The sequence below is a fragment of the Crocodylus siamensis genome, chromosome 5 (genome assembly GCF_052110815.1).
Source record: "Crocodylus siamensis isolate JL-2025a chromosome 5, ASM5211081v1, whole genome shotgun sequence".
Taxonomy (NCBI): Eukaryota; Metazoa; Chordata; order Crocodylia; family Crocodylidae; genus Crocodylus; species Crocodylus siamensis.
Genome location: NC_143399.1, coordinates 18,452,012 through 18,596,190, shown reverse-complemented (window position 1 = coordinate 18,596,190; position 144,179 = coordinate 18,452,012). Strand labels below are relative to the sequence as shown.

Sequence of the window (144,179 nt, the reverse complement as noted above, 5' to 3'; positions counted from 1 at the left end):
TGAGAGGAGGAAAAGATTCAAAAGATCTGTGTGAACCATTTATTCTGCAGTCTCACAGTGCAGGGCTGCTCCCCATAATGTACGCCTACATGCTTTGTTCAATTCAGTTTTAATTATCATGAGCAATAGAGCCTTGCACCACTTACCTGGGAGACCATGCCAGTCTGATGCAGTTTCTTGGAATTTATATCTGAAAAGCTAACTTTGCTGACAGCTTATGACCCCAATTAATCTTTGTGGGCTAACCTCCACTCTGCCTCTAGGAGACCCATCCATCTGTTCAGGGCACGGATGCACAACATACGGTCTGTGGGCAGCCTGAAGCCCACAAAGGCAATCCCAATGGCCTGCCATAATTCTTTATTAAGCTACTTTATTAAACAAAACAGAATTTGAAAAACAAGTGTTGTGTCCTCTCTGAAAAACAATATGAACAAGCCAGTTTCCCACTTGCAAGACTGCTGAAGGCTTTCAGCCAATGAGAACAAATCCCATGAGTGGCAGCCCTCCACTGGAAAGTCACCTTACAAGTGGCCCTCAATCAAGTTTGAGATGTCCGTCTCTGGTGCAGAGACTCTGCTACTGCAAGGAATCTCTTTTTTGGCCCAGATTCACCATTTTATTTCAATCTTCAGCTTTCTGTGCCTCACTGTCATCAACCCACCTCTCAGTTCTCTTCATCGTCTCCCACTGAATTCAGTTTAACCAATAATCTAATATTAGAAAAGCCGTCGTCTGTCTGCCCGTAACCCTTTATTCACACTCGGATTGGTTGCCTCAGCAGGCAATGAGAATGCCCTGGACAGACAGACACATGGTGGAGTGCTGCCATGACAGCAGGGACTGAGGAGCTGGAGCAGGGTGGGGCGAAGCTCCACTGGCCTCCCCTCCTTCCCCCCTCACCCGGCTCCTTGGAGCCACGCAACAACAGCCGGCAGGGAGGGAGAGGTGGCAGGAAAGAGGGGAGGACGGGAGGGAGGGAGGGGAGCAGGAAGGGGAGGGGAGTGACCAGCGGCTGCACCCTGCCATGACCTCCAGTGCAGCCATGACCACTGCTGCAACTGCTGCGACCACCACCACTGTGGTTGTGGGCCCTGGCCACAAGTGAAGGGGGGGAGTAGCCCCAGCCCTGACCCAAAATGGGGGGGGGGGACAGGGGGGAAACGGCCCTTGCCCAAAATGGTGGGGGGGAGTGGCCCCAGACTCAGCCCAAAGTGGCGGGGGGGAATGGCCCTGGCCCGTAGCGTCGGAGGGAGGCAGGGAGCAGCTGCAGCTCTGGCCCTGGCCTGATTGGAAAACATCAATATTTTCCATCCTATTGTTTGGAAAACATACTTTTGTTATGTTCTGTTTGGTTATTTTGTACTGCATTGATAGCATGGTATGTGCTGCTCAGTCACATCTCAGATCCTCCTCTCCTCCCCTCGTACACCTTTAAATGCATTTAGCTTTTCTAACTTACCCTGCCCCAGACAACACCTTAGTTGCACGTACTTACTCACTGTCTTTCTTCAGGCTGCTCCCAATGCTTGGAACAGAAACTCTTTTCCAATGCACCAAATACACCACTTCACTCTCCTCCAAAGCCTCATGTCTATCCATTACCCTTCCATTGCTGACCATTGTCCAGCAAATTCCAAGGCATCTGGATCAGGCCTTTTAATGACTAAATTATTTTCTTAACTGCAGCACAGTAACCACAGCTGATGTCATCTACTCCAGAAGTAAAAATATCCCTTTGGCAACAAATGCAACTCCCTGTTCCAAACCCCTGGAGTAGTGTCTCTTCTTGGTACTCCCTCAAGCAGAATGTTTTTCAGCTCTGCCACCAGTTTGTTGATCCTTCATGCCTTCACACCTACTGCATATCAAAATGGCTTGATGCCAATATGTCTTGCCAGTAGTAGAAGCAATATTCTTTCATACCTGCAGGTTCATTCAAAACAAGTCAGATATCTAAGCAGTGGATCTGCCATGACTTGTCAATTTCTATGCATATGGGGGTTTAGAATTATGCTATGATACTGAAAAATACTGAAAGGCCACAGGGTAGGAGCAAATGCAACAGCCCAGGGACGTTACATCACCAAAGTTCAATTAGGATTATTAAACATGTTACAGTAGCAGCTTATTTTCATAAGGTGATAGCATAGCCCCACTACTTATATAATTCATATTTAGATGCTTTAAACTGTTCCCCACCCAACTAACAATACTGAATTCACAATAAAATCCCCCTCAAGTTTGAACTAATAGAATCGGATATTAAGATACTTCTCTAGTTTTTATTCAGTTCTTCCTCAGGAAAAATCAGGTGGAGTGAGTGAGGAAGACCTGGATTTCAAACTCAACCATAGCAAATTTAGCATGAAAAGAAAACCAAGATGGATGCTTATGTTATCAGAACTAGTGCGGAAACCAAATGTCATGCCCCAAACTCCTGGTAGAATGCAAAACCACCGTGACTTCAGCTAATGTAAGTTAGCACAGTTGCACATGAAAGTCATCAGGGTAACTACATTTTATACCAAATGAAAATCAGGCTGCAAACTCAAACCATGGACACAAAAAAAGGTACAGCCTTGCTAAAGAGGGGTTGGACTGTCTCATGGCTAACATACTGGACTGAAATACAGAAAGCCCGGGTTCAATTTCTGTACAACCTCACACAAGTCATTTAATCTGCGTCCATCTTTATAATGAGGACTAGCAAACTGAATGACAGGCGGGGACGGAGTGCCACCACCCACCACCCCACACCGCTGCCACCTCCTAGGAGTGTGGCGGGGAGGAAGCTTACCTCGCCGTCCCCTCCATCCCCTTCCCCACACTTCCGCCGCCTCCAAGCAGTGCTGGCCTCGCCCCCCACCCACTCATCTCCATCCCTGCCATCATGGCAGTGCTCCACCATCCCACTCTGTCCCTGCCATTCCCTCCACCAGCACCCTGCGCTGCTGCTGCCTCCAAGCTGGAGAGTCCCAAGAGTTCCCACCCGCGCTCCATGCCTGCCCGCAACACCCGCCCCCCACTCTCCTCCCCCCAGCATCTGGCCATCTGTGTGTGTGTGCGCGCGCGCGCGGCGCACTCTGAGTTGTTTTTTCAGTAAGCATTGTGATTGGCTGCCGAGACAACCAATCAGAGTGCTCCAAGAGCATTCCGGACAAACAGACACACACACACAGGCAGACTAAGCCCCTTATATATATAGAATATTCATGCTCTATATTCATTCATTTATCGCACCCTTTGGCCCTAACACTTAAACCAAATGACACTTCTCTGACACGCAGAATATCCTGAATAAAATTATTTCATAGCTGCCCAAAAGATTTTTCCATTCATCCACATAACCTTTTGCTTTATAGGAAGATCACTTAAATCTGAAATTCACTGCAAATCTCCTCTAACTACGCACTCACCAACTGTTACCATAAACAAACCTGATCATTTACCCCCACAAAACTTAGATGTTTATGCAGATTATCAGTAAAATTGCTGAAGATGTCTTGCTTTGATGGAAACAAGTTATGCAAACTTAGCATAAAACATGTTTTAAAGAATTTGGGAGTAATTTACAAAGATGTATCTGGAAACATTAAGTGAGGGTTCGTGTTTTCTGTGTCCTTACCTAGATGATGGTCATAAAATAGCTATGATAAAGAAATCTAAATATAATAGATACCCTTACACAGGCAAGTAGCATCTGAATAACATACTAGTTGTATGGTTCATACAACTCTAGTACCTGACTCTCACAACAAAACTCCTGATAGGGAACTGAAATATAAATGTACAAGCACAATTATGAACAATATTTCATCACTTAGCATACTTATTCATAACATGTGAAAATCACTCACCTAGATGACACTTGCCCAGACTCTGGCCTTTTTTGGAAATGTCCTATCAATAGCAGAAATCTCCAAACAACAAACTATTTGAGTTTTTTATTCACAAACATCAGAGGAGTTCAAAGCTAAATTTCTGGTTCAACTCTAGACAGGGGTACATGCTGAGAAATAGATATTTAAATTAAGAAATTGAAAGCTTGTTAAAAAAACAAAAAAAATCAATAATCTGTCTATTGCCCTAGATTGGTGTCATTGCCTTGTTCATCTTAGTCATTTTTATAGGCAGCATCTCCCAAATTGTGTGGTGTGGGGAGCTACAAAAAGTTCCTGGTGGGGGGAGATGAGTGAAGCTAGGATAGCAATGGCAATTGGCAGCACAGGAAATCAGGGCTGAGAGGGGAAACAGGGGAGAGGATGGGGATGCAAGATTGAATGATTTCACTGGGGTGGGGCATAAACCCAAAGAGTTTTAGAAAGTGTTGCCTCAGGGGATCTGCACTCAGAATAGAAATATTTATAAAAACGAATGATATAAAACGACAGCTCCGTCCATTCCTTTCCCTTTCAGTTTTTGTTTTTATTATTTTATAATACAGCAGAGAGCTACAAAGTTGTGGTTTTATTGTAACTTCCCAGACAATCTCACAGATAGGGATGAGAAAGCAGAATTTATAGACTTGTAATAATGTGAGTGAAATCAGGCAAATTTATCCCCTCTATTCTGTGTATGGGGTGGTGCGAGATAGTATCTTCTATCTCCCAAGGCCTGTTGCGAATGTGCAATAGGGACCCTATGCAGCTTGCTGCCTTTGTTTCCTTTTGCTGCAAAGACTGCTAGGCACTATCAGCAGGTACAACTTCTCAGAAAAGCACCAGAACATATTCTGCTAATTCTGTTCTTCTTTGTATTAGACACAATTCCACTCTCACAAACTGTGTTCTAGTCCTGGCTCAATTACCAGCTTTCTGTGTGACACTGACATTTCTGGCACATCTCTCTGTCTGTAAGATAGAGATAGGACTCACAAACCTACCTTGGAGGTAACCTACAAAAGTTCTGATGTGTTTGGGAAAGCATCCAGCTAAAACTGTATTTACATCAGCTTAGAGGTATAAGGCTAGACTTCGGGTGCAAAGTGAGCTTTTGATGTAGAAAGAGCATATTACCTCAGAGGGAGCTTATAAATGCTTTGCTTTAGGACAAAGAAGAGATGGTGCTAAAGGGTCACCAGTTCCCTGGTCTGATATGAACTGAGTCATCGTCCTACGCTCACATTTCCCTTTCAGGGGAAAAGTAGTACATCTTTGTGGCACCACCCCAAGCAAGTCTTAGACAGAGAGAACACCACACATGCAGGCACGCGTGCTTGCAGCAGTTCAACAAGCACTGGCACAAATTTGTGCCGGAGACTTGTGCCTCAGTGCAGGTGCCTGAGCATGCACCTTAGTGTGGGGCAAATTGCACCTGGAGCAAACTGACTCTGCCCAGCTCCTTCTGGATCTTCAGCCAGGGGAGCAGGAGCCTGGGGCCAGCACCTGTGCTGGACCCAGCAGTATAAAAAGCTGCCTTACTGAGCAGCTCAGGGCCACTTGCCCTCAGGAGCTTCTGAGGGCCAGCCAGTTCCTATCCGGGGACACTAGCCCCTTGTGCCAGCTGGACTGCTGCAGCAGCCCTAACCTAGAGTGGCCCTTGCACCCTCTACCCACTGCAGCAGTCTGGCAGTGGGGGCTGCTGCCTGGCTGTTACCTACTGCCACCTGCGACAGCATCCCCACTCTTCGACCTGCAGCCCCATGGCTGCATACCTGCCAGACCCAAACGGGGACCTCATGGCCACGTGGGCTGTGGTATGGGCACTGCAGCAGAGCCTCCTGCAGCTGTGGGCTGTGGCTGCACAGCACTGCTGTCATGTCTTCTAGCGCCCCAGAGTGTCTCGTGTATCCCCATGCTTCATAATGCACCCCCGTGCTTCAAAATGGTGGTGGGGGTGATTTATCTAAAAGTCATTGAATGAGCTTTAATTAAAGTGGCCCCACCACCATTTTGAAGCACAGGGACATGGATACATGAGATGCAGACACTGGCTGGAGCACGGTAATTATCATGCTCCAATGTGCTGTAATTACAGCGAGTCAGAGCAGCCTCCTGACTCATGTACAGGCACCCAGAAGCTCTTCCTAAATTAGCAGTTCATGAGCCTACACAGTTCACTGTCACAATACGATCTCATGCAACAAGGCCGTCCAATTTCTGTGTGTGCAGGGGCTGCAGACCCAGGGGGCTATTCTCCATGAACCTGTCGCCGCACTGCATACGGACCTGCTGTCTCCCCATCCCTCTCCCATAGAGCCCATCTCCCTCTCATCACATGTGGAGAGCAGTTCCCCCTTACACCATGTGAAAACCCTCCCTCCCCCCTAAACTACATGCAGCCTGGCTCCCTCTGCACATATAATGTCCAGCTCCCTCCTACTGCATGTTCAGCACAAGCAGCATGGCCCACTGTTAGACACTGTCCCACCCCAGGAGCAGGGACAGGCACGAGAAGCTGGAGGAGGAAAGGGGAGCCTGGAGACCTTGACCAGAGTGACAGTCAGGCAAGAGCTTATGGGCTACATATTAATCCTTTGGGGCCTGCGTGTGACCTGTGTGCCACCTGTTGAACAGCCCTGCCACAGATTGCAGCAGACCAGGTTCACCATAAATGAGCTCAGTGGATACAGGATGGTAGAAATCTGTACCTATGCCAGAAAAGTTTGATGAAATTTTTCTCATATGAAAACACAAGCTTTGCCATTTGCACACAGCCTTAAAGGGAAAAAACATGGATGGAGGCATTCAGCAGCAATGCTGTGAATCTTGTACACAGAGTGAAATATTTTCCCTTTAATTAGATTTTCCACAATTCAGAAGACACTAAGAGGACCATCAGAATCTTCCTTTACAATGTGAGAAAACAAAGCTTGCAGTTGCATAGTAATAACATCTGAATAATTTCAATGGAGTGGCGTACAAAACAGCAATTTATCTGGGCACACTTTATATAGACCTACCAAAATCATCATTTCATGGATTTTGTGGATTTTCCAAATTAGGCAATGCCCATGAAATCTGCAAGATCCACAGTGAGAAAAAAAAAAAACTTACTGAAAAGAAAATGTCGGCTCCCCAGAGAGAGCCAGAAGTCCTCAGGGTGCTGCACAGCCTGCCAGGCCAGGGAAAGGGGGTGGTGGGATCTGCTTGCTCAAAGGGCTGTAGGCAAGATGGTTACCATCCCTCAACCTGTCATGTGGCCCAGCTGCTCTCCATAAATTGGTGAGCCAATCAGCAGTCAGAGGCAGGGTCATTGGGGCCCCTCAGCCAATCAGAGATGAGAGGTGGCTTAGCATGCTCCACCTGCAAAACGGCTGCTGGGTTCTGCATCTGTCTGTAAAATCAGGTGGCAGCTGCCCCGTGTGTGGTAGGTCCCTATTTATATAACCTCTATTGCAGTGGTTCTCAACCTTTATAGACTCAAGGCACCCCTCAGAAAATGCCAACTCTTACTTTCACTTGTTCTTTTGACTACAGAAAAATCGAACAATTCTTCTGTTCCAAAGAACTCAGAAAGCCCACAGGTCAGAATGTTTTTGACACTATGGTTTCCTATTTCGTAACTCGGGGTTTGTTTTGTGAATTGTACTTGCACACCTAACTAGTATCACCCTTGAAAGAATCTCAAGGCATCCCAAGGCGCTTCAACATCCAGGTTGAGAATCACTACTCTACTGTGATAGTCTTGATAAACAAACTTGCAGTTAAGATGGATGTTATCCACAGAAATTTCCCCAATTTCAGATGCTCCAAATCTCTACAACAGAGGTGTTACAACCAGGTTCTGGGCCCTGGGTAGCAGCAGGTGTGGCTGCAGCTGCCATTTTTGTGCCCCCTCTACTACATGGGGGCGGGTGGGCATGTCACCCACTTTTAGTTATGCTACTGCTCTTCAAGAATGATTATCTGAAAAGCCAATAATGAAAACAGTGTGCCTAGGTGCCAAAATTACTTCTGCACAAATATCTAAAAAAAAATTTCAAATGGAAACAGCCTAAAGATTTCTGAAATAGATAAAAATTAAGTTAACTATAATAATGTCATAGGAGAAAGGTCAGGCATGAAAAGGATACAAGCCAATTATTTTCAGCTGTGTCTATGGACTTCAGGTGGGCAGCTTGAGACATATCATAGAGGTTGTATTTTCAAAAAGGACTGAGCATGTTGACTTCTGAAAAGAAGGTCCCTTTGAAATGTGTGAAGTTGAGCACTGAATACTTAAGGCAACCAAATCAATGAGACACTTCTAAAAATCATGGCCCATTGAAAATGAGTTACAGTACTTGCTCATTTTTGGAAGTTGTCCCTGCAGGTCAGACACAACATACCCTGGAGAGCAATGAAAGGAAGTTTGACCCATTACTATCTGTACATTGCAGTTATCCAGTTTTATCACAGAGAACTTCAGTAATCCATCCTAAATTTAAGAGCGACATGCTGATTTTAAATGAAGCAAGAATATCAATATAAAAGCTGCAGTCATTCTGCTATTGTACAAAATCTTCACACTATTGCTAAGTAACGCTGTCCTGCAGCAAATGTTAGGAGTAGGCAGCCTCCAGGGGATCAAGCAGGGGATTTTAAAAAATGTAAGTGATTCAAATACAAAGGTCCTATTACAAGTCAGTGCTAAATGCTGTTCTGCTTTCTTTTTAGATCTTTGTTTTTCCACTGACTGTCAATGAAACCTGTACACTTAAATCATCCAAGCACTTAGGAAAGTCCCATTCTTCAACAGATCTTCATCCTCTGTTAAAAGTTTGTTGTGCTAGGGATGCTGCACGGTTCCATCTTGCCCCCTGTACCAACAAGGGGACTCCAGGGTAGGTCCTTTGAGCTGTCTTTCAATGTGTATGGATGCTGTCATTCAAGGGTAAAATGACTGTAGATTGCTACAGCTTAGAGAAGGATTAAAACATGGAGAGTTCTAATAGATTTCCTTTTTGCAAAAAAACATGGAACCGATTTAGTGAAATCTTGAACATACATGTACCATATGGCAGGTAAGCCATTGTTAACAGACTCATATTCTTCTTCACTGATCTCATTTCTTTCACATTCCCATTGAACATGATTCTTCGAGCACAAACATTGATGAACTTATCTTAGATTTATTTTGCAGATTTTGTACATAGTATTCTTTTACTTCTTCCCCTTTCAGTTTTTAGTTCTGCATCTTATTCTAAAATATCAACAATCTTGTCACTGTCTACAAGCTAGAAATGGGATTGTGTCATGCATTTTTCTTAGCTTATACAGACTCCAATTCAGTGTTTGAACTGCACAGAAATTATGTTAAAATTCTGTCTATCCCACAGTGGATTCAAATCCAGATGTCTCAGATGATTCACCTGAATGCTCTATTATAATGGAGACAACAGATTATGGATAATAAAAAAGTGGCTTATAGATAGCATAGTGTTCAAGTGAAATTGTCCAGGAAATAGACAACAAGAAAGGATTTTTGTGGGTGATAGTTTTCATTGGGCCTACTGCATAGTCTGTAATTTGCAGATGTAGTTTGACGTCTCCCTTCCAGCTTCATATTCTTCATTGTTATGGGCTAGCAGAGCCAGTATTAGGGAAAATGCCACCCTGGTGGAACTTGTATTTTGGTGCCCCCCAGTGTCCATCCGTCTGTCTGTCCTGTCCCCTTGTATTTTGGTGCCCCCCAACCCCCTCAAGCTAGCAGCACTGCTATAGCCAGAGGCAGGCAGGCAGGGGCACAGGGTGCAGTCTGGCAGGGAGGCCAAGTGACAAGGTGCACCAGCAGGCCGGCAGGCAATGCTGCTGCCACCTACACTGCCTGGCCCAGCTCCTCTTGAGCACTGGCCGGAGGCAAGTAGCGAGCTGGACTGAGCAGCGCTCCTCCTGCCTGGGGCAGAGATCGACTGGGGCGGGGCAGGGCAGGGCAGGGCAGGGGAGGGAGCACTGCTGCAAGCACAGGCTGCTCAGATGTGTGCATGTATGTGTGCATATGTGCATGTGTGTATATGTGGCACCCCTTGACCACAGGTTCCTGAGCAGTTGTCAACCTCTAAGGCCGACTCTGTGGGTTAGCCAGGCATGGAGAAAATGAACACAATTCCAGGTAACTCTATAGCAGGGGTGGGCAAAATGCAGCCCACGGGCCACATGCGGCCTGCCAGGCCATTCTCTCTGGCCCACAGGACCCCTAAAACATTTAGAATTAATATTTATCTGCCCCTGGCTGCCTGTCATGCAGCCCTCAATAGCTTGCCAAAACTCCCTCTCTTCCATCTCAAATGTCATGAACAGGCTTTTTTTCCTCTTTATAAACTTCCAGCTGCTGAAGGTAAGGCAGTTTATACAGGTTTTTACTAAAGGCCAACTTTGGAACTGATGGAATTAACTTCCAAAACCCAGCTGAGTTTGTAAGACTGGCAGTTAGAAAAGCATTTTATTACTTGGAAACAGCATATTTATTCACCAAGAACAAAAAAATTGGACCCCCACTCTCCTGTTGTTACAAAGTAATTTTTCATAGCTGAGCTGTATTTAATATTTGCTTTATCAGTTATTAGTCATACTCTTCTTTGCCCAGCAGTGCAATTAAGTGGTATTTGCTTTTCTTCTTAGGCTCTTGTCTGTCTTGTTCCGTCTTACCTGCAAGATTATGGAAACTATCATCAATAAAGTATCTCTATGATTTTATTACACTGTCATGTATCATACAGCATGCTATCTCTTGCACTCCAGGTGATCTTTTCAGGTGGGTTGATCAAAGTAAGAAAAAGAACGAAAAATACTAGCGAAATGGGATTTGATCTAGTACAGTGCCTTCTAAAGAAAACCTCAATAAATTCATGGTGCCTTGAGGAGAGAGAACTCCATGACTGACATGTTTTTCCTATACCGTTTGCATTATCAGTTTCTATAGCATGTTCTTTCTTGCACTGTTTCTTCCTTCATATATGGGCCTAGAATGTTAAAACTGGTTTCGGCAATAACAGAGACTTGGGTTTCAAGTTTGATAAGTGTATATAAAAGGAACTTTACTTGATATTTTCAAAACCAAGTAGCAACATTTAAGGCTCAAATGTTCAGACATGAGCACGCAAGTCAGTCATTGTTGTGACTATATAAGGACTTAAATATACAGCTTGACTGTCAAAAGTGCTGTATCAGAAAAGCAGAACAGAGGGCGCCTACCTCTGTGGTTTAGAGAGATGGGTATTGCCCTGAAAAAGAGGGGGGGATCCAGGCTCTCGCCCCCTCCCATGCCGCAAATCTGTTTCTACATTTTACATTTAGTAGTCATTGGATAAAACAATGTCTCTCAAACTAAACAGCTGGTCCAATTAAAAATGTCACAAAAAACCCTTGCCTCCCATTGGACAAAATAAATAGACAGCAGTGGGGGAAGGAGCAGAAACAACAGAGCCAGGGCTCCTTACAGACTTCCTCTAGATTGCCATCTTAGCTTTAGGGCTAAGAACAGACATTCAAAAAGCTGGAAGTCTGAATTGATTCAATCTTGCCTAGATTGAATCAGTTTGCAACAGCACAGACGTTCCATCCAGACTGAAGAAATGAGGGCACGTGCCTGCAGTCACTCAGGCCAGGAGCTGGGGGTGCTAGAGCAGCCCTAAGCTGCAGGGAAGCTGTGCAGGGGGTGGGAAGAGCATGGCCAGCTCCAACAGTAACTCTAAGTGAACTGGCCAGGAAGGGGTTTAATACCCCCTCCCCATCCCACCAGCATGGACTCTGGCTGGGGTCCACCTGGCACTCCCCCATCGCTGCACAGCAAAGCCCCTGAGGTGGGGGGATGGCAAGGAGGGGGGTTATTCCCCCCTCTAGCCCCACTGCCCCTAGGGGACTGCACTAGGGTCAGCCTGCTGCAACCACCACCACACCTGCTCACCCCCTCCATGAAGCAAGTGACTGGATAAACCCACTCCCGCCCCCTCCACCACACGCCAGAGGGAAGGGGAATAACCCCCTCTCAGCCCCCTCGCCTAAGGGCCTGACAGCCAGCCTCTGGCTGAACCCCCTCCCCACTGCTGGAGCAGTAAAGGGGCAGAGCCCTGAAAGGGCATTAGTTATTTTCCCCCCTCCCCTGGGGATTGCAGTGGAGTCTGTCCGCCCTGACTTCCACCGCCGCCGCTTACGGGCAGTAAGCAGCAGGATAAGCCCCTCCACCGGACACCAGAGGAAAGGGAAAATAACCCCCCTCCTTGCTGCCTGCTTAAGGGACCCTGGTGGCCAGGCTCTGGTTGCGCCCCCACCCTGGAGCGGCGAGGGGGGAGTGACCGTGATGGGGGCAGCAGCCCCTGTCACAGTGTCCCAGAGGGCAAGCCTTTTCCTGGCAGGGGGACCACGCTGAGGGCAGGGAAAGCTGCCACAGATAGGCAGCAGCAGTGGCAGTGGCATTGGGAGGCTTGGCAGGGGAGCCCTCTGAGCCCCAGTGCCACCACCCACCCTGTGCAGTCCATGGCCGCTCTAATACCTGCTCACGGCCCCTCATCAGGAAGAGGCTTATGCTCCCTGGACACCAGGACAGCGGCTGCAGCCCCATCAGGGCACTGCCACCTTGCTGCTCCAGCAAGGCCCCTTAGGCGAGGGGGCAGGACAGGGCTTATCCTGCCACTTGTCCCATGGACAGAGCAAGCAGCGGCAGCAGTGGTCAGGGGGGCAGACCCTGGCTGTGGTCCCCAGGGAGCAGAGAGGGGAATAACCCCTCCCTGCCCCCATGTCTCAGGGGGCCATGATAGCTGGTGTTTGGCCACACCCCGGGCCCACTGTTGCAGCAGTGAGGGGGGAGCACTTGGTGGACCCCAGCCCAGGTCCATGCTGGTGGGACAGGGAGGGAGGAATTAAACCATTCCCTGGGCAGTTCACTTGGAGCTACTGCCAGGGCTGGCCATGCCACTGGCACTGGAGCAGCCAGCAGAGAAATGTAGGTCTGTGCTGGTGGGACAGGGTGGGGGGGAAATAAACCTCTTCCCTGCCCCCTTCCCAGGGTCAGTTTCTGGCCAGGCCCCCACCCCTGCTTGTCCCTGCTCCGGCTGGGGAGCACAGGGGTGGGGCCAGCCCCGCTGGGCTGGAGCAGACAGCCCAGTCCAGAGAGCATGCTGGGATGCTGGGGGACTCTGATTTAAGTTAAACCAGGAAGGGGTCTGAGGCAGACATTGCATAAACTGGTTTGAAACCAAGTTTATCTCAAACTGGTTTTGGCCATTTTGAAACTGGTTTGTGTGCACTAAACTTATGTTCTGTTACAGGTTTAAACCAGTTTCTAATCACTTAAATCAGTTTGTGTATAATGTCTTCCCCTCTTGACTGCCCGGTAGGAGTTTCAACAGGAAGGGGAGGATGCTCTTGGCTCTGCCTACCAGGTAGGAGACTTTGCTGTGAGTAAGAAAGAGTAGATGCAAACCTACCCAAGTTCTAGGCCCTTCTGGAACAGAGGATCTCACTCCATGGGATAGTGCCTTAACCAGTAGGCTACTGGGGTAAAAGCTCCTCAGAAAATGGATGATGATGTGATTTACATGGAGGTATGCATGTTCCTGGGAGCAATAATATTTAAAATCTGTGCAAGTGGCCTAATATACCAGTTACCTGTCTAAAGATAGAGCTGGATTTAGGCCATAAACTCTAAAATTGGTACAATCCTTTGTTCAAGATGCCTTGTTCAAATGCTGGGCACCAGACAATTATCAGATGCCTTTCCAAAATAAAAAGGAATGGTTGTGTTGCATGTTCCTTACTCATTTGGATGCACTGTACAAAGCAACTAAAATTGTCATTAGGAAATTTATTTGCAATTCTACAAATTCTAGTAGTGCTAATTTTTTTAAATTATGGAAGCATTAATTTTAGTCTTTGTGATACTTAAAGGATGAAGGATGCAGTTTGAAATTTCCACATTACAGCATTTCCCACAGAAGATTTTTGTATGTCCATTGAAATAATATTTAATTTTTAATTAAAAGGGTATTTCTGTGCATATCAGTTAAGGTCTAACATTAACCTTGCACCTTTACATACATATTAATATTTTGGTTTAAGTACTATATAGGACCTGTATTGTTAATCCAATTCATTCTGATTTAAATCCACTGTGCTTATTTAAAAAGATTCCTTCATATTTTTATTAATAGATTTATATTCAGTCTCAAAACCCTACAAACTCAACGTAATGTGAGTTTTCTATTTCCTTTTTAGAAATGGTATCTACAATACATACTTGAAAGGCAAATCAATACAGCATAACCTTGTTATAGAAGACTCCTTCTCTTGCACATTTTAAATAGGCTGTCACAAATGCAGATCTGCAGTTTCTTACTGCATACCAATGTAAAGCTGTATGTGCACTCTCTCATGTATTTAAAAAAAGAGATTCAGGAATAAAAAAAATAAATCCAATAAGGGTAATAATTGCTTTTCTAAAATGGAAATCCTATAGAGGAGTCAATTTTATCAGTAGCAACAGATTCTTGTCTTTTCCCCTTTGTTTTAAAATTTAAACAAAATTCTGTCATCACCTAATAATCACCAGATACAGTCAGTTATGCTGCAGAGTGATGTTTTAATAGCAGTGTTTTCCTTGTTGCTTCTTAGCCATTATCATTTAGAAGAATTGTTTAGAACCAAGAAGTACATTTACTTTGTACTCAAGTCTTGACTGATGGGAACAAGCCACCACAAGTTTACATTGGATAATTACGGTTCATATATTCAGGTATTTTTTACCTGCTTTCTGTGCCATTCCTTCATAATTTTGTTTTGCAAAGGAAAGAATTATAGCTCCATTACACAGGTTTCCCCAACCAGACAGATTCAGCCTCCAGTAGACCTTCCCTACATTATACATGGCAGCAAGGGCATGCCTTATGGGCAAATCCAACAAACACCTCCTCAGCCCCAGAAAGTCCCTTTGCAGTAGATTTGGAGCAGCTCCCCTGAGAAGTAAGAACTAGATGTTCAGGAGCCATGTAGTGAGCGTGGGAGGGAAACGCCATCCATCACTGTACAGTAGCCTCTATTTCTACTACTGCCCATCTGCCCAGCATTGAGTCTGGCTATTTATATACATGCTGGGGTTCTGAACTGAATTTTAACTCAAGCACGTAATAAATCCACTGCACTGCCTTACTGTTAATGCTTATCTGTTTGTGTTGGGGAATAACCAAATGGCACTGCCTGGTATGAATAAAGATGTGCATTCACAACTCTTCCCCTCTCTCTATCAAGAAAAAAGAAAGCTAGCTTTCAGTTTTAAAGAAATACTACAACAACACAGGTCTCCTTTCATTGCATCTCTGAGAAAATAGCCTCTGGGAAAAATATATATTGCTAGAATTAGTGATGTGTCACAGTAAGTTTCAAGGAACCTATTTCTGATCTGCCTGAAAACCCCCAGCTGTGAAGATGTGCTAACTAGAAAACAACCATACTGCACATTGCTGATCAAGTCAAAAAATAATTTGACAAGTCAGCAAACAACAGTACTTTACCTTCCAGTTCTCAGACAGGTGCCCATTTAAGTCCACAAGGTTTATCCTGTATGAAATAAACCACAACTGATAGTGAATGCATAATCCAAACAAACTGCCCTTTTCTTTACATTTCATCTACTAAGCTATGTACAAGCTAGTCCATGTGTCATGTCAGCTCACGTCATTGCCAGTGCTGAATGCACAGTGTTTGTCTAGCAAAGGGAAGTTGCTCTTAATGGTTCCTTAATACAGTAAAAGCATGTGTTTCAAATTAGCCACATGTAGTTTAACATTGTGGGTAATTCACTACCCATACATTTGAGTAACATAACATACTGAACAGACTAAAAGTAAAAAAATAATGGGACATACAAAAAACTAGAACTCTTGGTTCCAAAATTATACCTTTTATTAGACCAACTGGGAAATGGCAAGAAAACTGTCCTTTCTGCAAGCTTTCAGGATCAAAGTCCCTTTGTCAGGCTCTGGGAAAAGTGTAGATGGTACAAGATAGTGAAAAGTCCCCATAGGTAGGAAATAAACTTCATTTTATAAACTTCAGACTCGGGGAAAGTCTGTTCACCAGGGCCCCCCTTGGAGTCACCAGGAACAATGGCCACAAGCTGAGGGAGGATAGGTTTAGGTTGGATATTAGGAAGAGCTACTTCACGGTAAGGGTGGCCAGAGCCTGGAACAGGCTTCCCAGGGAGGTGGCGCTCTCACCTTCCCTGGAAATCTTCAAGAGGAGACTGGATAGGCACCTGGCTGGGGTCTTATGACCCCTCCCACCCCCAGTGCTCAGTCCTGCCCGTGGCAGGGTGTTGGACTAGAAGATCTGTCTAGGTCCCTTCCGACACATGGATTCTATGATTTTTGCAGAGGGCGCTGGAGATGGAAGTCTGTCCCTCTGGGTCCATGAGAGTGTCTTTGTGAGCTGTGCTGAGTAGCTCTTTGATGTGTTGATCAGGTAGAATTTCTTCCCTGGAGGTGTCAGATGCCAGGCAGGGAGGCAAAAAAACCCAACTTCCTTGTTGTTCTGCGCTGAAGTTTAAAATCCAAAAACGGCTAAAATTTGGCATCTTCCATGTTTCAGCAGTGTGATTGGTAGCTGTGTTGGTCTGAGACAAAAAGACATCCAGTTGGTCTAATAAAAGGTATCATTTTGGAACCAAGAGTTCTAGTTTTTTGTATAGCTTTTGGTCTCAGCCCGACACAGCTACCAAGTACACCCCTAAAAAATAATGGGATCACCTGTTTGAAAGGTTACATCCAAGAGCAAAATTTCCGTACAGTCCAGGTTTGTATTTAAGCTAAGCATAATTTTTCGTCCTAAGTGGCATTCTTACCAGCATAGCAGTCTGCTATGAATATATATATAGAAGAATAATAAGAGAAAGAAAGATTTACAGGATCAGGAATTGCTTTTAAGCAAAGAATAGACTCATAGATTATGTTGGCTTATCTCAGCACCTTAATATCACAGAAACATTCAGTCTGAAATACTATGCTGGCATTCTGCCTGTGGAATTATGGGAACTCTTCAGAAATATCATAGTTTTCAATATGTTTTGCCTAAGTGTAGTTTTGGTGCCCTTCGATCAAACAATCCTTATTACATACTGGTAAGAACAAGTAGGATGTGGTCCAAATGAGATCAGTGGAACAGAAATCCTCCCTTTCTACATGAGTGCACTGATCTTTCGAACTGATTTTCACAGCTCTGCCGTCTCTCTCTAAAAGTTTCAGACTGGAACCCCAAAATAAAACCAAGACCCTTCATAGTTTTGGACCCATTTGTACCTCTAAGTCACGGGTTTTCAACCTTTTTTAAGGTGCGTACTCCCTCCAGGTACACTTCTGGCGGAGCTGGGGGGGTGGTGGAGGCCAGACATGGAGTGAGGGAGGTGGCGGCGGCTGGACGCAGAGCGGGGGGCTGGCAGGTGGCGGCAGCAGCCACCATGTGCGAGCTCCCCCCTGCTGTGTCCAGCTGGTCGGGCAGTGCCTGTGCCCTGCCCCCTGCCCTCTCTGGCCCTGCTCCTGGGAGGCGGCAGCACAGGGTGGTGGGTGGCAGCGCTCCATCTCCGCCCACCTGGGTGTACCCCCTAGCCCCTTTCCAAGTACCCTCAGGGGTACGCGTACTCCCGGCTGACAACCCCTGCTCTAAGTCTTCTCTGTGGTTGCCTGGGTCTACCCTATGAGGTAGATATTGCCATAGTACAGAGGTGGCAAAACTTCCTCACCTTTCTAAATGCAAACCAAAACCTTGACCCACACAGCAGTCCAGCTTCGGAAACCACATTGAGACTGCCCCAGAGCTCTGCAGACTTTGTGTGTGGTGGTTTGCCTACCCCTGATATAGAAGGAGTATGCTTTCATTGAACAGATTAAAAGACTTGGAATGAAGCTACACAATTTGCTGCTGGAATGGATGTACAATAACTTCAGTTACATGCCTCAGTCTGTGTTGAAAACAACAGAGTGACAGTGTCAAAAGCTGGTGTTACTAGCCAAATCCCCCAGCCATCAGCAGGCCACATGTAGGCTGCCTAGGTTCTGCCTCCTAAAGAAAGTCCTAGCATCCTGACGTAAGAACCCGCACGAAAAAACATTTCCAAGGTAAATAAATTTTCAGAGCATCTTGTTACTAACCTAACCGGAGGAATTGTCTGTTAATTAGCAACAAAAACAACCATTAAAAAAATCCAGGCAAGAACATATTGGAAACTGGCAGAAACCAATGAGCTGGAGAAATGGTAAGAAATAATGAAGGATTAAATTTAATAAGGTCAAGTTTCATAGTTTCATAGTTGGTAGGGTTGGAAGGGACCTGAGCAGATCATCAAGTCCGACCCCCTGCCATGGCAGGAAAGAGTACTGGGGTCAAACGACCCCAGCAAGGTGTTCGTCTAGCCTTGCCTTAAAGACCCCCAGGGTAGGAGCCTGCACCACTTCTCTTGGAAGTTGGTTCCAGACCCTAGCTGCCCTGACAGTGAAGTCGCGCCTCCTGATGTCTAGTCTGAATCTCCCCTCTGCCAGCTTGCGACCGTTATTCCTGGTCACTCCTGGTAGTGCTCGGGGAAACAGGGACTCCCCCAATGCCTGCTGGTCCCCCCTGACTAGTTTGCAACAGGCTACTAGATCCCCCTTCAGCCTTCTCTTGTGGAGGCTGAACAGGTTCAGGTCCCATAGCCTCTCCTCGTAGGGCCTGCTCTGCTGCCTCCTGATCATGCGAGTGGCCTCCTCTGGACCCTCTCCATGTTGTCCACATCCCTCTTGAAGTGCAGCATCCAGAACTGGACGCAGTACTCCAGCTGCGGCTTGACCAATGTCGCATAGAGGGGGAGGATCACCTCCTTGGACCTGCTTGAGATGCATCTGTGGATGCATGACAAGGTGCAGTTGGCCTTCCTTACTGCCTCCCCACACTGCCGGCCCATGTTCATCTTGGCATTAATGATGACTCCAAGATCTTTTTCTGCCTCTGCACTGATGAGAAGGGAGTTCCCCAACCTGTAGGTATGGTGCTGGTTCTTCCTCCCCAGGTGCATCACCTTGCACTTGTCAGTGTTGAATCCCATCCTATTCTCATCCGCCCATACTTGTAACCTGTCTAGGTCCAATTGCAGCCTATTCCTCCCTTCTAGTGTGCCCACGTTCCCCCACATCTTAGTGTCATCAGCAAATTTGAGCAGGGTACTTTTTACCCTCTCGTCCAAGTCGCTGAAGAAGATGTTGAACAGTGCGGGCCCGAGGACCGAGCCCTGGGGGACCCCACTGCCCACATCCCTCCAGGTCGAAAATGACCCGTCCACCACCACTCTCTGGGTGAGGCCCTCCAGCCAGTTGGCGACCCATTTGACTGTCTAGGTGTCGACACCACAGTCCCCAGTTTCTTAATGAGAACAGGGTGAGAGACAATGTCGAAGACCTTCCAAAAGTCCAGGAAGACTACGTCCACTGCTACCCCTGCATCTAAGGATTTGGTAACCTGGTCGTAGAAGGCCACCAGGTTGGTCTGACAGGACCTGACTCTAATGAACCCATTTGGTTGCCCCTAAGCATAATCTCCCCTGCTGGCCCCTCGTGGATGTGTGCCAGACTAATTCTCTCAAAAAGCTTACCCAGGATTGAGGTAAGACTAACTGGCCTATAGTTCCCCGGGTCCTCCTTCCTCCCTTTTTTGAAGATGGGAACCACATTGGCCCTCTTCCAGCCCTCTGGCACCACACCAGAGCACCACGAGTGCTCATAAAGCCGTGCCAGGGGTCCCACAATGACCTCAGCTAAATCCCTCAGCACTCTGGGGGTTCATCCGGACCAGCTGATTTAAGTACATCCCGTCCCTCCAGAAGTTCCCTGACTAGATCCTCACTGACCCTTGGCCTAGGTGTGTCTCCCCTGGGGCCTGATCTGGTCCCTGCTCAGGAAAATGGAGGCAAAGAAGTCGTTGAATAGGTTAGCTTTGTCATCTGGTGTGACGCCCAAATTTCCTAGCGTGTCTTGCAGGGGACCCATGTTACCCGGTACCTTCTTTTTGCCCCCTATGCATTTAAAAAAGGACTTTTTGTTGTCCTTGATCCGGGAAGCTGGTCCGAGTTCCATCTCTGCCTTGGCCTCCCTGGCTGCCCCCCTGCATCCCCGAGCAACTGCAGTATAGTCCTCCCTGGTGATGGCCCCTCCTTTCCATTGGGTGTACACCTCCCTTTTAGCTAGAAGACATTCCCGGATGCTTTTGGTGAGCCATGGGGGCTTTTGTGCCCTCCTGCTCCCTTTGATCCATGTTGGGATTACCTCCTTTTGGGCTTGGAGGATCGTCTCCTTAAGGAGCAACTGCTCTCCTTGGACACCCGGCTCCCCTCCCCTCCGGGACCTCAGTGCTTCCCTGACTATTCTCCTTAGCTCATTGAAGTCCGGCCTCCTGGAATCTAGGGCTGCTGCCTTGCTGCAGGCCTTTGCCACCTTGCACTGGATGGTGAATTCCAGCAGGCGATGATCAGTGTCACCCAGGTGGTTGAGCACCCACAGCCCCCTCACCAGGTCATCACCCGTGGCCAGCACCAGGTCCAACAAGACATCTCCCCTTGTGGGGCTGTGCACCTCCTGGGTTAGATGGAGGTTCTGGATTTGGGCTAGGAACTTATGTGAGGAGTCAGACCTGGCTGACTGCTCTTCCCAGCAGATGTCTGGAAAGTTCAGGTCACCCATGATGACCACATCCTTTGACCTAACTACCTCCTAAGAAGGTAAGAAGTTCTAAGAATCTGAGTAGGATATAGAAACAGAAGCATTGTATGTAAGGCACATGAAGTAATCCTTACACTATAAATAGCACTACTTATTTTGAGTACCATGTTTACTTTTTTGGCACTACACTTTAAAAAGATGTAGACGCATTGGACAGAGTTGATGGAAAAATAAAGTTTATTTAAACTTAACATCATAGAAAATTATGTTTGGAAGGGACCCCAGGAGGTCATCTAGTCCAACCCCCTGCTCAAAGCAGGACCATCCCCAATTAGATCATCTCAGCCAAGGCTTTATCTTAAAAACCTCCAAGGATGGAGAGTCCAAAACCTCTCTGAGTAGCCTGTTCAAATGCTTTACTACCTCCTAGTGAGACAGTTTTTCCTAATATTTAACCTAAACTTTGCAGGCTGCAACTTAGAACAGTCTAACTTCAGCCTCTTTGGAACCCCCTCCAAGTAGCTGACGGCTGCTAATTAAATTCTCCCTCTTTTCTTCTCCAGAATCAATAAGCCCAGTTCCCTGAGCCTCTCCTCACAGGTCATGTCCCCAGCCCCCTCACCATTTTCACTGTCCTCTGCTGGACTCTCTTCAATTTGTCTACATCCTTTATGTAGTGGGGGGCCCAAAACTGGACACAGTTCTCATGGTGATTCATACAGTTAGACTGATCCTCCCAACCCAACAGATGTTAGCTGTTGGATTGGGAGGGCGGAGGATCGGCTGCAATTTGGAGCCAATTCAGGGAGAGAGGCTGTGTCTTCTCTTGGCTCTTCCCCTACATGTCTTCTCCTGGCTCCACTCCCATTCTCACAGCTCCATTAACTGCTTCTGGATGGGAGAAGCCAAGAAGCCAGGGCAGGGAGGTTGTTCTGGGGTTCTCATACCCACCGGAGTGGGTGGGTGAGTAGCCTGGAAGGTCTTCCCCCCACCCCCGCTCCCCCAGGGTGAGGGGCTCCAATTCAGCCACTCACCCCCACTCCAGAGGGGCTGAGAAAACCCCAGAAAGGACCTCCCTCCCATGCCTTCTCCCTGTCCCATCCAGCTTGAGCCAGGCTGATGTTGCAGCCGGAGCAGACAGAAGTTAATGAAGTCACTTCACTCAGGAGCATCTTCACTTGAACCCACATAGAACGCAGGTTAATTTGTCATGTGATCAGAGGGCTCTGCAGCCAGGCTATTCTGCTTGGGCATGGCTTTATAGTGCTTTCAAAGGGTGGACTGTGTGACAAATGTCATTTCTGTCCGTGTCCTTAATGTCTTATGCACAGGTTGAGGGAAAAGGATAGTAGGAACACTGGACTCAGCCAACAGCAGTGAGTAGATCCAACTTCCACTAGTTAATAGGATTGTTTCCAGTGAAAGTGATGGGAACTGAATCAGGACTTGAGAGACCACTCTATTCGCAACTAAAGTCAACAGGAATTGGGTTAGACCCATACACCATAAGTTCCTAATAAATGGAAGGTCTTTTCTCAGTTTTGTCTCTAAAACACTGCAAACACCTACAGGGATTCTTTACACTTAATCACAGTATACGCTTCTAATATTCCATATGTCTCAGTGTTGTACTAGAAAAACAAGAAAAAAGTCACAAAAACAATGACCAGAATTACAAGGAGAAATGTATCCTAATATAGTAAGTGAAAGAGTTATATTGTTCTCATAAATAATAAATTGTCCGTGTTCAAATTGTTAAGTGTTATAAAATGATTCATAGTGTGCAGGTAAGCCACAAATGACCTATAAATGTTGAATTAATACATCCTGTTAAGCACCAAGATACCATGCTTATGAAGGAGCCAGAGCAGCAATGAAGCCACTAGTGAGGACAAAATGAATATACAAATAAAAGCAGCAAGAGATCCAAATTGCAGCGGTGTGACTAGGGTGGGGTGAACTAGGCAGCTGCCCTGGGTGCTGATCTGGGAATGGCAGGAGGGTAGGGCAAAAACAGCTACTGCCTCAGCCACACAATTATGATGGCAGCTGCAGCAGCAACCAGAAGTCACCACTGTCCTGTGACAGCTGCCCCCAGTGCTCAGCCACACTGTTACATCTCTGCTAAAATGTGTTAAAATCCAACTGTTCAATCAGCTGCCCTGCACAATGCAGAGTCACTGAATACATCCACACACTGAAAGGGACTCCTGGGCACAACACCCAAAATGTGAACATATTTAAATGACATGGCCGAGATTAAGGAATGGGATTTTAATTGGCTCCATGAAACGTGCTGCAAATTACTACACTGGAAGAGTGAAATAGTCTGAGAACTGCTTTAAAATTAACCAAAAAGAATGACTCTCACACTAATGGAAGAGACTAGGTAGAGCTACAGAGAATGCAGAACCAAAACTTCACCCTTACCCACCCTGTAGGAGAAAACAAGAAAACCAAGTAAAAAATGTACTTGCCACCAATAAAAAACAAGTGCAGAGAACAACATTTGTCCAAGTGAAAACTTAATTCAGCCATATGCCTAAGGCAAGTTATCCATCCAATAAGAGCAAGTTTCTGTCATAATAAGGAACATGAATTATTCTACAGCAACAGCCACATCAGGCCATCCAGTACAGATTTTCCCAGCCTCAACCTCCAGTCTGCAGAAATTGTCAATATGATCCATCAAGGTTATTTAGTTAAAGAAATCATAGGCAAGTCGATATTGAAAACAGCTGGAAAGACTGCTACAAAGACTGAAAACATATGGGTAATTCTAAAACTGCAGAGATATCTTGATCCACTGTCATCCCAAAATATATGAAGGAAAGCAATTCATAAGAATTGATCACTCTTGACCAAGAGACACTCAAATGATAATAAGAAAGAAATATGTAATATTAAAACAAGGGTTCCTCCTTCCATCCCTTGTTAATAAATGTTGTCAAGGGCACTCAGTTATTATTACAGTAATGAGGACCCTGTAACTACCTGGAAGGAAAGATAGAGGGATAGGCAGATGGAAAAACAGAAGCAAAGGAGCAGTAGCTGTCAAGAAAGATAAATGGTTGGAGGGAGCAGCAGATGTCCCTGAAGGACATCTACTGTCAACAGAGAAGAGGTTTCCATACCCCTCTGAAGAAGTGTTATGTCCTTCAGATACCACATACCCTCAAATTCCTGCCATATGGTAATATTTCAAAGACAGTTCTGTGAGGTGGACCTCTGAAATTTCTTTTCCACCAGACCAAGCCTAAGGGGTTTTTCCAATAGGAAAGGATGGTCTGATACTAATGCACAAATATCTTTTTTTTTAATTTTTGGCCTCAGAATATTGTTGCCACTATTCTCAATTCAGTAATTAATTAAAAAGAACTCTCAAAGATTCATCTGCTGCTGGACAGCAGCTGGCAAATGCAAAATGAAAAGCAGTTTTTGTCAAGTACCTGCATGTATCCGTTATTGCCAACTGCTTTACAGTGGCGGGGGGGAGGACCAAAAGTTTCTTGGTACAGACACTGTCAATATTATTGTATAGTGACAGTCCAATTTCAACCAAAATAATATGCCACCGAATTGCAGAGAAAGATTAAGACCCTGAAGGGAACTCAGGGTACAGGGTAAAGGAAGACAGTAAAGGGCTGGCATACACAGATCAGTCTCTCCCTAGGTTGTCTCATGAGAAAAGGCCAAAAGGTCCCTGAAAATAAATGGCAGGCCCATTGAAATTAAAAATAAATAAATAAAAAATACCTTATTTCTCAGGAGGCACAGTTGGAGCATCATACCAGCACTCAGCCTGCAATACTACATGCCCCTCTCTGCAAAGCCTCCGGGGCAAGCCAGGAAGCAGGCCCCACACCACTGGCTGGCTTCCTGCTTGCTTCTTCTCAGCATCCAAGGTGAAACATGCAATGTCCTACCTAGGGCAGCGTTTTCTCTGGACCCAGGGCAGGGGACAGTTCTGGCAGCAGCTGCTAGGCTCCATGTGAGGGTCTGAACAGAGGCTTGGGGCAAGCATCCCAGTCCTCTTATGCATCTCTTTACACAGACCCTCTGGTGTTGGGAATGCCGTGCTGCAAGAAAGAGAGGCTTGCAACTACCCACCAAGAGGGAAACCACCAAATGTGACTTGGTTGGTTTGTTCTTTTTCTGTTCCCTTTGTTGTTGGAGCTGCCCCCTCACTCCCTGCAGCCGGACAGGGAAGATGCGAAGAAGCGTGCGTTTGGGGTGGAGGGAGGGGCAGGGAAAGGACCTCGTTATAAGAGGGAGAGCAAAAAGGGAAGGGGCTGGTTGCATAGGAGCTGGTGGGAGTATGGAGACAATGTCTGCTTCCCAGGCTCTGTACTTTAATGTAGCTCAGTAACTGGTGGTTGTTATACCCCAGCTAAGTTCTATCTAGATGGGGCTTTGCCCCTATAAGGAAAGAATCTGAAAGTTACTTCACGTGGACTATTGTTATCATAACTGTGTAAGTCAAATTCAGGTCATTTTTATGAGGTCCTCAATTAACTGAAGTCCCTTATCACACAACACAGCAGCCTCAGTGCTCCAGAGCAGGGGTAGCCAACCTGCAGCACACCTGCCTCAAGTACCACTGTGCATGCAGGGCACATGAGGGTGGGAGTAAAGCAGGGAAGGGAGGGAAGGTGTGGGGTAGGGCCTGGGACCAGAGGGGTGTGCTGCTGCCCAGTTGGGAGGCCCACAGGGAATGGGACTGGGACAGCAGGACCCACCCTACCACCTGCATCCCATTAACCTGCTCCACAGCAAAAAGCAACTCCACTGAACTCTGCCATCTTCACTAAAGCCCACCCAGAAAAGGGGCTGGCAGTGGAGCTTCCCAGGCCCAGCCCTCCCCAGTAGCCTCATACCAGAACCTATGTGCCCACAAAGCTTCAAGTCTGAGAAGCCCAGACTGTGCATAGGGTCCTGGACCAGTACTTGCACACCCCTGGTGAGTTCAAGTATTGGGACCCTGATGTGCTAGTGGTCCTGACACTACTCTTCAATGTGCCCAGTGCCCCCAGAAACATAGTGAGGTGTCCTTTATGCAGCCTGAAGCCACCCTGGGCTAAGCTCTTCATCCTGCCCACCCCAGTGCTGCCCTCTCTTGAGCCCTCTCTATCCTGGGTGCTTCCAGTAACACCTGGACCCAGGGTGTGCCACTCAAAGCCTTCAGCACTGTTGCATCCCATCACAACACCAGAATCCAATGGGGTGGCATTGCCCCAAAGCCAGCTGGACCCTGAGATTACAACTGGGGACAGCCTCATTAAGAGAGTTCCCACTGAAGGGGTGCCCAGCAAGGAGCATCAGGCTGCTCAGCGGAGCAAAATGAAACCCCAAAAATCAGAACAGCACTCAGGGAGAGTGGGGCTTAATGTGTGGCACATCTGCCAAAAAAGTTGATCAATCCACTCTTGGACTAGAGGGTCACCAAACATAATGTAAAATCCTCCAAGCCTGCCCTAGCCTGGGAGCAGAGGCAGGAAAGCTGATCTCTAGAGCTAGAGTGCGTGCTGCACTGAAGGTGCACGCTTCCTGAAGCTTGTATATTCTAAACACTTGCATATGACTTCCTGAAACCTTTGCATAGTCTATCCCCTGAACCTCATGAAACATTTCACAGGAAAACAAAAAACTGAGGATGAACACAGAGGTTTGACTTTAAAAGGCAGAGACATCAAAATTAGTTTAAATCAAAGTAGTCAATAAAGGCTCCATCAGAGAAAGATTAGAACGCCAAAAAGAAAAAGGACTAAGGTCAACAAAGCCGCACTGATGAAACTCAGAGTAGTGAGGAAATTACATAGACCAACTCTTTCAACAACAGGGAAACAAGAATATATGAAAACCTAAAAGTAAATGTGTTCCACGCCACTCCCATCCCCTAGGAGAATGAAAAATGTCTATGCTCTGCCATGTATTAAAAATATTATTTACCAGTAAAATGGTTTTTGCAACCCATACTCACATGAACAACAAGTGAAACTATGTAAAACACAAACATGAACTTGTATTCAAAATCATCTTGATTAAAATCTAATGCAATTTAACATAATTTAATTTTAAATTAAGTATTATTTAATCAGGTCAGCGGATGGCTCAATGGTAATTCCATCACTAAACTATCACTACAACTCTCACACCATCAATGCATCAAGCTAGCTTTAAATGAGGAAGCACTGCTTGGATAGTGCAACAGAATAAATAGATCCTACATTCAGTGGCAGTTTATAAGCTTTAATCTAGATCCCCTGAAACTTTGAATTATTCCAGAGCTTGGATATTGTATAATCTAATCTAATAAACTATAAACAGTAAACTCATTGTCAGATGCTATCTGAAGTCCAACATAATATTCTGCAATGTTTCTCAAAGATATTTGTGTCCTATCTTCACAATATTGATGAGGTTCTGAGGAACATTTCAGTGCCACAGCAAAATCTGTCTTCTTTTCTCTCCTCTATGAGCACAAAGTCTGATCTATCCTAGCTCATACAAATGAACAAATTTCCACAAGAGGAGTGGGTTCAGGATTTGACAATCATTCTCCCTTGTGTGGGTTTTGATTGGAAGCATAATTTAAAAAAATAGTATAAAAGAAGATGATTTCAGATGATGGGATCTGAAAAACTGCTACTGAAATACATGTAGCAATTAACAAAATTAATCTAATGCAATGTTAAAGTTGTACAATAAGCTGCTATGTTAACATATTGTAGCTGAAGGCTTAAAATGCATCAAGAATGAAATATCCCATAAGCAATACAGGAACAAATATGGCACAAGAAACACCTCTGATGAAAAGTAATTTCTGTAAACTTTTATATAAATAAAAGCGATGATTCTTTTATCATGCTGTCAGGTCCAAGTCATTATTTATTTCATTGAATACTGCACTTAGAGAAAAGTCTAAGGTTTTTTTTCCATTTACTGATACTTAATCAGAAATGTGGATGTCTCAGCAGAATCATTTTTCATCCTAACAAAATATAATTCTTCTTACTCAGGCAGAAAAACTGAGTGTTGAGTCAGGGTGCTAGTGCTAATGCCACTGAAGAGAGTTTCTGTGTTATTACTGATAATTACTAATAATTCATACTCATATGTAATACCAGAGGGGTGCATGGATTATGATGTGTAAATGACACTGCAAAAGCTTTAATGAGAATTCATTCAGGATCCTAATGCTAGGAAACTTTAGTTGATTCTTCTGTCAATAAACGTTTCTCATTTGTGCAGTTCCTTTTGCTAGAGTGTCTTGATGTTGCCATAATTACAACCAGTTCTCAGATCTCACCTGTGCAACAACACCTTCTGGATAACTGAGACCAGATCCTATTCCACCCATTAGGTGTCCACCGAAGTATGATTTTATTCCACCCTATTCAAGTCCTGGGAATCTATTGGTACAGCTACTTCTGTAACACACCAACATCATACCCTTAAGAATGAGTCACAAAAAACAGCAAGACAAAAGAGATACCACCCACACATTGCATTAACTGTTTATCGGGGACTTGAGCGGGATGGAACAGAATCACACTTAAGCACCTAAGTCCACTTACAGGCCTAAGAGGTGGAATGGAACCTGGTATGTAGCATCAGTGTAACAGGACTGGCGTGCTGGAGGCTTTCTGTGGGTGGCTCCGCCTTCCTGTCTTGGGTCAACCGCCTGCTTACTCGCCTGCCATGCCTTGATCTTAATTGATTGAGTGATGTAATTAACGGGAGGCTGTCCACTTTATATGCCCAGTGTCAGGGTGCGTTACCTGCAGCTCCTTTTCCTCCCCTATACCGCAGCCCAAGCCTCGCAGATGTTACTTGACATGGTTTGCCCTATGTCTTGGCCCTCTTCTTTACTTCTCATGCCCCTCTCTGCCCCCTCTCGCCCCAGGGCCCCCTGCTGCCCCCTCTCGCTCCGGGGCCTGGGCCAATGTGCCCCTAAACAATGCTGCGCCCTCTCCAGTGCCAGGAAACACCACACTACCGTGGCGTCCCTATGAGGCCTCCTCCACCCCTAATAGCCTCTCCCGGTCCTCCGGTTGGATAGTAAACACCAAACACAAAACACAGAGCCCCTGGGCTATAACGTAAACTAAACCGCCCAGTCAAAAGTCCATGTTCTGTCCCTACCGGGGTTTTCCTCCACCCAGTCTCGTCACGCCGCAACTGCTCAGGCCATCCGGCTTCCCCGCTCTGATTGCTCGAACAGGGTTCCACCTTCCTTGGCTGCCAGAGGAGAACTGCCCTCCTGACCTTATGCTTGGGCTTAAGAAGGGGCTACGCCCTGCCCCTTCCTGTTAGCTGACCCTCTTGGTTTCCCTGGCAACCAGCACCTGTGCTGCCCTGATAACTGGCAGTTGAGCCTCCCCCTCCTCACCACTAGGGGTCTCTCCTGCCATTTCTGCTTTTAGGCACAGGGCACCCATGTGCACTGAGACAGTCAGCAATGACAGTTCATTAAGCATTGGCTATGTGTGACTGATTTCACTGAAGACCGATAGAAAAACAACAATTATTGATTTATCTGGGGCAAATAATGTGCTACAATCATAAGCTAAAATCAGCACTATGACAGGGGGCACGCTTGGGGCCATGAACGACATGTGCCCGTGGAGGATGGGCGGGGGGCACGCCAATCGCCTGCAGGCAGCAGTGACAGTGTTGGTAATCGAGGCATGATGGCAGCAACCAGGGAGCACCCGCAGGCAGCTGCAGTGATGTTGGCGGCAAGGGTGGGCCGAGCAGGGACTGCCCGCAGGTGGCAAGTCCTGCCATGATTTTGCTGTTCCCATAACTGGTGGTATAATGCAGGAGGCAGCCCATTCTATGCCCCAATGCTAGGGGGTGCTATACATGACTGTACCTCCCCTACAGCATGGCCCATACCTCGCAGATGGCATCCAAGATGGTCTCATACTCCCAGCCTCAAGCTGGACCAAACCTAGTCCTCTTCCAGGCCTCACAAACACACACACCACCCCACTCTCACTGGGGTCCCTTGCACCCCACTCCCCCTCACAGGGTCTCTTGCTCACCACACCACACTGTTCCCCCTCCACTCTGCCCTGCTGTCTCCTGGAGTGACCCTTCTGGCCATCAGGCTTATCTGAACCATGCTTTGGTTGGCAACATGCAGTCTCTTGGGCCTCTCCTGTTACCCTCACCTGGGTAGTGGCCAGCCAATTCACCAGAGAGCCAACTTCGTCCTAGTCTCTCACCGGGCTTCTTACACTCAATAATGTGATGTTGTGGGGGTTGGCCCATGTGCTGCCCTTCTGGCCATCCTCCAACCCTACTCAACCTCAAATTACACCCAGTCCTTCAAGTCATGAAGACATACCCTATACCCCTGGGTGGGCCAACCTACAGCCCTGGTCTCTCAGGGTCTCTCAAATGCTCCCTCTCTGGGACACAACTTCCCCTTCCCCAAGGCCTCTGGGTTCTTGCACCCCTGTGGGCTCAGGTGGCTGCAACCATGCCTGGTCCCACTCCTCCCTCTTAGTAACCCACCCCAGGAGGTTCACAGTCCTGGTATTTAAACAGGGCTGCCACACCACTGCGAGTCCCACGAGGCTTCCCTATCCCAGCAGGGTAGTTTTAGGTCATGCCCAGAACCAATGAGGTCTCCTCCATCCCCAGCGCCCCAGCCTTACTTCCAAACTGTTTCAGGAGCAGCTCAGCCAGATGTCACCTCCTTGGCTACTCAACACAGACTGCTGCCTCTCTGGCCTATGTTTGAAAATGGCCACTCTCATCAGGTACCTGGAGGCTGCCTGCTCCTGCCCCTAAAGTGGCAGGTACCAAAGGTGCACTGCCACAAGCACCATTTAAGTTTTCTAGGAATTTCAATTTTGAATCCAGTGTGATACTGGTTCCAGTCTATTTCTCTCCTGATCTATCTATTGGCATAGACATATCAAACTGCATTAAATCTAAGGCTGGATCCAAAATTCCAAGTTTCCAAGGTAGATGTGGCTGTATTTTCAGAAGATTTCTTGTAAGGTGTTTTGGCTCGGTATAAAATAAATGTAACAGTTCACCTTTCAACACTGTTACAATTTCAGAGACCAAAAGCCTACTGATATCAGGTGATTGCCATTTGAGTTTGAGCTCTCACAAAAGCAGTATTGCCATAGTTCAGTATTGTTAAATCCAAACCTCAACTCTTGCTAGGTTTAATAGAGTTTTGATCCCTTCCTCTTGTGCCCCAAGTCTAAACATTTTCTGTCTTGTAGCCATTTGATACTGCATTGGGCTTTAGCCAACTCGTTACAAGAGGATATAGATAAACAGCAAAGGGTGCAAAGGAAATCAACTGGGAGAGAGAGAGAGAATATATTAGGAAAGACTAAAAGAACTAATTTTAGCTGTCACTACTGTATATACTGAATAATTGGCTGAGTGTCAACTAAAAGCAGAACAAGACATGATAACACTCTAAAAATATCTGAAGGCCCTAAATACCAAGAATGAATTATTTAGAAAAAATATTGATAGAGTAATGGAAATAATATTAAAGACGATATGAAAATTGTTTCTGAAAATGTAATTGCTCTGATTTCACTTCTTATGATCTTCTGATTAAAGACTCTTCAGTGATCTTATTTTAAAAAGCGTGAGTTTTGGTTTTGTTCCCATTTTATCTTTAAAATACTAGGAATGTCAACACTGACCTTTCCATATTTTTATGGAGAACATGTTAGTGGTCCCAGAAGATGTGTATTTTTAATTCTGATACTTTAATAAAGAGGTTGAGGATGTCGAATCTTTAACAAAACCTTCCTTTTTCCAAAATGGTTGAAGTCAAATTAGTGCCAACAAAGACAGTCCAAAGACAGGCACATGATATTTCCCTCCAGCCTTCTTCCCCAATCCCAGTTCAGCTCTCACCATCTATTTTCTTGCAGCAGCAGCATCTCAATAATCTTCTGGTCATCAGCATTTCCTAAACCAGATAAGACCTGAATTCCCAATTAAAAAGAAAACAATGTCCATCTTTCACATTGTTTTCATACATCCTAAAGGAGCAACAAAATAAAAGACAAGATACATTTTAATCCTTTACACAGGATAAAAGTTAAAATATTAAGGAACAACAGAAAAATATACCTACATGTGAAATGTATTAAATGGTGGCCCAGTATCCCATGGGAACTGATGGAGGCCTGCCTTTGACATACTTAAAAAGTAGACAAATAAGGCATAATGTACCTCAGCCTGGACTAAAAAATAATGATCCAGCAGGGCTTGTAAGTCTCTATTCTTTGAATAACATAATTTAAGCTGTACATTCAAAATACTTTAGCTAAACTAGAAAACATAATAATTGGTTCCTGAAAGCTGACCTTTACTTGACAATAGATTTTAGACAAAATTGTGCATGTGATCATTTTATTATGAATGTCTTTAATTGGGAACTAGTGAAAGCATGTAACTTTAATTATACAATTAACTCCTAAGAGATTAGCTGTCTCGGGCTTTCCTTACAAGCTTCCAACTTCTCTTCTTTTTCTTTCTAGCACTGACCTGAACAGAAAGCATAACATTTTAAAGGAGCTGATGAAAGGAAAATTGAATGGCTATGATGGTCCTTTCATCTACAAATCTTTGAAGAGGAGTTTAGGGCAAATATCTTTGTTCCTTCCAAACTTCTCTGCATCTTGCTTGAAGTAATATACTTCAAGAGTACCAATAACAGTTATTTATACCATAATATTAAGCTTGTAGGAAGATTTTCAGCAAAATTTATTTTTCACTGGAAAATATTATTTATTAAAACTGAAAATTTTCACTGAAATGTACCAGGTTTCAAACAAAGTTATTGTAGGAAAGATTTTTCAGATCAAGAATGTCATTCCATGTCAGAGAGGCAGACCCTGGAATACCAAGAACCTGGTGTCTAAGACTCATCTGGGATGCGGAACAGCCAGCTTCAAGCTCCCATGTCAGTGACCTGACTACTGGAATACTGTCTGCTCTGCAGTGGGCCATCTCCTTTTCTTATTGGTTATGAAAATCTTTGAGAATTGTTGGGTTCATCCCAATTCACTCACAGCACAAGGAAACCGTATCCCACCTAACTCTGTATAATACAAAGTAAGCCTTTTCCTAGGCCTTCTGTAACAGCACTTTGTTTTGCATGATACTTAAAAACTTCCCTTTAAACCTAAAACAGTCATGACAACAGTGTATTTTTATAGCACCTCTTATAGCACTCAATTAAGGCTAATCCTGCAACCAACACTCTCATAACAAATGATTATAAATTACTGAGGTGTAGGAGGGTTGCAGAAATGAGACCCCCTTATATTGCCCATACTTGGTTTCCCTTACAATAGACAGTCTGTTTTAGTCTCGCATGCACTAGTGAGTGAAATTCAGCACTGCAGAATGACCTACACACCACTTAAGGGGGACTTAAATGATACGTAGTTCTTTAACAGGCTCTTTGCAGAGTAAATTTCACACTTATGAATAAAAGTTTAAAATTAATCCTAGCTACAAATACACTATACAGAAGAAAGTACTATGACATTGCTGTACATATAGAAATAAAGAGCAAAACCCAGAAATGGAATGAGTTAAGGCCGAATACTGATTCTTTGCTCATGATGAACAGTACTTCACTCCTTGAGTAGTGGCAACAGTCAGTGGGATTTCTCATAAAATGAAGCTAAACTGGTGGACGTGTATCAAAATCTAAGTCCCTGTACTGTGCAGGCACTAATCACTGAAGTCACCAGTTCTTCAGACTGAAAAGAAGCTTGCTGAAAAGGAGGGAAATAAAAGGGATTTGGGGAAGGCAGGGAATTCCAATAGCTGGCCTATCGTTTTTGGAAATGTTTATCACATGCTTTTAGTGCCAAAAACCATGTCTTTAATGTGATCATTATTGCATCACCACATACAGTGTATTAATTACCTATCACTTTGCTACTACAATTAATGGAAAAGTAGTTTTCCATTATGTGAAGCCAAAGGTGTACTCTATTTTCCCAGTACTGTGCAGTAGATAAATTATCCAGGGTCAAGGAATGCATTTCAAAATCCCTTTTCCTTTCTATTTTTGCAAAAATGTACCAACTTTGAAAACTGCTTTTCTCTTGCTCTGGCACTCACCTTTACTATAACTGCAATTTCTGACCTGCCTAGAGACTCAAGGGGAAAATCAAACTCTTCTTGATCATGCAGCAGAATTTCCTCGGTGCTCTCAAAGCAGCTTCAGCCACACATCTAGCACGTGGCAGAATCAACATATGTCATTCATTCTTTATTCTTGTCTGTCATTCATGATGTCTATATCAATTAACATGAAAGGTTTCCTACCACATCTACATTCCTAATCCTTTAATAAAAAGCATTTCAGCAAATAATAATAATAAAAAAAATCACTGCTGAATATTATAGTATTTGGCAGTATTCTGTGTAACTGCACAATTTGTTAGGACAGAATTACTATAACCTGTAATAAGTGTTGAGATTATCGAACGTGTGCTTGTACTGAATTAATATTTTATAGCTTCTAGGTCCTGTGTGGGCTGGCTGTTCTACTGGAATGCTTTAGCACCATGGAAACGCTGCTAGATATTTTCTCTTAATTGCATGAATGGTTGACAGATAACAATACAGTACCATGGAATTAAACGCCAATTGCTGATGAATTCTGATGAGCCTCAAGACGGTTTCTGTTGTTTTAGTTTTAGTTTTAAATGTTGCAACAGCTGTCCTTGTCCTTTACCATTTCTAAAAGCTTTACTGTCAACAGGTATTGTATTTGTATGACATGCAGCATGTAATTATCACAACTATAATTTGCATGGGGTTATGTTCTTTTTAAAACTGAACAGTCCCCCCAAGTTAAAACAAACAATATTAAATAATAAAAACTCTTAAGGTATGATTAAAAAGCCTTCTGATGAAACGTTTCGTTTAAAAATTGTTATTTTACAGCAAAGCTCTAATCGACTAAGCAATTATAACCCCTTGGTTTTAGAATCATCAATTAGGAAAATTAACAACACTGCCTTATTCACAGCCATTAAAATGAAAGAGTCTGATCTTAACCAGCCATCTTGTATTTTTCAAGTTGAGGTTATTCAACATCTTTCTGGATTGAGCCATAAAAAGCAATTTATGCTAGTACATAGCAAGGCAATTCTTCAAAGTAAGCCTTCTGTAAGCAATCTGTGTGTTGCATGACTCAAGAGTACAACTATTTGTGTTGCATATAATTATACCTAGAGAGATGCAATTAATATTTATGTAGAAGCCCAAGAAATAACGGGGATGGTGTACCACCACAGTGATAACTGGATATAGCCTTTTTCCTAGTTGGTCACTGCCCTGAGTCTGTCTGGGTGGAAGATGGTTAAAGGCTGCACTGTGAGTTATTCAATGAGATAGAACTATAGACAGACAGGGATGGAAGGGACCTAAACCATCCCAGTCAAGTGTTTGTCTAACCTGCTCGTAAAAACTTCCAAGCATGAGAATTGTACAGTCTCTCTAGGTAGTCTCTTCCAGTGCTTAACCATCCTCATATGTAGAAAAATCTTATTAATATCCAACCTTAATTTCCCTTGTTACAGCTAAGACCATTATTTCTTGTCATGTTCCCTGTGGCCACAAAGAAAAGTCTGTCACCATCCTCTTTATACCTGCCCTTCATCTATTTAAAAAGTATTATCAAATCCCTTCTTAATTCTCTCTTCCTTAGGCTAAATAATTGCAGATCTTCCAGCCTTTCCCAATAAACCAGGGGCAGAGAAAATATGGCCTGTGGGCTACATCTGGCCCACCAGGCCATTCTATCTGGCCCACAGGGCCCCTCTAAAATTAAGACAATTATTACCTACAGGTGGCTGCCTGTCTGAAAGCCAACAAGGTGCCAGTGGCCGGAGCTGCCAGCTGCAGCATCAAGCATCTTGGTTTCTGGTTGTGATGCTCCCCCCCCAAAGCTTCTAGAGACCAGAAGCTTCTTGTTTATTTCTCTTTAACATCGAGGCATGGCAGGAGAGTGAGGGCAGGGACAGGGATCAGAGCAGATAGGAGCCTATCAGATGCACCTGCCAACAGTACAGCACCTCCAACACTCCCTCCCCAGAAAGAGAAGCAGACAGGACAGTTCTACCTGGCTCCTGTTTCCAGGAGGAGCATGGGGGCGGAGAGAGGGGTCAGACCAGAAACAGCTGCACAACACAAGTCAGTTCCTGCCTGCTTTAGGCTGATCAGAGCACCCTAATGCAGGGGCACGCCACAGGGCAGTTTTACCTGGCCACTGCCACCATGGCATCCCAGGGTGCCTGAGCATCTAGTTGAATGCCACTGGTCTATACACATGTATTTTACCTGGAGTCCTAGGCGGGTGGGCCTGTCCTATCCCAGACACCTAACCTCTGGGGAGCTGAGTGTGTCCACTTCTTTGATGGCCTCTCTTTAAATCTAACTGACCCCACTTTGTTACGAGTCTCCCATGCCTTTTTGCTCTATTGCCCAAAACCAATTCAGTAAGCTTGGCAAGGTACTGGCAAGGCAAATAAACCTCAAAGCAAATGGCTTCTGCATTGTCCCTAAATTTTTAGTAGGTAGCAAAGTCTTGGTATTCTGCCCTGTTTACATAGAAGAGTTTCTTGAATTAAGCCTAGATTGTCATACTATAACCTTCCCTACAGCAATCAGACAAGCATATGGCAATCAGATAAGTATATACAATTAGTACAGGGGTGTAGGTTGTAGCCATGTTGGTCCTTGTCTGCCTAAAATTAGTACAAGCAACTGCACACATTTTTTAATGAAAATTTCATCAGAGATGACCAGCAACTGACTGGACACATACTAAATAGTAAACCATTTACCTCTCAGACCTGTTGTCTCAATGGATATTTAATTTACCATTGCTATCAACCTTGCATGGCTGAATGCTACAAAGCTGCACAGGATTTGGAAGGTACAATAAATGAAACCTATCGTCACAAAATAATGCTTCATGTATCAGTGTGGGTCTCATGTATAATAGACTATTTAGGAGCATTTTTAATTTTTTATTTATAATAGTAGTATAAATTCATATTTGTATTCCTTACCTTCCTGAAGTAATTATAGGGAAGGTATAGGTTATTTTAAATGAAATGACACATATAACACTTTGGGAAATCATTTTACCTTGCAAATGTTCTGAATGTTTTAACTTCCAGATATCTTGAATTTCTTTATCATTATAATTGTAAAACAACATTTATAGAGTTATATAAAATCCCCATAAGGAAACTGTACTGTCAAATATACTGCTCTATATTCTTTAGCAATCAGTGCAGATGGTATATACACCACTGAGAAAATATTTAATTTGCCCATAGGAGCTTATGGCATATAAAATTTCTGTGCACCCCTTGTTCTACATTATTATGTACTAGCTACTCTATGTAAGTTTGCTCAGAATCATGGTACTTGTTGATAGGTAAATGTAAATTGTGGTAATTAGCCCAAAAGATACAAATAAGACAAATGCATGCTTCAAGACAACAGGTTTTATATAACAAAAATCCTCTGTGTCAATCCTTTGTGAACACAGAGGAATATATATTGTTAATGTTATCAGTTGAATATGAAGACTTCACAATACCTTCCAAGGTACTGACAAGAGGACTGAGTTGAGGATGCTGTATGAACTCACACTGCCACCAGCTGCGTTTATATAACAGTCTCAACACTGTTTTATCCCACTTACCCCCGTTTACAGTATTGTACTTGGACAAGCAGTAGGTTCACACCTAAGGATCTCAGCCCATTCCTGTGATTTTGGGTCTGGGTTGGGATCCAGAAAAGGAATTTTTTGAGGGGTGGGGGGAAGGAGGGTGTAACACTTTTGATCAGAAATGGCTCTGTACAATATGTAGAAAGTGTCTCTGGACATTGGTGGTGTTTAATCCAGATCCGGATTTTCAAATGATCCTGTTCCCTCTCTATTTATTATATATATTACAGGAAATCTGTATCTGACCATGTCCAAAATTTTGGGAGTTTAAAATCCAGGCTTGAATTTTACATTAGCCTCACTCTGGCAATGTCTACCTGGCAAGCATACAGCACCAGAAAGCAGCACACTCAAACATACTATCCTGCTCCAGACAGACTACTTTCCAAAGTGGAGCCATGTCCACACCATTCTCTTGGTAGGCTAATTATTGCTACCAAGAGAGTCAGTGCTAATTAGCCCACCAGAGTGGGCAGCTACACCATTTTCAGTTGGGGAGATCACCAACATAGAACAGCTTGTTGGAGCACAACACTGTCTGGCAGAGTAAGCTTGTGGGATAGACATGCCCTCATGCCTTCTTTATGATCTTGGCTGCTGTCAAACTAAGTACCTGGAGGTACAATTCTCTATTGCATAGCCCATGCCATTAATATTCCTCCAAGTCCCTATTTCTTACGCTGGACATTTCCAGATGGCATACCAAGATATGCAGTGTGCCACACAAACTTTCTGGCAGGAATCCTACCTATACATCTATTCATAGGAGACCTAATCTGCTGCATTGAAGTCAGTAGTAAAGCTCCCACTGACCTCAGTGGAGCAGGTTCAGGCCTTGTCTTCAATGGGATCTTTACTTTGTACTTCAACAGCAGTGGGATAAAACCCTGGATGCCTAATATTACAGTCCTCCAGTTTTGATTGGGCAGGACAACAGTACGGTAATATTAATAAAGATATGATTTGATCTAACTGCAGACATCAAAACTGTAATGAATGTGCTACTGAATTACCACACTGCTCATTTGCAGTAATATAACATCAGGGGCTTGGTGCCTGAATTTTCAGAAATGGGCGCACAAGATGTATTTGCATAATTTGCATGTACAGTTACTACAACTGCACTCCCATACAGCATTTATGGCCCCAGTCCTGCAAAACACTTATGCAAACGAGCAAGTTTCTGTAGGTTTGTTTGTAAACAGGATTGGGGGCCCTCTCAATTTTGGTTGCCCTTAGCAACAACAGCAGCCTATTACTTACTTACAGCTAAAAGAGTTCTAATTTAGCTTAAGTGGTAGCTCTTTGTGCTTCTGACTTGCTGCAGTGTCTGCCTGTTGTGGTAAAAATGATGTAAATAAGCAGCTAGTCACATGTACCCATATGCTTGCCCCATTTCACTTTTCCCTATCTCCATCACAAAACAAAAAGAAGAAATGTCACAGAATAAAGTTCTCTCTTTTAGATCCTGCATACATTCCTATGCAAACACAAGAGACTACCTTTCTGATTAAAGTTTCTATATTTAGTAAAGCAAGGCTTAAGACAGAACATGGCAGTTATTATTTCTGAATGCATCTATGCTTTCTGCAGCTGTTAAGAAGTAGCAGGTTACTGATTCATATCTTAAACACAAGAAAGTTACTTTTAATATACCTATTTAGCTAGGGAAAAACCTGTTTTTTCCATGAACCTTCCGGTTCCAATACAGAAGCTGTTAATTTGAAAACAAAACACTTCTAGTTAGAGCAACTGCAACAATCTGCAGAATTATAGGTAACTGCATACCATGGAACTGTCACTTTTGACAAAGGAATACTTCCCCAAACTCTCTTAATCTAACATTTTCACATCAAATCACCTACGTAAGGCCACAGAAAGGTTACTTTTTACAACAGCCTCAGAAGCAGCTGTACTGCCTAAAACTGGGATTTGTACAAGGAAATCAAAGAACTGCATGGGGTTTGACTTGCACTGAAATCCAGGGCAACTGTGCAGCTAAAACCCCCATGTGGTATACTGAAAATGTACGGGTTAATGTAACACTGCATGGCATTGTCTGATTGTGGAGTGAAAGAGTTAAACTCTCTACTTGACACCAGCCTGAATTCAGATTACAGCTTTAGGAATCTATTTCTCTATCACCTCATATTTATAACTTCCATCAACAGCAATGTTAATGCCCTACAAGCAGTAATGTTAACATAAATGGGAGCTATTCATATACGTCAAAGGGGCAATTAGATCCCTTGGGTTGAAAGCACAGCTTAGTTTGTTGAATAACCACTCTATAAATCCATGACAAATAGTTAACTAGACACTTGTTCTATATACACACTAACTGAAAACATATATAACCAGCAGTGGAAAGCATACTTTCCTATTGCTCTTTGAATATATGAATGTGGGTAGTCTGGCATATTTCCATCAGCCTCACTCAAGATCGATTTGATTTGATTTGATTTTCAACACATTCTACCATATTTGGCAAGGCTGACTCTGTAAACGCACTTACTGTCTAAAATTAGACCTGCTGAAAATGATTTTTTGAGAAATAGGACTCTAAAAAATGGTACCAAGCTAATTACAGATATCCCATTATATGAGTACCACCAATGGTTTATACATGTTCCAAAATATTTTGCGATTTCAAAAATATTTCCATGCCATATTAGGACAAAACAAAGACCTTTCATAGTCCTTATGAAAAAAAAATAACCCAGAGAGATTCACCCTCCCCAGAGTAACTAAAAACACAGTAGTTAGGGTACTCACTTGGATTGTTGGAGGCCCAATTCTTCCTGATCCAAAGCAAGAACATGAACCTCAACCTCCCCCATGTCAGGTGAGTGTCCTAAGCACTGGACTACTGTTATTTTGGGTTGACTTTATCTCAATCTTTCCTGTAGGAGAGGTAAAAAGAAATGAGAAGGAATGAAGAAATGAGACTAGCTGGGGAAATAGATTTGGCGAAAGAGCCAGCAAAAAGGAAGGGAGGAGACTGGATGAGTGAGCAGAGGGGGAGACTGGAAACTAGTTGTGAGAAGGAATGCAGGTGAGGGTGAGAGCTGGAGGAGACTGGAAAAGGGAGAAAGGTCAGCGATGGGACCATTAGTTAGGGAGTTAGGGAGATTTGACCATTAGTTAGGGAGGCTGTTGGAGGATATAGAATCAGAAAATCAATTTGCGGGAATGACCAAAAAAGTTTATGCTATCAAAAGCAGGGATTAGCAAGGTACAGCCTGCAGGCTGGATCTGACACATGGAGGCACTTTTCCATGCCCATACTGGGGCTGGTAAGAAGCTACCCCAGAGCTAGACAGCTGGAAGCTGCACCTGCTCTGCAGCTAAAAGGTGGGAAGAAGCAGCAGCAGGGAAAAGCCATGGTTGTAGTGACAATGGCAGAACACTAGTCCACTTTAGATTTAAACCAGGTTGTTCAGGCCCATGGCTCCAAAATGTTGCTGACTACTGCTCAAGAGCCTGAAATGAAGACCAAGATTCCTCGGTGTCACTGTTCTTCTGCTATCACAAATATCTGTCTAATCCTTAAGCAAATCCCATCCCCCACTAGTGTTGGTATATACAGGGGAAAATAACCTCCTCCTGCCATTATCTCAAGGCAGAAGTCCAGACAAGTGCTGGGGCTTAAGGATCTATGTGGGTGTCAATGTCATGTCACAAAATGGGATTTCTGCTTTTATTTTAAACCTAGAAAAATTACAGACACAAAATGTTTAATTAAGCTTACATATAAAGCTTTTTCTAAAAAATACCTTGACATCATGTCATAGAATGTAGACACCAGGAACACACAGCAAAAAAGTAGTAGCAGAGATACATACAAATAAAAACCAAAATTCCCTTGGTCACAACCCTTTTTTTTTTTTTAAATGAAGGTTTCATAGTTTCATAGTTGGTAGGGTTGGAAGGGACCTGAGCAGATCATCAAGTGCAACCCCCTGCCCTGGCAGGAAAAAGTACTGAGGTCAAATGACCCCAGCAAGGTATATATCTAGCCTCCTTTTAAAGACCCTTAGGGTAGAAGCCAGCACCACTTCGCTTGGAAGTTGGTTCCAGATCCTAGCTACCCTGGCAGTGAAGTAGCGCCTCCTGATAGCTAGCCTGAAACCTGAAAGGTTCATAGTACAGTAAAAATCACCCACGTGAAGGGGATAAGTATGAGGGTATCCACTGTGAAATAACTAAGAAAATGCTTAAATAGAACTTAGGAACATTATAAATTTACCAAGCCCCATAGCAAAACTAGTTACATTTTTACCCCTCCTTCAGACTGGAAAGCTGTTCCAGACCCCCACTGAACTAATGGTCAGGAATGGTCTTCTAATTTTCAGCCTGCAACTAATCACAGTTTATATACCTTTCTTCTTATGCTTGTGTTGTTCTTTAGCTTATATTGCCCCTTTTCTCTCCTTGGTATTTCATTTCTGGTGAACAATCATATTCTTTCTCAATTTCTATTTTGATAAACCAAACAAGCCAATCTCCTTTTACTCTCTTCTTGTGTGGTTAATTTCTCAATCCCCTTGATCATTCTAGTAACTTTCTCTGCACATGCTTCAGTTCATCTTTCTCGAGCAGCCAGAATTATATGCACTACTCCAGATGAAGTCTCACTGGGGCTTGCACAATGGCATTAATATTAACCTCTCTCTCAATGCTTCTCATGACACATCCTATGGCAGCACTTGCCTTTATCGCACCTGCATCACCTGGGCAGCTCTCAGTCAACCTGCGATCAAGCAGTACTTTCCTTAACTATTTCCAACTGACAAGCTCTTAGGTCATAGCAAAAGTTTGTTATTAGTCCTCAAATGTATGACTTTGTATTTTAAATCATTGAATGTCATCCCAGTGTCATCCAGTTCTTTCTTGGTGTTAGTATCATATATCATATTTCAAGTGTCCACTGTATTGTCAATACTTCCAAACTCTGTGTTGATGGCCAATTTCATCAGCACACTCCCACTTTTGGGGCTAATGTAAATAATGAAGTATTAAGCAAGGTTGGTCCCAAGAATCAAGCCTGAAAGAACTCTGCTAGTAACTTCCTTCCAATCTGACACTTATATTAATACTAACCATTAATCTTTAGCCAGTTTCTTACTTACCTTACAATTCCTCTACTGCTCCCTCTCATTTTCAGTTTCACTAAAACTTTTTCATGTGGCACAGTATTAATGTTTTAATGAAGTCCAGATGCTTAAGATCTACTACATTTCCTCTGTCAGGCAAATCGTTATCTACACAAATAAATAATCACGTTAGTCTCTGTTAATTTTTTATTGCATTGTATTCCAATTTCTTATTATCTGAACTTCCTCCACAACTTGAATGTATTAAGCTGTTTGACTTTTACTTCCATATCTGCTGTAGTATTTTACATTTCCATACTCTCATTCCCCTATCCATTTTGCCTTTGCCTCAATGTTTGACAGTTATACGCATTGAAAACTGAAAGGAAGTATCTATGTAGTTTATCCTTAACCACCCTCCCATCCTCACTACATGGTAACCTCATTTTTTCTTCTCTAGTTCTCTTTTTATTTATAAAACTTTTTCTATTTAATATCTTTTAAAGACCTAATTCAGCTTAGCTTCTGACAATTCTTTTTATCCCCAAACTTCTTGACATCCAAGACACAGTTTTCTTTGTTGCTTAGTCCTTTCTTCCAGTCCTTGTAGGCTTTTTGCTTAGTTATACCATCCTTATAAACTGCCTACTCATCCACTTTTGTCTTGGGACATTTCCAAAAATGTTTCTCCCCAACATACTGATAGTTATAGCAACTTGCTATTGAAGAAATTTTAGATGTCCTCTATATTTGACTCCTCAAACCTGGTGGTCTAGTTGACTTCCCTAACAAATTCCCTTAGTTCATCAAAGCTCTTTTTTTTTTTAAATGAGAACCTTCATTCCAGATCTATTTAGCAAATCATTCCATTTAATTTAAAACAGATTTACTTCATGATCACTTGATCCAAAGTTGTTTTATAGAGCCATCCAATCTATAATGCCTTAATTAACTGGAGAGTCCAGGAGAGCTGGTTGTATTTTAAAGAAACCTACTCATCCAGCTTTTCTAAGTAGTCCCTAACCTGTTCTTTCAGCACTGAAGGCTGCTGCCCTCCTCCGCAAATTGTGCTGCCTGGTGCAGTAGTCTGGGAGGTGCCCTTGCCTGTGACGACTGAGGTAAAAAAGGCATTGAACACTTCAGCATTTTTTGTCACAAGGTTGCCTCTCCCATTCAATAACAGACCCACACTTTCCCTGATCCTCCTCTTGCTACTAACATACTTGTAGAAACCCTTCGTGTTACCCTTCACATCCCTTGCTAGCTACAACTCCAATTGCACTTTGGCCTTCCTGAATTCATCCCTGCATGCCCAAGCAATGCTCATATATTCTTCCCTAGTTATTTGTCCAAGTTTCCACTTCCTATAAACTTACTTTTTATGATTTAGTTTACTGACAAGATCCCTGCTAAGCCAAGCTGTCTTCCTGTGCATCAGGATGGTTTATTCCTGCACTCTCAGTAAGACTTCTTTAAAGTACAGCCAGCTCCCTGGGACTCCTCCCCACTCAGACTGGCTTCCCCCGGGATCCTGCCCAGGACTTCCCTGAGCGAGTCAAAGTCTGCTTTTCTGAAGTCCAGGGTGCCTTACTCTTATGCTCCCATTCTTCCTTTCCTGAAAATCCTGAACTCTATCATCTCATGGTCACTACTGCCCAAGTTACCGTCCACTACTACATTCCCCACCAATTCTTCCCTGTTTGTGAGCAGGTCAAGAGGAGTATGGCCCCTAGTTGGCCACTCCAGCACGTGCACCAGAAGTTGTCAGCAACACTCTCCAAAAACTTCCTGGATTGCCTGCACACTTCTGTACTGCCCTCCCAGCAGATGTCAGGGTGACTGAAGTTTCCTATGAGAACCAGGGCCTGTTATCAGGAAACTTCCGCTAGCTGTTTGAAGAAAGCCTCATCCGCCACTTCCCCCTGGTCTGGTGGTCTATAGCAGACCCCCACCATAACATCACTCCCCTTCAACCCTAACCTAGAGACTCTCAACAGGCCCATCTCCAGTTTCATACTGGAGCTCTGAGCAGTCATATGGCTTTTACATAAAATGCAACACCTCTGCCTCTTCTCCCCTGCCTGTCCTTCCTGAACAGTTTGTACCCATCCATGACAGTGCTCCAGTCGTAAGAGCTATCCCACCAAGTCTCTGTTATGCCAATCACATCATAGTTCTGTGACTGTACAAAGAATTTCCAATTCTTTTTGCTTGTTTTCCAGGCTCCATGCATTTGTGTATGGGCACCTGAGGTGACTAGTTGATTGCCCCGATCTCTCAGGAAGTATGAGAGCACCTGTCCTGTTGCCCCCTCCTGCTAGCTCTTCTTCCAGGTCTCCCACATCCCCACTTACCTCAGGGCTTTGGTCTCCATCCCCAGGTGAACCTAGTTTAAAGCCCTCCTCACTAGGTTCATAGAAGTTAGGGGCTGGAAGGGACCTCATGAGATCATCAGATCCAGCCCGCCTGCTCTTAGGCAGGAAAAACTGCTACGGTCAGGTGACTACCGGAAAGGTGTGTAAACTAGTTGCCTTTTAAAGCTCTCCAGGGTAGGTGACCGTACCACCTCGGGGCAGGGATCCTGTTCCGGACTCTGGACACTCGAACTGTAAAGAAGTTTTTCCTTATATCCAATCTGATGTGATCTTTTAGCAGTTTATGTTCATTATTCCTTCTCCTGGGGTGCCCTGGTGAGCAGATGTTCTCCCAGTTCCTGATGCACACCCCTTATATACTTATAGGTTGCTACTAAGTCCCTGCTAAGTCTTCTCTTCTCCAGGTTGAACATTCCCATGTCTTTCAGCCTCTCCTCATGGAGCCTGTTCTCCAGACTTTTAATCATTCCTCTGGACCTCCTTTGGACTCTTTCAAACTTCTCTACATCCTTTTTGAAGTGCAGTGCCCAGAACTGGATGCAGTACTCCAGCTGCAGCCTCATCAATGGTGAGTAAAGCAGGAGGATGACATGCTTAGTCTTGCTTGAGATGCACCGGTTAATGCATGCCAGTATATTGTTCACCCTGCCAGCTACAGCATCGCACTGGTAGCTCATGTTCATTCTGTGGTCAATCATGACACCTAGGTCTCTTTTAGTTGTGGTGCTAGCTAGTATAGCAGCTCTGAGGCTGTAAGTATGTTACAGATTATTTGTCTCCTGATGGAGCACTTTACTTACATTTCTCAGTGTTAAACATCAGGTTTTGATCCGCCCACCTAACAAACCTGTCCAGGTCAGCCTATATTTTCAGCCTGTCCACACACCCCCATAACATGGTGTCATCTGCAAATTTTGCCAGTATGCTTTTTACATTAGTATCCAAACCATTGATGAATACGTTGAAAAGCACAGGTTCCAGTACTAAACCCTGGAAAACGCCACTGGTCACCTTTCACCATGTTGACTCAGTTCTGTCTCACCCTCTGGGTCTGCTAGACACCAGACCCATAAGTGGGTGAGGCTACTATTTCCCAATTTTACCATGAGGACATTGTGGGAGACCACGTCAAATACCTTTCTAAAATCCACGTATATGACATCAATCTCATCTCTTATTCAGGTGGCAAGTTACCTGATCACAGAAGCTGGTTAGAGAGCCTGTCTGCCAAGATGCTCTTCCCTATCTTCATCAACTGGATCCCATCTCTTCTCAACAATCCTTCCTGAAAGAACATCCCATGGCTGAAGAAGCCAAAACCCTGCTGGTAACACCACCTGCACAGCCAGGTGTTGATCTGCAGGATGCACCTGCTCCTGCCCAAGCCCTTTCCCTTGACTGGAAGAATCAATGAGAACACAACCCGAGCCCCAGACCCCCTCACCCTTGCACCCAGATCCCTGTAGTCATTTTTGAGATATTCAGGGTCTCCCCTGACAGTATCATTGGTGCCCACATGGATGAGCAGCATGGGGTAGTAATCAAGGGGCTGGATGAGCCTTGGTAGTTCCTCCACAACATCTCGGATGCAGGCTCCAGGCAAGCAGCAGACTTCCCAAGACAACAGGTCAGTCAGCAGATTACTCCCTCTGTCCCCTGCAGAAGGGAGTCTCCAGCAACCACCACCTATTGTTTTCCTCATCTCAGTCCTTCCCACCATGGTGAGGCCTGGCCTGTATTCCTCCACCAATCAAACGTGTTCCTTCCTCTCTGCTTCTAGGGCTACATATCTGTTCTCCAGACGAATCACTGCAGGTGGAGGTGAAGATCTCTGCTTGCTGCCAGAAGTCATGAGCCTCCAGCTTCCACCCTCTTCTCCATGTGTCCACATCCTCTCTTTTCTCTAGTGCTACCTCTGGCATTTCTTCCTCCACAGGAATGGAAGACATCATCACCTCTCCTTGGTTTAGTAACTATATGATGAAATCTGTAAGCTATCAAACAGAAAATAGCTGAAGTCCTAAATGAGCAAATAGTTTGGAATAAACCTATATGCTATAAAATGTTTGCATCAAACATCCTACATTTTAAATGACAAATTCATAAATACCGGTGTGTATTTGTGGATAGTTTTTAAACAAAAGGACTGGATTTGACAAAATATTCATTCCAAAGTCATTCACTCCAGCTCCATACTCTTGAAGTATTTCTTTCCCCATTGTACAAGAGTGGTCCAGAAAATAATGGCAATTTCAAAATAAAACCATTTTGTGTGCAGAAACTGGGAAACTACACAGCAGTGAGGACACTGGTGGCAGCACTGTCAAAAGCACCCATCATTTACGACTATGTAGAGAAGTGATGTAGTCCAGTAAATGACCATTGCACACAAAATGGTTTTATTTCAAAATTGCTGTTTCTTTCTGAAACACCTCATACAAACAATGCATAGTCAGATTATATTGACAAATTTTTGGTGAAGAAATGATGGTTTTGTGGTGAAAGAGAATGCACAAAAGTGGCTGGCTTGCCTGAGGAAAAAACAATAACCCAGATTTTGATGGGACTTAAAGTACTTGCAGGCAATTAATTATTTGAACATTTTTGTAGAAATTCTGCCCTCATTTAGAGTAGCCAATTTGTTCTGTTTGTGTTTCTCAGGGTTTTTACTTAATCAGAGTCTCTTCTGTCTATAATCAAAGCACAGGAAATTTCCAGTGTTTTATGTTTTGTTCTTCAACATTTTTCACCAAAATGCTCTGCCTTAGCACTCCAGGAAATAGTTCCAAAATGCCACTCTCTGGCTAATTAGGTTCCCAATTTTAGAGACACTCTTTTGTACATAAAACTCCCATAGCCTTAAATAGGAGATATAGGCATAGCCTACTACTAGGGTCAACCAAAAATGTCAAAAGGGAAGACGTAACTGCCCATTTTAGCTAATAGAAATCCAAGGAAATATGGGACAGGCAGCAAGCTCATTATTTGCATAAATATGGCAACAATCTTACAATGTGCAAGAGATACTTGAATAAATTGAATTTTTTGCTATGCGTGAAATCAACCCTGGCATTTCTTCTATAGTAGGGCAATCCTCAGGATGCTTACTGGGCTAAGTTTACACACCTTCTGCACTGCCATGTCAGGACAAAGGATGTGGTCAAATATGACTGGGTAATAACCTCAGCAGCTTTAGTGTTCTGGAACCAAGTGTGACAAAGTCACAGACCACAATTTAATTCTGTGAATCACTCTCCCTGAATAAGGTACTTACCAAATTGGCAAGCCTGATCCCTTTGAGTTAGCATGAGCTAAAATCTACAATGATGAAAAAAATATCATGTAACACAACAAAATGCCTAGTGAGTTGCCTTTCTACAAACAAGAAACTTAATTATACAGAATGGCATTTAACAACTAAAAGAAAGACAATGTATGTATGTAAGCTCCATTCCACAAACAAACTGTCATCTTTGCCTTTCTGAAAAAACTCATACTAGGCAAACAGAATGCAGTAAAAATCAGTGTTGCAAGGGATTGGGATGTTGGGAAATTGTCTTCAATTGAAGAGATGGCATTATTACATCAGAGTTACACACGTAACACATGAAAATTGTATGAACATTTGTTATGCCAGTGTTATCATTAGGCTATCTTAGATACATATAATTCTTATAGCTCTAACTGGGATCAAAAATTAGTTTCCAAGCCTAAAAAAGAAGCAACACCACCATCTTGTGGTAAAAAACAATCAAATCACAAAAAAGTTTAAAAAGTAGATTTAAGCCTCCAAAAGCAAGGATATTTAGTGTGGCTTTCCTCATCCTTACTCTTCTGCTCTCCCTCTTCTTTGTTAGATAAGATTCTTTGTTTGTGCCTGTGCTCGTAGATCCCATGGCAGTGTTGGGCCATTAGATTATAAATACTTTGAGATAAGGATTATTAGCTTTTTGCTAATTTCTGTGTACTGTCTAGTACAATAGGGCCTGAGTCCTGACAAATGCCTCCAGGTACTGCTGAAATGCAAATTAATTTTCATATATAATGCCAGAGGAGTCAGAACTGGAGGGGACTGAATTGTAGATTAACCCCTTTCATTCCTGCTAGCAATCTAATAACAGATTGAATTTTATTAGTGGATGCTAAGAGTCATGAACCAAAAAGATGACAAAGCCAGTAGGGAAACACGGAGCACCCAAGCAAGGAACTAACAGAAGATGGATGGGGGTGAGGAGGGGAACGCAACTAGGTTACAGAAAATACAATGTTAGCCAACACTTGATGTTAGCCCACAAGAGGCAGAGAAGCAAACAACAAATCATATAACAATAAATTCTCTATACAGGACAGGTATAATTTTAAATCTACTCCTACCACACTCTTTAATTTATTTTACTAACTTATTATAATGCACATAGGTACATACATAGAGGCATAGGGAGCTCACTGAGCATGCAGTGGAAGAGAGGGTGTCAGCGAGGGTATGCCACTATAGTAAACCAGCATGGATGAGAGGGAGCATGGTTCTTCTTGCTCAACCCATCCCCGTCTTCTGTGGTGGGCACAGACAGCACAGGCTTTCCCTGCTGCACCAAAGACTCTCCTGCCAGCCCCTCACAGCTGGTGCCCAGGGTGGATGCCCCCCTCATCCCACCTTAATTACCTTACTGTACATACAATAAAAAGATTTAGCAACCCACACTCTAATGCTGACTGTGAAAAAAGAAACAATTTAGGCATTTAAGAGCCAAAAGGGGGCCAAATTTTAAGCAGGCCAACATCAGGAGGTTTGCTTCTAAAGCTTATACTGCTTCTGCTTACTTCCTGCTCCTTATACCCATTTGCCTGTTCCAAGGTTTTTCATTTTCCTGATGTAAGGATGCAGAATATGACAACGTGAAGCTCCCCCATAATACAAACCATTGCTGTGAAATGAAGAGAGGATTGTCAAAAGAACCAAAGTTACAAACTCCATATTACAGAGAGCTGAAGGCTCATGTTACTTTAAGGGTGAAGGAGCAGCAGGGAAAGCCTCAGGCAGATAAAGTTGTTCATTGTGAGCTGCCAGGGCATAGGTACCTGGGGATTTACCCGATACAAACACTTACTGCAGAACTAGCTGTGCAGCAGTGACACCACAGGCTAGAGATCTGTATAGGAGAGAAGATATGAGAATGGCAGAAGCTGGCAGTAAGCCACCCTGGGGTTAAGCCAGCAAGCTGAATCGGGAAATACTTGTGGCAGCTCAGGGAGGCACCTCACCGGAAGGGGAAGGGGCAGGAAGATATATAAACACAGGCCCTGAGCCAGGAAGGGCAGTTTAGCTGTGGGGGCTGCAGAGGCAAGAGTAGGAGAATACAAGAGAGCACCTAGTTGGCACTGGGGCTATCTTGAGGAAGATGAGCAGAGTGCTGCTGCCCTACCAGGGAATATTACCTGGGATAAGGGGAAGCCTTGTTATGCAGGCAGGTAGCTACTGCTTATGTTTGAACCCAGAGGGGATTTAGTTTGTCTTTACCAAAAGACTTATTCCTTGGTTACAGTTTTGACCAGTGGTTTGGTGTGGCTGAAAGGGAAGTAAGTGGAGGCCATGGCAGGGCACTTAAGGAGCACCTGGAGGGGTTTAACCCACACCTAGGTGCCAGAGGCATGCTAGTGTTTAGAAGCCTGCTAGGGGCCTTGACTCAGGGCTTGGACCCAAGGGAAAGACTGAAGCCTAGACAGAGAGAGAGAGGCTGAAGTCTAGCTTGGACAGGAGCTGGACATGGGCCAGGAGGCCTGGTACCCAGAGAAAGTGGAGCCAGGCAGAGCTACAGGGTCCTGTGTACAAGAGGGACAGAGACAGGAGCCCAAAGCAAAAGACACTGGGACTAGGGGCCCAGACAGAAGCTAACTGCCTGGGGCAGGGGGAGACAGCCCTAGAGGGGGCCAGATCAGGGCTGGTGGCCAAGAGCTGAAGCAGGGCACAACCTTAGAGTCGTGGTACAATGAGCCTAGGCTAAGGGAACCAGTGAGAGAAGGGGTACGTAGCAGCAAGAGCCATGCCCCCCAGCCCCATGCCCCCCCACACCGCACCCGCTCACAGTTCCCACTGCCTTGCGGCCTGCTGCAGCCCTGGGAGCTGCCAACAGGCTGCATCATGCCCCTCTCCAAATCCCAGCCTTACTCCCTCTCTCCGGCACCACCGTAGGAATGTATCCCTATCTGTTGCATTGTAAACTGGGTTTGCTTTATGCGCCAGTCTCCAGGAACACATGTACCACATACATCGAGGGAAACTCATAGAAGGGATGTGAATTCTTACGTGCTAAGCTGCTTCTGAGAATTTGAGTTAGTCTACACCTGCACTAGAAAATTTTACTAATAGTATTTCTTTCTGTATACAGCTGCAAACACTGCAATTTTACTAGTTCGCACACCTACTTGGGTGCCCCTCCCTGCAGCAATGGGTTGTATTGGCAGAAAGTAACCTGCACAGAGGGTAGGTGTCAGGGTCCAGAGAGGTATTAGGCGGGGGGGGGGGTGTTACAAGTGGCCTTAAATCAGGGAGCAACCCTAAATCAAACTGAGGCTGATGCACCAAGCCACAGGGCTTACCAGAAACGGATATCAGGAAATGAGCCCAAACAACCTGGGGTTCACGTACGAAGCCAGGGTGTTACCAGAAGCAGATGCCAAGAAGCAAGTGAAGGACAAAAACTAAGGTTCTGAAGTCCAGGGACTTGGCACAGAGACAGGAATGCAGAAGCAGGCACCAGGGAAGCCACACAAATAAGAGCTACTCACAGACTGAAGCCAGTTTGTTGCATAGCACAGGCCAGGTACTGCAAGAGCTCCTTAAAAGCAGCTCTAGAACTAATCAGCAGGCTGAGGCTCAGCAGGCTCTGCTTAGGGGTTGAGTGTTGCTGAACTAGCTGCAGTGCAGAGGCCTTACAGCTGGCACCCCAACACTCCCTATGTTTCCCACACTGCTGGTGGGACAATTTTTCACTTCTCTTAGGAAGCTGTAGAAGCTCTGAGTAAATATCCCTTACTTCCCTCAGTTCCATCCCATAATCTTCTTATTTCATGTTAGTTACTAAAATTTTCAGTTCGTCAGTTGCACCCTATAATTATTATAGTATATGTTCTCTTTCACTTCAGTTTTTACTCTCTTCACCTTATTCTTTGGCATGCATGTTGATCAGAGTAGAAGAGTTCAAGACTTGTGTTTTACAGACAGGATGCTTGGCTTCTGTGTTTGAGAATCTTCAGCTACAGTAATGGATGACTAGGTAGGAATGACAAAGGTATGAATGTGGCAGTCCAGGAAAAAAATCCCTATTTCTAAAGTAGTTCTATAGTCTTAAAGACATGAGCATCATGCAATTTCACTGGCAAGCCAACATTAATGTCAGTAAAATGTTCTACCTGAAAGATCAATGCTAGCTTAACTAAGGAAAGGTACTTTTCTTTTGGTACGCATTCAGAAGTAAGGTAGGGAGAAGAGAATTTTTCACAACACATTGGGATTTTTAAGTGGGAGGAGCAGGCTTTCAGTCACAGTACCATGCTAGGAAACAGAGCTCATAACTGTAACCAGAGAGGTCACTGTCATTTGGAGGGGGTGCTGTGCAATTGTTGCCAGAACTGACTGGACTAGTATGCAGTGCTCCTACTGGCATTATTACAAATAGAGGACTGCTGCCATTCAGGTACTGTATTTTTCGGACCATAAGACGCACTTTTTTCCCCCCAAAAGTGGGGGGAAAACGAGGGTGCGTCTTATGGTCCGAAGGTGTGTGTCCCGGGGAGACGGGGCGGAGCTTGCCCGCGGAGGCGGCGGAGCCCGAGCGGGACACCCGCCGCTTGTTTACACCGGAAGCCGGCGCCCGTGCCGGTGGCCGGGAGCCGGCAATAAAAATGGCCGGCCACCGGCACACATAGTCTCTCCTGCCATAAAAACTGGGTGCGTCTTATGGTCAGGTGCGTCTTATGGTCCGAAAAATACGGTAGTTTACCAAAAGGACTCCAAACTGAGTGTGGACATATAAAAGGAAGTTTTACTGGAAAAAAGTATGTGATGTTGACTAGCCTGCAGTCACTTAAGCAGTTCTTTAAGTTATCTAAGTACCTAAACAAGAGTCGGGTATCTAAATACCTCAGATGATGAGGGTCTCTGGTGGTGCAATGTGTAAATATTTCAATATAGCTCTATGCATCTAACCTACTCAGACACTTGAAAAATTCGACTAAACACCAAAACAGCTTTCAAAATATGTCCCCTGGATCTAATAAATCCAAAGATACTTTATAGATTATCTGCTATTGAAAGGCAGATATGCTGGTGGTGAAATGTAGGTGTTTTCAAGCATGCATTACACAACAGTTTAAAGTAGAAAATTAAGAATACTTTTTCCAACTGATTTTGCAGGGAGATATTATGTAAGCAGGATGCATTTCTTGTCATTTAAATTTGTCCAGGAAACCAGGGATAACAATCTTTCTTTTGCCCAAGGCAAGTAAATGATTATATGATAGCCAGAACTTCATGCGTCTCATCTGAAAAGTTCCAGAATGTTGTCTCTTCCAAAGCTGCAGATGCTTACAGTGTGTAGCCACTTGTCTACTACAACTCTAAGTGCATTGCAAAAGACCAGTGGTAAATGCCCAGCCACTGACCTAATAGATGACAAACCTAGGTCAATACCCTTGATCAAAATCTATTTAACATCAACTGTTTAATTAAGTCTTAAGCCAAACGACTGGGGGGGAAAAGCACATCAATTAATATATCATGATGGACTAGAGCAAAAAACTTTTGACAGGTCAATAAATAATACATGCACAGAAAAATCACCCTGTTTTATGTCTGGTTCAAATTACTTCAAGCTTCAAAAGAGTCCTATCTGTTAAATGTCTGCATCTCTAAAATACCTTATGTTTGTATTTTTATTAAGGTGCTGTTTGCAGCTGTAAACTTCAGTTGCAGTGTAAATATTGGTGCTTAATAATCTCATATGTAATAGTTTAAAAAGACACCAGTATGTTCGTTTTGCATTCAGTAAATTTGAACTGTATGAAAAAGAAAACTGTGCCCTTCTTCCAAGAAGGGTGCAGTGCATGTATTGTTAATTATTGCTTGAACATTTCTGCAGGACTTGAAAGAAAAACCAATGCTAATGTTAATATACAGTGCTCCGAGATGTCCATTTCTCAACATTTCTGACAACCCAAAGACCAGTTTCATATATATCTTAATTATTCACACATTTATTGTTAAAGTAATGTGCCCTCACAAAGACAGCAATCTTAAGAAATTCATGTGCTTTAGTATAATATGGATTGTACTGATTTTATTGTTCCAGTTACCTTTCACTCTATGATTTTTCCACTGCTATTTTGGAGATCTACTCTCTCACAATCCATTGTTAATTGGTTATTGTTCCATCCTTAGCTGAAACATTTTGTTGATTTGGTCTCTTCATATTTACTATGCAACTAGAAATTAAAATGTTTTTATATTCTTGAGCAATGTAACCCAAGGACCAGCTACCTATGGCCCACTGCCAGATCCAGTCTGTAAAGAGACTGGAGCTGGCCTGGGATCTTGTGTGCATTTTACTAACAGCTTGCAGATCCCCTGTTGCAGTTTAGCTGTCAGATCCAGCCCAGATTCTGCATCCTACATTTTACTGACACACAGCTAATCCCCTTGCTGCCAGCTCTGTGAGTCCTAGGTTCTGGCCCTCTCTCCTCACACTGCACCCTCTGCTCACAAAATTAATCACCCTAAGTTGTCTCTCATGATGTCTTTCAGAGGAGGCTGGGGGGCAAGAGATAATCCCCTCTGCCCAGAGCAAAAATAACTGGGGCACAGCAAGAGATAGGTGGCCCACGGCATCAGCTGTGGCCCCGCCTTTATTAAAAAATTGCCAACCCCTGAGGTAACCGATGGATCAAGCAGCTTACACACCTTGCTACTCTTTGAGTGCATCTACATGAGACACTTAATGCACACTGGACTAATTCTACTGCGCATTAGCATAGCTGGCAAAAACCGTGCTAATGCGCTGGAACTTTAGTCCAATGTGTATTATGTGTCACACACAAAACGTTCATCTGCTCTTACACACAGTAGTGCTGATTATGGTGCATTTAGTACCTGTTATTAAAGGTACTAAACATAATGCACCATAATAACAGCACATTAATGAACATGTAGATATGCCTTTTCAGTCTGACATCATATTAGGTTTTACAATAAAGTTGGTGGTACTGTGAATAAAATCAATTGATTGACTTTTGCCAGAGCTCATCTCACAGGAGAATTTTAGAAGAGGTAAATAAAGTAGGGGTGGTCTTTTAAAACATGTGGTCGGTGGCCAAAATCCAGCCTTGGTTTTGAATTTTGAATTATAAGTTTTATAGGGGATATTAGCAGTGACTGCCAGAGAATCGTAGAGCCAAAGACCAAGCATCAGAACTCAGTAAACAACCAAAACATGTATTCATTAAGCAAATAAGCAGAAAGAGTTGATAACAACTAAGGGAAAACAAACTTACCATCAACTGAGATAACCAGGCCTCCACATGGGTTGTGAGGGGAACGCTTCTCAGTGTCTCCTAGTCATCCTCAGGTTTTATACCTCCATATGCCATTTTAAAAGCATGGGAAAAGATATGGGTGACCAATAACATTTTCTTCTCTTACCTCCTGCCTTCCCCCAGTAGAACTTTTTTAAAACAAGCCAGTAAAAGGTTCTAACAAATCTAAAAATTATGCACTTAGAGAGCTCTGTAAATAATGTTTTAATAAAGGGCCAGCTTAGTTCAACAGAAGTGGTACCCTCTCATGCTACTATCCAGTAAGCACATCTACAAAAGACATTTACTGCAAAGTTGACTATTTAGCTCTGCAATAAACATCTCAGGTCTACATGTGCAGTGCTATTAGGCAGAAGTAAGCTAATTAACTCTGCAACAGGATAGTACTGGTAAATACAAGTATTATCCTGCTATGGAGATTTTTTTCTCCGCAGCAACACACGTATAGATGCTGGAGGGCAAGCTAGGACACAAGGGTGCTTCAGTGCACGAGCTGCCTGCTGGCTAGCCCCACACTGGAGCACCTTTATGCGCCAACCAGCTCCCCTGCAGCAGGATGAGCTGTGTCAGAGCAACCCCAGTCTGGCAGGCTGACCCCTTGGGCCTCCTGCCAGCCACAGTTGCTCCAACCCAGCTCAGCATGCTGCACTGCTGGGCACATGTCTAAACGTGGAGCCCAGGAACCACGATAAGCACTGGAGTTTACTGATTTGACTTTAATTAAGTACCTCAAACACTCTTTGAGGGCTGTGTTAATTGGTTGGACCAGATTAAACTAACAGTGCCTCTTGCACAAAAACACAAGACAGTGTCTGGGCAAGACTGGGTTGTGGTAACAAGTATGCCACAAAGAAAATCAAACTCTACTAGTGGCTTGCAACCCAGTATAAAAGACCACTGGTCTTAGGCATAAGAGAAAGGCAAAAGAGAAAGTGGAGCTTGTGGTACCCAGTACCAGACTCATGCCATAAGATGATAACAGTCATGATAATAGTCTCAGCCCTAAAAAATAAGTGATGGTTAAAATTATTGGCAGAAACCTGACACAATCATTACATGTATATAACAAGACTCAGAGAGCAAGCCAAAAAGCCAAATTGCCTAGGGAGAAAACTGCAAACTACATGTACATGTCAGTGGAGCTAAGTGTCATTAAAGCAAACAAAAGAACTAAAATATCTACTTCATAGCAAACCCTGTAAGAGACGAGGAGCCAAAGTACACTGAAAAGATGACTGTAAATATTTCCTGGTTAACACATTCCCCCTTTGATTAAGACACATTTCCCAAAGCAAACATCCAAAATCCATCTAAAGTTTTACAAATGTCTACATGTTTATTATGCTAAAATCAGTCTAACTACATCAAACCTACCTCACACCTATTGTCTCCAGTGACCGGTTCGTATATGCATTCATTAATTAAGGCATATTTCTCAAAATAAGCAGTCAATTTCTACACGTTCGTTATGATAAACTAGTGTATTCTCCTGAAACTCATACCTATTGTATCCAATGGTGGTCTCTGATCTTCACTATCTCCATAAGCCATTTGATGCAGCTATTTATTAGGCTCCATTGTTAAAACACCTACTGAAAAATAGTATTCTGTGATTAACTTCCTAAAGGTACCTCATTCAATTAATACCCATCCCATTTGATTCCAAACTTATCAAAAGCTTGCAGAAGCAAAACAAACACGCAAACAAGATACAATTGCAATATGTTAATTCCATCCTTGCCTGCTTTGTTCAGACTTCGATTAACCAACTATCAAGAAGAAATGCTTTGAAGCTATACCATTAAAACAGTATAAAGAGCAAGACAGAACTGCCAGCAAGGTGTGCAGGCGAGGGAAAAATCAAGAAGCCATCCTGCACCCAGCCCATGAGTGAAGAACCCACGTTCTGTGAAAGCTGCACAAGAACTGCTTCCTGCCTGCTTGGGTAAAAATCTCTTGCAGCTAAGATAATATAAGGACTGTAATAGTTCGTTTATTGAATATTAAGAAAAAGTCTTTTGTTTTCCTGTCAGTTAGTTATATAGTTTGTTGGTAGTTATTAAAGCAAACCTTTCTTCTACTAATCAACCAAGTGTTCTGTCAATTCTTAAAGCAGAAGGTTTAAAAATTTTTGGTTTCCAAGTACAACACTTTTCACATTAAATTCTCTAGTTAGCCTTCTCACACCCTCACTACTTGATCTTGCCCTTCCTTTCATATTGAGTCAAATTCACCAACTGGTGGAAAATGAGAGGGGTGCTTTTTTACAGTGATGGAACAGTTCTCTCAAGTGTTTCCTTGCATACCTTCCTGATGTCCTCCCAAAACATTTTCTGGGAGCCTTTGTTTTCTCATCCCTCTGTATCTCAATCTCCTGAGAGCTGTTCCAATTTCAACTAAGAAATTCTGGTCAGTCTATTCCCAAGGATCAGTGAGCATTGTTAAAGCATGCTATTTCTGCAAGCTAGTGAATTATAATCACTTTTATCAGAAATATTTTTATTTTACTGAAATAGCCCACAGGAACAAGCACTTTCTTCAAGAAAAGATTTTCCCATATGCACAAACTCAAGGGGTGGACCTCATCTCCAAATAATGCCCTTCTTATTACACTCTACGCCAGTGTTTCTCAACCTTTAAAGTAGTACGTACCTCCTAACTTCTGAAAATTTTAATAAGTACCCCAACACTCTGTTTTCCATAGAATTTTATATTTACAGACTAATGTGTGCAATATATTGGAAGAAGGGCTGTGTCTATAACATCGTGATATGACAGATGTCTGATCTGGTGTGGGTAGGGTTACCACCTTTTACACCAGGGGTGCAGAGCTCAAGTATGTACCTGGGCTAGAGGTGATGTTAGCCAAAGCTAGGAAGGTTGAACTCAAATTTTTACCGGGGAATTTAAAGTGTTGTGCAATGTGCAGTGTACCAAATTCTTTGCCATAGTTTTGAGAGGAGAAAGAGGTCAGAGAGAAAGGAAAAGAGGGCAAGAGAGAGAGGGTCTTGGTCTGTCCCCTTCCCCCCAAGCCCAGGCAGGATAAAGAAAGAAACTTACCTGCCTGTGGCTGGGTCGGCAGGGAGCGCGCAGGTATCTGTGTACCCACCCTCCCCATCCTGCAGCAGCCTGTGGCTGAGTGGCGAGCGGGGGAGGGCAGAGGGCGAGTGGCCGGACACAAACCCAGAACCCAGCGGCAGCAAGGGGAGCAGTGATGCCCCCTTGTTACAGGGGTTTCATCACCCGCATACCCCCTGCCGGCGTCTTGCATACCCCCAGGGGTATGCGCACCACAGGTTGAGAAACTATGCTCTACACTATAAGCAGAATAAAGTCCAGTTTTCCATTAAAAATATTTAAAGGATGATTCAAAACATGTTTTGGAAGAAAAACACTTTGTCTAAACATTTTATCTGGAAACTTACAGGAAAGACTCATCATAATAATAATATGGACATAATTGAAGCAACTTAAAATACTAATTACCTTTCAGCCAGGTATATTTTTATATTTGTTGTTTGTTTTCTTTCGTTAAACATCCAAACAGATCAGTTTTATGCACCAGATACATAAAATTCATCTCCTTAAAAACAAAAATTAAACATACATTTGAAATTGTGGTGCAGCATACAAAAGAGAAGAGTAATACTAGCACTGTTACAGCCTGATTCTGTACATCTATACAGCATTTTAAAAATGTTGAACAGAACTCTGATACCAGTTAAATGTTTTCAAACATATTGAAGCCACTGGCTGTACCAACACCAGCAAATGTACCTACACCCATTCTTGCAGTTCACCAGGACTGCAGCTGAACAAATGGTAGCATTATTGTTCCAGTAGCAGGAATGTGGAAGCCTACAGTGCAAGTATAACCACATAACAGCGAGCCCAGCTGAGGAAGAGCAACTGGGGGAAGGCTGCTGATGAAGGAATGGCTCACTGGGATTTTAAAACACTAACTAGAGAAGAGCAGCCAGCTGTGAGGAAACAATAGTGAGCTAGAGGTTCTGAACTGCATGCCACCTGGAGGGGCCAGACACCTGTGCTACAGCCTGAACTGCAGGGGGTCCCTCCAAGTGCCTGGGACAGGACAAGTTGGGTTTTTTTCTGTTTGTGTGTTTTATTTGTTTAAAGAGTCTGCTTATCGCTGTGTATTAGCGAGCAAAAGCGTGTCTGGAGGAGCCCTGAGGTGAAGTAACTTGCTTACAAACCTGCATAGTTTTTACTGCAGCATTTAATTTCTTTTAATCCAAAAGAGACAGAGAGAAGCACTGGGAAGACGATACATTTTAGTTGGGAGTATTCTAAATCTGTGCAGATAGGTAAGGTGATTCAGCTGAAAGTCCCAGAAACAGGGTATGACATTTACTGAACATGCTTAGCACCCATTCCTAAAGTTGTATCAGAACTAGTTATTAGGTGCACCAATAGAGATTTTTGGGGCCGATACCAATAGCCAATTTTTAAGGAGGCGTATGGGCCAATACCGATCCGATTTCCGATACCAGCCTGGCAGTCTGAAAGGCAGTGTCAAGCCGGTAAGTCTGTTGTAGGGGAAGGGGAAGGGAGAAGAGAACGGGCATGGGGGGCAGATCAGGACCCACCATGGTGAGGGAGGGAGTGGGGCTGGGATGGGCTGGAGCAAGTGCTGCCCAGCCAGGGCAGGACGCGGTGGCTCCCACTGCTGCGCGCTGCTTGTCTGGGAGCTGCTTATCCAGCAGCTCGTCTAGCACTTGCCCAGTGGCTCCCACCATTGCTCCTGCCAATCATCCGGGAGGGCATGGCAGGGGGGCATGTGCCCCAGACCTGTGTGGGGTGGGTAGAGCCAGGCCTGTACCAAGCTGCACTCAGGGCAGGTAGTGGCAGTGCTAGAAGTAGGGGCTATGGGGTAGCTGCAGCTCCCCACCCCGTAGCCCCACTTCCAGTGCTGCTGCCACCGCCACCCACCCTGAGCACAGGCTGGTGCAGCGCCGGCCCTGCCTACCCCGTGTAGATCTGGGGGCACACATATCCCCATGTCCTCCGAGACAAGTGGCTGGAGCAGTGGAAAGAGCCGCTGGACAAGCAGGTGAGTGGCAGACGAGTGGCACGTAAGCAGCCGGATGAGTGACTTCTGGATGAGCGACACACAGTGGCATGAGCCACACCCCACCCCATGCCCCCCAGACAATTCATAGCTCTGTCCCACACCCCACCTTGGCTAAGCAGCGTTTGCCCCAGCCCCTGTCCCAGCCCCACTCCCTCCCTTACTGTGGGGGGCCTTGATCTGTCCCTCCACACTCCCCCCCTTCCCTTCCCCTTCCACCACAACAGACTTACCAGCTGGACACTGTTCTTCAAGCTGCTGGGCTGTGATCCTCACCGCCTACATGCTGCACTGTGGCTGTGCATGCACAGGCCATTTATCAGCCAAATTATTGGCCGCATCAGGCCAATTTCTGATACAGACAATTTTCTTTATATCGGTGCCGATCTGATATCAGACTGATGTATCAGTGCACCTCTACTAGTTATCATAACCATGACTGCTGGGGGCCCTTAGTAGCTACCCTGCAGTCAGGTCTGTGACAACTAGTTCAGACACAATTTTACAAATAGGTACTTAGTATGGATACAGATTACAGACTTCTCCATTCACTAATCAAGGGCTAGAACGCTGCTAGCAGGGAAAACCCCAGACTGTTTGCTGACAGGGATCTGAGGAAAGCTGACATGCTGCCATTCTTCTCAGGCTCTGAAGAAACCAAGTGACACATATTACATATTGTGGTCACACTCTAAAGACTGAGCTATCACCTTTGAAAGACGATCAAGGGAAATATTTTTATATGGACCTGCTAAAGTATAGATGCTGGAATCTTATGAATCATGAATCTTATATATTATATATATATATATATATATATATACACATATGTGATAGCAGGAAACATGGGAAAATACTTAAAGGAACTGTTGATTTCCTTCCTAATAGCTTTTACTTACAAGCTATTCATAATATAAAACACATTCCTAATATTTTTTGTGCATCTCAAAAACTGTATATTTCTCTCTGGAGTTGACTGGAAGCCATGAGCACCTATTTAATATGGTTCTACATACCTCAGCCATTAGGTTTATGTCTGCATCATGCTTTCTGACAATCTTGAAAAGACAGAGCTTTGGTCTTTCTTGACTTCAGCTAACCTTTAAAAAAGGGAGATGGGGAATGTAATAATTATACATAATACTGACTCAAAGGAATCACTCAAAATACTTTTAACACAATACAATCTAAAGCGGTCCAGGACATCACTGTAGATGGCTCAATCAAGATCTGTGCTCAGTGGGCAATGTAGTAAAAAAAACTCAGCAAAATCAGGATGTACAAAGAATAAAACAGTTAACAATGCACAGAATTGTATAATGCCGTTACAGAAATAAATTATATGGCTTCATCTGGAATACTGTGTGTTGCACTTGTCACCCCATTTCAAAAAGAGATATTTCAAAGGGAGTTCAGAGAAGAGTACAAAGAATCACCAAGGGCATGGAAAATCTTTCATGTGAACAGATGGCAAAGACTGGAAAAGACATAAATAATAGAGAGTAGATAAAAGTATATTAAATAACATATGCAAGGTCAGCAATCTGTCATCAACAGTGTGCAAAACTGACACAGCTCAGTCCTAAAGCAGACCAAGGCAGCAGTTGTTAGATAATCTGCCACTGGATGGCACATTCTCATGCAAAACGTATGAACAGTGGCATATATAAACTTTATTTTTGGTATACTTGGCAGGCTGGATAAAATCTCTTCATGGGCTAGATCTGGTTGCAGGCTTCCCTACACCAGAGATGGGCATCCCGATCAAGGATGTCTGCTCTCCTTGTCTATGACATAAAAACAAGGATACATTCAATTTTATTAAAAAGTCAGAAATTCAAAACTGAACAAAGGAAATGTTTTACATAAAATGATTAGACTATAGAATTAACTGCCATAGAAGTAATTGGGGCAAAATTCTAACAAAATTTGAATAGATATTGGATATGTATGTGGAAAGCAAAAATCTCCAGTTACTATAATTATACTGAATTCTGGAGAGGTATCAAACCCCATATTTCAGAGCTAAGACCTAATTTGGGGTGAGGGCATTAACTCTGTGGGGTTGCCTAGAGGCATCTGATACTTGTCACTGTTATGGACAGAATAGGAGAGACAGATTTCAGTTCTGATCTGGTACAGCTATTCCCGTGTCACTACCTGCAATACAGCCCCCATCGCTGATGCCAAGAATTATGCTGAAACAGTGATGCATTATAAACTAAAAATTTGCCACCAGGAGTTAAATGGTAGGATGCAAATGAAAACAGAATTTGATCTATTTATGAATGCAGTCTCTTCATCCTCAAGTGCAAAATGTAAGCACATTGTTTATTTATGATATTGAAAGTATATATTATCAGTCAATCTCCAAAAATTATTCTCTGCAGATCAGGCACCAGTTTTTTGCTTTTAAATCCTCATTCCATTACACTTTCTTAAGTGTTAGGATGTTAATTCATTCTCACTAGAAATCTGGGAATCTGTATTAAGAAACTTTCGCTAGTTCTATCACTTTTAAAATCAATAACATCCAGATGCCCTTGAGAGTGACTTCACAGTGGTATAAGACAGGAGTAAATCCAAAGAAGTCAATACAGTTACACCAATGCAACAAGAGCGAAATCAGATTCAGACCCCCACTATCTGGGATCTGAGTCCTGTAAACATGATTGCCCAGTATTTTATCCACAAGGCTAGTTCTGTTTATCACAGAGGTTATCATATTCAATTCAGTGGGACAATCACAACTTCAATATTTGAAGGGCTCCATCCTTCTCTATTCTATAAATGGACATCATCCACTAAAAAAAATGATTCTTTTGATCCCCACCAGCATGGGGATGTGGGTGCAGGGCTCTGCAAGGGCTGCACAGGGTGGATAGGAGTTCCTCTCCTTCGTGACACTTTAAAGCCAGCACCTACAGTCCCACACACAGGGGCTCTCAAGTGCCCTGTAGGGAGTAGCTTCTCCCCCATGCAGCACTTCAAAGTATTTCAAAGTTCTTCATGCAGGAAAGAAGTAGGAAGCATTATCCCCTGCTTCTCTCCCCCTGCAGACCAGACTAGGAGGGGAGGGGAACAGAGGTGCAAAGCCCCGAACCCCAGGCAGTCCCCACTGCCCTAACCAGGCTGAGAGGAGAGCGTGAAGGTATTCTTGTGAGAGAAATTCTCTTGTAAGACAGATCTTCCAGGTGCCAACCTTCTTTCATGGAAAGCTCATGTTTCCCCTAGAAAAAAACTGATCTAATGCTTGTCCCCTTGTCACTTCTACCAGGAGAAATGTAACATCTGTGCACAGCCACAGTCAGTTAAGCCCCAGCCTTGCAATAGGATCTAAGCAATTAGAAGAGTCTGTGCCACAGGGCACTAATGGTAAAACTGAGGTTTTAGCCAGGTTTCCTTTGTTGTTTGTATGAGTCTTTTACTGGCAACAAGGGAAAGAGAAACATTTTAAACCCTGGAAATCTCATTTGTAAACTCATAAAATCTGGTACAGAAAATAACAGACAGGTCTTAGAGTCCTGACAAAATATTTTTCACTCATCTTTTTCTAAGAACTGATTAGATTTCAAGTCAATGATATCCCTTTAGGACTGTGCCTATAATAGAAATACACACTATCTGCATCTATATGTTCAGTTTTCTATAAGTCAGGAAAACTAGAGGCAAGACCACAGGCTTGAAATTGAATTGTAACAGCAGAAAGAACTCTGGTTAGGGTCTCCTAGGAAAGTAATTAAAGCACTCCAGGCAATAATGGTATAACACCACCTACATTAAAATGAAGGAAATGGACTGTAATGGTTCCCATACTACTGCAGTTATCTTTTTTGCTGCACTTCCCAGAGATGCTTCTAAAATCTGTTTATATGACCTAAGATACACAGTCTCTACAAACTCTTTCAAATGATTTGGAAATAGCTGGCTGGATGCAGTTATATCTGAATCGCATGTTTTGTTTCAAAATCCCAGCTGAATGATAGAAGTCTCTGGCATGTAAAGTCAATAGTGGACTTGCTCTGATATTTTCTTTTTCTAAATGTGTTGTTTATGAAGATTTCCTTAAGAAAAGTGGGAAAATGACTTATAAATGTGGTTATGTTTAGAACCAACCTGTTACAGGTCATTGAGAAAATTACTATCATTCTCAGCTTTGGTTTTCATCTTGACGGTCAACAAGGATTTTTTGAGGAAAAAATAAGGACATTTGATTACTGGTGTTACAGATGACTGAAAAGTGTCTGTAAAAGGTTCAAATCTAATAACAAATCTGAAAAGGTTTTAGTTCCAATAGATAGAAAATACTAAGGAAATAACATTGCTCTTACTACACTCTGATTATCAGGAAAATAATTATTTTGCTGAACTATGTCCTTTTTTTTCCAGTAGGGTAGCTGTTAAGGACTTTGAACCATTTTGAGAAAAACTGCATTGTGTATCTTCTACCTTTACTTTTTTTAATCTAAGCTAGGACCTAGTTAACCAACTGTTAGGTAGGTAACCTTGAACCATGCATGCATAAAAATCTGTATGCAACAGAATGTGCAAAATTTGCATCAGTATTGTACAGGAAGTTTATGAAAATGCTTCCAATATTGGCTTACCATTTTATGTATTTTTAAATTATCCTTTAAATCTGCAGATTATCTTTGAAGAACCCTAAGGATATTTGATAACAAAGTCAGTTGTGATAACACTTAAATACAGACTCATCTCCCAAATATCTTTTGCTTCCTCTAATCTCTCACCACACTGAATCCCCATGGTCTTTACTTCTGCTCCACTACACAGCTCAGTAGGGTGCCACTATATGAAAGCCTTAAAGCTTTTTTCCATTTCCGATAGGTAAGGGAGTATATCCATGACACAGTCATACAAATGATCAAGCCACCACCGTCCTGTGACTGCTACACAGCACAGGATAGCCTGATGGCCACAATACCTGATGATCACAACCCTGCTCTGGACCTGTACATAAACTGCTTCTGCTCCCACGACTACTCTGAGATGGCCCAAAACCAAAAATCTCCAAGTTACAGCCTTAAAAACAACCCTGGTGTTAACAGGGTAGTAAGGGGGAGAGGCACTGTTGTCATGGACAGAACAGCATATATACAGGAAGCTGAGAGGCAACTTTCCAGCACTGAGTTTCACCAGCCCCTGATCAAAGAATAACACAGAACAATACCAGAGGGAACTATATAACCTCTTAAAGATGCTACCTCTGGAACTGCAGGGCAAAATTTATATTTCCACCTCACAACCCAAGCCAAGCACCTTTACTTAATACAAATCCAAAAATGTGGCAACCCAGGATGCCCCACTGTCACTGGCATTGACATCATTACTGAAGGAGTTTCTGGCTATATTTTATCCCCTTATGCCACCAGAGCTGCCAGCTATTTGAAAGAAACCACAAATTTCCTAAAGAAACTAGAGTCCATTGACCAAATTTCAGCCAACACTATATTAGTTACCAGGAATGTCACATCTCTATACACCAGCATCCCCCATGAAGATAGATTACAAGCCATAAGGAACATTATTTGAGACCGTGGACGTCTATACACAAGCAGTGAGGCTGCTCCCATGCGCTGTAATTACCATGCTCCAGTAGATCTGTTTCAGGCTGGACATAAGGAAGAATTTCTTTACTGTCCGAGCCCCCGAGGTCTGGAGCAGTCTGCCAGTGGAGGTGGTTCAAGCACCTACACTGAACACCTTCAAGAGCAAATTGGATGCTTATCTTGCTGGGATCCTGTGACCCCAGCTGACTTCCTGCCCTTTGGGCGGGGGGGCTGGACTTGATGATCTTCCAAGGTCCCTTCCAGCCCTAATGTCTATGAAATCTATGAAGATCCCAGCATCTCATATATCAGTGTCCCCATATTTAAAAATGGCGGTGGGGGCACTTTAACTAAAGCTCATTCAACAAGCTTTGGTTAAAGCAGCCTCATCACCATTTTTAAGCACAGGGATGCTGATACATGAGGTGCTCAGAGCCACTCTAATTAAAGCATTCCCTGCCCCCAACTCCTGGAGTATGTGTATAAATGCCCTACAACACTGCTTCTATTTCCATCAAAGTCTCCCACTCTATCCTCACACACCTTCAGATTTGGAGACTCCATATACCTACAGACAAATGGCACTACCCTGGACACATGCAAACCCCCACAATACTCTAACATATTTATGACAGATCTCAATGCCCACTTTCTCCATAGTTGCCCCCTTATATACTTGAGGTACTTTGATGAAATGCACAAAAGCCCACAGCAGAACATTTTAACCTCCTTGCACATTCCAACCCTGACATTAGAGTAGCTGTCCCTAAAAAAAAAAAACCTTTAAAAAGTAACTTGAAGATGAAACAAGAAGTCATACATAAACTGGATTGTATTAACCATGGTTTCAAAAGGGACTATTTTTTCTTTCTACCTGTTAACTGTAAGGAGGAAGGGTCCCTCCAGGTATTAACTGCCTTATTGACTGCAACTGATCTCAACAACCTATTTATTAACTCTCTTAGCAATATCCCCTCCCCTACCCCTTTCCCTTATTCATACAATCTTCTCTCCACACCAGTCCTTTCACGGCATCTGGCAATGTACATTGTTTCCTATGTAAGCTCATGCCTATCTGAACCAGTTAGTCTCTAAGGTGCCACCATGACCTACCTTCTGCAATACTGTGGGTGAATTTTTAAGACAGCGCAAATTTCTTGAATCCTTTTTTACTTTAAACTTATTTTGTGGCTGTAACATTTGCCCAGTTTTCCACTCGTGGCATTTTAAGTTCTTCCCCGTCCATGTCATCATCAGATGAGACACAAAACAAAGTTGTCACCACCCAATTTGGTTTTTAAGTGGTAATTTTCACAGGAATGTGCCCTGAGTTGTGGGTAAGGTAGAATTTCTGGTTGGTCCCAGGTGTCATTTGTTATGCAGAGCTGCCTTTAAGTTGCAATGGTCTCATCTAAACACAGCAACATGCCATGCATTGGTGGGCAGCAAGGTCATCCTGGGGTGGCTAATGCTGTACAGAGAACAGACATCCTTGGCTGTGTCAGTCACTGCATATTTTCACACTTTTCTTTTCTTTATGATAGTGAGGCCTTGAAACGTACTGTCAAAAACCCCAAATGCTGCGATTCTCCAGTGGTGACTCGGGCAGGGGTTCCCAACCCCCAGGCTGTAGCCCAAAGGGTTGCCTGCAGGCCCACAGGAGTGTGGGCTGCCAGACCGGAAGTGACTGCGAACCGGCACACTGTGGACTAGAAGTGAATGGCAGCCAACCCTTTTATATTGAGTATAAAAAAGTGTTGGCTGCCTGCCCGCAGTATGGCAGTCACTACTGGCCCGCAGTATGGCAGTCACTGCTGGTTTGCCAGTCCTCAACATAAAAAGGTTGGAAACCCCTGGACTAGGGGACAGGACTAGGAGTGATGGCCTCAAGCAGCAGCAGGGGAAACTGAGGCTGGAGATTAGGAGGGACTTTCTGATTATGCAGGTGGTCGAACATTGGAACAACCTACTACATTTGAACATAAGAAATGCCCTCCCCCCAGTCAATATGGGGGGAGGAAAGCCCCTCATAGCCACAACCGAAGTGGAGGGAGTAGCAGGCAGCGGCTGCAGCTTTGACTTCAGCCCTAAGCCTGGGCTGGGACCAGTCAGACCCAAGACAGTATCCTGACCCCTCACCTCCTGCTTCCCCTCTGCCCATTCCCCCCATGCCGAGGCTGGGGTCTCTGCCAGGCCCGGAGCACCTGGGAACCGCTCACCCTGCAGCAGGGCTAGGCAAGGGCTGAGCTCCCACGCCATGGGCAGAGCAGGGGCTGACCCTAAAGTTGGGCGGGGGGCACAGACTGGGGAGTTTGGGGGCGGGGCAGGAAGGCTCCAGGGGAAGAAGTGGGCAGGGTAGAGGTACGCGGGCCACCTGCACTCCCTGCTATATAGCAGGTGGGGGGAAATTCAAACCAACCCTCCAACGCCAGACTCTGTATGTGGAAAGATACAAGTGTCCACATGTAGAAAACGATAACAAACGCATACATTGTCCATAGCTAGGATCTCATTCTTGGGACTTCCGTATACCCCGGGCCGCCCTCCAGTCCAGTAAATACGGTACCTCGAAAGGTTCCTCCCCCTGGAAAGGCCTCAGAACAGCCCGTGCTGCCCCAAGCCCCGCCCAGCCCACACACGTCACAGACCACTGCGACGTACCTCCCACGCGCACGCAGCTCTCCTCCAATCAGCGTCCTCGGAGCGCTGGAGCCCGGCGGTTCAAACCGCTGCTCGGCGGCGGCGAGGGACCGTTGATTCGTTCCCCCGCCTCCCGGCGCGGGGCCTCGGGCAGCGCCATGGAGACGCGGCTGGTGCCCGCCGGGCCCTACCGCGCCACCCGCCTGGTGAGAGCGCGCGGGCTGGGGCCGGGGCCGGCAGTGGCTGCTGGGCAGCCCTGGGGCGGGAGCAGGTGGCAGACCGGCCCGCGGCTCCCGGGAAAGGCCCTGAACGACCCCTATGACAGACGGTGCGGGTATTGCTCGTTTCCGGGGGACGGAAGGTGCTGGCCGTCCTCGCTGCAGGACCCTGAAACCCGCCTGGAAAGGACTTGTTTCCTTCGGCGACTGGCGTCACTTTTACGTCATACCCCTCCTCCACACATCAGGGGCCTTGCAGTCGGGTGGTCAATCGCGCAGTTCCCTTGAGACCAGCTGTAGGGGCGCAGTACCTTTGTCACCATAAAAAGCTCCAACCGGCTCTAAAGTGAGACCTCAGAACAAGTACTAACTCTAGAGCAGGTTACTGCCATGCTTTAATGTGCACTTGTAGCAGGGTCTTCCCCGCTGTTGGGAGCCACAGGGTACCCCATGCCCAGCTGGGATCGGGGATTCTCCAGCCCAGCAGCCACAGGCCCCGGGTCCTGGCAGCACCAAGACCCAGAGCCCTGCAGCTGCGGACACTGGGTGCTAGGACCCAGCTGGGTGCCAGCAGCTGAGGGGTGCAGCTGTCCCAGGGCTGCGTGAAATTCCCGTGGCTGGGAGATGAACTGGAGGGGCTCCCAGCCATGGGCACTTGCTTCTTGCCAGGGCTGGGGGGCAGCCTCAGAGGGGGCTCCCCTACACCAGCCATAAGGCAAAAGGGGATCCAATGCGCAATTCCACCGTCACGCCTCCTGCCGTGCACACGCGCCATGGCAGGAGGTGTGATTGTACAGGTCACGCATTGGATCCCATCACAGGTATACTTGCATGTGCAGAGGGGTCCACAGGATAATGGGGAGCAGGGGTGGAAGAGAATTAACCCCCTGCTGATGCAGGGTCCAAACCATCCCATGCAAATGCTGAATCTAAACAATCTTTTCTCTACCATCTGTGGATGTGGACTGTACGTGAGGCCCCAATATATTTAAATTTTAAAAAATAGATATATTCCTTCTTTAGCAGTGTTCAGTGTAGGCTAGTTTCTGGGACCATTGGTTCCAGTAGGACTGGTTGCAGAATCTGATGCTGCCTGAGTCAATCTCATGCAAGGAAATGTATCCAAACATATTAAATATATTCAAACTGAAAACTGCAGTCACAGAGAGCTGCTAATGAAACTATTTCCTGAGAGCTGCTAAATAGGACCATTTAATACATTGTAAATTGCTGTGTTTAAAGACCTAGCACTCTAAATTTAAAGGTTGACTCTAGATAGGCTACACGATATAGCTGATTTGGTTGCACAAGAATTGGACTTGTACAAACTGATATTACAGGGTAAACATTTGAGAAACTGCTTGAAATCATATGACACGGAAGTAAAAATTTGCTAAATATATTTATTCGGTTATGTTTATTTTAAGCTAAAACCAGAACTGTAAACTACTTTTTGTTGTACTGCCTAAGCTGAACCTAAATTTTTTTTGATTTTTTTTTTGTGCTCTTGTTTTCTTTGCCTTACTTGTTTTCTTTTGCAGTGGAATGAAGTTACTAAGTATTTTCGAGCAGGGATGCCACTAAGGAAACACAGGCAACACTTTAAAAAGCATGGAAATTGTTTTACTGCTGCAGAAGCGGTAGATTGGCTTCATGAACTGCTAAAGAATAACAGCAATTTTGGTCCAGAAGTTACTAGGCAGCAAACCATCCAGTTATTAAGGAAGTTTCTCAAGAATCATGTAATTGAGGATATAAAAGGAAGATGGGGATCAGAAAATGTAGAGGACAACAATAATCTATACAGGTACAAAACTGTTTCAAAACTGAAACTAACTGAAAGATCCTAACTTGTTCAACAAGCATTTTCTGTGTGACAGTAACTTTATGTCTATTCTAGGAAAATAATACTGTCAAGAGTGCTTGAGAGATAATCTACTTTTTATCTACCCCAAGTACTTATCTTGAAAGCTGTGCTTTCCCCTACTTCATTGTTTTAAATAGATGTTTGTCCTTGATTGTCAAATTTGAGAAGAAAGGAAAATAGTCCAAAACTACTTTAAAACTTTGCTTAATTTAAATTAGCTACACTGTGAAGACAAAAGTGATGCATTTTTTCCTCTCATACCTTTTCAGGGGCTTAGGGAACCATCAGTAACAAACTACATTTTTGGATTCAAGTGAATTCTTATATTTTTAATTTATGCTAAATATATGGACGTTTCTCCTGTTTAATTCCAGATTTCCTCCAACCTCTCCAGTTAAAGCTTTGCCAAACTGGGGTCCAGTCAGTGAAAACACAGAAAATTTTCCTAAAGAGAAAGAAAGTCTCTTTAAACTGCCACAATTCTCCAGGAGGACTCCTAAGAAAAATGAATTACTTGAATCTCTGGTAATAACAACCTAATCAGAAACATTCTTCTCCTTTAGTCGTGTTGTCATCTGCTTTTGCACCTTCCCTTCCACCTAAGCTGGAGGAAAAGCCCCCCAGAAAATTCTTTTGCGGCTCTGGGTGAAGTTAGAGCATTATATGCATGTAACAAAAAGATACAGCCAACAATAAGAACCCCATTAGACCAGGGGTCAAACATATGGCCCACCAGTCCATTCCATGGGTTACCAGGAGTTGGTGGGGAGGATGGGCTGGAGGCAGGGTATGGCCTGCTGCAGAATCCAGGGTCCCTGGAGCCCAATGAACATGGCCAGACCCATGCTGCCACCCACCCCCCTACACATGCTGCTGCCTAAATGTGGCTAGGCTCTGCTAAGCACATGCAGCCCCCTACTGTTGCTGCTGGCTTGAGAATCGGCTCCGCTGAAGTGCCCGATCTCTACAGATGCTGTAGAGCAGAGTCAAACTAATGCTCTGCTTTCAATAAAGCATGGTTTTAGGGGCTTTTTTTCCCATGTCTCTCAGGAGGCTCTATGTGGCAGTTTGTCTTGTTTTATTTACAACTAGATCTTGAATAAACTGGTCACTTTATAAGTGACTTCATACCATATATAAACAGCATTCTGAATGTATGAAATCCCATAATTGTTGAAGTGCTTAACTTTAATAATAATGAAAACAAGTCCTTGTGCATTTTAATTGTGTACAACAGATGAAACTACAGTACTATATATAGCTCTTTGCCTGCCCACAACTTTAGATTGACCCTAGACTGATTTAGATTTGCTTGCATTTTTCCTCCCCTCCTGTTATATGCAATGTGTTAGAATTCAGGCAAGTCACTTAACACACCACCACATACGTTTAAACACTCCACTTTTTTTGTTCTTTAATTGACTATTCAAGACTTTAGGAATTTCTTCTGTCTTCATAAAAGTTCATACAGCATATATTTAGGAGCATTAAAACAAATGACCTATTACTTAACAGTTTGCAATTTTTCTACTTGACTACAGAAACTTGAATAAGATTGCATGGTCTGTTTGTCTACCTTTTTTTTTTTTAATTCTACTATTTTTTTCTTTTTTGTAATTCTGGCTCTCTTATTCTGTAATCATGTATGCAAGTATTAAATATTTAGGAGGTTAGTCTCGTGTTTCATTTTGAAATGTCATTTTTTCTCTTTCAGTTGCAGATTCTTGAGAGTGCAGACTTTTTTTGGATCCCAAACTTTAACTATGAGTAAAAGTAAATGGAAAAGGGTTTTACCCTTTTTATTTTAAATACTCAAGAGTTGAATGAAACACTAAGAATGCTTAAGTGAATTCCAAAGTTTCTCTCTTAATTCAAAATACAACTTTAAAAATACATTTGTGAAATAAAATGTTACCTAAATTAAAATTTGCCTGACAAGAAAATATAAGATTTTATAATTGCTCATTTGCAGGAGAACACAGCAAAAAGTGAAATACTAGAAGAAGCCAATGAACATTCAGTACATGCAAGGGAAATAAGCCAAGAAAATATAGAAGAAATTTGGAGAAACATAATTTTGATACAGTAAGTAAATAATAGTACGTTAGAAACTATTTAAAGGTATGTGCTGTGTACCTGTAATTAAAAACTTTAACTAGAGGTGTACCAGAATATTGGTCACACATCGGTTGGCATCGACAACAGGAAAATTAACGTTATTGGCAGTCTGCTGTTTTTCGTTGTTGGTTTTTTTTGTTTGGCCAATAATGTCACTGATAAATCTTGATACCCCCCGTAAGTCTGTGGGGGGCAAGGGGCAGGGGGAAGGAAAGGGACATGAGGGGGGGTAGATTGAGGCCCCCACAGTGAGGGAGGGAGTGGCTAGGTAGCGCCTGCTTCTGCTGCAGAGCGGTGAATAGGACCCCAGGGCCAGAAGTGGAACAGCTGTGGGCAGCTTATCCAGGAGGAGGGGGGTGGCTCCCTGCATGCACCTGCTCCCTTTTCCCCAGATTTGTCCATGGGATGAGGGCAGGCTTAGGGCCAGGAGCTGTATCAGCCTCTTCCTAGTGGGGTCGGGGCTGGACTGGGGCTGCACTTGGGATGGGCAGGGGTAGGGTGGACTCAGCTGTGTGGGCTGGGTGGCAGCAGCACTGGGACGGGTGACTATGGGAGGCTGTGGGGAATTTTAGGATGCATATAGCCCCCCCAAATCCCCTCTTAACACTGCTCCTGCTCAGGGCACTCAACTCTGCTGCCTTTCCCTTGGGAGCCCTGCATTGCACATCCCCTGCCTGCCCTGCAGTACAGGTCTCCCAAGGGAAAGGCAGCAGAGCGGAGTGCTGGGGGGCTATAGCAACTCCAAAATTCCCCCATAGCCAGTCCTCCCAGCACTGCTGCCACCCACTTTGAGCACAGACCTAGCCCAGCCCACCTGCCGAGAAGAGATTGGCACAGCTTCTGGCCCCGAGCCCACAGCAGGCAGCCTGCCCTCGCCCCATATGCAAATCTAGGGAGGCATATGCCTCCCTCGGGGGTACAAACAGTGGGAGGGAGCTGTCCCCTCTTCCCTGGATGAGCTACCCACAGCTCCATCCCATTCCTGGTCCCAGGGTCCTATTCACCATCTTGGCTGGGCACTAGGGCTGTGTGAAATTTCACTGGCAGTTTCATTTTGACTTGTTTCGAGCTTGAAACAGCAAAATCGAAATGAAACAGAGTTTCAAAATGGCCTCAAAACAAAACAAGGCAAGTCAAAACGTTTCAAAATTTTTGAAAGATTTTGAGTTTTGAAGCTCAAGCTGGGCTTGTCTGCAGGGAAACAAAAACTAAAGGAAGGAGAGGGAAGGAGTGGTCTCATTGACTGTGTAGCTGGCTGGTGACTGTCATCCTTTCCTGAGGTCCCTTCCAATCCCAGTGCTCTGGGGGAGGGATGGAAAAACTGCATAAAAGGCAACATTGTTTGAACTGCCCTGCTTTCTGCCTTGGTGTCAGTTGAGTGAGGGCACACCTGAATACTCACACGGTGTCACCCATCCATGTCACAAGTGTTGCCTGTCAGCAGCTAAAGGTGCAGGGCCCCAGAACCCAGACTTCCCCTGCACCTATCTCCTTGACAGCTGGCAGGCTTTGTGGATGCAGCAGGGTCTAACAGGCCTGCAGTTTTCACCCCCATGCCCCAAGACAGACATGGTCCCAGAAGCACCCATGTCATGAGTTTTGCCTGTCAGCAGCCAGAGATGCAGGGCCTCAGAACCCAGAAGACTCTACACCTATCTCCTTGAAAGTTGGCTAGCTTTGTGGCGTCAGCAGGGACTAGCATGCCTGCAGATTTCACCCTGCTTCGCCTTAACACACAGTGTCACCTATGTCATGAGTTGTGCTTGTCTGCTGCTTGAGGTGCAGTTTCCTCCAAACGCCTGCACCGATCTGGAAACTTGGCAGGCTTCACACGCTCAGAAGGGGCTACCATTCCTGCAAGTTTCATCTAAATCCAGCCAGAAATGATAAAGTTATAGGCTGTTTCGAGCCTCCCCATTACAGTCTATGGGCAAAATGTCGAAACAGCAAAACTGTTTTGACGAAACAAAATGGAACAGTGGTTTTGAATCTAAACGAAACACTGGTCCGTCAAAATGCAAGTCGAAACAGAATGGTGCCGTTTTGCACATCCCTACTGGGCACTTGCCATTGGGACCTTGATCTGTCCCCTACCTCCTCCCACACACCCTTTCCCCCCACAGACTTACCAGCAGGGTACCACTCTCCAAGCTGCTGGGCTGCATTCCTATACGTTGGCAATCGGATTATTAACCAGCCATATCAGCTGGTACCAATCAGGTATCGGTATCAGCCAAGAAAATCTTTATTGGTATACCCATAGCTCAAACTTCAAACCCCTTGTTTAAGTTATCAGACAATATTTATGTTGTTAAAGATAAGTATTCTTGCTAACAAATATATTTCACATTCTGCACGTGTGTTACTTTGGAAAGCTATTAGAAAAAATGTTTTAGGAGCTGAGGAGTAAATGTTAACCATAGATATTCCTCCTTCTTTCTCACCCTTCTTTTAGTCTGGGACTAAATAGTTATTAAAGCCATAAAACCAGTTTTTTGCATTCTTGCTTGTTGAAATGTTTCTAAAATAACTTATATGCTGTTCAAAGTTCTGAAATTATATCTGTTCTTTTTTCTTCCTGCAGTTTGCAAACAATTTTAGGCTTACCGTCTTTGGAAGAAGTCTTGCACTCAACACAAATAATTCCTCAGGATGTCATCTATAACATGACTAACACAAGTAAACATGGTGTTGTTGTTCTGCAAAACAAATCAGGTTGGATTATTTTTTTTCTGTTTCATATTTAAGTTGCCTGTAATTTTTAGTTATTCTTAAACAGTGTAAGTAAATGCAGTAAAATTAAGGCAGATTGGCTTAATGTGCTAGTTTTGGGAGCCTGCTATTCTTTCCAAATGTAAGTGAAAATTAATGGAATTCTAAAATCTTTGCCTAAAGAATTTTAATATATGCATTCTATGCATTTTAACAGTGTGTGTGTGTATCTATATATACAATTATTTTTAATTTAGGTCTCATGATTTTTCTGTTTAAAATTATATTACTGTCTGCTGGCTAAGGTAAGCAGAATATTTTGGTTGCTAATTTATTTGTATTTTTTGTTTTGTAGAAGACCTCCCTCACTGGGTATTGTCAGCTATGAAGTGCCTAGCATACTGTAAGTCATTAAAAACAAAGCAGCTTTGAAATGGTAGAAGCTCATTTGGGGGTGGAAATCTTTTTAAATGATGACCTATAAACATGTTGATCTAGGCTTTTCCATACAGGAAATTCATACAGAAATACATCAAGAAATCTGATCTATTTAGAGGAGATAAAACTACTAATATACAAATGTAACCAATAAGTGGTAAGGGGTAAGAGTAATGCCCTTTTGTGGTGTACATTAGAGAGAGAAGGAATCCTAATCATGTAGCACAAGGGTTTTCAACCTTTTTTTTTTTTTTTTTTAAAGGAGTATACCCCTTCTGGGTTTACTTCTTGTGGAGTGGCAGGGAGCGGCCAGACACAGAGCAGGGTTGTGGGCTTGCATTGGGTGGCTGTGATGCAGGGTAGTGGATGGCAGCGGTAACCACTGTGTGTGAGCTCCCTCCACTGTACTGCATCTGGCCAGCCGGGTAGCGCCTGTGTGGCCTGCAGAAGGGAGCTGCTGCCCTCCCCCTTGCCCCCCGCCGCCCCTCCAGCCCTGCTCCTGGGAGGTGGTGGGTGGTGTCGTTCTGTCCCTACCCACCCCTGCATACCCCTAGCCCCTTTCCAAGTACCCCCAAAGGTAGCGTACCCCTGGTTGACAATCCCTGATATAGCAGACTAGCTAATTATCTTAATGCTAGGTTGCGTCCTGTGTGTCTGCGGAAGAGATCATCAACAAACCTTGAGAGGTTAATTTAGGGAGAAGAAAAGCAGTTACCTTACCCAGTCCAGTCTGTGGGAAAATTTAATGCAGTTTTATTTAATTTTATATAGACCCATACTTCCTGGAGACCAGGAAGGTGGAACAGGGTATCAGTCTTTAAAGGAAACCATGATGTTAGGGAGCTGCTTGAACATGAAACTGAGTCCTCTGACAATGTCTCTTGTGTGTTTCCTTTTGCAGAGGAGAATTTAAGGGACTTAATCTACCTTTTTTTCAGGCTGTGATAGACTTCACAATTAAAATCTGAGACAAACCTTGGAGAGTTTTCTGTCTTAGCCTGACCTATACTTTGTTGCATTTTCTGCATAAAGCCCCAGCTTAAATTTCTGGCGCTTCTGATAAAACACTTGTTCTCATTGCAGGAGTGAACATTCCACTGTTGCCATTCTAAGAACCATTATTATTGGTTCCTATCATTATTTGAAAGATAATTTGTTAAACATATGGAATATATAGTCATATGTACTTGTACTGTAGAATCAGCATAGAGAAATTAAACAATTTCCTCTCTCCTGTAGATAAAATGTTCCTCATTGCCACCTCTTGAGCCAGACAAAAATAACCTTTACTTTTGTTTTATTAAATTAGGCAAAAGAAGTGGAATGGGTTCTGGGGGAAGGGGGAGAGAACTGTTGGTTCCTTAAAGCACTAAAGTGACCTAACATAAACACCTGTGTTTAAACATTTTGGAAAGTCATTCTTTAATTTGGGGGTGAATGGAGAAATTGAATTTTTATACTTTTTCCTTGAAAACCTGTTAAATATCTTCCATCATTTCTACAATATAAATTACTCAGTTGAAGTGGAAGTGTAACTACTGTAGAGCTTCACAGATTCATGGATTCACAGAAATTTAAGGCTGGAAGGGACCTTGTGAGATCATAGGGTCCAGCCCTCCTGCTCTAGTCAAATAACCCCAGCAAGGTATGCATCCAGTCTCATTTTGAAGATCTCCAGCGTAGGTCTCTGCACCACCCCCACTGGGAGTCTATTCCAGAGTCTGGTCATACCAACCGTAAAGAAGTTTTTCCTTATAACCAGTCTGAAACCTCCTAGGAGAAACAGTCATAAACTCCTGGTTTTCCCCTGGGGCACTTTGGTGAACAGTTGTTTGCCTAGCTCCTGATGCTCACCCCTGATATGTTTATAAGCTGCTACCAAATCTCCCCGAAGTCTTCTCTTTTGTAGGCTGAACAGTCATATCTGTCAGCCTTTCCTTGTATAGCTTGTTCTTCAGGCCTCTAATCATATGAGTGGCTCTTGTCTGGACTCTTGCAAGCTTCTCCACATCCTCCTTGAAGTGTGGCGCCCAAAACTGGATGCAGTACTCCAGCCTGCAGCCTCACCAATGCAGAGTACAACAGGAGAATAACTTTCTTAGTTTTGCTTGAGATGCATTGGTTGATGCGTGCCAGCATATTGTTTCCTTGGCTAATTGTAGCATCACACTGGTGGGTCATATTCATTTTATGGTCAATTATGACCCTCAGGTCCCTTTCAGACATGGCGCTAGCTAGTGTAGCACCATTGAGACTGTAAGTTTGTTGCAGATTTTTCCTCTACAGATGAAGCACTTTACACTTCTCAGTGTTACATCTGGTTCTGGCCTGCCCATCTAACTAATCTGTCCAGATCCGCCTACCCTGCAGCATGGCCGCACTTACCCAAAGCTTAAATGCCATTGGCGAACTTTGCTAGCGTGCTTTTCACACCCACATCCAGCATCCAAATCATTGATGTCAATGTTGAAAAGCATTGGTCCAAGTACCAAAACCTGGGAGACCCCACTGGCTACCTTCTGCCAGGTCAGCACAGATCCGTCTATTAGTATCCGACCCTACAGCTAGTTTCCCACCCATCTGACCCATCTTCCTTGTGGTCTTTCTCTGGCTTCTCTTTGGACCATCTAAGGAAAGTTTACACTTAAAACATAATCTCTTTCATAGTGGTAGTTCATTAATGGATCAGTGAGCCTCATGAATCACTGCTTCCCAGGGTAGGCTGATCTATTTTCTCTGCCTAAAATGGTATATCTGGCTTGGTATCGTGGATATACTTCTTCCCTATAAAAATCTAAAAAGGTATGTAGAGACTTAATGTTCAGGTTGGAAAATATCAGCAATGCCTCGCTGAACTACTCCTATTGTGTGCATCTTTGGTGGTGCTCTGTGTTGGTACTCTCAGCAGACTAGCCTGGGATCACTAGGAAGGTGCTTATTGTGCAGGACCCTAACTAGCACTGGGCCTGATGTGTAACTTAAAAAGTTTCTATACTAAGGGAATGAGTTTGACTTCATGGACTTTTCCTACAAAGCAGTAGGGCTGTGCAAAATGGCTATGTTTCATTTCCGTTTCGGATTCAGCTGTTTCATTCATTTTGGTGTTTTGGATCACTGTTCCATTTAGATTTGGCTGAATCTGTTTCAGAGTTTCGACACTGATTTCGGTATTTGGATCTGCTGGGGAGAGGCAGGCACAGCCAGGCCACTGCAAGTTCTCCTGCAGCTCCTCCGGCTATGCCTGGCTCTTCCCCGGGTGGGGGGAACTGTGGGAGAAGCCCCCAAGGCTGCCCTGCCTGGCCCCATCCCCCACCTGGCCCCAGCCTCCCAGCACTTAAAAAAAACAAAACAAAACAAAAAACACTCACTGGCTGTGGCAGTGGTGATCAGGGCCTCCGGGGTTTCTGCCACGAGCCCCCACCCATACACACATAGTGCGGGTCAGTGGGGATCGCGCGCACATGCACGCACGCGCACACACACACACACACACGCACTTGGCACCCACGCGGCAGCTCTTGCATCACATGGGTGCAACGTGGCTTGGCAGGACACTGTGTGATATCTGGGAGCTGGGGCAGCTCCACGTGTCAACCAGAGCCCAGCAATGCTCAGCATCCTGTCAAGCTCCGTTGCACATGCACCATGGGGCAGCTGCTGCACCAGAGAGGGATGCAATCTCCACTGCGCTGTGCTGCCATGAGCCCCCAGAGGCCCTGATTGCTGCTGCTACAGCTGGTGAGTGTGGGGCTCATGAAAGTGCCGGGGGGCAGGGGATGGGGCCAGGCAGGGCAGCCATGGGGTCTTCTCCCCTGGCTTCCCCTGCCAGGGAAGAGACAGGCACAGCTGGAGGAGCCTCAGGAGAACCTGCAGCCGCCTGCTTCTCCCCAGCCAGTCTGATTCTCTAAATCTCTCCGAATCTTTTCCAAATCAGTTCAGAGGCTTTGGATTCAATTTGGACTTTTTAATGGGCATCTCCTTTCAATTTGGATTTGGAGATTCAGCTGTCAAATTGGGCCGAGTCTCCTCTGAATCAAAGCAGCGAACAAAGCTTTGCACAGACCTACAAAGTAGTCCCTCTTAAAGCAGCATGCAAAGCTTAAGTCAAGGTTTTCCAAATTAAATTTAGAATGACAGAAATTCTCTTAGAGGCCTATTCTAGTTTTACAGTTATCCCCTTCTGTTAAATCAGATTATTTATATCAGGGATGCTCAACCCCTAGCCAGATCCAGCCCCTGGTATCATGTCATCCAGCCCACAGGGCTTCCTTCCCATGGGTTTGAAAATTTGGTAGTGGAGGAGTGGTACCACTGCTTATCTGCTACCAAATTACCAGATAGCCTGGTCCTGCACATTAAACAGCACAACCGGGGCAGTACAGGGCGCAACCTGCGGAGAGGGTAAAGAGAGGGAAGGGAGCAGGTGATCTGGCTTATAGGCTGGCTCCACACCACTTATCTGGCCCATGGGGCTAAAAGTTGAGCACCAGTAGTTTATACAGAAATACATATGTGATGAGTACTCAATAGCAAGTACAGCTATTGAACACAACTACAAATTCCACCTGAGGTTTGTCATCTTACGGCGAGTGACTTATACTGCTTTACCCACAATGCCTAAAAACCCACAGAGTCTTTTAGTCTTTTCTAGGAAGATCACTGCAGGAAACAGGAAGGAGACAAGACAGAGTTGGCCGAATTAATTTAAGTGCAAGTTGTAAATCCTCCCCTAAGTGCTAACCTTGAAGTTTAGGCACTTATGGCACTGACAGATGTGCAGCTTCCCCATCTAACTCATGGTGCTTTATAGAAAATGCCATGAATTAGACTGACCCTCTGGACCCAACAGACATTCACGGTTGGATCAGGAGGGTGGAGGATTGAGCTCCACGTCAGAGCTGATCCAGCAAGAGAGCCTGCGTGTCTGCAGCCTCATCCCTGAGCTGTCTCCAGATGGGAGGAGTAGAAGACAGAGGAGAGAGGGCCATTCTGGGATTTGCACTGGAGTGAGGGAGCAGGTGGATTGGAGCCCTGCACGAGAGAGGGGCTCCAATTCACCTGCCCCACCCTCCAGCGCAGGCTGGGCAAACGCCAGATGCAACTCCTTCCCCTCCTCTCCCCCTGCATCCCATCCTGTAGACAACACCAGGGATGGGGCTGGGCTGTTTTCAGTCCAGCCCTGCTCCCAACATGCACCAACAGAAGTTAATGGAGTCGCACCATCTTGGAGCACCTTCATCTGAACCCTCATGTAATGAGGGTTCATTTGTTGCACTTTTTAAAGCACTCTGCAGCTATGCACTTCTGTCAGTACATGGCTGTACAGCGCTTTCAGTGACTGATTGTATGACAAAACATCACTTCTGTCAGCACTCTTAAATAACTTTGGCCACATCTTGGCTTTCATTCATTGATTAGAAACAGAAATCTTTTCTCCTGTTCTTGTTTTTTTCCAGCTCCCAATCTGTTTCTTAAATCTGAGTAAATCAATCAAGTGGGTATATTCCCTTTGCACCTGCTAGTTAAACTAAAACCTGAAATAATTAAAGCAAAAGCTTTTCTGCACTGGAACTACATACATATGGGAAAAAATGAAGTACCATTGTACTGACTGCATAATATACATATTTAGTGAGTTATGGACCTTATGAAAATTTGTAAAATTTCAAGTTGTTTTAAATACATTAATTAGTGTTTAAATATTCATTGATTACTATTATCTTAAAGCAAAAGACGGTGTTTTTCTTTACCTTGTCATCTCTTTCAGTGGTAGTATGAGGGAGGGTTACCTGTAGAGGAAACTCTAGCTTAATGAGAAAAAGGGGAGAACTGACTAATGGCCATAATATGTTTGTGTTACCCTGCTCATTTTGAAGATTCTTCGTTGTGTAAAGAGTTTGCTTAATGGGAGAAGATGGGATTATCCATGCAGGGTTCTAGTGATCAAGCTTTTGTTGTTGGATGCAGTTTGTTTGACTATCTGTTGCTATACTGAACCTTTTACTTCTGCTTACAAGTTAAAGAAAATTGAACTTTTGGTAAAATGGTTTTTATAGTGTCCATCAGTCACATACTTTCTTGAAAATACTGGGCCATTCCGGCTTTTTTTTTTCCCCTCCCAACGTTGCAGGTTTATTTACACATGTTTATTATGAGACTAACACTACCATGAACTTCCTTGTTTTTATTTTAGGGCCCAGAAGTAATGACTTGAGCCAGCCAACGTACGTTGGTTTTGAACGGGATGTTTTCAGAACAGTTGCTGATTATTTCCTTAGTCTCCCTGAACCATTGCTTACTTTTGAGTACTATGAACTGTTTGTGAACATTTTGGGTATGTACGATTTAGAAATAACGCAGGCTGGTTTTTTTTAAAGCCCAAAGTGCAAATTTGACACAACAGGGATGTACATATGTAATTGAAAACGGATACTGGGCTCTTTTTGGTATGTCAGTGGGAATCTGCTGTAGTAGCTCTGTGTCATAGTGTAAGTTGAAATACAGTTAGATTATTTGTTTTAATCAAAGTGTCTGGCTTGATAGTCCTAAGATTTTTATAACCACAATTTAAAATAATATAGACTAATCCAGTTTTGTTCCTGAAAGCTAGGTTGTCAAGTTTAATTGTCCTTTGTCTTACATATGTATGGCCTAATTTATTGCATGTGTCTTGTTTAAATTGCTTCTCATTGAGCTAATGCTTTTGTAGACATTACTAACAATGTGAAATGTATGTTAGTGTCTTTTATATATGTTGACTCTGTTTTATCTACTTAGCTCTTTCTTATCTCGTCCACTTTCACATCACTTGCATCTTAATTTGTATTTCATTTTCTGATAGTTGTGTGTGGCTACATCACAATTCCAAATAGATCCAATGGAAAACATTCTAGCCAAGATGAGGCATGTGACCCACAGCCTTCAAAAACACTGCATTTGAACTCTTTCAAATCAACTGAATGTCTTCTTCTAAGTTTACTTCGTAAAGAGCCTGAGAAAAAAAAGGAAGCATCTGAGACTTCTGGAAATAGTCTTCAAAATGAACATAATCTTCAAAAAGGATGTGCCAAGAAATCACAGCAATATACTTTGGCATGTAAACGAGCCAGTACTGTTCGCCTACTAGGAGGAAGCTGTCAAAATCTTTCAGGTTTAACGAATGAACAGGCACAACCTCAAAAATTTAGGAAAAGGTGCTCTTCTTTGGAAAGAATTGTAGATACTGTTTCAAGTTCTTGTTGTAAACAATCAAATTCCCTCTGTCACATTGATGTTAACATAATATCAGGCAAAAAAAATGAGAACCACCTACTACACCATGACTACAAAAGAGAATCTGTGGATCTTCATTCAGATAACACTGGCCAAAAACAACCCTGTGCTTTCAAGAGAGAGTTTGCATCAATTGTCCAGGACCAAGAAATGTGTAATGGAAATTACAGATCAAAACAACTATGTAGATCCCATAGTTTGCTTGGACGCAGTAACTTCAAAAACTTCTCTGGCATCAATACACCAGTTGCTGAAATAATAGTAAAACCAGGTCCTGAGCTTCGTTGTGGACAGGAGAAACCAAGTCCTACTGTTCTGATGACTACTGTAGAAAAGTATCCTGAAGAGTCTGATATCACTGTCAATAAAAGACTGTGCAAAAGCACAGTAGAACTTTCTGAAAACTCTTTTACTCCAGCTACCTTTATGTTGACTGGCACGCAAAGTAAGATTGTTTTCCAAAGCATGTGTTATTTGCTTACTGTATACACTAACTAGTCTTTGCTTCCCTGCTATCTTTGGCCCCATTGCTTGTTATTTAAAAAGCAAAATCTATACATTATAGTTTGTCTAAAGAGCGTTCTAATGGTTATGAAGTTAAGTAATTTTAACTAATTTTCTTAAATGCAAGCTATCATATCTTCCATAATACAAGCCAGCATGTAATATCTCTTCCCTAAGTACCAGTATATCAGCAATTTACCCTGCATATGTTGGCCTCAGGTAAGTGATATTCCTCATAATCCAGACATCTGAGAAAAAGAAAGAAATTGGCAGATCATCCTATTTATAGGTAGCAGGTTGGATTTTGTTTTTTGGTGTTTTTTTGGGGGGGGGTGTTACTCTTCTTGAAACTTGAAGGTAGACATTTTAAGGAGTCCTTAGAGGCTTATTAATCAGCTAAATAATACATAATATGGTTTTAGGAAAAGAGAACTCTACTCTGATAAATAGCTTTTGTTACATTCCTGAGGTGGTTTCAATAATGTATGTCAACAAAATGAGGCATTAACCATGAACAAAAAATAGCAAATTGATTCTTAATTCTATATTAGTGCAGATTGCTATAAAATAGCTATTGTTATGGTACTGTATTGTAAAATGGTATTTCTCTAATCTGCTCTAGAGCATTTCAAAATTTAATGATAGCTGTTGTTTACAATTAACTTGTAGATCTTCTACAGCCTCACATAGAAAGAGTTGCTGTTGAAGCACTACAAATATGTTGTTTGCTGCTTCCTCCTCCGAATCGTAGAAGGCTTCAGCTCCTAATGCGCATGATCTCTCGAATCAGCCAAAATGTTGATATGCCACAACTTCATGATGCAATGGGCACCAGATCTCTGGTAAGATGTCTCTAATAGGATGGGTAAATTGAATGCACCCAGGAGTATACAAATGCTGCTGAAATAAGAGGCAAGGCTTTTATTGTGGTGATATCTTTTATTAGACCACCTACATAATTGGGATCAAGTTAAAAAAGCTTTCAAAAGCTTCTTCAGTATCCACATTGTTTTCTTAATATTACTTCATTTAGCAGACAAAGCTAAGTTGCAATACTGTTTAGGGAGGTTTTGCTCCGTAAGTTGTTTTAGTACTCTGTTGTGTCTTATAACTTACTCTTTCTCTTATTTTGTTCTCTTCAGTAAACCTCCATGAACCTTTTTTGGGAGGGGTGGCAATAAATAGAAATAAATATATAATAAAGAGGCACTAGGCCTTGTGTCATTATAATGCAGGGTTGGTAAAACACAGCCCAAGGCCCATATCTGGCCTGCCAGTTGATCCTGCTCAGCCTGCCAGATGCTGTCAGGAGTCTGAGTAGAAAGGGCTGCACCCTGCACTGCGCTGCGCTGCACTGCGCTGTTCTGCTCTGCCACGGCTGGGTAGGATTAAGTGATTTAATTGATCGGGTGGTGGGAATTTGACTACTGATTCCAAAAAGCCAGTAAGGAGGGGAAGGATCAGAGGAATGCATATGTAAAATTTTTGGCTTTTTAGTGTCAAAGCATATTGGGTCAAACAAAATATATAGCTTTGTCTGGGGAAAAAACAAAACATTTCAGGAATCTTGAAAAAAGCTGTTTTGCTATTTCTGAAATGTTTTGTTGTGGTGATAAAAGTCAACAAAATGAAGGGATAGATTGCAGAACCAGAGGAGAATATTCCCTACCCTTCATCCGGCAGTCCTGTGGTTAAAGTCAGTTACCCAGGATATGGCAAACTTAGTTCTTTTTCTTCCGGGGATTTGAAAGTACATACTCCCACCTCCCAGAAGGATGCCTCTATTGCCATGTCATGGAGTATTCTGAACACTACAAAATGGAAGGAGAGTAAGTTTGAGAGAGCAACTTCTGCTTGGTAGTGATGTGAGAGATGGGTTCTAGTCTCTGTTCCAGTGGTTTCCAGTGTGTACAAAGTGAAATACTGCCAACAGGAGAGGGCATCAGATTTCTTTTATGTAAAGGAGAGACTTGAACCAGAGTTTCCTGCATCTTATGTCTGTGTCCCAAACATTGGCTGCTAGGAAAGGAATCTCTTCTGCTTTTTCTTCGAGGCTGCTACTTCATCCATTCTGAGAAGTGCGGGTTTTGTGGATGGAGAAGAATTTGGGGCCTTTTTTTTTTTTTTTTGGTTCAATCATAGAAAAAAGTATCATTCTGTTTCTTTTTAAGAAAAAATGTTTTATTTCAAATGGGGGAAAAAGATAAGCAATTTCCTTCTTGATCCAGCAGTGTCTGTCAGTGCTTGTGAAGGTGTGCTGTGATTTAAGTATGTGGAAGGGAAGGCAGTCTGGAGCTATAGGTAGACTGGAGAATAATATAATTTTTGCATACTAACCATCTGCTAAATACTTCCAGATGATACAGACTTTTTCTCGCTGTGTGTTATGCTGTGCGGAAGAAGTAGATCTTGATGAGCTACTTGCCACCAGATTAGTTTCATTTCTAATGGATCATCAACAAGAAATTTTTCAAGTCCCAACTTATTTACAGGCTGCGGTGCAAGATCACATAACATATATGAAAACAGCTCAGGTGTGTCCAGTAATAAAAGTTGAAATACTTTTGCTAAAAACTATTTAGAAACTACTGGTTTCTAGTAATGCCAGTTTGAAAAAACAAAATTGTATTCCACTCTTTCATTTCAAAATTGCAGTTTTTGAAAGTGCAACTAATTGGACAATCATAGGTTGTTTTTTCACTTTTCTTTAGCACTCTGAAGTTATGTAACTCAATGCAAGAAAGCTGTATCATTTTTGACTCAGACAGTATTGTTAAAGCACATGTAGACTTTTATTGCCTTGTTTGTTGTAGTGCAAATACCCCATGGAAGAAATGAGTGCTGTATTCCCAACTTATTCATATTGTAAACGAATAACTCCCCAGGAGTTTGATGAACAAAGGATTTCTGCCTCTCAAGCTGCAGTTGCAGAACTCTTGGAAAATATTATCAGAGACAAAACCTTGTCTCTGAAAGACAAGAAGAAAAAACTAAAACAGGTAAGAAGAAAAAATAACTATATATATATTTTTTTAATTATTTCAATTTTAATTAAAAAGCTTGTGTGTGTGTGTGTATATAATGTGCACAATGTTTAAAATAATTTAGAGGTGAAAATAGGACCTCTGTTAATTGCATCCCAGTCCATCACATAGGCGAACTGTTAGAATTGGATGCCAGTTCTACAGCATAGAGCCGAGGTTGACAACCTACAGTGCATAGGTGGATCCACCTGGCAGAGCCTTTATATCTGGCCTGTGGAACTGTGGCTTCAGTGGGATGGGGCTCAGTCTGTGCTGCGCAGCAGAGCTTTGCTTGCACCCTGCTGAAGCCAGGCAGAAAGGAAAAGGTGTGGTGGGGGCTGGGTCCTAGTGGTGTCCTCCTCTGATCTGAGCTTGGTCATTCTAGCCTGCCACCAAAAAATGTTGATGACCCCTGGCATAGAGGACTGGATACAACTAGTCTAGGTAAAATGCTTTCATGATGACAAGTTCTGATTCTGTTTTAAACGGAGCTTAAATCATGTCTGCACTGCAACATTATTGTCCTAGGTCATGCAATCTGCACACAATACCTTCTTGCCTGGAAAATGTATAGCAGTGTTCTTGCAAAACTACAGACCAAGTTATTCAGCATAGTTGAGAATGTCTGTCTAGTACAAGACTTCACGTTGTCTATCAACATGGCCAAATGTACTTTAAAACCAAAATATAAAATAATTCTACAGATAATCTCTAGGCATATAAAAATTGTTCAGTCGGTCACAAACTCCTGCAAGACTGTTTCAGGCTGGACATAAGGAAGAATTTCTTTACTGTCCGAGCCCCCAAGGTCTGGAACAGTCTGCCAGCGGAGGTGGTTCAAGCACCTTCATTGAACACCTTCAAGAGTAAATTGGATGCTTATCTTGCTGGGATCCTGTGACCCCAGCTGACTTCCTGCCGTTTGGACAGGGGGCTGGACTCGATGATCTCCCGAGGTCCCTTCCAGCCCTAATGTCTATGAAATCTATGAAATCTTATCACTATATTCTAAAACACTGCATTAAATACCAATGCTGTGGCATAAATAAACTATTTTGTCTGATTTATAGATGCCAGTTCCCTTTCCATGATCTCCCCACTTGGTGTATCCTCATCCATGAATGACTGGGAGGACACCATAGTAGTCTGCAGACCAGAGGGTTTTGTGGGTGGCAAGTGGGGACTGCCCGCAGACACTGCCGGCCGCATTGGCAGCGATGGGGGGGCAGCTGGCAACTGTCCACAGAAGCTGGCAACGGCTTCAGCGGCAGCCAATCTCAAGGTGGGTACGTGCCCCTCCCCACGCCATTGCCTGTGTTTTCATCAGTAAAATTTGGCTATCTAAAATGGATAAACAAGTGGTGCAAAAAATTATACATAGAGGGTTTTGGTTTAAAAAACTAAATTATTCCAAATTGGAAGCATATTCTTCTGACGAAGTAGTTTGGTGTTTTAGAATATAGTGATAACTTGAACAACTTTTATATTCTAGAGATTATCTGAGGCTTCTAGATTCTACTAATCTGTTGCCTGACAGACAAAAAATGCAACTCTGGCAGGTGTTTACACTGGAATTTTTTTTTCCTGTTGCAAAAAAACCTTTCATAAGTCTCTCTGCAGTGAATGATTGTACTTGTCCTAGAACTTACTAAACCAATCTTATGACTCAAACTGAGTTCCAAAAAAGCAGCTTTTAAATATCCACGTTGTCCTGTTCTCCTCTGCCAGCCTCCACAAGACTTGATTTTTGGGGGTGGGGAGGGAACTGTTGTAAGCACTTCTTAAAATTGGTTACACAAATGGAAACTGAGTCTCTATTTCTAATTACTAGAAAATAACTGCATACAAGTTATCATGTTAAAAACTGGTAGATTAAATCTCTTAAGTAGCTGAACAGTAAGAACCACCACATAGCAGTTCTTCCAACAGATAGAATAAGGGAAGAAGAAAGATGAAATTAAAACTCTGGCAGCTTTCTCTCATTGGCATACTTAAACTGTCAATGAATACCTGCCAAAACCCAGAAGCTTTGCATGTGACTTGTTCTATATCCTGTAATGAGGAGAAATATACAGTAGTGCAGTGGGGGGGTTGTATTGTTTTGTTTATATGGTTTTTTAATGTTATTGGAAGCTATAAAGGTCATTTTGCCGGTCATCACTAATTGGAATAATTTCTAGAGTGGTAGATACTACAGGTGTACTTTGATTTTTCTTTTTTTCAGGTTGAAGTGACATCCTGATAAACACCATTCTTCCGTTAAGAGTAGATGCACATTATTTCTGTGTCTGTCTCATTTGCTACCCAGAGGCCTATAAATTAAGCTATCATTTCCAGTAAGATGAGTTAATTAGCAAAAAGCTTGATCTAATTTGTATATGATATATGTACTATATTTACTCAAATAAAAAACAGTATTTTGACTCGACCAGTATGGGTCAGTTGGCAGTTCAGCTCCAGCTTTGGCCCCAGGCTCAGAGTTGAAGCAAAACTATGCTGAGCCACCACCTAACCTGGGCTAGAGTGGTTCATGTTGCAGGGGAGGGAGCATGTGGCTGGCAGAATGTGAGCGAGACTGTGCGGTGGAGAGGGAAGGGGAGTAGGGAAGACCCACCTGTACAGCTTGCAGGAGGACCACACAGCTTGTCTCCACCCTCCCTGAAGTGAGGGGCTAGATGGAAGTAGGTACAGCCATGGAGTAGTAGGGAGTGGAGAACAGGCACATTCATGGAGGGGTGGAAAGAGGGTGCAGGGGGCATGTGGCAGGAAGGCAGGCACAGGCACAAGGTGCAGTGGGCAGGCAGCAGGGTGGCAGACAGGCAGGGGGGAAAGTAAAGGTGGGCAAATGGCAGGGGTGGAAGACAGGGGTCCTCTTTTCCCCTGCCACTATCTCCACCACCACTATCTCCACCAGAGCTTTGTAGGGATCAAATTTCAGATGACCTCCCACTAATTAGATTCTATAAATGGAAAATTATAGAACTCTTGGTTCCAAAATGATACCCACTAATAAAAGGTATTTTGGAGCCAAGAGTTCAATTTTTTTGTATGTCGTCTTGTCTCAGACCAGCACGGCTACCATGTACACTCCTGGAAAATTATAGCAAATTTACTTTCCATGTATAGAATCTAATTAGTGGAGGGTAGTCTTAAATTTGAAGTGTTTATATACATATATCACACTTGTACATGCGTACACACATCCTCCCCCCCAAGCTTTCCACTGATTACCACACATTATTGAAAATGATGGTGTGTTTTACAGGCCTGTGCATGGTGAACAAGAAGGACGCAGAAATAAAATGCATGTACACCTAAAGGAAAAGCAATATTTGTTGTTATTATATAGGGTTTATATAATAATTAATTTGTCCTCTCACTAACTGGGCTCTGCAGGAAAAAAAACATATAGAAAAGATGATGGGAAATCAGTCTGGCTTTAGAAACCGCTTTTCATATATTGGAACAGTTTGAAAAATATGCTGTCATATGCTTAGTTGGAAACTTTCCTAAGGAAGTGTTTATCAATACCTGCAGAATCTAAGCTTCCATTCTGAATAATACTTACAGGTCTTAAAAGATAACCTACCAGACATCAATGCTAGACTGTTGTCTTTGGTTTGCAGACAGGTGGCTGTGGTTCCTCTTCTGTTCATAATTTTGCCAAGCTCTAGAAAAATGAAACATTCAAATTAATATTCAGAATCAAATGGTAATAGCTAAACCAGTAAGAATAGTGTCAATGTTGCTGCGTTGTTAGGTGCTTATGTCTTCGTCAGTCAGCTGTGACTAATATTTGAAATGGAGAGGTAAGTAGCAAGTATCGACTGGGGAAAGGATAATGGAGAGGCTTGACTACCTCTGTCATAATCACAATAGCTAGGAGGCTATGGAAAAGGAACGGGAAAAAGGAAAAACATCTTTCCTCTTTCAGCAGTAGATAGGTTATAAAATGTCGAAGTTATCACATGTTTATCTGTCAGAGTCTGATATGAATGTTTGAGTTCCTGACCACAATTTAGTCGTACCAACCCAGATAGGTATTCTAGCACCTTCCTCTTCCACCATCTCTCTTAAGGGCAGAGAGAAAAAAGTGTGCTGAAAACAGGAAAATCAATCCGTGATGTCTTTCTGAAAAGAAAAGGTAAAGTGAAGTTATGAAGAAAAATGAGATCTGACAAAAAGCAAGGCAAGGTAGAGTAACACTTTGGTAGACTTTCAGAGAGAGAAGCAAAAGAATGGGGTATCCATAAAATGTCTGTTTACACTTTAATCTGACACAAAGCCATCCTTGTAAGAGACAATGTCATAGGAGAGGTATCTTCCACTGTGCCAAATAGGGTTACTGCATATCTGCTTTTAAGTGGAGCCTGCTATAATAGCTCTTTTATGTTTCAGTTTCAGAAGGAATATCCTCTGATCTACCAGAACAGATTCCCAACTACGGAAAGCGAGGCAATACTACTTGAAAACAAACCCACAATTAAGCAACCAATGCTTAGCCTGAGAAAGCCAAAGTTTCGTAGCCTAAGATACTAATTCATTGATGCCTCTACAATCTTACTTATTTTAATGAATGTATGCCTAGTGTACTAACAGACAGGTACTTAGGAACAGGACAGGAAATCTGATGTTGATAGTGTGTGCAGTAAGAGTTGCATACCTCGTATTAAGTGATGCCAAAATAGGTTCATTGTAGAGAGAGCTTTTTGTTTACTGAATCTGTTTTCAAGACTTTATTTACAAATGTTTACAAATTATTCAAGACATGCAAATATTTTGACTGTCAAAAACAATGTGAGAATAAGCATGAAGTTTTAGAAACCAAAAATTGTGTATGTAGTCTGTGAAGTGTATGATATGTACATATTATATAGTAGCTTTAATGTTAAATCTGTTTTAGAAATGATGCCATATATTTTGTGAGGTTTTGTTAATCATTTCCTTATGTACTGTATAATTGCTGTACTTGGGCATTCTAAGTAATGAGAACTTGCAGCAAAATATTGCTCTGAGGCCTGGCAGAAATTTTGACCTCTCTGATTTCAGTGACACCAGGAATTCACCCCAGATGAGTGATTATTTCTCTTTGTCTCTTGTCTATTCAAATTGCACTCTTTATAAATCTTTTTTTATTATTTTGTATATTTATTTTTGTTAAAACTATTCTTTTTATGTGTATTTCTAACTCTTGGATGGAAAACCAATCTCAAATACACAAATAACTGACCTCAGATATGCTGCTTTAATTGCTAATAGTGGAGGATGCTATATAGTCTTACAGAACAGAACTGACATAGGTATTGTATTGTTAGATTTGAACTTCCATTTACAATGTAGTAATGCTATTCAGGTTAGTATAGTTTGGCTTTTGCAAAACTTGGAATCGGACAAAGGAAACGTGGACTAAATATCTTGAGTAAAATCTGGCCCTAATAAAAGCCAGTGGGAGTCCTGCCATTGACTTCACTAAGACCAAGATTTCAGTTCTTGCCTTCAGCAGGATTTTAAATCTGTTGAAATGTTATTTGTTCAGTGTTGATTTTGTAACTTTTTCAGTTATTTCTATGTATTTTACTAAGATTTGTTTTTCAGAACATTTATTGCAGAGGAAGTAGAATTTAGGTTTTAGTTTGGGTTTTTTCTTCCGTGTATTGTCAATATTTAAGCACTTTTTTGTATTTTGAAAGATAAAAAATATGGAAATGGCCATTGGTAATAAACTATCAACTACGCTAAGAATGTCTTGCAGAGAATAAATGTGTAATAAACTACACCAAAGCTAAATCTTGAGTTATGGGAGTTAGGTGGGTAGGTGCGTATTTAGAAACCTAATTTGTAGATGATTTGCTTGAGTGAAATCCTGGCCTATTGAAATCAGTGCAGGTTTTACAATTCCTTTCAACTGAGCCAAGATTTCACCCTGGAAAAAATCTAAATCTAACTGCTATTTCTGCAAATACAAATGTGGGATATAATGTGTATGAGTAACCCTGTAAGGATTACATATTTGTAAGTGTTTTTTGTTTGTTTTCAGGATTAGGTTCCTAACTTGTACACTGTAATGACATCGCATGGGAAAAAAAAGTAATAGTGAATTATTTAAAAAATGTTAAAAGGGTTGCTTACCCAGAAGTGGGTTTAAGAAGGGGGAGGTTGTTCTTTTAATCACACTTTATGCTGGACAAAACGCACTAACAGAAATCTCATCCATTCACAAAAAAATCTGCTTGTTTTCTTTCCTGCATATCTTGGTTTTCCCTAGGAAACTTAAAGGTGGGAGAGCTAATGAGGATGGCATAGGAGGCAAGTAAATGAAAGCTAAATAACTAAGGAAATTGTTTTTATCTAGACTGTTTATAAAACTTCTTTATTCATGTTTTTAGACGGCACAGGGTAGTAAGTTGTGCAAGTGTTACATAATCCTTTTAAGGCCTCTTTGAAGATGCTAAACCAATAACTGTAAGTACACAGTGGAGCAGTATTATTTTATCAAAAGTATTGATTGTAAGTATACATACTGAGCATGTCTACACAAGCCACCCACTGCACAGTTGTTACTGCGCAGTTATTTAGTACTTGCATAACCAGGTGCTAAATGACTGCGCAGTAACCAGCTTTATTGCTTGTGCAGTAACAGTTTGTGCTCGGTGACACTATAGCGCAGTAAGCATCATGTATAGACGTGGCCACTGAGAATGAAAAGGAAGCATGAAACTGTTGTGAACAATGCTGCTGACAATCTGGAAGTCGCCACTATCTAATGGCATGTTTATTTTAAGGCTTATCTGTTCTAGACTTGTGAAGAATTTGAGCATGGTAGTGCTAATGTAGGTACTGTTCCGACTTAGTTACATATCATCTGGACCCTTATCAGCGCAGGATGTGATAGCATAGAGGTTAGAGCCACAGCTCCGTTTCTGCCAGCAGTGCAGCTACATCAGTGGTTAATTTTGTGGGGTGGAGAGTTTAAGGAAAATATGCATTGACTGGGTTAATTGATATTATAAGGCAGACAAAGTTCTTTGCGTAAATGTGACTTCTTTTATTAGATCAACTGAATAGTTGAAAAAAATGTTATTTACAAGCTTTTAGGCACAAACACCCTTCTTCAGGCAAAGGGAGAGCGGTGTTTGTGTACTCTCCTGGGTCAGATAGAAGCTTACCATATATCGTGGTGTATAAGTTAACCCCAAACTTGATCAAAAAAGTTAGGTTTTTCATATATCTGGTGTATAAGTTGATCTTGGCTTTGATCCTTATCACAAAGAAAAGAATCAGGCCCTTGTGTACTGACAGGCTCTGGGGAAGCAGGATCAGGCCCCTGGGAGCTTGGGCAGCACCTAGCCAGGCCCAGGGGGTGTCACCACCATGAAAGAAAGGACCATGGCCTCCCCTGCAGTTCAGGGGCTGCCTGGCCCTCTGGTAGTTCACCCTTAGCCATGGCGGGGTGGGGGGCAGGCTCTGCCGAAAGCAGGATTGGGCCTCTCACCACTTCTGCCTTCAGCAGGCTCCTGCAGCCAGCAGGATGCCTGGAGCTACCTGGGAAGGGGCTTTCTTGCCTCATGGGCAGGAGCTGGGGAGGAGTCTGGCACTGCCCAACACCTGGCCTTGTTCAACTCCCCTAGCCCTAGCCCTCTCCCCACCCCCCGGTGCTGTCCATGGGATGAGGCAGCCCCTTCCCGGGCAGTGCCAAGCATCCTACAAGCCACAGGAGCCTGCTGAAGGCAGAAGCGGCAAGGCGTCCAACCTTGCTTTCCATGGTGCCTGCATGACCCCCAGCCATGAGAGGCGGGGGGCAGGCAAGCTGCCAGCAGGCTGGGCAGCCCCTGAGCTGTGAGGGAGCCTGGTCCTTCCTTCGATGGCGGTGGTGCCCTGAGCCCAGCTGGGCAAGCTGCTACCTGGCCAGGTGCTGCCTGAGCTCCCAAGGCCACAATCCAATGTCCCTGGAGCCCAGATACAGTGTCTAAATTGAGGCAGAAATTTAAGAGTAAATTTTGGGGGTCAAACCTACACTTATACACTGAAGTACAGTACGCCAATATGCAAAATGCAGGTCTGTGAAAATGCAAATGCCCGACAGGAAAGATCAGAGGGGATCTTGTGTTTGCTGCCTTAGGGGAGGGCCCTGAGGAAGAGGGCATGCAGAGAACACAACTTCTTAGGTTATCTCCTGGGAAGTCTTAGGGGATCAATATGCCAAAGAGGCTGGGGGACTACTTGTGTTGGCCCAGGAAGGGCCTGGGGGATGAGTGCAGCACCCTGACAACCAAGGACTGTTTCTGAGATATGGGTCTGCTTTTCACTTTTTCTTTCTCTGCTCATTTTGGTAGGAACACCTGGTGGACCTGGCTAGCCATGAGGGAAGGTATGAAGGCTGCAGAGCAGAATACCCAGTACCCTGCAGTCTTTCCTTGGTTTTTTTCAGTCTCTGCTTCTCCATTTTTCTTTTGTTTGAGAGCGGGAGGCAGGCAGAAGAAGACCTGGGAGAGGGTCAGAGCCCAGACAGACCAGAGCCCTGACTAAATGAAGGGGGGCTGGAGCCTGACTGGGGCTGAACCCTACCCACAGATGGAGGAGGGGTGAGGAATAGAGGGAGATCTGTAGCCAGGGGGAAGGAAAGTACTTACAGCCTAGGCTTTGGTTGCCTAAAGACAGCCTCCTGAGATCTCAATTAGAGCAGCAAGGTGGCAGGCAGGAGAGAGCGGAGCCAGAGTAGGCAGCCAGGTGCAGCCTGGACACTAAGCGGCACCCAGCTGCCCCTGAAGGTACACACAATTACAGGGAGATTATGGCCAAGGTGCAAGTGTAGTGTCCATAAGCATCTCTTTTTATAATATTGGGCATTGTCCTGTGTATTACAATGTGATGGGAACATTTCTGTTTACATAATAGTTGACAAAAGGGTCCTATTTTCCCCCTTCCCCTTGTTTCATCAGCAACACTTTGATATTTGTAGTTTGATCTTGAAAGTTTTAGTCATGTTCTTAGTTACTTATTTTTCTGCTATACACTTAAAAATCAGGCAGTGTCTTGTTCGAAACCCTGGTTGTTTGCATGTTGCTGTGCCTGAGGTTATACACACTTGATATTCATGTCCTCAGCCTGCCCCCGCACCTGCATACTTTTAGTTGATATTCATCTGTACTTTCCACTAGAGGATCCTCCTCTGACATTTCTTCTAAACTGGTTAAATGTTTTGTTAAACACGATGGCATGAGTTTACTAAACAGCATAATTTCACTTATTAGCTGGAGGCTACAAACAGTGTCAAAATTGGTACCTCATTTACAGCAAGTTGCACTAGGTATTAAAAAACCTTGTTTTGTCTTTTTCATTTCAGTTCTGCTTTTTGATAAATTCTTGGACTGCCTATTGGCTTCCTCTTGTCTTACTGTAGGAGAACATGGGAGAAGCATTTTTAACACTAGGACAGTACAAAGAAAAAGGTGTTTTGCAACTATACGTATAGCTTCTATGTCATGCTTTGCTGCCACTACTTTGGATCCTGATTTAGCAAAGCATTTAAGCATACCGAGCCCCAAATAAGGCATGCTCTACTGCTTGGGCAGGATCCCTTATGATAAAATGGTTTATCCCAGGATAAATGCAACCTCTGTGGGACAAATTCTTTTCCAGTTTAATTTACCCAGAAGGTGGCTGGAGATTGGTCCTTCTGTTTTCATTTAACATATTTCTGAGCATTAAGTTGTTGAAGTCTAATATCCTGAGACCATGCCCATGCTCTCTCTTCAATATATCATATAATGTGTTGCATACAACGCATACATTTTCCACAAAATCAGCCCCCCAAAATTAGGGTTAATTGGGGAAGCTGATTTTCTGACCAGGAAAGAAGTATTCCTGCTCCATGGTGCAGCAGCTGTTTCACTATCATCAGGCAACTGAGGGAGTCAATTGCTAATTATTCTTCAGCCTAATGATCCTCTCTCCTTTTAAATGATGTTGTTCTACTAATCAAGCTATCCTTTCTTAGGGTGATTTTTTTTTTCTGTCTGCTAGCTGTTCCTCTCTTCCTATTTTAGCTTTAAGCAGGAAAAGGAGGGTGAGTTACCTGAAGACTAGCCTCTGTCCCTGCTGTATGGAATCATAAATTGTGGGGGGTGGACGTTTCTTCATTCTGCCTTTCAAAAAAAAAAAAGTGCGTATATTCCAATTCATGTTGTATATGAGAAAACATGGGGATGGGCGCTGTAGGGTTTGGGGTTTTTGTTTTGTTTTTTGGGATGGGGGAAAGGGAGGATTATAATACAGAAGCTGCAAATACCTCTTCCCTTTTGCATCTCTGATTGTATCTCCCTGCCACAGTGAACCAAGGGGACCTAAATTTACTCACTTTCAGATCACTAGATATTTTACTGGGTTTTCAAAGCAAAGTGAATATTTTGTTTTTGTTTGGCAGTTTCAAGTCACCATCTGTAATGGGCAGGGATCCAGGTTTTCTGTTTCCCATGGAAACGGAGAAAACCACGGGTTTCCCCTTTTTATCAGAGAAAATGCAGATTTCTCCTTTAAGCAGAGAAATCTGCAGATCCCCTGCTTTTGCAAAGAGCTCTGCAGGCTGGCTGAGCTCCAGCCTGCAAGAGCTGTTTGCATACAGGGCAGGAAACCCCCAGCCCTGTCTGGAGGGGGAAGAGGGAGGCCTGAGGCTCACTCTTCGCTCCTGGAGCCTGAGGTAAGTGGGGCTTGCAGGGGGCTGGGGATGAGTGAGGGGCACAAGCAGGGCTGAGGGAGTCATTGGGGGGCTGTGAAGGGCACCAGCGGGGGGGAGGGGCTTTTAATTTCAATAATGGATTTGAGGGGGTGTTATCAGAGAATTTGCAATTTTTTTTGTCAGAGAATTTGTTATTTTTTTATCAGTGAAAACCAGGATACCTGGTAATGGGGCATAAACAATTCTTGGAGAAAGAGTTATAAAATATTCAGTAGTTTAAAGTGATCTTATTCCTTTCTTTAGTGTAGCAGTTGATTTTCTAATAACTATATTATATATGGCAATATTTAATGTGCACACTCTATTCTTTTTATGGTAGGAGGATGTGAGAGTTGGCTTTTCTTTTTTCAATAGCAGGACAAACAATTCTTCCGAGTAAACTTTCTCATACTGAATGCTTTTTTTTTTTTTTTAACATCTTCTTAATAGCATGGATACATGTCATCTGCCATCTGGAGTCAACTCATGTTGAACATTTGCAAACCAAAGTTACCTAATGTTACTTGCTTGTAATTATTCCCATTTTGTTCAGCTCTGTGTAAATACTTGCGTAGCTGGTGCACGTAAATAACTTATTAGGAGAGAGGCTCCTTTCTTCCTTTCTTGGGATTTAGCTTCTGGAGAGCTGCCCTAAATAGTCAGAGTTCCTGACGTATGTTACTTAATTTTTTTATTCAGTGTTTTGAGAGAAACTAGAAAAAAATCTAAAATAAATTATGACTCTAAAGTGTTAACCATCACATTTTTAAAGGAAGACAGTATCGATACTAACATGAAGAAAGAATGCGAATCAATGAACCTTTTGGAGTTACTAGTTTTCTTTGATTCATTTTTAAAAGTCTGCCTCAATCTTGATTAATAGCCTGTTACATTCCAAGTTGCAAAATGTAAATCCTTCTAGAAGACTCATTTAGAAGTTGTGAATTCACTCAGTTTTATGTAATCTACCAAAGTTGTGTGTAGTACAATAATAGAGGTCTCTGTTCTCTAAATGTCTCTGTGGTCCTGTTCTGAAAACCAACTTTATAAAGTTTGTATCATAGGGTTCCCTGCTTATCATCTCACAGTGACTCAGCATCAAATCTACTCATTTTAAAAGTGAAAAGCTGTTTTTGACTTCTATTTCTGCAAAGTCTAAATGGGATAGGAAAAATCAAATTATTACAGGCATCAACAGCAGCAAAGCTTCTGCAGTAGGGAGCAATGTTAACAATTATAAGGGTGTATAAGCCCACCCCCCTAATATTAAATCATTTGTAAATCTGGAGACATTATGATGAAGTGAATTGAAAAGATTGGGGTAATAGTCCTTGAATTCCAATCTCTTGTCTAGCAGAGAGAGATCTATCAAACGTTCTTCTACAGTGAATTGCACCTATTTAACTAAATGTCCTTTTAAAGAAAAATAAGGGGGGTTTTTTTGGGTTGGGGAGGTCAGGGGTCTGATGTCTTTCCTTGGACCAACTGTATGGTTAGGAGAGAGGGTGAGCAGGCTTTGGTACAGAATGTCCTTCAGATCCACATAAATGTCCATATCCTCCACCTTTATAGTAAGGTTGTCGTAGCTGTAATAGTCTAGGAAATGTACAAAAGGAAATATTTTGTTTTTATTAGTTTCCTGGATGACCACAGCTACAACAACACTCCAACCCTATTTTTAAATAAATCTAGTTAAGCTGGTTTGTTTGTGAACCCTTTTAGCCCTCCAGTTAAAACTTAATCATTTTTTAAAAGCATCTGTGTGCAAACTTTCACCAGTTTAAGTTAAATTGATTTAAAAAATGCATCTTCAATTAAAATGTTGTAATGTGTAATATAGATCAGCCCTAAAACAGTGTGACCTTGGATAAGTCACAAAGTAAATCTGTTTCCTGACTTGTAAAATAAGAATATTAATGCCTATTTAATAGGGAACTATGCACATAATTTATTATGCTTTACCTTGAAAAAATACAAGAAATATTACCAGACAAGAAACAGAATTAGTTTGATCTTTTTCTCTTCCAAATTAAAGCATGATTCTTAAAGCAGTGGGCAACCTGCATTTGTCTGGATAGTTTGTTCTAATTCCTGTTGTCCTGCTTAGGATGGAACAACTGCATGTGAAGTTCATAGTTTCCAACCTGCAGTGGGTGTTTTGGTACTCTGATCTAGCTCCATCAGCAATGCCACCTGCCCTGTTGGCAGTCAGAAGTAACTCAGGGTCTCCCGCTCCTGTATTGTTCATATGGGAGTAGAGGGATTCTCTTATTTGCATGTCACCCCACAAATAGCCCCAGTGCTCCCAATGAGATTACTTACAGAATGAGATGCTACTCAGTATGAATAATTACTGTATAAACTAACCCACAGTCTTTGGGGCAAGGATGTATCAATATGGTCTATGCTGTTTATATAGATACGGCACCAATGAATAATTTTCCAGAAAGATGTCAGCTCTAGTGTTGGCTGATGCAAGAAGTTTGGCCAAAAGTCCATGTGCCATATGTTTGCTGAAGGTGAAGTTTCCAGCTTAAAGCAATACAGCAGGTTCTGAGTCTGCACAACTTTTAAAGCTAAAGTTAATTTCTACTTCCAGATGCATCTGCTTTACCATTGCAAAACAGATTCCATTTTATTTGATTTGTCCTGTTAAGAGGTTTGTGTCTTAATGTATTGTTACAATGCTTTTTCACACTGATGATTAAGATCATTTGAATAATTACAGGGCTGTGTCCTCCACCAGCAGGAACACTAGTGATGGCATGAGCAGACCTAACCCCAAACTCAATACCTCTTCAATCAGTAATAAGGACTAAGAGAAATGTGCTCTTCGCCTTAGGAATAGTTGAACAGAAGGCAAGTCTCTGCCTGATGTCTCTGTTTAGCAGTACAACCCACAGAGAGCCAGTTAAGGTTTCATTTCCTTTCTCTCACTGTTAGTGTGACGGTTTAAGACTCAGCCAAGATTTGGGATGTTGCCCAGGGTAAGGCTGACCTTACTGTAAGTGGTTACAAAATGTCATTGCCTTTCACATTAGGTTTCCAAAAAGAGAGACCTGGAATTCCTCCTAATCTGATTAATCCCTGAAATAACTTCTCGCTGCAGCTTCACTTTCATAAAGTGTTTGGTAATTCAGGGAGAGAGAAGATTTGTTAAAGTGCCAAATGGGACTGAATGTACCCGATCCCTTCTGATCTCAGAAGCTTAAGTCCTGGCCCTGGCTAGTTCTTGAACAGGAGACCACCTGGGAATTGTGGGTTCCAGGGGAAGGCCTCAACATTTTTTTGGTTTTGATGGGGATAATTTGACCTCAAGCAGGGGGATGTCCTTTAGAGGTCCCTTCCAGCCCTACTCTGATTTCTATGATTTCCACTCCTGCCAAACTTACGTTCTGTTTAGTTTTCATGTCAAAGGCTGATACACCATGGGTATTTGAGTACCATATTTATTTAGCTCTCATATTCATCCTTTCTTTCCCCAAAATTAGTCCTCCAAGCGTGAAGTGTGTCCCCTGCGGAGAAGCTGATTTCTGCACCACAGTGGAAGCATAGGGACACAGTAATGGCTGCCAGGGGCTGTACTTCTCTCCAGCCAGCAAGAAGCAGAGCTAGATTCCAGTTAAGTGACAGAGAGAGTCTTTCCTAGCCACTGCTGAATTGATAGCTTTGACTTAAAATGTTCATGAACCAACTAAAAAAAATTCAATTTGAGTCAATACAAAGTTAATTTTTACAATTTTGAAATATTTCCATTTTTGACCACTTTTAATGTTGGGCACTGCTTAATCTTCTAAATGAAAAGCTGTTTTAATCAGGACAAAAATGCTTTCCTATTATAAATATGATTAGGAGATATTTTGACAACTTCAAAACTTAAGAAAAATTAAGTAAAATAATTATTTCAATTAGACTCAATCTCTTGAACAGAAATCAGCAATTTCTGGCAAAACGTTTCACCTAAAAATTCTAACCTAACTCTAATGAGCTTTATAGCAAATGGTGCAGGCCCAAGAATCCAAAGGTGGATGCAAAGGCCAGGGAATTTAAGTCTTAGGGTATCCGGGTGTTGGATAATAGGTAAGGAGTTGACAACAGGTAGATACAGGAGGTTTTTCCTACTAACCTACTTCTGGCTGGGTCCCAGAGTGAGATGGAGAGTGGGAAGCAGATCAGTGGCACAGTGACTGATCCATTTAATGTTAGTAATGGTTAACACTTTTTAATCCTAGATATTTTTAAAGGTTTCACAAAAAATGATTGAACATTATCCTCTTTTAATAGGTAGGGTAACAGACACAGAGAAGGTGAGGTCACGCATCTGCCCAAAAGCAAAGCTGGAAAGTGAATCCAAAGTCTCCTTTTTGTTTCTTGGGTCCACAATGACTCCCTTGCAGGGAGAGAGAGATTGAGAGAGAGCCAAGACTTCTTTCTCTCTCCGTATACACTGTAAATGGGACAAGTGGAGAATAGTTTCCTACAGGACAGATTCAGTGGTTTTATTCGTGGGGGTCAGCCCTAGTGAGATGGAGATGAAGGGCAAGGTTGTGATGCCAAGCTGCAGGCACGTTACAGAGTGTGTGACTTGATTGCATTCTCTTTCCTTCTTTCTTTGTAATCCAGTCCTGTTTGGGAAGGATTTAAGTCCCCTGGAAAACATTCAAAGAGTCTTGTTATGTGAACAGCAAGGCAAAACCTAATAAAGTTCCAGGGGGATTTCAGTAGTGAAAGCAACTTCTGTTTTTCATACCAAGCTGATTGGTTGGTATGTTTGCCTGAAGCTTCAATAGGACTTAACATTCATATAAATAGCCAGTTCATAGCTCTGACTTCTACACTTTGCAGTTGTTTCTGGAAAGCTCAAATCCTTGATCAGGAAGAAAATGTACAGCCCGTAAGTATCTCAACAGGCTCTTCTCTGAGCTACAGACAGATATTTGTTGTTGTTAATGAAATAAATGTATTTCAGTAGTGTGTTGAAGCCCAGGTGAAGACTGGGGCTCAATTGTGTAGCATTGCATGATTCCTATATGCTGAAACTTCTGCAATGGGTGTCTATTCCTGAGACTATAACAAGCTGTTATGCCCATTAGGGGAGTTGAGAACATAAGAAACAGTCCCTCCTTGGCAAGCTTGAGCTCTACTAGCTGGACAAGTCAGCTTAGCACGTGGGGAGAGGGAGAGGAGAGCCCACAAGCAGAGTGAGCAACACGGTAGGCTGCAAGCCTGGAGTTGCTGCCACAACTGGATGCCAGTTAGTTTTCAATGTTTGTCATGGAGTTTTTCTGGGAGGGAGGCACTACTGGGGATAGAGGAAGGGGAAAGGAGAGCACTGAGGGTAGATTGGGTAGGGTGACACAGAGTTTTCAAAATGAAAACTTTTGAATGTGATTATCACCTGCCTGAGGGTTTTCTGCTGCTGCTGTTCCTCTGCTCCTTCTAGCTGGGTCCCTGCACGCTCCTCCCAGACATTTCTCTTCTGTACGCACATGACTGAGAGTTTGGGAGCCTGGGGCTGGGATGGGGACTGCTGCCCATCTCTGGTTCTGAGTGCTGACACAGGAGTGACACTCCCTGGCTGTCAGCCCTTCCCAACAACACAAAGCTGAGGATACTAAGGGGCCTTGATGCAGCAGCTTAATCATCTTAAGAACAGAAATCTGTTACAGGAGTTGCAGTGTATGGGACTGGTAGAAGAACCTGCTCTCCAAGGCTTAGTAGTGTAGCATCCACTGCCAATAGCAGGCACTGAACAACGCGTCTCCAGACCTGAAAGCTCAAGTCCCTGTGGATGGTGAAGAACCAGGCTCTGTAGCATCCTCCCTGGATCACTACACACTAGTAGTGTAATGATGGGTGGGTGACCAGGGCACGAGCCCTGGGCACTGTCATAGCGGACATATCAGAATGGAGCAAAGGTGGTGTTTCACCTTCCCCTTCCCCATCACACCACCCTGTACCTCCCCTGCAGTGAGAAGGGGAAAAAAGCATCAGTGCATGATGCAGGAGCCTCAGTTGATGGTTTGCTGCTGCTAGGAGAGATGTCACCCTTTTTTTACTCTTGGAAACCAGTAGCTTTTTGATCACTTGATATGCAAGTGATTGTATGTATCCTGCAAAGCCAGTATGGCAGACTGCCCTTCCAGTTTGACTTTAGTCCTTGTACTATCCAGATCTTCAGGTGTCTTCTCAGATCCAATTCTTCATCCTACAGTTTTTCCGAAGCCTGTTGCTTCCCTCCAACTAGTTTTGCAGCTTTGTCAAGAGTAGCTTATGAATCACAAACCTATGTCCTGTTACTCTTCTGTGTCTCCAGAGCAGTTCGCTGGGCTCACTTTAGCCTCTCAAAATTTTTCTTTTCAGAGTTGAGCACCCAGCTGGTGGATATGAGAAGCTCTTTGAGACTGTGGAGGAATTATCTTCACCTGTCGCGTGTCATGTCACAGGTTTGAGCGGTTCCACTGTGGATTTTCCATCCACACTTCCTCTGAACACAGAGCTGGCTGGTCACCAGATCAGAGTTGTGCAATGAGATAAATGGGTTAAATGTACCTCTGGGACTGTAAATATTTGTCCAGGCATCTTGGGGTAGCAGATGCTGGTCTACAATTTTAATTGAGGCCCTTTGTGCTACTGGAAAAACCTGAGATCAGTTTAATACATTATGTTGTGCTGCCATCCTTTCAGATATTTTAATCAGGCTCTCATTGTCAATAAGGACAGCACTACTTTTGAAGAGATGCAATAGTGTTAGTTCAATGGGTGGCTCTTTCTTTTGAGATGGTACTGGCCCAGAATACAGTTAGAGAGGATTCCTGCTGGTGATGCCATCTTTCAGAGACACAAAACCAAAGTTGTCACCTCTTGTAGGTCATTTATGACCTGTGACATTTTAATAAGAGCAAGGATGTTAAATGCTTGCTTAAAAAGTAATTTTCTTTCTAAAATTTTGCATTTGGCCTGCAAATTTCTCTGCAACATTAATTGTTAATTGATATTTTTCACCTCCTGAAGCATAGTGTAGTGGTCTTAAAAGGTTGTTGAACCAAACCCTGCACCCCAGGAACTGGCACAAGGAGCTGGTAAGGGAAGTTCCCATTTATATACAGGGGATGGTGGGGATTAGGGTCACAAGCCAATAGGCTGAGGAAAGGGGGACAGATGCAGATAAATATATATTAACATACACTTAGGATCTGGGTAACAGGAAGTAAACAGTGACACTGGTGAAATCACCCAAGAACAGGTAACTGGTAGAAAACACTAAAACTTGAGAATCTTAAGCCTTCCCACAACTCCGGAGGGCTCCAAACCAGTCTCTGGTACCATAAAATGCTTAACTGCCATCTGTCTGGGCTCCACGTCTGAGCCCTGCTACTGCAGCTTGCAGTTCTAGCTCCGCTACTTCTTCCTACTCTCTGGCCATATGCCTCCATCTCTCAGCTGTGGCGACCCACACCCTGACACCGTTCCTCCCACTTCATCTGTCTCCTGCCACCTGGGAGTTGTAGTGCACGTTGCAGTTTCTTCCTCCAGTCCCCTGGAGATTTCTGGGAGTTCAACCTACAGCTCCTTCTAGTCCTCTGGAGGCATCTGGGCATTGTAGTTCATGTTACAACATTACAGAATATAATATTGTTTTATACTCCAAAGGTTAAGTGGTGGATTAAGTAATCTCATGGTTGAGTTTGTTCCTCAGACTGGATAGGTCTATAAAGTGATTTGGGATAACATATAGATCATCTTGTTAAGAATTCAAAAGCATAGCCTGTTCTACTACTTGCTAAGATCATTTTGCCTTTATAGGTAGAAGAGGTAGAGAGAGACTAGAGTTTAATGAACAAAATAACATTTGCAGGATTAAAAACAAAATCTGCCCCTTTGCATGGAAACAGTCTGCTGATTTCATAATTCTGTTTTGGATCTAGTCTGGAAGTTATGTCTATAGGTTAAGGAAAAACCCCAGCTCCAATATGGATGTGCGTTTTTCTTGTTTGATGCTTAGGAAAAGCTAATGAATCCTGTTTTCCCTTGAAATTAGCACAGAAACACTACCTCCTTGATTGCCTTTCCCACAGGTAGGATTCCCACCTGGCTCAAAGGAAGCCTACTGAGATGTGGACCTGGCTTATTTGAAATTGGTTCGGAACCATTTTATCATTTGTTTGATGGCCAAGCACTTCTTCATAAGTTTGACTTTACAGAGGGGGACGTCACATACTATCGGAGGTGAGTGCAACACATTGCAAAGCAAATGTAATGAACTAAAATACAAAACGTAGAAGCCAGATTCTGCTTTCTGATAATGACAGGGCTTGTGTTCACTTCCAGCCGATTACCTGATGGAAAGATCTCTGTGCTGGGGTTACAGTGCATCATATGGCAACAGTGATAACATTCATTGTTAGCATTAACCTAACACTTCCCCTGTGAAAACTACAAAACTACAGGTTGGAAATAGGTAGGTTTAGAGATGAGCAAATGGAGGCAGAAAGAGGTTAGGGGATTAACTCAAAGCTGAACAGTGAGACAGTGCTCATTAGGACTACAGCCCAGAACCTGATTCTCTCAGCCCCATCTTTCAATGGCAAGAAAAGGCTGCCTTCCTTAATTTAATTAAAATACCTCATGAAAATGTTGCAGCATACTATAGCAACCATCAAAAGACTACAGCTTTATCACTGCTAACTGTGTTTTAAATCTTTACTCCCCAGTACCTCAAAACTTGCTGCCTCTCTCTGCCATTGGCATTCCCTGGTGACTGCTTCAAATTGGTGTAGAGCCAGCTCATGCTTGATATCAAAGGGCTAAATATTTTATTAGAGTCAAAACTGATCAGTCTCTATTCTTTCACCCGTGGCAATCCACTGAAACCTTTTTTAACTCAGTGACTAAACTTTCCATGGGAAGTTTTTTTTTGGCCAGAAAACTAAAAAAATGTGGGGGTTTGGGGGGTGTTTTTGGTTTTGATCAGGCACACAAACTCAGCTGAAAATCAAAAAATACTTCCCTGAGAATTTTTTGATATTGGGATTTAAAGTTTTTATTGTTTTTTTTTAATTATTAAAAGATTTTTGCATGACTGGAGCAAGGGGAGCAGAATATTTTCTGACTACCTCCAAATAAAGAAAGCAAGAAGGTACTAGCTAGTGCAATTCCCTACTGTGCAAAATACCACCAGGTGATGAAGAGAATTAGGTTCATATTCAGCTATAAGTATAATTGAAGTAAAGCTGTAAGCCTGACTCAGATTTTCCTGGACATCACCTTCCCGGGTGTTTCCAAGATCTCAGCATATGAAGAAAGAAAAACAGTTCTGAGAGCTGTTGTAGGCACTCCAGATGCAACATGACCCTCTTGTTAGCAGACACAGGTCTTTATAGAACTCAGCTGTTTAAAATTCATGTTGTGTTTTACTGTAAGAGTTGTAATGATCAGTTATAATTTATAATGTATGTAATTTATATCAACTTTATTTGGCCACTTTTGTGATTGTATTGATTGAATCCCTTCTCTTTGTTGCCTTTCTCTAGGTTTGTTCGGAGCGATTCTTATGTAAGAGCAATGACTGAGAAAAGAATTGTGATAACAGAGTTTGGCACTTGTGCTTACCCTGATCCATGCAAGAATATATTTTCCAGGTGACTGAAAGTGAGAGAATAAACATATATAGCCAAAAATGTGTCAAAGTACTACCAAAAGAAAATTACTGACTTCTTGTTGACTTGATTTGTTTAGGTTTTTTTCATACTTTAGAGGTGTGGAGGTCACTGATAATGCTTTAGTTAACATTTACCCTGTGGGAGAAGATTACTATGCCTGCACAGAAACCAACTTCATAACCAAGATTAACCCCAAGACTTTGGAGACCATGAAGAAGGTAGGTGCTTTAATCTCAGAATCATAGGAAAGTAGGGGTGGAAAGGACCTCACAAGGTCATCTTTTGGGGGAATGTCGAGAAATTTAACATCAAATGAAGATTCATGTTACACAGGGGCGGGGAATTATTTTGGGCAGAGGGCCACTTACGGAGTTTTGGCAAGCCATCTTCAGGCCACATGACAGGCAGCCCAAGGCAGATTAATATTAATTTTCTAAGTTTTTTAGGGGCCCCGTGGGCCGGATGCAATGGCCTGGTGGGTTGCATCCAGCCCCTGGGCTGCATTTTGCCCACCCCTGATGTTACAGCATGTACAGATAGGCAAGATATATTACCTGACACAGGCCATTTTAGTAGAAATATCAACACGTTTGATTATCTGTTAATGCTTCTGAGATGTCATTGAAAAAAATGAAAAAAAGCCCCTATGAAGTATGCTGCTTATATCAATCACAGGAGCTTTGGTTTAAACACAACTTTTTCCTCATGTAAAAGAGTTCTATGCCTCACTTGAAATCAAAAGATGTGATTAAAATCACAGAAAACTCAATCTTCCAGGAAAAAAATATTATAAAAATTTTTTTTCCCCACTTGTTTCAAAATTTTTCCAAAAAATTTTTCAGACCTGCTTTCATCATCATCATCCTTTTGGAGACGGGGACCTGAGGCACACAATGATTAAGGCTGGGAACTTGAAAAGAGCATCAGGGAGTAAGATCCCCCAAACCTAATGGAAGTTGATGGGAGTTGGGTGCCCAGCTTCCTTAGGCTTATTTAAAAATCCCACCTTAAGTAGTTTCTCCACACAGGAAATAAGGTGTGGATCTCCCAGTCCAGCGCCCTATTGTCCTGTGCCATTATTTAGATGTTTATTCTAGCTTATAGATATATTGAAATACGCCATTTTATCAGTAGTGTCTGAATGTGGCCAGGCACTTGGAGCAAAGCAGAAGTGGTTGCTACCACGATAGCTAACATGCAGCTGCTGGCACCGGTCGCTTTTTTTGAAACCCCTCCACCCAGGGCAGTTGCCTCATTGCCTGCACCCCTAGTTACACCACTGCTTTTTACAGTTAAAGCAGTTCACTAAGTGCCCAGATTGCTTTGTTGATTACATGAGGTTCTCGTGATCTAGCTAAATGTTGTTGTGGCTTTTAGCTTCACTGGTCATTTCGAGAATTATTTAGTAAGGGGTTTTTTTCCATTCAGATTGAATCATGTCTGTTGTGTACCTCATGAATTTTGTGTACCTTGGAATTTTTTTTGTTTCCAAGAATGCTCCAGGAAGCTTTTGGTATTTCTAGTTTCCTACTTCTTTTAAGAAAAGCTAATGCTATGGAATCGTGTGTTGTACAAATGATGTTGTGAAGTTGCATGCTAAGCCTGCACCGGTTTGAATAGCAGCCCCAACACAATGTATATTATGGCAGGGATGCTCAACCTGTGGCCCATGGAGCTATGGCATCTGGCCTGTGCAGCTCCTCACGGGCTGGGAAATTTGGTGGCAGTGGAGCAGTGGCAATTTTGTAACACCACTGTCCTCCATTTCCAAATTCCCAAGACCCATGTGGTGGGTCAGGCTACATCCTTTCCCTTTGCACAGCAGGATCAAGGCCAGACCACACTCCCTTCCCTCGTGTGGCTGGGTTGGGGCCTGGCCACAGAGACTTCTCCCCTGGGCCACACTCCTTTCCCCTGCATGGCCAGATGGGGGCTGAGCCACATCCCTTTCCCCTGCACAGCTGGTTCAGAGTCGGTCTGTGCCCCCTCCCCCTGCGTGGCTGGATTGGGGCTGGACCAAGCCCCCTTCTCCTGCATGGCTGGATTGGAGTTGGACTGCTTCCTGTTCCCCTCTGCATGGCTGGATGGGACTACATCTACCCTGGGTGCTGAATTGGGACCAGATACTAGATCTGGCCTGCAGATGGACTGGGCACTACCCATCCTGCCCGTTGGTCAAAAAGTCCAAGCAGCACTGAATAAAACTAATCAAGCTTTTCTGGATTGTTTTCCCATGCTCTTATTCTGATACAATTAATAGTAACCAGCCCTTAACCCAAAGTCACGCAGTAGGACCTGGTTTGACTAGCATGGCAATGCTATGGGCTTACCTCCTAGCTTTGGCTTTCAGTGCGAGCCAGTGATCGCTAGGCAGCTGTGGGCTAACGAGCAGAATGCTGTCACAGGACATCCACCTGTGCTGCTGCTTTCTGGTCCCCTGACAGCTGTACTAATTGAGTGTGCTGTCAGTTTTCACTTCCAGGCTCCTGTAATGGCTCTCAAGAGGACAGTACTCTTGTGCAACTTCCAGCAAATCTGAGTTGATATAGACTTAGCCGACTTCCTAGAAGAAAGCACCAGAGTTGAAGCAGAGGAGCTGCTTTAACCTGAACATTACAATTAATGCCCTGACACCCTACTCCTGTGTGGAAGCCTCATCCCTCCCTATTTTCACTCCAAGCAATCCCCGCTCCATCACAACTCCCACTAAAACACCTTGTAGCAGCCCACGAGCACATTTCGGCAAGGTACTAATCATACTGCTGTGTCAGGGCTGAAGAACTGAATCTAGCCTGGGGCTTACTCAGAGTTGGAGGCCTCAGGAAAGATGCTGATGCCAGGCAGACAGCTGCAGAAACACAGAACTGCCTTGGACATGGCAGCGGTTTCAAAAGTTTGCCATAAGACATGCTCACTTGTTTTTTCAAGTGCTTCCCCTAGACCCTGTAGTCTCGAACATAGATTTAAACAGGTGAAAAATTCAGGCAAATCCTGCAGGATCAAGTCATTGCTGTTGTTTCTCAATTCAAATATTTTCAGGTGATGTACTGATGAGCAAGGGATAAGACTATTTTTTACATTATTCTTTACATAAAACAAGATGTTTACAAGCCAAATATTTCAACAAGTTTATTGTGATAAATTACTACCTCCTGCAAACAAACCTCATGATTCTCCAAGTTTCATCTCTCTTATTCTTCAGGTGGATCTCTGTAAATATGTTTCGATCAATGGGTTAACTGCTCATCCCCATATTGAAAAGGATGGCACAGTTTACAACATTGGCAACTGCTTTGGAAAAAATTTTTCAATTGCCTATAATATTGTACGGATGCCTCCACTGCAAGCAGGTTAGTTTAGGTAGTATTTAAAAGCAATATGTATGCACTTCAGAACATCATGCACAACCAACTTGCCATCTTTGGACTTTGCGCTTTGTATGTCTTTTCAGTATTTAGATCATGTTTGTGTTGTCTTTTTTTAAAATCCATTTTGCCAATAACTAGAAATTATGAGGAGACATTTTGTAAGCAACAGAAGCACTCTGCAATTTTCATAGACTGAATACTTTTCACGTTAAAGGCCAAAAACCTTTTGCAATATATTAAATTATGAAAGCAGCCCCATGGATGGTTCAGTTAAATACAATTTTATTTCAGATAAGGAAGATCCAATTAAGAAGTCTGAGGTGGTTGTGCAGTTTCCTTGCAGCGACAGATTTAAGCCCTCCTATGTTCACAGGTAAATTTCAAGGAAGTTCTGAATATGGTACAGAAAAAAAAATACAAAAAGCCAGTTTTATGTGCAACAAAAAAACGGGGCTCGGAATCGGGGATTAAAGCAGTCTTGATGTCAAGCCTGTTTTTAAGACATGTGATCATATTTGAATTGAGCCATTTTTAGCAAAGAGACCACTGTCATTTATACAAATGAACCCAGTTACAATCATCCTGAGATGCGACCAGATGTACTTCACGGAGTTTGACTCTTGTTTGTACCATGCTTTATAGAAATGTTTGGTCTGCCTTGCGTGCTAAGTAAAACTGTTAAGCATGTAAAAACCAACAGGTAAAATTAACAGTTTGCAAACCTATATATTCCAGTCAATTTGAGTGTGAATTTTCAATGCTGCATTCTCTATTCAACATAAACTACCATTTTGTGTATATATGTACTCTTGTCAGAAACCAATACAGTGAAGCTTAACAAGCTCCCACTATATTTCTGAACAGCTTTGGAATGACTGCAAATTACATAGTATTTGTGGAAACACCAGTGAAAATTAACCTGATCAAGTTCCTGTCTTCCTGGAGCCTTTGGGGAGCCAACTACATGGACTGCTTTGAGTCCAATGAAACCATGGGGGTACGTGATATATTACACCAAGAGGTAACCTGCTATGTGACTGGGCTTCGAAATGTGAGGCCATGTCACAGTAAATACGTCTTCATTACTTCCCAGGTGCCAAAAGCAAAATGCTTCCTTGTTTCCAGGTCTGGATTCATGTAGCAGATAAAATTAAAGGAAAGTATCTCAATATCAGATACAGGACCTCAGCCTTTAACCTATTTCATCACATTAACACATATGAGGATAATGGATTTCTTGTTGTGGATCTCTGCACCTGGAAGGGGTATGTAAGGGCTCAAATGAGTGCCCATCATGTCTTTTAAAATCTAGAGAGCACGCCCATCCCGAAAACTCACAGGTGGGCACCTGTCATATCCATAGCACTCATCTGTCAGCTTGACTCACGACTAAGATTTAATGTAAGAACAAATATACTGCAGAGTAACCATGCACTGAAAAGGAAATGGGATGGTCAATCTCATGGATCCTTGTCATGCCTACTTGTTATGAGCTTGGGCCTGACCCTTCCTGTGACTGAATTTGTCATGAACGATTGTCAATCCATTCGGACTGTGGCGGAGACTGGCTTGTCTGCAGTCAGGTGACAGGAGAACCAGGCTCTAGAATTCTGGCCTATATACATTTAATTATAACAATCCATTTTAAAGCTGCAAGCTGAAGTTACACCTTATAAAATATAGTCATGCTATGATCTCATTAATGGAAATATGCTGTCAGGCTCTATATCTGATTTTTATTCTAACTAAAAGAGATTGTTAATACTAACTTTTGAAGGCAAAGTAGCATTTTCCTAAAAATGACAGAATCTCATGCTCTGTGACTATTTCAGTGCAACATGTGAAAATCTATTTCCTAACCTCCTGAAGGCTTTTGAACTTCTTTGATAGAACCAAGTGCTCCACAGCCACTTAAAGTGCTAATTTGTCTGACTAAAGATATGTGATACCAGTCCCTGCACCACACAGGAATTGGTGATAAATGAGGCTGTGATCTCCCAGCCAGATCCACATGAGCAGACAGACAGAAGCCCCATCTTTAATGAAGCCATGTGAATAGACACAGGCAACTGCTATAATGGGAATCCATTTTCAGGGATGAAGGCAGTCCCTGAATTTCAAGTATCTTTTAACTTTTAGTGCACACTGCTTGTAAGTAATGGTATGGTGCAGTGCAACGGAGTCCATTTTACCAAAGCTTTCATGTCACCACACAGCTTTAGTAAACCCCTGCTACTCCAGCACCTGTACTCGTGGTCACGCAACTGGATTCAACTTGATTGGCACTAGAAATAAATCTGCCAGGCCTTTGGATTTTGCAGCAGTGTCTCTGTACTTCATGCCTTTGCAATGATAGGAGGTACAGAGCTGCTCCAAAGATGTCCAGCACTATAGAACTTGCTTTGCAGGTGAGCAGCTTTCACTTGCATTCAGCAGAGGGCAATGATGTACATGCCTGGTCCATCCCAAGAGCCACACCAGGGCTCAGTGCTCAGTTTTTGCATGCTGAACTCTCTCAAATAGCGCATGTTTGCCCTGGCTCATGTTTGCAATTCTGTCTCTGTGCAGGTTTGAGTTTGTTTACAATTATCTGTATTTAGCCAATTTACGTGGGAACTGGGAAGAAGTGAAGAAAAAGGCTGAAAAAGCCCCTCAGCCTGAAGCTCGAAGATATGTCCTTCCTTTAAGCTTTGACAAGGTAATAGTTTGATCAGGCACATTTTGGAAGCTTAGCTCAATTCAGTTATTTGGAATGCTACAGCCTGCGCAGCTCCTGCAAACCTGTGGCCAGATTGTTCAGTTTTCAGTGCAACTGAATTCAAATCTCTTTCAAGAGAAATCTTTAAATCCACATACTCAATGAGCCCACTATGCATGGGTTTCTGGCAGTGCCCAACACCACAATTCTTCACATTGCTCTTTATCTTGTAAAGAAAAGTATCAGCAACTTTTCCCATGTACTAAGTTCTATTCCCAGAGGTGTATGTAGCTTGGAGCTGGGTGAATAATTTTGCCAGCTCTTTTGCTAGAGTGTTTGCAGAGAGAGTGAATATTAAAGGGGAGCAGAGGCAGCCAAGGGGGCTGTGCATGGGATCATGTGAACAGCCTCAATAGTTTTGTGGCCTCTCAATTAACCCAGCAAGCAGCTTGCCCCTGGGCCAAGCCTGCCCTGCTGTTCCCCCTGGCCCTGTGTATTTAGAGCTGATGCAGACCTCGTTTCCCTGGCAAACAAAGAGCACCAAGGCTTTTTGTGTCTCTAATCCTCCTCCTCTGCTCCATCTATTTCCTGAATAATTTCTGCCATATAAGGCAGGGTCTTATGTTTCAAACTTACTGGTCTACATGGTTTTTAAACTTTTCACTGCTGTTGATTCTGATTCTGCTGAAAGCAGATAAAGGTAATGTAACTAGCCAGGTAAATTGGCTTCAGAGCAGTGAAACTCCCTAGTACTCTCTACACATACAGGTTATGTATGTATTAAAACAAGTGCTGACCTGTATTGGCACCTTTATTACCTCATGATGGTTTACTGGGAGATTCTCAAGAGGTACACAGAAGAGTTAGACATGCACATGCCATTGACTTTTGCAGTTAGACAGCTGTCTCACTAAATCTTTCTTTCTCCAAAAAACATGGGACTTAATTTTTCACTTCAGTAGCTAGTGCTAATTTATATTCAGCCTCACTCCTTAGTTTTCCCTCTTAAGAAAAACTAGGTTCGAGTTGGGATCAGCTATAGTAAAGCAAAGGCTCCTAATTCACACTAACCACTAGGAAAGTCGCTGTGGATTTGAGTTTTGAAAGTAGGCCAGTATGGCCCAAAAGAAAAAGTCAAAGTTGCTTATTTATTTTGGCAACTGCAGTTTAGTTTGAATTGCATTTGAAACTTCACAGGATGCTGGGGAACATCTAACAACATTTTGTAAAAGCCATGAAGGCTTATTGTTCTAAGCCTTTATTACACCACCTTGCTATTCAGAGTTAATTAAGAAATGAGGAGAGTCATTTCTGTGGGTGACTTGGAAATTTTGTATCCAGCTGCCCATCATGAGCTACATGGCTGGGAGGAAAGAAAATCAACCTTCCGTGGCACATAGTACATGGTGCAACAAAAAGAAAATGCAGGACTTGGAGTAACAGTTGTTCCTTTATTTCTCAATGGCTCTTTCTGTCCTAGGTTGACACGGGTAAGAATTTAGTCACTTTGCCCTACACGACGGCCACAGCAACTCTGCACAGTGATGAAACCATATGGTTGGAACCAGAAATTCTTTTCGCGGGGCCTCGCCAAGGTAAGATTTAATCCTGAACCTCAGCCAGAGGCAACAAAAGCTGTTTCAGAAATATGAAACCTACCAATTCCAGCAAACATGTGTTTTGTTTTATAGCCTTCGAGTTTCCCCAAATCAATTACCAGAAATATAGTGGGAAACCCTATACATATGCATATGGCCTTGGACTGAACCACTTTGTTCCAGACAGGGTAACTATTAAATATTTGAATGGGGACATGTGAACCTAACCAATCTTTAACTTAATGATAAATAAAGGCGTCTTACTAAAATGATGTTTCTCTTCGTGTTACAGCTTTGTAAGCTGAATATTAAAACCAGAGAAACATGGGTATGGCAGGAACCAGATTCATACCCATCAGAACCTATTTTTGTTTCACAGCCAGGTGCCCTGGAAGAGGATGATGGTAAGTGTCCTCATATTATGTTTCATTGTCCTTTAATAAGTTCTTTTAAAAGTTTGTCCTTTGACATGGATTGAGCTATCCAGTCCTTTTGCTGGCAGGATAGAATTTAGATTGCCTCCTAAAAGAGAGGCGTAAGCAGCTTGCTGAAATTGTGCCCCAAGCAAGGGACCAACTACCCTACTACTACTGGCTGCAAGGGTGAGAAATCGTAAGAGCTAGAGGAACTCTTTCAACCCAAGATGTAAAATAAGAATTCTGCAAAATATAATCAGAAAAGCGTACCTGCAACATAAATTTACTTTCTCTTTCCACTTTTTAATGGGCCAAATTTGATGTGGACTTCATTTGAGTCATCACAGAACCTGCAACACCATTTTTAGGGCTGGTTTTCAGACAGTTATACTGTAAATTTCTAATGCACCAGAAGGTGCCATACTATGATGAACCTGCTTGGGAAATTATTTTGATGTACTACAAACTCAGAATACTTTAAAAAGGAAAGGGTTTTTTTGTTCACGTTTTAAGGAGTTTTTTTTTGGATCATAAGAAAGGATGGCTGGAAGGGACCTCACAAGTTCATCTACTCCAGTCCTCCACACGCAGCAGGATCATCCCTGACTAAGCCACCCCAGCCAAATGTATAGGATCATAGGACAGCAGAGCTGAAGGGTTTTGCTGATGCACACAATTGTTCTAGGCTAGGCATATGCAGTTAGTGATTTGCACAAAGTCCATAGTATTCAACATGCATATAATCTATTTACTTCTGACTGTTAGGAGTGATTCTGAGTGTGGTCATTAGCCCCTGCGTGGGACCCAAGCCTGCCTACTTACTGGTACTGAATGCAAAGGATATGAGTGAAGTGGCCAGGGCTGAAGTGGAGATGAACATTTCTGTTACCTTCCATGGGATGTTCAAAACAGCATGACAGCTATCACAAGTGCCTTTATCATAATTTACATTTTTATCTTCAAAAAGGTAGTTTCTACTTACAAACCTCAAATACTGTTTTCCATTGACGCCTGGCTTTAATTTGTAAAATTTGCTTATTAAAAAATCACCTTTCTGCATATTTACTTATATTTGCACAGACTTTTCCAGCTTTACACTTGGCAACATTTTAAAAAGCGCAGCAGCAATCATTTGAAAATATAAAACAACAAAGAAGGGCTTTTATAGAATTAAACTTTGTGGCAGGGAACAGAAGATACCTGAAAGAGCACCATTAGAACTCAATATATATTGCAGATACAATAAACATTCATGAAATAAGCTGAAAATTGTAGCTTCTGGTGCATGCTTTAAGAGGAGGCAATTTTATATTGTTTAGAAATTTTCTAATTTAAATAATTTCTCTTTCACTGTGTTAACATCCTAAACTCAAATGTTTTTCAGTGAGTCACAGTAAACTCACCAATTTGAAAATTATCCTTCCTGGCTGTTCTGGGGACCTGATTCAATCAATGAGAGAGCAGGTCTAAGACTAATATTTTCTCACTTAATAACAACCCTACTGCTGAGCACTCTAGAGGCAGAGCCTACAACATATAGGTAATGTCCCTTCCCACTCTCCAGTTAATAATGTCCTGTCTACAGTACTGCATCACCTGCTAGACACTAGTATGGAAAAAAATGGCTTCTATCCTCCTTCCTCCTAATTTTGGAAGCTCTCTCACATTCAGGGTAACAAGTGGTTTGGGTAATAGACTAAGATCAAAATCCAAATAGTCCAGAATTACAGGGACCCTCTATACCGGGGTTGTCAACCCAGGGTATATATACCCATAGGGGTACTTGGAAAGATCACAGAGGGTACGCATGGCTTTTACCCAGGGGAGGGCACCATCAGCCCCATGCGGCACATCGCTGTGCCACTCCACCCCACACCCCAGCTGCTGCCACTAGAAGGGGCATACTAGTTAAAAAAGGTTGGAAACCCCTGCTCTAAACCAGTGGTGTCTTGACCTTTTGGGCCAAATGGGTGATATGGGGCTGGTCCATGGGCTGGACTGAACCCCTATGCCCCAGGATCAGGCCTGTACATCTGGACCTGAACTGCACCGTTTCTGCTGGGCTCCACACAAAAGGATCAGGGCCCTGGGGCCTCGCATAGCCTCTGCCTGGCCCCTACACCAGATTTAGTGTGCAGGGCCATGCCCCGCCAGGCTCCCCATGGACCCAGTGATGAGGTGCAAGGGCTCAGATCTGGCACGTCGGCACCCCATATGTGGACTTCTGCTCCACAAACTATTAAGCTTCCAAATCTGAGTGAATATAATGTTGAATGCAGTTGGGTGAGTTCAGTGTTTGTAAATGTATGCATATTTCCAGTACGGGTTCTGAAAAATAAAGCTGTTACACCTCATAAATGAGATGCCTGTTAACAAACAGCTCTGGGTAAGATGGGAGAATTTTTAATGCTGCTATCACCGGGTTCTGTGTCAGGGCTGACAAAACAGTTACTACTTTCTTGTAAATACTTCGTATAAATTAATTCTTCTAATGTTAAAAATGAATGGAAACTGAATTATCATCTCAGCCCTGAGATGGAGGAAAACTAAGCTGACTCTTTCAATATTTATTACACACAAACATAAGTTACTGTAGTTTGCAAGACTCGTATCCAATTGCTACTTCCTTAACGTCTGCAAAAGATGTAAAGAAAAAGTCTGAAAGGAAGACCCAAAGAAGAATGTCTTGCATTCACTTATCTAACTTTATCCCTACTAAACAGCTGGTCCAGTAAGAGATCACCCTAAGAAATCCCTGCCCCTCACATAATTTCTGGACCGTCACAGGTAACCAGCATCACTTACACTAAAAAAAAGCCTCTGGCCTTATTGTTAGCTACTCCACCGAAGTGGTGAAGATTCAGCATTGATACAGATGAACACTGACAAACAGCTTTCAGTCAACAGCCTGAGCTGAAAAAAGGTTCATTAACAATGATTTTTAGTCCATAACATAAAATGCTTTTGCATCCATAGATCTCAACGCACTTCACAAAGCTGTACAACAGTATCATAATTACATAGATGAGGAAACCAAGGCATAGAAAGGCAAACTGACTTGCCCAGCAGGAGATGAGTGTAGAATTAAGGTTTCTGCCTCATAGTTGGGTGCCCCATGCACAGATCCATTTAGTCTCACTTAACTAACTGAAAACCTTGAACTAGTTAGATGTCACTACCTCAACAGAACAGAGAAAATGCAGCTTTGAATACAGGCCTTGATTCAAAGTTTCTTACGCTTACCAAGACACCCACCACACAGGTCTGCACTGATGGAGATTATTTGCAGTTGTTAAACAATCCCACATAATTAGTTTATAACCCCTGAGCCTGTATTTTCACTATTGAACCTTGACAGAAATTTGACAGAATAGTGACTTCAAAACAAATATCCTGGGGGAACAGAGTTAAAGCCTTTATTTGTAGCATCAACTTGTCTGTTTTCTTTTCCAGTTGTCATTGCTTTTATTGTTAGAACACACTAACTTCTCAGCCTCTGCATTTCATACAGGAGTGTGAACTACATTAATACCCGATACTTTTATTGCACAAAGATAAATTTGCTTCATTGGAAATGGAAATTGTGCCATAGATCCATCACTCTGTGAACTGCATTTCCCTTTTTTTTTTTTTAAGAAAGTATAATCTTTCAAGTAACTGGCTGGTGAATTATAGCTTAAAATACAAGCCTACTCTACATGGACATATAATCCAAGAATCTGCTCTCAATGGCAACGCTTTGTAGAACTTACATTTACATTAACAGTATTCTAGTGCCAGAAAATCATTTCCATTAACAAATGTCACCATGTACTAGGATTCCTTAAAGCCCAATTATCTGCCAGTGGAGGCTTCTGATTACACTCTGATGACAGGATATTGTTGCAGAGGTGCCGTCTGGTATTTCTGCTGTTTCATTATATTTAAGCACTGTGAAAGCACCTGAACAAAAAAGAAAAAAAGCACGACAAGCAAGGAATTATTCAGAAACACCAGCAAACATTCATTTTTAAAGACCCAGTAACACTTTTATATCTATCTTTTTGTGGAATAATCAACATTAAAATGAGAAATTGCCCAACATTAATATGCCCCAACAGGAGAAATGAACATGACAGCATAATGTTGCCAGGGGCATGAGAAAGAACTAGAGGGAGAAGCATCCTCAGGATACTGTGTGGAGCAAACAGGTACAATCCTAATACAGGAGACCATGAGAAGTGCTGGAGTGCTCAGCCAATCCAAAATGCCATTAATGCTCTACATTGCTGCTATTTTTAATCGTATACAAAAGAATGACCTGTCTCCTTTTCCCTTAAGTTTAACCTTCTAGACACTATCTCCCATGGCAATATAACTGACTGCAGGGAGAGCGATCCAGTTTTTGTCTTGAGACATAAGATAGTTTAATTTCTTCAAATGTAGTGTACAGAAATGACAATTTCTCGATTAGGAACTGGTTGACTTATTTTTCTTTCACTCTAAATATACTGTGAACACAGATGAAGATTGGTGTAGATTTGATTATAACAAGTCGATAGCCTTCTGCATATTGTTTCTGGTTATGAAAATTAAGAGGTTTGTTTTTTGTCCTGTTTTACTAGTGAATACCCTAACATTATGAGAGGACAATAAAACCTGCTAGATAGGCGTAGATGCTAGTGGGGATCTCTTATAGACCTCAGCATCAATACCTGCAACTGCTCCATTTCTCACTACTGAGACGCGGAAGGGCAGAAACAGCTTGGAACTGAAAAAGAACTGAACAGCAGCATCCCTGTGGATCTGGTCAAGAAGATGAGTAACAATGGCTCACTCTCATCACTGTACATTTCCTTTTCCAAATTAATTTTTAGTGAGATATAGGGCACTGCAAACTTCAGCATTTGAAAACATTTCTCATTACTCCCCTGTGCGCTGTTTTGCCAAAAAATCCAGAAAAAGTATGAACAGTCATTCCTACACCACCATAAATGTATAGTCCTTTACAAACAAATGGCAGTCCTCCCTAATGCTATATATTTATCATCCACAAATAAGTACTCGAGGTGCTTAATTTATTCATTGTTAGTAATACTTTAAGACAAAAATATTAAGAGTTCAGGTAAGCCAGTGATGGGGCACAAAGGAAAGAGAAGTCATTCCAAGAGTAGAGGGGCAATTAGAAAGCAGGACAGCAAGACTGCCAGAGAAACATGGAGCAGAGACAGTGGGATAAATATAGAGACTGAGGAGTAGAGATTAAAAAAAAAAAAAGAAGAAGTGGAGATGGAGGCAAGGGCAAGAGTAAAAGTTCAAGCAGGGAGCCTGCACTTGATGTTCCAAGAGAGAAACTCAAATAAGGAATTCTAGGAAGGGAGTTCCATGATCAGAGCAACCGGAGTAGAAGAGAAGGCAAGGGGGAACATCTTAGATGGCCTGGCTAGGGAAAGAAAAGACAGTGGCTGTATTTCAGTCTCCTAGCTAAAGAAGTGGCCTGGTATTTGGGAGACCTGGGCAAGTTGAATCCTTACCCATGCCTCAGTTTATTCCCTGTCTGTTAAATGAATTCACCTCCTAATCTCTTTGGAATTTTGCAATGAAATGTGCTTGTGCAAGTGTAATACAAAGAAAGAGCCTACCTTCCTAGAGTGCTGGGGCAGAATTATACCATCATCCCAAAGGCGGGCAGAGGAGTAAAATGCACTGCTTTCTTCTGCTAACCTAAACAAGAAAATGTTTAGAAGATTAAAAGCATGAAATGCAACTGAAAATCTAGATCAGTGTAACAAAGGTACAAATAAATATGGCACAGCTGCTAGTCTGGGTGTACGTATGGTGCTACCATTGAACTTATTTGGTGTCCAGAGGACATTTAAGAGCAGAACCAGTCCTTAAGGTGTTCTGTATTTCAGTTTACCTACACTGTGGAATTACTGCAGGATCTCTCAAATATTCATTTTTTCTACAGTATTTGCTTCAGGGTGCAATGAATGCACTGGAACCGTTTGCTAGGTCATCTGGTTATGTTGCTGGGTGTAACAAGAGTCGAGGTCTGTTACTGAGAGCAGGGCTAGTCAGAGTTAGAAAGCTGCAAAGCCCCTGGATAATTAACATCTGGGAGCTAATTAGGTAATGGCCTGCTGAGGTGATCTTAGTTGAGCAGGAGGAGGACCTAGATAAGGGGCTACATAAGTCCTGCACCAGATGCACAGGGATCAGTCTGACCTGGGCAAAGCTGGAGGCAGGAGCTCCCTGCTGGGACCTGGAGGTTGGCTCAGGCTGTGCAAGCAGAAGGAGCTCCTTACATAAAGCTGAGAAGGAGGGCCAGAGACCGAAGGAATTGCAGTAGGCCCAGGATGGCCAGAGCTGACAGAAGTCAGTGGGACTGAATAGGAGCCTGTGGATGGTCTTTAACAAAGCGCCTCCAGCTGTAAACTATTTGTGGTGGAGTTTTGCTCATTGCATTGTAAGGCATGGGAGTGACTGAAGGGGCAGAGGGAGGCCACTGAGGGCACCTAGGGAAGGCACTAATTTCGAGAAAGGACTATTGGAGGCTGGGGGCTCAGTCTAAGAGGTGCAAGCCCAGTGAACTGAACTAAGCCAGAGGGGCCAAGAGCCCAGAAAGACAGAGCTGAAGGGTGCAGAAATCACTGAATAGGGCAGCCTCCTGAATATAAAATAACATCAAAGGGATGGCAGGCGAGTAGAGGGAGGTACCCAGATTAACCAGAGAAGAGATGGGGTTTAAGTGGCCACCAGGAAGTGCCACACCCGTTTTTAGAGGGCAAATCCCACTCTGGGCTGTTTTGAAAAACAAGAAAACTGATAGTGAAATCAATCTAATCATAAGAATAACCCCCTTCAGTTACAGTTAATGTACTTACTTTTCCTTTAGTTGCTTCAACTCTGATTCACCTCTGGAGCACTCATCCCCAGCTTCTGGGAATGTGGAGAAATGTCCTGAATCCACAAGGGCAACTCTTGCATTAGGCCACAGGAACAGAAAGTTTGGATCAAATGACCTCCCGCACTATAGGAAAAAAAGCAAGAGACAATGCAAGCTGAACAAAAAATGGACCATTCATACTGAATAATGCATTAAGTCCTCAATGAACAAAATGCAATCTATGTTTAACTCATGAAGTATTACTGATAGAGGGCCTCACCCTGTGAGGTGCTGACCTGTACAACCATCACTGTCCTTCACTCAAGAGTTATGGACACTCAGCACCTCACAGAATATGAGGTAAGACTGCATTTTCAACTGTCTTTGCACGTGTAGCAGAGCACTGTCCCTGCAAATACTCGCATACTTTAAACAGGCGAATACTCCCACTGAGCTTTTTGTTAGATCGTATAACGCAGCTAAGGAACAAGTAGCCCTTCATCACTGACTGCAGAAAGTATATGGTGAGGAACAAGGGTAGTGTTTGGTCCTTATTATACATAATTTCAGATCGTTAACTTTTTAAAATCAATTTCCAGGTTCAAGGGCTGGATACCAAACTTACTGCAGTTACATCAATTATTTTAAAACTGAATAATGTAATGAACAAAACGAAATGCCTGTGCCAATGGGAGACTGAGATATGAATTTAAACACTATGAAGGCTTAGAAAACTTGTGACAAGTCAAATATTACCTAATATATGAGCCATTACTTCTGCTAGCCATACCATAGCATAACTTTCATTCCCGTAGCAGCCGCCAACAACAAGGGTTATTTTGGGTACAGCAGCACAAGCGACTGCAGCCATCATGGAAGCCTGGGCCTTTAATTTATTGGTATGATCCTCTGCCTGAAATTAAAATAAAGATTAAGTCCTGATAATTCTTTTAAATTTTTTGTCTCGATTCCTCCACTCCTGCTAAACTTTTACAGCATCTAAGGATTTCTTTCTATAAAATTTTAAGTAACTAGTTTGTTTGTTTTTTTAAATAAGAAAGTCAAGAAGACAGCAGAAATAAACTAGAAAGTATAACATATTACCATAATCATTCTATCTTATAATATAGATCAGTTAAATAATTATAGCCGCTATAGCAACGATTCTTACCCAACATGGCATGGCTACACAATGCTAGCACTGTTAAGTTTGCAAACATGTTTCACAAAATAAACCGAGAGATTTCAAAGACAAATCCACAGTTGAGGTCTTTATGAGTTCTTTGCAACAGAAAAACTGCTCTATTATTTTTCTGCGTTCAATAAAAGTGAAAACTAAGAACCGGTATTTTCCAAGGGATGCATTGAATCTAAAAAGTTTGAGATTCACTCTTCTGTGGTCTCAGAGTACTGTTCTGCTACACTAAGTTCCAGGTTCTGGAGTGACTCTAGGTCTGACTAGGCTGGTGACACTCAGATACAGCACACCTGTATCTGGCTTCATTTCCAGGGTGCCAAATTTCAGGGTATATATAAAAAAAGCAGAGTTAGGGAAGTAACATGTGAAAAGATGAGTTCTCTGGTCACTCATCACATTCTACTGTTCTCTCTGGGCATGTCTACAAGTGCCAATTTAAGGTGCATTAGCCATTTTTAAGGCCCATTAAGGACACGGGTCTACACCATGCATACTAAACTTAATGAGCCTTAGCACATACATGTGTAGACACATGCCTAAATCGCCTTAATGCACATTTGGCAAACGCACATTAAGTTTAGACACGTGTAAAAGTACTGTAGACGCTCCTTCTGTGACCTAAAATGCTACTTAAAATTTTGCCTCAATTTCACCAGCTGTAGAATAAAGATAGTACTCCGCCACCTATGCCAGACGTTGGCAACTATATGGCCCATGGGCCACATCTAGACCGTTGAGTCATTGGATTCAACCTGGAGATGGGGGTTTTGGCAGCAGGGAGCTTTGTCCACACTACATCACAGCAGGTAGTCGGGGGGAAGTAGTGATGGCAAATCAGGACTCCACACTATCCTACCCTGGACTCAAGCTGTGACATTCTGACCTGCTGCCACAAAAACATTACCAACCACTGACCTGCATGAAAAGTTGTCAGAACTTAAAAGCACTATGAATTGTAAGTTTTACCATTTTACCATTGATTCGGAGGGCTGGATCTCTGATCTCTCCAGGAGAACATCTAAAGTTGCTAAGTAAAATATGTGGATAAAGATAAAAATAGGAGGAAATGGTGACACTAGTGAAGATTTAAGAAGAAAATAGCTGTTTGGCTGACCCATAAAAACAAGCAGATTTTCAGCAAAGCAGCTGACTCTTAACAGAATAATTTTCAGTGATAATGATGTGCAAGTCAGGACAAGAACTAGGAACAACTTAAATAAAGTCTACTGAATAAAGACGCCATCCATACCTGTGAGAGACTTGTTGGGTTTGCTGTGTGTGGAGCAGTATTCTGGATAAACAGGATGGGAACACTTCGCTGACTGCACAGCTGCACAAAGTGACTTCCCTTTAGAGAAGCATCATGAGTCAGCTCCCCATCGTTAGCCACTATTCCAACTAGGTGTCTAACAAAACACACATATGAACACTTTCATTTTTGTACTTGAGTGGTGAAATGTAGTGCCTAATGAACTGAAAAACAAAATATAAATGTCTAGTCATGCAAGTATCAGTTGTGGAGGATAATCCACAAGAGAACCTCTATATGTTAAAGACTTTACACTCATACACTTCCTTTCATTCAAGTACCTCAAAGTGTTTTCCAAACATGAGACCTTGCAGTGCCCATAAGGAGCAAGGAAGCTACCTGCACTGTGAAGCACAGGGATGTGAAGTGACCTGGTACACGTCATGCAGACCGTGCACAAGCTTAGAGATGCAGCCCAATTTTCCTAACACCTTATACCATAGTGTAACGCACAGTATTTCACCCATTAACACCTAATGCTAATCTCAAAAGGCATTTAATTTCTGCAAGCTTCCTTTAAATGTCTAGTAATGTTTTCTGCCAAATGAATGTTAAAATAGTATATTATACAGTAATAACCCTCCTGTATGAAATGTCACTCAAATGTAGAAAATTTAATCTACTGCCACTTCTGACATTTAAGCTTCATTTTTATTGAGACCTTCAATATATGTTTCTGAATAAATGTGGAGAATATAAAATATGCATCAGCTAATTACACCTAGTAACACAGATTATAAAACTATCAGTAATGTAATCTTTTTGGTATGGACTAAACACATAAACAGATCATATATAGACAAAAACAAGAGAAAAGCCATTTTTGATGTTGTAATTACAAGCCTCTTTTAACAAAGAGCTGGTCACTTGGGAAACCCTTGAAAAAGGATTAAAATTCTGTTTACCTACTAGCTTCTCTTTCCCCACATCCACTGATACTGTTTAGTTAACACTAGCTTGTTTTTTTTTTTTTAAACATCCCAAATCCCAGTCCAAAAATAGTGCTGAAAGGGATCAGGGCTTAGAGGTGCTCCCAGTGAATAACAAAAGGCACAACTAGAAAGTTTACATGGCAAGGCTACAAGTGCTGCTGCCAGAGAAAAATCAGACTGTGGTTGTTTGTTTCTTTCTAGTTTAGTCTATCTTGAAACAAGCTTTCTTCAGAAGTATACACTATTGAGATTTAGCAAGTGAACTGTGTAGCTTGAAGAAAAATAGTCATGTTTTTACAGTGCATTCTATTTTTTCTGCACTGGTAATGAATATTCTGCATGAAGCTGCATATTCAGCAGCTTCAACTAAGATCAAGCTAGGCTTCTAACTTTCCATGAAGGTTAAGCACGTCCATTCAAGGCTGTGCTTTGTTCAGAGCATGGACTCTGAATAAGCAATTCAACACAGCACCCAACTCCAGAAAATAAAAACATAGAAATAACAGCTAGTTAGTTATATCATTTTAATAACCTCTCAAACTAATCATGGCAGCAAGCCAGATATATATGCCCAGTACACTTGGCTATATAACCTGTTTTTTCATCACAATGGAGAGTATGTCTTAGATATCAAATATTCATCTTGTCTCAGTGGAAATCAATTAGCCTGATTCTAATGCTTTATTAATTCTAGCAAAATGATTCACTTGCCAGTAATGTTTAGTGCTAAATGTAACCTTATTAAGGAGAGAGATTTTCAAAGTAGGTGTCTCTCTTACACACGTAATGTTTGTTTTCCTTTTTTAAAATAGTGAATCTAGTGCTGGTGAAATCTGGCAGAGTAACCGCCTGGGGAGAGTGAAGGAATTTGTTTATCCACTGCACCACACAAGAAGTGGCAGTGCAAGCTCCCTCCGAAGGCCTCCCTCACATGCTCATGCCTAGCTTTAGAAGGGGCACTCCCATAAATGTTCAGCCTTCAGGCCTCAATACATTTGCTGAGCCTGCCAACAAGCTACCTTTCAGCTACAAACCAGACTGTGCCACTCCCTCATTTCACAGTGATGAAACAGACATCAGCTCGTAATGCTTAGACACTATCAACTTTGACAAGTCTGAACGCTGAACCGAGAATGCATGACTGGGCTATGGAGAGATATCTTTATATTAATCCTTGACCCATCTAAAAGCTTAGAGCATTGGTACACATCTGCACCACAGCGCCAGGAGCTTTTAAAAGTGCCTGGCACTGCAACACATGCATTTGTATAAATGATGAAATGCATGTCAGCACTGAGAAAATGGCAGGCCATTTGAACTAAACGTGGCGGTGCACTAAAAGTGGCCTTTGATGTTTTAGTTAAAAAATGTGCCGCTACCATTGTCTCAGTGCTGACGTGCATTTCACCATTTATACAACTGCATGTGAAGCAGCGCAGTGCGCACCAGCTTATCTGGAGAGCAGACTAGATTAATCGAATCTGCTCCAACGCATCAGATCTTTGGTGTGCACTAACAGGTATATGTATAAATGCCATTTGCTTTTACAGGAATAGCACAGAGTATGATAATAGTACACAAACTTCTTAAACCAAAACTGTCTGACCTCTTTCATAATAAATTCTTACAGTCTTACCCTTCCACATGGGCAAATCCCGTTACTAAGGTTGTTCCATATTCAGCTTTGAATTCCTGGAATCTGCTTCCATCTATCAGACGGCTCAGAATCTACAAAGAAAGGTATTTCTTTCAAGAGACATTTAAATCAAAGTTGGATATTTTTCTAAATGATATGTTGTGTTTACATAGGCTTTATGGCCTGTACTGTAGAAAATGGTCATAACTGGTACTTTCAGGACCATCACATCAACAATATGTAATCTGGAATATCTTGTGCATTTTAGGATTTCCAGACCAATTATCCAAGGGAAGAATGCCCTTTAACTTCCAAATATTAAGTTAATTAGCCATTTAAAGATGATGAACTGATGCAGCATTTGTCCTTACCAGTTTTATAGGCAAAGTATAACTATAACTTCGTGGTGCAAGTCCCAAGAGCTCATCAGCACTATACAGCGGATCATCATATTCTGTGGTCTCCTCTGGTGGAAGTTCAAAATTCAGTGTTGAAATAATATTTCGCACACATTCATATGCTTCCTTTTCTGAAGATGCAAAATGATCGAGACAGCCACTGACTCTAAAAGAGACATTTTAATAACAAATTGAACAAATAAAAGTGAGAGCATATAATCACAGAATGTCAGGGCTGGAAAGGCTCCCAAGGATTATTTAGTCCAACTGCTTGCACAGATGTAGGAATCAGTTTCCTAAGCCATCCCAGTGAGATGCTTTTATCCAGACTCTTCCTGAACACCTCAAGCAAGTGACTTTTGTGTGTAATTCTATTAAGGAAAATGCCTTTAAACTCATCTTCAATACGCTGATTTTACAATATTTGTAACAATAAAAAGAAAAATGACATTTCCCTTTACATCTGTAGCTCTTAACAAGATTGGAAATAGAAGGGAGGGAGGAAGAAGAACTGTCTCTTTCTTTTGGCTTTTTTTTTTTTGTATTTTTAGTAGTCCTTGTAAGCATCAAGGATTTTTGTTGCAGTGAAATGTTTCAATGCTTTTGCAGGCACTTAAAAGGCAAGAAAGAGCACCCAGTTCTCCACAGGCCAGTTTATGGAGAATAAAATTAACAGGCCTATTACCACAGACTTAAGTAGCTCATAGTCTTTTAATGTATACATATAGTCTTAACAGCTGTATAGATCAAGTTCCTACTGAAGCCTACTCCATTAGTATTCACGATCAAGCACTACTTTGGAAAACGGAGAGCTGGGTAAAGAATAAGAAATTTAAATATGTTACATTGTATAGTTGGAGGACTTAAAAAAACCCACAAAGAAAACGCCGTAAGTCAGGGGGCAGCCCCAGCTCCCTGCAGCAGTGACAGCATGGTCTGGAGCCAGGGCAGAGCTGCGATCCTCTGCTTACATGTGCTTGCCTGGAGCATGCAGGCTACAGATCACAGTAGCCCAGGCTCTAGAGCAAGCTGCCCCCAACCCAAGTTCCCAGCAGCTTCAGAGCAGCCTCCTGCACTGCTCTGCTGAGCGCGCTGCCGGCATGGCTGAGGCTGGTCTTTATGGCAAGCCCAGCCTGAGCTTTCCCACACAGGTGCAGCCGCCGTCTCCACGCGGGCAGGGGCAGCTGGGAAATGAAGTCCCTGGCCGACCGGATCTGGCCCACAGACCAGACTTCACTCGTCTGCATTAAGTTCTCAGCAGTGCTGAATGTGAGCAGTCCCACATATGCACTAAAAGTCACCACCTTTTAAAGCTATTCCTATATCATTTCTAATGTGTTTCTAAGGCACCATTCCTATCTTTTAAGTCAGATAATGTCCTGTCACTGCAGTCGTCTGAAATCTCTTTAGCCCCATTACTTCTTACGATTGAACGACACTTTAGGTGTGCTGACTTACTATCTTACTTGATTCCCCTTTTGACAAACATTATACCTACTTAGTGTGAAGTCTGGCTCCTCCTAGTTCCTCAGGTGTAATACCTTCCCCTGTGGCAGCTTTTACCAGAGGTGGTCCGCCAAGAAACATAGTACCAATTTTGTCTACAATCACAGTTTCTTCTGTCATAGTAGGACAATAGGCAGCCCCAGCTGTACAAGAACCACACACTACTGCCACCTACAGGACAAAGCAAGATACCTGTGTAAGAAGAAATCACAGCTAGGTGCACTTTTTTAATTTTAGGCATTTTTGAGACATAATACATATTGAGTAAAGATTTCACAAGCTTGGTTAACAAGCCCTTTATTTTAATCATAAACTTGTATATTTGCAGCTGGTAAATTCTAGTTTTGAAAGAGCAATAAGGAAGGTACAACCAAACAAGCCATCTACCTGGTTACGTTCCTGAAACTAAATAGGTTGTGTATTACATAGGGATGGATGCAAAGAAAGGTATGTTCCATGATACTCCTAAATATTGACTGGCATTATAGACTTTAATCAGATATACAGATTACCATATTTATTTACTCAAATCCAAGCCAAGGTTTTTCCCCCTCCATTCAACGTAGAGAAAAAAAGGTCCTCATCTTGGATTTGAGTGGGGAGAGTAGGAGGGGTCACAGGGCAGGCAGCTGCTGTGGCTCTCGCTCTGACCCTAACCTGGAGTCAGAGTTGTAGCCACTGCCCCGCGCAACCTCTACACCTCACCACCTTCTCCCCTGCTACTGCTTACTGTGCTGGAGCTCCAGCCCCAGGCACAAAACACTTGGTGGTTCCAGCCGCTGCCCAGCCTAGCTAGCTGTGCCAGCGACTCCAACCCAACCCCAGCTCCCACCCAGTCCCGGTCTGGGGCCAGGGCCAGGGCCAGAGTTGCCACCACCACAGCTGCAACTATTGCTGCCTGGCCAGACAGGGGACAAAGCTACCACATAATGTGATGTTTATAGTACAACTTCTATCATTTGAATTTCTATGTCAACATCTGAAAACAGGGTCAGGAAGTATTTTTGCATATGCATACTTTGATTCTAGAATGTGTATTGTTGGAAATGTTTCTCATAAATCTGTTAACCACATACAGTATCTTCATACATATTCAGCATGACAATGTACCTGAGGGATTTTCATAGCAGACATTATTGCCTCATTGTAGAAGACTCTACCACCATGTGATCGGTCGGGAAAGAGGTCTGCCTGACAATGCAGGGAAAAGAAAAGCACAGTTTTTACCACCGATTTTCAATAACAAAAGCCAATGCTTAGTCTTTCTACTGTCTATTCACAAAAGAAAACAAGTTATTCACAACTTCTAGAAAGACAGTTAGGGATTTTATCTTACAGCTTTCCAGTTTGCTTCTCTAAGATATCTATACACATATTGCTTAAACACCAAATCAGCAACAATATCCACAGTCTTCTATGCTACAAATGCAGAGAGTCACATGTACTGAGAACTCTCATTCTTTGTGGTAACTTGAATTTGATACAGGGACAATGAAGGCATTTATGACCTTTACAAGCTCTCTCTGTCCATTACTGTAAATAAAACATCTGTTTTTATGGAGCCAATCTTTCATACATGCTCCCAGATTTACTAGTATACATTTTAAAACAAAATTTCTAATTATTTCAACCATGCAGTTGGGCCAGTAAAAGATACCGCTCACAGAAATCCTTGTCTCTCACATAATTTTTTTTTTCAATTTGAAAATACAAGTTAAAAACAGCCGCCTTGAGCACTGATATAGCTTGGTGGGCCAGCAATTTGATTTTCTGTTAAGACTCATGTTTATGAACTTTGACCACGTTGGTGTCAGCTGCATGTAAAATCAGCCAGAAAGGACTTTGATTTGTTTGTACCGTTTGGTTAGAGTATAAGAGAGAAAATGAAAGGCAGCCCACCAAAAATCACAAAAATAAATCTCAAGAGATTTGATTTAAAAATTAGTAAGATGAAGACAGGAAGTAACTATTTTCATACCACATATTATATCCAATCTTACCTGCAGTGGTAAGAACGCTCCCCCGCTGTCAACCAGATACACAGATAAAAGCCTGTTTTGAATCGCTATTTCTTGAGCTCTCAGGTTTTTCTTCACTCCAATAGGGAAAAGGGTCCCTCCTTTTACTGTTGCATCATGTGCCATAAAGACACACCAGAGTCCACAGATTTTTCCAATTCCTGTAACAGGACCCACAGATGTTTATCCCAGACTCTTTACAAACAAACAAAATTCCTCAAAACAAGCAATAAAAAAAATAACCCAGGCGTAGGCATTTTGTAATTGTATCATAGATTTAACAGCAAAGCTCAAATACATCTAATGTGTTCTTTTGAGTTAAGACTGTCTATATTTACCCACATGCTAATAAAACTACAGATACTATATTGAGGGGAACCATCCTTCTCTTTAACCTTACAACAGACATATAGCCCTATTCTGAAAAAGTAAGTGGAGGCTATCATCATTATGCAGATGTAAATGAAGCAGAATTTGACCTGCCACACCTTTATTACTGATGATAATACATAAGGAGAAGCCAAATTGACTTCATGCTCTTCAAGTGGGTTTGCAAGATCAGACAACTAGTTAGACAACTATATCATCCCACCCAGGTAGACAAAGCCTTGGGTGGGATGTTACAGTTGAGGATGATCCTACTTTGACCAGGGGTTGGACGAGATGACCTCCTGAGGTTCTTTCCAACCCTGATAGTCCATGATTCTATCATTCTAACTAGAATCACAGATTTACATAAAAATAAAAGATGGTAAAAAAAAAAAAATCTATGAAATCTCAAACCTCCTGATACTGTATATATGGTTGCTTTTAGCACAAAACTGAGCTCTGAAATGCAGTAAGGTGAGGGGGGGGGGTTGTTATCAGGCACCATTTACTACTTTGATCCCCAGCATATCTAATTTAGTCTCTCCTCTTCCCTTAAACGTTATGTGCTACCTCTTCAAAAATGGTTCACTGAAATTCTTACAAGAAATACTCATCCTAACACAAAAGGCCCACGCAACAGTTGAAATACCACTTAAACCCTAACACAAGACATTGTATACACGTGCCTTGTGGAAAACCCACCAAAATAGTTTTAGTGACAACCTATTTAAAGAGAACACCTTTCTGTTAGGCAATCATGGCAGCTGCAAAGAAATACATGAGTATGGCAGGAATAAATGTTGTGCATGCTGAATACCTAGTAGCAAAAAAGTCATGTACCATGCCTACAGTTTGAATCATAGAATATTAGGGTTGGAAGTGACCTCAGGAGGTCATCTAGTCCAACTCCCTGATCAAAGTAGAACCATCCCCAGCTGGTCTATCATCCCAGCCAAGGCTTTGTCTAGCTGGGTCTTAAAAACCTCCAGGGAGGCAGATTCCACAATATCTCTGGGTAGCCTGTTCTTCCAGTATTTTACTACCCTTCTAGTAAGAAGTCACGTCCCTCAGCCCACTAACCATTTTCACTGCCCTCCATTACACTCTCTCCAATTTGTCTACATCCTTGCTGTAGTGGAGGGCCCAAAATTGAACACAGTACTCCAGATGTAGTCTCACCTGTACTGAATAGAGTAGGGAATAATTACTTCCCTTGACTTGCTGGCAACACACCTACCAATGCAGTCCACTATGCTGTTATCCTTCTTGGCAACACTTGGCACACTGTTGGCTCATATTCAGCTTATTGTCCACTGTAACCCCCAGGTCCTTTTCTGCAGAGCTGCTGCCCAGCCAGTACTGATGCATGGGATTGTTCCTGCCTAAGCACAAAACTTTGCACTTGTCTTTATTGAAACTCACGAGATTTCTTTTGGCTCAATCCTCCAATTTGTCTAGGTCACTCTGAATCCTAGCCCTACCTTCCAGTATATCAACTATTTCCCTCAGCTTGGCATCATCTGCAAACTTGCTGAGGGTGAACTCTATGCCATCTTTCAGGTCATTGATGAAGATATTAAACATAAGCTGCCCCAGGACTGATCCTTGGGGCACTCCACTTGATACCAGCTGCCAGATAGACATCTAGCCATTGGGCACATGTACACATTACCCTATGGTGTCATAGCAATGCACTATGTCGCTGTATGGTGTGCCACTGAGGTGTAGTGATCACATGGGTCCATCACCATAGTGGCACACTCCCCCACATAGTGCGCTGCTACAGTGACAGTGGCAAAATCTAACCGTGTGCTGCACACATGGTGTAGTAACTGCCCATACTGTGCCATGCTTCAGTACTAAAGCACAGTGCCGTAGCAACATTGTGGTACGGCAACATGTAGACACGCCCATTGACTACTACCCTCTGAGCCTGATGATCCAGCCAGTTCTCTATCTACCTCACAGTCCATTCACCCAACCTGTACTTCCATAACTTGCCTGCGAGAATGTTGTGGGCGACCATATCAAAAACCTTGCTAAATACACCACATCCACTGGTCTCCCTGGATCCACAGAGCCAGTCATCTCATCATAGAAGGCAATCAGGTTGGTCAGGCATGACTTGCCCCTGGTGAATCCATGCTGATTGTTCTTAATCATCTTCTCTTAGAAACAGATTCCTAGAGGACCTGCTCCATGATTTTTCCAGGGACTGAGGTGAGGCTGATCACTCAGTTTGTAGTTAGTTCCCTGGATCCCCCTTGTTCCTTGTCTTAAATATGGCCACTATATTGGCATTTTCTGATCATCTGGGACCTCTTCCTATCACCATGAGTTTCCAAGGACAATGGCCATTGGTTCTGGAATCAGTGGCCAAATCCCTTGGGTGTATTTTGTCTAGCCCCATGGACTTGTGTATGTCCAGCTTTTCTAAATAGTTTTTACCACAGCTGGCTGCTCACCTCTTCCCCAAACTGTGCTACCTGGTGCAGTAGTATGGGATGCTACAAACAGTGCTCCCTAGTTGTCTGTCCAAGTTTCCACTTCTAATAAGCTTCCTTTTTCTGATTTAGCTTACTGAAGAGTTGAGTTCTCCGATAAGCCAAGATGGTCTTTTTCCATATGTGCTGGTCTTCCTGCACATCAGGATGGTTTGAGAACAACTCCATGATAAATACTCGAGTGCCCATGTGGGTGGGTCACTCAGTAACTCATTTTTTCTTTAGTTAACTGGAAAGACTTGGTTAGTGTGTTTGAAATACCACATTCAGCCTTCTGAGACAGAAATCAATCGATGCTGCCTTAGTAGAACAAAATATGAAACCCCAAAGAGAATGTATTGAAATTAAATAAGAAGTGTCAGAAGAGAAAAAACAAAATATATTTTCAGGGATTTCAAAATCATAAGGAAGTATTAAAACTAGTCAGCTGAACTCTTTCATTTTGGCAAGGGATACCCTACCAGATTACCAAGCGTCTCTTTATCTGGAAATGCCCATAATAGATCCCCCTCACAGGATTTCTAAAGAATTTCTCTCCCCTACATGAACAAAATACTATCACTTTTATTCAACCTAACGGAAATTACATATTGGTATAACTAGGAGAAAGAAAATCAAACAGATTGTGTCCCTATCTCTGACTTATATCTGGAACCAGCTGTATTCTTCTTCCCTGTGAACGGTCATGACAGCATGGGCAGAAACTGGATTCTCAACCTCTACCAAGCTTTATGATCACTAAAAGTGACTACAAAGCAACCTGAGCACTGTAAAGACCTAGAAACCCTTTGTGCATTATATTAAGATTTACTAACAGTAAATAGAAAGATTCATATTATAATAATTTTCCTGTCCCACATAATTTTGGAGGCTTTAATAATTACCAGTGAGGCATCCAGCGGCAGGGATATCACCATATGGCAAATTATGGCCTGCAAAAGGGGAAAGCTCAAGGAAAGGTTCATCATCAAGGAGCATTCTCAGGCGGTCACGAGCAAGTAGCTTCTTGTTTCTTTGGGTATGACGTAATATTGCTTTCTCATCTCCCTTCTCGATCTTCTCAAGCAATTCTGAATATCTAATTTAAAAAAACAAAGCTCAACTTAATGAAATCATGCTTATATTCAATTAGCTTTTTGATGCAGTTAATGCAATATTTCAATAATTTTCATGCCAGTAATATGATAATGAAGAAAAACTTTCACTTTCGTCTTTTTTTTGGAGAATATAACTCTTCAGTTAACTATTGCATTATAGTATGTCACAGCAACCAAATTAAGTCACGGCTAAGTAAGTGAAAAAAATAGCTCAGATATTTTTTAAGAATCAAACTTGGTTTAAGTTTGGTTCTTTACAAGAGAGATGTTTGAGTCTAATAAAATGCCGGTTAGAATACTGTCAAATTATATAAATATTATATTTATGGCTTCTGTTCACTAGCTACTGGGTTTGTGGCCTTTTTCCAAGTGCAGCTAATATATATCCAGCACTTAATGTTTTGTCCTAAGTAATCAGAGTACAATCTATACGAATAGCTCAAGTCACAGTGTATGAAGAAGTGATCGAGCATTGCCTGTCAATAGGGCAGATGATCCTGAAAGATGCTCCACTCTTGCTGATTGGAACTGTCATTGTAGATCAAATATTAACATGACTAACAGAGTCGGCTAAGCCAAATTTAATTTTGACAACCCATCGGGTCCAGCTAGTCTAGGAAATGGAATCATTCAGTGTTTCCTTCCCCGAACTGAAGAGTTATCTGTGCTGGTATGGACATGGTAAGAGTGCACTCAACACCAGGGCAGAAATATTTGAAGCCTAGCAACTACTGCAACACTGTATTAAGGCAAAATGGAAACTGACAAACCTAATGCTATTTTCTAAGTGAAGTGCAAATAATAGAGAGTAAACAGTAAACAATACATTTCATTTTTTTAAAAATATATAGTATTAATAACTGAGGTAGAGATTTAATTTTTAAATACGGGCTTTTTGCATGGACTTATCCATTTTAACTGAAACAGTATCTGAAAGAGCCTGTATTCTCCTGTGTGTTCCTCCTGTGGCTTCTGGCAGAATAAATACAGAGGTTAAAAGACCTCAACTAAAAAAACAAAAGAGTTTTAATAATTATTTCAATATGACCACAGTGGGGGCAAGTTCGGGGGGGAGGACAATCTCTTTTCCACAGTTTGACTTTCAAAACTCATGCAGCATACTTCTGAATAAAAACCTCCAAGTTGCTGCCATACGATCCGCAAAGACAAATATATAAAAGAACAAAGTAACTCATTTCTTTTATCGATGAATCATGACCAGATGCAGGAACTGTTGTTCTGGCTTCGGCTGATGCTCGGAAACGCTGGAGTCACCCTGCGCCTCGGCCTTCCACGTGAACAAACCATGGGGCAGGTGTTACGCCGGCCTCAAAAGCGCTCGCAGCCAGACACGCAAAACATCCATGGGGGGGTTTTTTGGAGAGGTGGGCACAGCAGCCGAGATCGATACTGAAGCCCGGGGAGGAAGTTTGCCAACTGCTTCCCTCCAGGTCAGCACCAACAGAGAAGCCGCTTCAGCTTCCAGATGAAGGAGGGAGAAAAATTGTGAAATGGGTTTTTTTTAAAAGCTCGAAACTGACTGGTTTATTTGTAAACAGGCAGGAAAGCACCTGCGACTTCTCCCCCCACCGGGGAAGTCCGGACAACTATCACCCCCAGGAAGAGACGGGGGCCGTGGCAGTTACCTCCGCAGCCCGGCCTCGCTGTTCTGCGCGTTTTCTCGGAACACGTGAGCGCACAGGGCGGGGATGCGGCCGGGCAGCACCGGGAAGCGCCTGGCGCCGGCCCCGCGCCTCGGGGGGCGCTCCGCCGCCGCGCACAGCCCGCGCCTCGCCTGCCCGCCGCCGCCTGAGGCCTGCCCCGGCGCCCCGGCGCCCCGAGCCCGCGACGGGCGTCCCCAGGGCCAAGGGCTGCGGAGCGAGCGTGCGGCCCGGCTGCTCCACATGGCCGAGGAGGGGGAGGCAGCAGCCACAGGCGGAGCGGGCCGGGCCCGGCCCAACTAGGCCGCAGGCGGCCCGAGGGCGGGATCCGCCGCGAGGGGGCGGTGCCTTCGCTGCCCTGCGGGCCTTGCTCTCAGTTGGGCCCCTCCTCTGCGTGGGGGCAGCGGCACTTCCCCTGGCCCGGGAGCCGCTGCCTCGGCCCCGGCAGCACCGGCCTCCGGGGAGCGGGGCCCTGCTCACACGGACCGGGCCAGCCCCAGGGCCCCAGTTTCCCAGCCTCGTGATTCACTGGCGAGCTGGATGCAGGTGAGTGCGTGGCCAGAAGGGGTCATTTGTACCATCTTCTCTGCGATGCCTGATGAAGGGTGTTTGTGCCCCAAAGCTTTGACAGCAAGATTTTTGTTGTTGTTGTCAAAATCTTGTTGGTTTCATAAAACATCTCATCTCTACCAGGAGTCCTGGTTGCTCTTTCCTCTAGACCAGTATGGCTGCAGCCTGGATACCTGACATATGGTAGACATAAAATTTTAGCCCATTCTTTAAAAAAAAAAGAAATATTGATATTTTCCCAAGCTGGAAGCAGCTGTGACCACCTGAAACCTGAGATCCTGCCCTGCCTTTGTTTCAAGGTAATTTGCATCATCGCAGATCCTCACCGGAAGTAAGAGGCTTCACACCAGCCATGAGGAGTTTTCCATCTATTGACTCCTGTGAAATCCTATGAAATATGAACTTTAATTTCTACCCAGGAGAACTTCAACAATCTTTTCTCTGATGCCTGACAAAGGGTGTTTGTGCCTGAAAGCTTGCAATTAAAGAAGATTTTGTTGCAAAAATCTTGTTGGTCTAATAAAAGATCTCATCTTTACAATGAGTCCTGATTGCCTTTTCTTCTAGACCAAGAAGGCTACGACCTGGATCCCTGCCAAAAAAGGGCGAGCTGTTTCAGCTGGGCCTTTTATACCCAGGTGGCTAGAAGCTGTCTGTCACGAGACTGATGACTTACAAGCAACTTTTTGTATAGATTAGCTTTAAAAAAGGAACCGAGAATAAGAAACCAACTTCAGCCTCATCAGCTTTTTAAAAATGTAGCTCTGCTGTCTGGAATATTTTTAAACCATTGACTGTGCAGGCAGGGTGTGTAGGCGTTGTCTAATTAAAAATACAATGAAACTATTTCAATTTTTACTTCCGGTTTTTGTGTGTGCGGTTCCTGGGCCTTTTAGGGAGTTTGCTGTTTAGTCCTGGCATAACCCTCTCGAAATTATGGCTTGTCGCCTTTCAGTGACTTTATTAAAATGCATGCCTGTCAGATACATATTCCTACATACATATTAATAAGGCTTCTTAAGGATAATTAAGCAGTGACTAACACCTTGTTGAATATCGCTTTCCTAGAATAGGCAGAGAAAGCATTTGGAGCTGAACAGTTTTTATTTCCTATTCAAACTAATTAGCAACAAAAATTATTTCTGAAGATTTATTATTTTAAATTTATAGCACTAACCTTTATTGCAGCCTAAAAAGGAATGCACCTGTCTGTGATGCACTGTGTTTCCTGAATGGAGAAATGCTAGTGGGAGTTTTTTAAATCATACTGATCATGAGCAGGTAAGCCTCCTAGAAATGCTTGTGATCAGATCTCCCTCTAGTGGCTGGCTTGTATAGAGCAAAAATAATCCTTTATGAATAGGGGCCTACCAAATTTGTGGTTTTTGCGGATTCCGCAAAATCTGGCATTGCCTGTAAAATCTGCAGGAAAAAAAATTACCAAAAATAAAACACTGGCTTCCCCAGAAGAAGCCAGCAGTCTTCAGTGAGCTGCAGCAGCCCACTGGGGCAGCAGCCGCTGCTTGAAGGGCTGCTGCCAAGATGGCTGTAGCTACCAATCAGCGGTGAGGGTGAGGCCACATGACAGGAAGCCATGGCAGCCAATCGGTGATGAGGGGCAGGGCCACCAGGGCACCTCGGCCGATCAGGCATGGGCAGGGTGCCATGCTCCACCACAAAGCCCACGTTCTGCCTGAGCCCATGTTCTGTCTGTGTAATTGGGGGGGGGCAGCTCCTGCAAATTAAGTAGATCCCCATTTATGGGGTGCTGTTGTAGCTAATAACGCTACTCTGATCCCAGTCACCATGCGAGGAGCTGTCCCAACTGTGCTACCTCTGTAAAAGGGTCAGGAGAGTAGCGCTGAGCGATAATGAGAGATTCCTTAAAACCGGGCAGCTGGGGCAAGGTTATGGGCTTTCTACACCAACCAGTGGATCTGGAGCAATGCCAATTGAAGGCCCCAATCTGTCATGTACACACAGGGTGCTGGGGAGCGAAGTTTTCTTTCCCAACCAAGATACAAGAAACTGGGCATTCACATGGGTGGATCCGGGGGGTGCACTGCTGCATTTGCATCCCCCACTTTGATTTCTGGTCTACCCAAATATTAAAAACAACTGCCTGGCAGTAGCAGCAGCATTTCTATTGAGGCAGAAATGATGGCGTGAATTAACACTGGCTCTTTACAGTCTACCTGATTCCTTCTAAATTCTTCATTCTACAGGTATTATTGACCCTCCTTCCTTTTTAATGGTCTTGATGTTCAACTAATCAAGCTAGCCTTTCTTCTGCAATTCTGCTATCAGCTGCTCCTGGTAATGTAGCTCCTATTTCACAAAACTACAGGCTGTTTTTAACTGTAGCAAAAAATGTTAACTGGGGTGTGGAAATAGTGCATCCGGTCCTTTACTGAAAGTTTTCAAGATGCTCAGAAAGGCTAGATTTTGTTTCATGAATCTGAAAGAAAGATGTGCTTTTAATTCTAATGACTGCAGAAGTAATGAAACGTATATTAATTATTTTTGCCTAGTTTGTTGTGTTTTTATGCATACTGCATGAGGTAGTAAATTAATGCACACTGCAATATATTTATGTTTGTTTTTGCTTAAACTGTATAATACAGCCCTAGGCTAGTAGCTTATTTGTAAAACTTCTAGTTAAAAATAAACGTGATAAAAAATATGTGTTGTCTTATATGTAATGACACACCACACCATCTGTAGCCCCCCACACACAAGCACACCCTTTTCAAAAGTCAAGATCCACCTATGTGTATTCATATAACTATTTTGGGACTGCTAAAATAGCCTTTGGTTGCATTAGCAGCTTCCATGCAGTTGTCTACTTGTTACTTCCCTGATACAACCATAGGCCTTCCTCCCTTATGTGGTGTAACAGAATAAGGTAGTATGGCCTTTGTACATGTGCAGGTAAATGTGAGATGGGATCTTATGTGAAATTCACACAATCACAGATTAAATCTCATCACGCCTTATTGCCAGTACTAGGGGAGCCCAATCCCAGGCACCCCCTCCACCAACAAGAAACAATCTTCTGTTGCTGACAGCTCCACACGCCTCAGCTGAGGAGCTCCCAACTGCAGGGATACCCTATGCACCCTATGCAATCTCCCTGTCCTGAGAATGCGGGAAACTCCTGAGGACAATTTGAAGCCATGATCCCCAGGGCCTCGGGGTTTCATGCATTCTGGAGACCTAAGGATCACAGCAGCCCTGATTTCCAGGGTCTGAGGGTTTTGCAGACCCTACCATGATCTATAGGGCTTGGTGGGGGGAGCCTGTCCAGATCCTGGGGATCACAGCTGCCATGATCTCTAGGGGTTGGGGGTTTTATGCTGGGCATGGTGCACCCCTGTACCTGGGAGCTTTGTCAGCTGATGGTGCTCGCAGACACGGGAGATCCTGCTACATGTGTACAACTCAATAGCAACCACCTATAAAGTTAGTACACATTTTCAAGGTCTAACTTTATAGCTGGTTGGAGCTTTTTATTGTGTGATTGGCTATACATGCAAAATAGCTGTCTCCAGGCAACTGTGCAATTAACCAGGTATTTTTGCACAATACCTGTAACATGTAGAGGGGAAGGGGGCCTATGGCACTCTGCAGCCTCTAGTATGCTTTCCACAAGGATTTAATTATATTATCTTTCTAATTTTGGGGTGGTGGGGAGTGGTAAGGTCATGAGTTCTGCATTTCACACTTCTTGGGCAAAGGGGCCTACTCTGCTCTTGGCAAATCAGACTACAAATTAAGAACCTAACATGGATTTAGAAGCTAAAATTCAGATGCCTGTTTTTAAAAAAAATTTCCTGTGATCCTAAAGATTTATACTACTCTAGGTTTTTTCCTGCCATACTTGTACCTATGCCTATCTTGTGTTTCATCCTAATCCATGTTATGTGAGACTTTTTTCCCCCTTCCATCTACCATTATATTTTCATGATATACCTCATCCATTTTATGCGAGTTTACTGGTAGGTTATTCTGCACAAATATGTAGTTTGTTGAGATTTAGTTTTATGAGCATAATTTTTGTAATGTTGTAATGTGTGCTGGACTTTTTTTTTTCCTTTTGGTATAAATCAGAATATAGTCACTGTGTAAGTTAGATAGCCTTTCCACATTCTTAAGGGTAGGTGTTACACAATTATTACCCTGCTGTGTACAGTCAAAATAAAAGATAAACATCTTGTCAAAGATGCAGTGCAACAAAGAGAAAGTGTATAAGGGAATGTTTGTGTAAACATCCTCAGCTCTTAATTTACTGTTCCACAAATCAACCAGGTGTAGTTATACAAAAATCATAATTGGGAGCAAGGAGGTTCTAATGGTTTTATATTACTCCTTCAGCTGAAGTCTAGGATTGCTTTATTTATCATTGAATTAGTATAGATCATCTTTGTCTTAATGAACATTGAAAGGAAGTTGGCTGAGGCAAGAATAAACGCACATATTTTCTGGAAGGATGCAGAGTTTACAGTTGATTCCCTAAGGCATTTTATTTTGAAACCTTTTTAACTTTACTTTGAGCATTTATAACATGTGGGTAGCCATATGAAAGGATATGCAATGGGTTGTTTCAGCATCTAGGAAGTGGAGTTTTCCCCTTTTGGTAACTGCTTACTTTAAGATGGATTTCAAATACACTCAGAGTTAAAGAGGAAAAAAAGACTTACCATATAAAATAACAATCAAGTTGGTGAAAGGAATTTTTGCTGCACTTTATTTAAAAAGCTGCATATACTCACTGGATGCTGGATGAAACCAAAATACTCTCTTGGAATGCTGTACCAAAGGCAGGCGGGTTCCTACAAAGCCCCACTCTTAATGCTGCTTCTTGTTTTAGGTTTTGTTTTTAATACTAAAAAGATTTCTTCCATGTTCTAATAATTGTGACCTGAAAACTGTCTAAATTAAAGTAGGGTTTTGTTTGTTTATTTAAAAGTAAAAGGCTCAGCCAAACCACAGGATTATGGGGGACTTCTGCAATTATAAAATGGATTAAAATGATTCCAAATAAAGTTGGCAAAAATATTTTTTTTTGGCCACTTAAATGCTGTGAGAGAAGCAGAGGGAGTTGAACTGCTGAGATGTGCCAGATAAGCTTACCAAAGTGGCTGGTACTGATAAGGGTTGCTGCCAAAAGGTTCCCTGAACTCGCCCAAAGATAGGCGAGTAACTGAGGAAGAAATTAAAAGCTAGATCCCCAGTAGGTGAATAGATATTAGTGACATTGTTGGAGTTAAAGTGATTTATGCTGGGTGAGAATCTGGTCTAGATAGTATGTTCATCAGTCAAAGCTGGCTATAGGTTTCATGGACCCCTTTGTTAAGTAAAAAGCAGTATGTCAGAGACCTGTAGACAAAGGATGTGAGGGTTGGGTGGGGTGTGAATACATTTATTCATTCATATTTGTTCACTACAGTGTTCCCAGGCTATTAGTGCATTATAACATTTACATAAAACAGTTTAAACAAAATATTATCACAGGGCACTTAACCAGGTTTATAAAGCGCACAAAAAAGCACAGGCCACCTACACAATCCCAGATTCAGCTGGCAATTCCTAACCCAACCTCTCATTCACTCCTTAGTCAACCTGCCCCTTTTCAGGAAAAACATGGGCAAGCAGATGGAGCTAAAATCCTGTCTGGGCTGGTTGGAAGAAAAGTAAATGTTATGGCCAAGGACTGAGTGCCCTGCTGCCAATCCTCTGTTGCTTGTTTCAGAAAGAGGCTATTCACTCAAGTGATCTCAGCTGTCACCGCAGTCTAAGAGGAAGGATTGGGTCTTACAGAGAGGAGTACTGCATTCATTACCAGAAATTGATGTGGAAGAGTGAGAAGCTTGAGGAGGAAGATGATAAAATAATAACACTTCACATTTTTATAGGTTGCTATAATTGGGCAGAAGGGTGGAGGAGGCCAGAAAGTTTACATCAGCTGGATTTTGGATATGTTTTTAGCAGCTGGGAGAGGGTTTAGAATCTTGTGATTCATCTTTCAATATGTAGATGTCTCAACAGACCATTAGATGTCCTTGTGTATGTGTGGGTTGGAAGGGAGTGCTGAAAAAAGCAGCTCCCCTAAAAGTGGAAATCCTGTGCATCTCAACATTTGCCTAGAAACTGTTCCATTCAGAGCCCGTCCTTTCCATCAGTATGCATGTGGGCCAGAGACCTGAGGAGGAGTAGGGGGGAGTGTGCCTTGGTTGCTGGATTTGGCATCTGTTCCAAGTCACAATGAGTTCACAAAAGCTTAGATAATTAGTGTGGTTATGGGCAGAAAAGTAATTGTGTAATAACGTCTCTCTTTAACTCTGCATGTTAGCTGCGTGTGTCACGTCTGCTCACATTACTATTTTTGTTGCTTTGCTCCAGTTAGCCCTGCTGAGCTAACAGCTATAAGGGGGGAAAATACAGGGTTGTATAGTTTAGACTTCTACTCTGGGGGTTTTTTCAGGTCATATAAATCTTCCCTTTTTATTCTTATTCAAGACAGGGAGAACAGAATTTGGCCCCAAGAATTTGTATTACTGATTCAGCTTTTCTTTCAGACATCAGATTGAATTTATAGGGCCAGGAGTTAACTTTTTGCCATCCTTTTACATATAAAAGCATTACATTTGTAATCGCTGAGAGCCAATAGTGTGGAAGTGCCATGATGCCTTTCTTACAAAGTCATTTCAGAGTGGAATTGCATCTGAAAGGCTATTTCAGAATATCAACACATAGAAAATACTTGAAGACCTATATTTTCTGTTCT

At 42.9% G+C, this 144,179-nt stretch overlaps 3 protein-coding genes and 2 long non-coding RNA genes across 10 annotated transcripts; 3 read left to right on the top strand and 2 right to left on the bottom strand.

Moving 5' to 3' along the window:
• Positions 1-40,138: 40,138 nt before the first annotated feature.
• LOC149863575 (uncharacterized) lies at positions 40,139-68,860 on the bottom strand. Its single transcript, XR_016442519.1, has 7 exons — positions 68,740-68,860; positions 61,525-61,608; positions 58,906-59,002; positions 56,922-57,011; positions 46,027-46,826; positions 42,494-42,625; positions 40,139-40,264 (listed from the first exon to the last, which is right to left on the bottom strand). It is a non-coding gene; the product is annotated as an uncharacterized LOC149863575 (long non-coding RNA).
• Positions 68,746-92,612, top strand: DEPDC1 (DEP domain containing 1). 3 transcript variants are annotated; one of them, XM_090048520.1, is made up of 12 exons: positions 68,746-68,924; positions 70,478-70,743; positions 71,178-71,328; positions 72,776-72,888; positions 75,506-75,636; positions 75,989-76,036; positions 82,265-82,405; positions 82,913-83,788; positions 84,517-84,689; positions 86,205-86,381; positions 86,661-86,846; positions 87,941-88,169. In XM_090048520.1, exons 1-12 carry the CDS (start codon positions 68,877-68,879, stop codon positions 87,959-87,961), a joined length of 2,331 nt encoding a protein of 776 aa, XP_089904646.1. In that variant the 5' UTR covers positions 68,746-68,876; the 3' UTR covers positions 87,962-88,169. The 3 variants fall into 3 exon arrangements, with proteins under 3 accessions (XP_089904646.1, XP_089904645.1, XP_089904647.1); XM_090048519.1 differs by lacking the exon at positions 87,941-88,169 and adding an exon at positions 91,269-92,612 and having other exon boundaries at positions 68,748-68,924; XM_090048521.1 differs by lacking the exons at positions 82,913-83,788; positions 87,941-88,169 and adding an exon at positions 91,269-92,612 and having other exon boundaries at positions 68,752-68,924.
• Positions 92,613-102,353: 9,741 nt separating this feature from the next.
• RPE65 (retinoid isomerohydrolase RPE65) lies at positions 102,354-118,958 on the top strand. Its single transcript, XM_090047459.1, has 14 exons — positions 102,354-102,478; positions 103,948-104,030; positions 105,663-105,813; positions 107,118-107,225; positions 107,323-107,464; positions 110,449-110,596; positions 110,906-110,987; positions 111,479-111,611; positions 111,740-111,879; positions 113,183-113,312; positions 114,793-114,907; positions 115,004-115,098; positions 115,203-115,314; positions 116,092-118,958. Exons 1-14 carry the CDS (start codon positions 102,468-102,470, stop codon positions 116,241-116,243), a joined length of 1,602 nt encoding a protein of 533 aa, XP_089903585.1. The 5' UTR covers positions 102,354-102,467; the 3' UTR covers positions 116,244-118,958.
• On the bottom strand, positions 118,848-137,519 carry LOC149863572 (methylcrotonoyl-CoA carboxylase beta chain, mitochondrial-like). Of its 4 annotated transcripts, none has more exons than XM_090047454.1 (12): positions 136,808-137,519; positions 134,949-135,142; positions 131,174-131,352; positions 130,284-130,364; positions 129,166-129,344; positions 127,641-127,833; positions 127,270-127,361; positions 124,642-124,798; positions 122,985-123,107; positions 122,193-122,338; positions 120,948-121,029; positions 118,848-119,268 (listed from the first exon to the last, which is right to left on the bottom strand). In XM_090047454.1, exons 1-12 carry the CDS (start codon positions 137,065-137,067, stop codon positions 119,185-119,187), a joined length of 1,770 nt encoding a protein of 589 aa, XP_089903580.1. In that variant the 5' UTR covers positions 137,068-137,519; the 3' UTR covers positions 118,848-119,184. The 4 variants fall into 4 exon arrangements, with proteins under 4 accessions (XP_089903580.1, XP_089903582.1, XP_089903581.1 ...); XM_090047456.1 differs by lacking the exon at positions 136,808-137,519 and adding an exon at positions 136,284-136,414; XM_090047455.1 differs by lacking the exon at positions 120,948-121,029.
• LOC149863571 (uncharacterized) lies at positions 137,230-140,075 on the top strand. The gene is made up of 2 exons (XR_016442349.1): positions 137,230-137,368; positions 137,516-140,075. It is a non-coding gene; the product is annotated as an uncharacterized LOC149863571 (long non-coding RNA).
• The last annotated feature ends 4,104 nt before the right edge of the window (positions 140,076-144,179 follow it).

What these genes read in the sequence shown, in the direction of transcription:
- DEPDC1 (XM_090048519.1), top strand. Translation starts at nt 68,877, where the DNA reads ATGGAGACGCGGCTGGTGCCCGCCGGGCCCTACCGCGCCACCCGCCTG. An exon ending in AGAAACATAATTTTGATACA is followed by an intron (nt 72,889 to 75,505) that starts GTAAGTAAATAA and finishes TTCTTCCTGCAG; the next exon opens with TTTGCAAACAATTTTAGGCT. An exon ending in ACTGTTTGTGAACATTTTGG is followed by an intron (nt 82,406 to 82,912) that starts GTATGTACGATT and finishes ATTTTCTGATAG; the next exon opens with TTGTGTGTGGCTACATCACA.
- RPE65 (XM_090047459.1), top strand. An exon ending in GACGTCACATACTATCGGAG is followed by an intron (nt 105,814 to 107,117) that starts GTGAGTGCAACA and finishes GCCTTTCTCTAG; the next exon opens with GTTTGTTCGGAGCGATTCTT. An exon ending in GATGCCTCCACTGCAAGCAG is followed by an intron (nt 110,597 to 110,905) that starts GTTAGTTTAGGT and finishes ATTTTATTTCAG; the next exon opens with ATAAGGAAGATCCAATTAAG.
- LOC149863572 (XM_090047454.1), bottom strand. Translation starts at nt 137,067, where the DNA reads ATGTGGAGCAGCCGGGCCGCACGCTCGCTCCGCAGCCCTTGGCCCTGG. An exon ending in ATACTTTGCCTATAAAACTG is followed by an intron (nt 127,362 to 127,640) that starts GTAAGGACAAAT and finishes CTTTCTTTGTAG; the next exon opens with ATTCTGAGCCGTCTGATAGA. An exon ending in GGAATGAAAGTTATGCTATG is followed by an intron (nt 122,339 to 122,984) that starts GTATGGCTAGCA and finishes TTTTTCCTATAG; the next exon opens with TGCGGGAGGTCATTTGATCC.